This window comes from Phyllobates terribilis, unplaced genomic scaffold, assembly GCF_046119375.1.
Source record: "Phyllobates terribilis strain yellow unplaced genomic scaffold, ASM4611937v1 Scaffold_2__4_contigs__length_985480577, whole genome shotgun sequence".
Lineage (NCBI taxonomy): Eukaryota > Metazoa > Chordata > Amphibia > Anura > Dendrobatidae > Phyllobates > Phyllobates terribilis.
Genome location: NW_027362762.1, coordinates 491,867,470 through 492,011,648, shown reverse-complemented (window position 1 = coordinate 492,011,648; position 144,179 = coordinate 491,867,470). Strand labels below are relative to the sequence as shown.

General features: G+C 43.0%; 1 protein-coding gene and 1 long non-coding RNA gene across 2 annotated transcripts; both read left to right on the top strand.

Moving 5' to 3' along the window:
- Positions 1-31,023: 31,023 nt before the first annotated feature.
- Positions 31,024-114,739, top strand: LOC141252840 (uncharacterized). Its single transcript, XR_012314127.1, has 3 exons — positions 31,024-31,269; positions 63,985-64,015; positions 114,620-114,739. It is a non-coding gene; the product is annotated as an uncharacterized lncRNA (long non-coding RNA).
- On the top strand, positions 105,723-107,250 carry LOC141252839 (uncharacterized). Its single transcript, XM_073670597.1, has 2 exons — positions 105,723-106,350; positions 106,520-107,250. The coding sequence occupies exons 1-2, from the start codon at positions 105,901-105,903 to the stop codon at positions 107,027-107,029; spliced, it is 960 nt and encodes a 319-aa protein (XP_073526698.1). The 5' UTR covers positions 105,723-105,900; the 3' UTR covers positions 107,030-107,250.
- Positions 114,740-144,179: the final 29,440 nt, after the last annotated feature.

Below are 144,179 nucleotides of genomic sequence, written 5' to 3'. Positions count from 1 at the left end.
AAACATTTTTGTATCCCTGAACACAGCATCATGGACATGAAGTTACTGGTATTAAAAAGTAACTTCAAATCCCAGAGAGACAGAAAAATTTGAGAATACAAACTCATGACAACCTTTGACAAACTCAGTACAGGAATGAATGAATTTATGTCATTCTACATCAACTAAGATGTACAATACAAAGTTATTTTGTGGTACCGTGTTAGCCAGAAAAATCGATGTAAACACTTTTATGCCCAAAAATGACAAAAAGTATTCTCGGAGAGGTACCTTTATTGGCTAGCCAGAAAAAAAAAAATATATATATATATATTCAAGATTTCACAGCACACAGGCTCCTTCTTCAGGCTATATTGCAAATGAATTGATAAGACAAAAGGCACAACATTTAAGAGATGTTATAGCAAGACATTTGTTCATGAGGTATAAGGGGTGATGCCGCCTAATGATAAGTCAAAGAGATCAAATTTAGGGTGTTTAGTTGCAAATGGCAAGTCTGTGGGGATGCTTAATTATCTGGAGACAGTCTAGTGGAGGTGTGAATTGAAGCCATGTAGTGACTCATAAACCCAGGAGTTAGATTGAGTCCTGTTGTCAAGGAATTGAACATTCTTATCAATTTGAATTCCCAAATTTTTCTCTCTCTGTTGTCCTTGAAATAACCTTTTAGTATTAAAACTTTTAGATCTGTCATACAGTGTCCCGGGCCAGAGTCTAGTGGAACGCTTCAACAAGACCTTAAAGGTGATGCTCAGGAAGGTCATTGAAAAGGATGGGTGAGACTGGGGCTACCTGCTCCCATTTCTATTTTTCTCCATCAGAGAAGTTCCTCAGGCCTCCACTGGCTTCTCTCCATTTGAGCTCCTATATGGGTGGCATTCAAGAGGTTCCCTAGACATCGCCAAGGAAACTTGGGAGGCCGAGGTTACGCCACACCGGAGTATCATCGAACATGTCGCCCAGTTACAGGAGAGAATGTCAAAGGTGATGCCCATCGTGAAGGAACATATCGTCCAGGGGCAGGAAGCCTAGGTGAGGGTATATAACTGGTCGGCGAGACTAAGACAGTTCCAGCCAGGGGACCGTGTTTTGGTACTAATTAGAGATGAGCGGTGTTCGACTCGAACTGTTCGCCAATCTCAAATTCGAACTGTTTTGGGCGGTGTTCGAGCCGTTCGGCGAACACGAACGATTTGAAAAAAATTTGGCTGTTCGAGGTTATGTTCGATAACTGTTCGTGCACCAAAATCATAACTGGATTTTTTCTCAGTAATGCTGAAAATTAATGTTAATACGCAGTTTGAGTGTACAGCAGGGTGGGGGGAGGGGCAGCGGATGGATCTCTGCATAAATAATGAAAATCTCCATTTTTTTTTCTCTTTCCCACATTTACAGTGGGGAGGTTTGATCTGTCAGCCTATCAGCAGCGCACACACGGAGCAAAGTGCTTTTTTTCACACAAGCAAGGGCATGTGTCATTGGCAGTGTATGTCACATGTCCTTGCCCTATAAGACCCAGCCATTTTCCACGTAGCCACCATTTTCTCACTGCTGCAGCTGCATGTTAGACGGCACCGCTGTGGCTGTGTGCGCTATACTTTGAGTGTTAATTTCAAGCCAATTTTCGCACAAATCTACAGATAGCTTAGGAGTAGGGAATAGTTGTGATTGCCGTCCTTTTGAGGACTAGGTTACATCATTTCCTACGACTTTTATCAGGCAGGTCTGTGCTCTTAAATAGATAGGTTGGGAGTAAAGACTAATTGTAATTGCAGTCCTTTTGAGGGCTAGGTTACATCAGTTCCTATCACTTTTATCAGGCAGGTTTGTGCTCTTAAATAGATAGGTTGGGAGTAGGGACTAATTGTAATTGCAGTCCTTTTGAGGGCTAGGTTACATCAGTTCCTATCACTTTTTGCCACGCAGGTCTGTGCCAGTGCTGTGCAAATTTTTTTCACAGCATTTGGCTAAATCTAGCTAAGCAAATCCTTTTTGGTCTCTTGCAGAGTGTGTTAGTCAGTGGAGTAGCCTATTTGTGTTGCAAGCTACACCACCTGTGTATAGAATACAAATTTTTTTACTGCATTTAGCCAAGTAAAATCTTTTGGGCATAGCATCATTCTATTAGTCCATCTATACTAACCTCCACCAGGTTTCAAATTCAAAATAATTTTTATCTGCATCTAGCTCTGAAAAAATATTTGGGCTTCGGCTTGTAGCAGTGTGTGGGACTTGTTCTATTAGTCCATCTATAATAACCTCCACCAGGTTGAAAATTCAAAATAATTTTTATCTGCATCTAGCTCTGAAAAAATATTTGGGCTTGGGCTTGTAGCACTGTGTGGGACTTGTTCTATTAGTCCATCTATACTAACCTCCACCAGGTTGCAAATTCAAAATAATTTTTATCTGCATCTAGCTCTGAAAAAATATTTGGGCTTGGGCTTGTAGCAGTGTGTGGGACTTGTTCTATTAGTCCATCTATACTAACCTCCACCAGGTTTCAAATTCAAAATAATTTTTATCTGCATCTAGCTCTGAAAAAATATTTGGGCTTGGGCTTGTAGCAGTGTGTGGGACTTGTTCTATTAGTCCATCTATACTAACCTCCACCACCTGTGTATGTAATAAAATTGTTTTACTGCATCTAACCCAGCCAATACTTTTGGGCCAATACCACAGTTTGGCCACTCAGCTCCGCTCGGTTCCCATCCATTGTTTTTTGTGCAAACAACTGCAGAGTTGTCAATTAGTTAACCACCAAAATGAGTGGAAAAAGGCCTGCTGCTGGTGGAAAGGGGAATAGGCATGTTGGGAAGGGAAAAATAGGTTGTGTCCGTGGGGTAGGTGTTAAAGCAACAGTAACATCTGCAAAAGAAAGACCATCTTCCAGCCAAACTAAGATGTCTACTTCTTTTAGCGGACAATGTGATAAGATCCCTTTCTTACGGCCACGCCAATCGCTACAAATTCCAGATGAGGCACAAAAACAGCAGGTGCTTCAACGGATATCAAGTGCTCCTTTAAGTGGGCTCTCCTCCACATCAACTTCAACATCACAAATACTCCAGTCCTCAGAGGTGTCACCCCAATCGCACTTGCTTCCTCACAGCTCCCAAGTCTCCAGCTGCCCGTCTGAGTATGGGGTAGAACAGATGGTTGAGTCTGCAGAGCTGTTTACTCATACTATAGCCTGGGAATCAGAGGTCGGCTCCAGAGCTTCTGTGAATCCAGACGAGGAAATGATCTGCACTGATGCCCAGAATCTTTATGAGTCGGATCCAGGACCAGACGCAGAAGGTTTTGACCATAATGTAGACCCTGGTTCCCAAACTGTAACTCCTGTTGGTGGAGACAATGAGGAAGACGATGATGAGACTCAAATACCTGATTGGAGCGAAAACTTTAGTTTTTTGTCAGGGCAGGAAGAGGTTGGCTCTGCGGACGACAGGTGTGATAACACACAGGGTGATGATGAAGAGGTTGGAGATCCCACTTACTGTCAACCCACAGTCAGCCAGTCGATGAGGTCAGCAGAGTAGGTGGAGGAGGATGCTAGTGACGATGAGGTCAGGTTGCGCCTTCCTGGACAGAGACGTAGTACTGGAAGCACGTCAACAACTGCATCCTCAAACACAACTCTGCCTCTGACCACAAGTCGTGGTGGCTCTTCAGGTCGCATAGGTGCTAAGCCTTGCATAGCCTGGGCATTTTTTCAGATCGATAAGGATGACCCAACTCGTGTTATCTGTAACATTTGTCAGCAAAAGCTAAGTAGAGGCCAAAAAATACATAGTTTGAGTACTTCATGCATGAACCGGCACATGGATATGAAGCATAAGTTGCAGTGGGAAGCTCACTGTGCTACAATGCGGCCTAGCCGGCCGGGCCAACCACCGTCTGCCACATCTTGTGCATCCGCGACCTCTTCATCCTCTGTGACTGGGGGGACAGCAGTCACACCTGTTTTGGGACACAGACCTGCCACCTCTTTACCCGCAACAGCCAGCGTGATTGGCAGGTCATCATTTTCTTTGGAGGTGGAAACACCAGCTGGTGTTCAGCGCTGTCCGACATCGATAGCACCACCTTTGGATCAAGGCAACCTAACATGTCCGCCTTCATCTTCCTCACAGACCGGCAGTTTGCCGGGGACACCCTTCTCAACCCCGTCTAAGCACAACAGTCAGTCCCTCAGATGTGGACAAGTAAAAGACCATTTTATCCTAGCCTTGAGAAAGCTAAGAGGTTGAATTTCACCATCTGCAAGCTCTCGGCTACAGAAATGCTGCCTTTCCGCCTGGTGGACACAGAGGATTTTCGAGACCTTATGTCCGTCGCAATGCCCCAGTACTAGATGTCCAGTCGTCACTACTTCTCAAAGAAAGGTGTGCCTGCGCTCCACCAGAATGTCGCACACAACATCACCGCTTCTTTGAGAAACTCTGTGTGTGACAGGGTGCATTTCACCACAGACACTTGGACGAGTAGGCATGGACAGGGGCGTTACATGTCGCTGACTGGGCACTGGGTAACTATGGTGACAGCAGGACAAGGGGCTGCTGTCCAAGTCTTGCCGTCCCCATGAGTTGTGCGTCAATCCTCTTTATCTCAAAGTTCCTCCACTACTTCTGCCTCCTCATCCTCCTCTCGGTCCTCCACCTGCACCCAAAGCCTGTCTGGTCATGCCACAAGCTTTCTAACTGCGCAGAAGGGATCATGCACACCTCCTTACTATGCTGGCAGCAGGGCTCAACGTCATCAGGCGGTTTTTACTTTGAAATGTCTGGGAAATGTGAGTCACACAGCTGAGGAGTTGTCGTCAGCTCTGGAGAACCAGTTTCATGAATGGTTGTCTCCACTGGACCTGAAACCAGGGAAGGCCGTGTGCGACAATGCTGCAAACCTGGGTGCGGCCCTTCGCCGGGGCAATGTCACACACGTGCCTTGTATGGCTCACGTGTTAAACCTGGTTGTCCAGCAATTTTTAGCCCACTATCCCGGACTAGATGGCCTTCTGCAGAGGGCACGGTCGCTGTGTGCTCACTATCGCCAATCACATCCCGCAGCTCAGCGACTTACATCTCTACAGAAGTCGTTGGGCCTGCCACTTCACCAGCTAAAATGCGATGTGTCTACCCGGTGGAATTCAACTCTGCACATGTTGCAGCGACTGTGGCAGCACTGACAAGCCCTGGTGCAATACCTTGTGACGTATAACCTGGGCCAACGAGATCCAAAGGTGGGGCAAATCACGCTGGAGGAGTTGTCTCAGATCAGGGACCTATGCACCCTTCTGCACAGTTTTGAAATGGCAACGAAGATGTTTAGTGCTGACGATGCCATTATCAGCATGACTATTCCGGTGATTTACATGCTGGAGAACATGTTAAACAGAATTCGGAGTCAGGTGGTGGCACAAGAGGAGGTGGAGGAAGTAGAGGAGGAGGAGTTGTATGCGGAAGGGCTAACATCTGCAAGGTCCAGACGGTCGGCAGCACCAAGGCGGCAGGCATGTGAGGGTGGGGGAGATGGTTATACCAGGGCGCATGGTAGCAGCCAAACTAGTGAAGGAGGTGCAGGAGCCCAGGAAGAAGTGGAGGACGAACTGATGGAAGACTCATCAGATGAGGGAGACCTTGATCACATTTCTGTTGTGCGAGGTTGGGGGGAGAGGGCAGCGGAAGGAAGCATGATTGTTACCTCGCCACAGACACAACAGGGACTTGGTGCTCCTGGATGCGCAAGACACATGAGTGCCTTCTTGCTGCACTACCTGCAACATGACCCTCAAATTGTGAGAATTAGAAATAATCCTGACTACTAGGTTGCCACACTGTTAGATCTCCGGTACAAAAGTAAATTTGCAGAAATTATTCCTGCCATAGAAAGAGATGCACGCATGCAGGAGTATCAGCAGAGACTGTTGCAGAATCTTACATGTGCTTTTCCCCAAAACAATAGTGGTGCACGTAGTGAATCTCACAGTTTCAACTTGCCAACCGTGGGACCGTCGAGTGTTCAGCACTTAAAACGTAACAGAAACACAGTATCTGCTGGTAACATCAATTTTGCGGAATCATTTCACTACTTTTTTAGCCCATCATTTGCAAGGCCACAGGAGACAAGAAGTCTGACTCATAGTCAACGCCTATAGACGATGGTAGAGGAGTATCTCCAAGTAAACACTGAAGCCATGACTGTGTCACTGGACCCTTGCTCTTTTTGGGCTTCCAATCTGGATAAATAGCCGGAGCTCGCCACTTACGCCTTGGAGATCTTGTCATGCCCCGCAGCCAGCGTTCTGTCTGAACGTGTGTTCAGCGCTGCTGGTGGTGTGCGGACAGATAAGCGCATGCGGCTCTCCACTGATAATGTAGACAGCCTCACGTTCATAAAGATGAACAAATCATGGATCCGAAATGACTTTTCTACCCCTGTGTCATCCTGGGGAGAGTAAAAGCTTGATGATTTGTTAAAATCACCTCACCAACCGTTTTAAGCTTTCAAATTACTAATCATGTTTATCTGTATCTTGGCTGGAAAATAATTTGGGCCTTGTAGCAGTGTGCAGTACTGATTCTATTAGGCCATCTATACAAAACTCCACCAGATTTAAAATTACTAATCATGTTTATCTATATCTTGGCTGGAAAATAATTTGGGCCTTGTAGCAGTGTGCAGTACTGATTCTATTAGGCCATCTATACTAAACCCCACCAGATTTAAAATTGCTAATCATGTTTATCTGTATCTTGGCTGGAAAATAATTTGGACCTTGTAGCAGTTTGCAGTACAGATTCTATTAGGCCATCTATTCTAAACTCCACAAGATTTAAAATTACTAATCATGTTTATCTGTATCTTGGCTGGAAAATAATTTGGGCCTTGTAGCAGTTTGAAGTACTGATTCTATTAGGCCATCTATACTAAGCTTCACCAGATTTCAAATTAATAATAATTTTTAGCTGCATCTAGCCCGGAAAATAATTTTGGGGCTCCTAGATGCGCAAGACACATGATTGCCTTCTTGCTGCACTACCTGCAACATGACCCTCAGATTGTCAGAATTCAAAATAATCCTGACTACTGGGTTGCCTCACTCTTAGATCCCCCACACTCTTCGATCAACCTTTTCATTTTAATAAAGAACAAAAAAATGGTCATTTTTGAAATTATAAGCATTAGCAGGTTATTACAAATTGAAATCAAACAGTTTTCAACTCAAAACTTTATTTTAGGTGATGTTACATTTGCACATAGGACCCCTTGTTCGAAAGGAGCTTCTGAACTCTCTCGTCCATTGAATTTGTCAGGTTTTGGATGGTTTCTGCTTCAATTGTTTTGCATGAGGACAGAATACCCTCCCAGAGCTGTTGCTTAGATGTGAACTGCCTCCCGCCATCATAGACACTCCTTTTGATGATGCTCCCGAGGTTCTGAATGGGGTTCAGGTCAGAGGAGCATGGGAGTCACATGATAAGTTTGTCCCCTTTTATGCCCATATCAGCCAGAGATGCAGATGTGTTATGTGCAGCATGAGACAGTGCATTATCATGCATGAAAATGATCTTGCTGCGGAATGCACTGTTCTTCTTCTTGAACCATGGCAGGAAGTGCTGTTTGAGAAACTCCACATACATTATGGAGTTCATCTTTACCCCTTCAGGGATCCTAAAGGGGCCGACAATCTCTCTCCCAATGATACCAGCCCAAAACATTACTCCACCTCCTCCTTGTTGGCGCTGTTGGAGGCACCAGCAGCTTCAAAAACTTGTCTGCTGCTATGACAAGGCTTTTTTGCCACTGCTCTTTTAACCTGACGTAATTGCCTGTAGGAAAGAGTCCTCAATTTTCCATTATCAGCACGCACACGTGTGTACTGTGAATCAGCTACATACTTCTTGATTGTGCGATGTTCAGGATGAAGTGTCTTGGCAATGTTGATTGCAGTTATGCCTTGACCTAAACACTCCACAATTTGTTGCTTCGCAGCAGCCGACACATCCTTTTTCTTTCCCATTTTGGCTGAAAATGTAGGCTGCTTAATAATGTGGGACAGCCTTCTTAAGTAGTCTTGCCTTTCATTGGACACACCTGCCAAACTAATTAGCACAGGTGTCTGCAATTGCTTACAGTGATATAAAGAGCCCTGACACACACCACCATCAATGAGTTTAACTGACAAACAAAAAAATTCTTACCTTATCACTCCTAAACACTTTTTGCATAATAATTTGGAACACAGTGTACATGTGCTTTTCCACAAAACACCAGTGGTTCATGTAGAGAATCTTACAGTTCTAACTTGCCAACCGTGGTATGTATGGAGTTGTTCAATAAACGGCCCAAAATTAAGATAACATAGATGGGAGAGGTCTCTATGAATACGAATTCCTAGGTATTTGATACCCTGTGAGGGCCAGGCAAAGGGAAAGTTGGACTGGATGGAATCCTGTATGGATTTGGGGAGGGAGACATCGAGGGCCTCAGACTTCGCTGCATTGATTTTAAAATTTGACCATGTAACAAAGTGATCTATTTCAGCCATAACAGCAGGGATGGATATATGTGATTGAGTGATATATACTAGGACATCATCAGCAAATGCAGAGCACTTGGACTCAGTGCCTCCCACCTCAATCCACCTAATATTGAGGTTATGACGAATTGATGAGAGCAGGTGCTCCGTCACTAGGATGTATAAGAGAGGGGGCAAAGGACATCCCTGCCTTGTCCCATTGGTGATTATGAAAGGTGATGAAAATGTACCATTTATCTTCAGCCTAGGTGACGTATTGCGATACAGGGCCGTGATTTTGGCTATAAAAGGGTCCCCTAGAACCCTACCCCAAGCTTTTTAAGAGAATAATATATGGCGTGCCAGGAGACTATGAAATGCTTTCTCAGCATCCAACGAGAGTATCTAATTACAAATTTTTAACTGCATCTAGCCCAGGAAATACTTTGTGCCTAGTAGCAGTGTCTGCTAGTCAGCGGATAATCCCAGCTGTTAAGCAAGCTACATCACCTGTAGTTTGGACACTTAATTTTTTCAAAGGAAATGCTTCGGGCCCCCGGGACACTCAGTGAAGAGCATCGGGGAGGCACCCCAAGGCACAGGGGCTGGGACTGGCGGTAGGACGCCTTGCGGTGGACCGCCAAGCTCGATCCTTATAAAAGCTTTTTAACTGCAGCAGCTTTAGTGGACGCTACTGGAGCTGGAATTACCGCGGCTGCTGGCATGAGACTTGCCCTCCAATAGATCCTTGTAAATGGATTTAAAGTGTATTCATTCAAATTAGAGAGACAATTTAAATTAAAAAGCTTAGACCTGCCTCCACCGCAGGGGGGCTCGCTCGACCCACCAGCGGACAGGCACCAGTATTGGGAGCGGGGGGCTGGCCGTCAGGGTCCACCGTGGCTCTGGCACAAACCTGGCGACACGGAGGTCGCACTGGCAGTAACTGACTGGCCCTGTCGGCTTCACACTTTTTGGGTTTTAGAAGGGCATGACATGCCTATATCTGTGCTCCTCCTCCTTTTACTCCTCCACCTCTTTTCTTTTCGCATGACTATATGTACTTTTCACTTTTCCATGTGTTAGTTGTGTCTTCTGAGCAGTTTGTCAGCTTTTGGACACCTTTGAAGTGTTTTCTATGTGTTTTCTATGTGTTTCTATGTGTTTTTGTTTGCCTGCCATTGGTTTTAACGGTGTTCGAAGGTGTTCGACGAACAGTTCAACGAACAGTTCGGTGAACATACGGGTGTTCGACGAACCAAACCGAACTCGAACACTACGGGGGTGGCTCAACACTCGTGCTAATCCCTACCATCGAGGGCAAGTTCCTGGCCAAATGGCAAGGTCCGTACAAGGTGGTGGAGAAAGTCAGCGTGGTTAATTATAAAGTCCACAAGCCTGGCCGAAGAAAGCCGCACCAAATATATCATGTGAACTTGCACAAGCCATGGCGGGACTGGGAACCTGTGGAAACTCCTTGCCTGGGAGCCGCACCCGAAGGCAAGGTGGAGAAGGTCACCATTGCAGAGACTCTATCGCGGGCCCAGAAGCAACAGTGTCGAGAACTACTACATCAGAATCGGGAGCTGTTCTCAGAGTTGGCGGGGCATACACAGGTGGTAGAGCATGACTTGCTAACAGAGCCACACGTAAGAGTGAATCTGAAGCGTACCGGATTCCGGAAGCACGCCAAGAGGTGATCTCGGCCGAGGTGAAGAGGATGTTAGACCTCGGGGTGATAGAGGAGTCAAGGAGTGGGTGGTCGAGCCCAATCGTCCTCGTGCCAAAACCCAATGGAGAATGGAGGTTTTGTTATGACTACCGCTGTATGAGGTTTCCAACTGTGACGCGTACCCGATGCCCTGCATCGACGAACTCATCGAGAGGCTTGGACTGGTGAGGTACATCACCACTCTTGACCTGACAAAGGGCTACTGGTAGATCCCCATGTCCCAAACGGCCAAGGAGAAGACGGCTTTCTCGACACCTGATGAGTGTTTTCAATACATGTGGATGCCGTTCGGACTACAGGGGGCCCCAGCCACCTTCCAGAGGGATTTGGATCAGATCTTAGCCCCACATAAGAAGTATGCCGCTGCCTACCTTAATGACATTGTGGTCTTTAGCCCAAACTGGGATAGTCATCTACCTAAACTACAGGCCTTTCTGGATGCGCCGAGAAAGGCGGGATTTACTATAAATTCGGAACAAAGTGCCGTTGGAAAAGAAGAGACCAAGTACTTGGGCTATGTTGTCGGGAGAGGCGAAATAATCTGCAAGTTAAGAAAGTGGAGGCAATCCAGACCTGGCCGCAACCGCTCTCCAAGAAGCAAGTAAGAGCGTTCCTGGGAATGGTGGGATATTACCGTCAGTTTATCCCAAATTTCGCCATGATGGCCGCACCACTGACGGATCTTCTAAAAGGCACCAAATCAACCATGGTGAAATGGACGGAAGAAACAGAGACCGCCTTTCAACAGTTGAAGCTAGCACTGTGCAAGCAGCCTGTCCTGGTCGCGCCAGACTTTAAGAAAGTATTTGTGGTCCAGACGGACGCTTCAGAGGTTGGTCTAGGGGCCGTACTTTCTCAAGAGATAAATGGGGAAGAGCATCCCATTCTCTATCTGAGCCGGAAGCTTTCGTCCTGTGAGCAGAACTACGCAATAGTAAAGAAAGAGTGTTTAGCCATAAAGTGGCCGTGGATACACTAAAATATTACCTACTAGGCCAGAAGTTTAAATTAGTATCAGACCATGCCCCATTGAGATGGTTGAGGGAGAAGAGGGTAAAAAATGCCAGGGTAACTAGATGGTTCCTAGGGCTCCAAGATTTTAACTTTCACGTGGAGCATAGGCCCGGGAAGTTACATGGGAGCGCGGTGTTACGGGTCCGGGTGGTGGAACCTCTGTGCTGGGTTGCAAGGAAGGGCCAGAGGGGCGTAACTAAGTGCCAACTCAGACTGACCCTGGCCACATGGCAGCTTAGTAGACTCCGTGAACCAAGGAGGGACCGGGCAGGTGAACCAGGTGCCACTCTGAGACCGACCTTGTGTGAGAGCAGGCGACTCCCACGGGTCAGATGGGCTGAAGCTGACAGGTGCAGCGGAGGAGCATGGCAGGTAGCCTGACGACGGATCCAGGTAGACAAGCAGGCGGTCACAGCAGGTAGACCGGCTGGCGGGCACGGCTGATAGACAGGCTGGCGGGCACGGCTGATAGACAGGCAGGCGGGCACGGCTGATAGACAGGCTGGCAGGCACAGCTGAAAGACAGGCTGGCGGGCAAGGCTGACAGACAGACTGGCGGGCACTGGAACCTGAGGGCTGAGGAGAGTGTTAGCACACAAACAACAACCTTGCACAGGCACCTCCATTTTGGAGGAGGTGCTTTAAATAGGAGTGGTCGACCGGCCATTGGCCGGGGACTCTTTAGGGCGGCGCGCATGGCCCCTTTAAGAGGGAGGGAGCGCACGTGCCCTAAGCACAATGCCTGGGAAGCTGCATGCGGTGCACGCAACAGCAGCAGGGGAGCTGGAGGACGCCGGACCGGGACTGCGGCGGTGAGGGGAACGGCGTCTCTGCCCGGCAGGAGGCATAGACGCCGATGCTACAGTACCCCCCACTTTACGCCCCCTCTTCTTTAGGCCCGCAAGAAATTTTTCTAGAAGACGAGGAGCATGAATGTTCTCCCTGGGCTCCCAAGACTTCTCCTCAGGACCAAACCCCTTCCAATCCACAAGAAAGAAAGTCTTTCCTCTTACCCTCTTGATGGCCAAAATGTTTTCTACCTCAAAGACGTCCTCAGCGTAGACGGGAGATGGAGTGGTACCTAGATCGTCAGAAAAAGAATTAAGAACAACCAGTTTGAGGAGAGACATGTGAAAGGAGTTGGGGATCTGTAAGGAGGCTGGGAGTTTCAGCTTGTAAGCCACTGGATTTATTTGGTTCAGAATCTCGAACGGACCGATGAACAGCGGACCCAACTTGTAAGATGGTATCTTGAGACGGACATATTTGGAGGAAACTCAGACCTTGTCTCCCGGACGGAATTGAGGCGGATCCAGACATCTCTTTTCAGCATGCTTCTTCATCCGCTCGGAGGACTGAAGAAGCGCAGATCTAGTGTCCTCCCAAATCGCAGAAAATTCACTGACGAGAGACTCCGCAGCAGGATTGTCCACTGAAGAGGAGATGGGAAACGGAATCTGGAGGTGTCGACCGTAGACCACAAAAAACGGAGACTTAGCAGAAGACTCACTCACATGGTTGTTATAGGAAAACTCAGCCCAGGGCAGGAGCTGAACCCAATCGCTATGGTGAGCCTTGACAAAGTGCCGAAGAAAACTGGCAAGGATCTGATTGATACGTTCCACTTGACCATTGGATTGAGGAAGATAGGCTGAAGAAAAATCCAAAGAGACATCCAGCAGCTTGTATGTGGCTCTCCAAAAGCGAGAAGTGAACTGAACTCCTTGGTCCGAGACAATGTGGAGGGGTAAGCCGTGGAGACGGAAGATGTGATGGATGAAGTCCTTAGCCAGCACAGGTGCAGACGGCAGACCAGGCAGAGGGATGAAGTGAGCCATCTTGGAGAAGCGGTCGGCGACCACCCAAATTACAGTACAACCGGCCAATACCGGAAGATTCGTGATGAAATCCATTGCACTATGTTGCCACGGAGCGGAAGGCACGAAAAGAGGAAGAAGACGACCGGCTGGAAGGTGTCTAGGTATCTTTTTACGGGCACAAGAGGAACAAGCCGTGACAAAATCCTCAACATCCTTGCGCAGGGTGGGCCACCAATAATGCCAGGTAATGAGCAGAAGCGTCTTCCTTTGGCCAGCATGGCCAGCCAGTTTGGACGAATGGCCCCAGAGTAAGACCCTCTTCCGATCCTGAGCCGCTACAAAGGTCTTACCAGGAGGTAGATGAGAAAGGTCAAATGGAGCAGCAGTCATAATTCTGGAGGGGTCAATGATTTGTAGAGGCTGCTCCTCTAGGTCAGAGGACAGAAAAGAGTGGGATAGAGCGTCGACTTTAATGTTCTTGTCTGCCGGGTGGTAATGGAGAATGAAGCAGAATCAAGCAAAGAACAAAGACCATCTGGCCTGACGCGGGTTTAGACTTTGGGCGGTCTGCAAATAAGCGAGGTTTTTATGGTCAGTGTAGATGACCACCGGGTGCAGAGCCCCCTCAAGCAAGTAGCGTCACTCCTCCAGCGCTAATTTGATGGCCAGCAGTTCTCAATCTCCTATGGAGTAATTGTGCTCGGATGGAGAGAAGAGTTTGGAAAAGAAGCCGCAGGTCACCATTCGCCCGGACGAGGATTTCTGGGTAAGCATTGCTCCGGATCCGGAGGAAGAGGCATCAACCTCCAGGAAGAACTGTTTATTGCAATCCAGACAGTGTAACACAGGAGCGGAGGAGAAGGCTTGTTTAAGAGAGATAAAGGCATTCTCTGCCTTGGAAGACCACTCCCTGGGATTTGCTCCCTTACGGGTAAGAGCGGAGATGGGAGCTGTCCGGGAGGAGAAATGAGGAATGAAGAGACGGTAATAGTTTGCGAATCCCAAAAACCGCTGAATAGCCTTCAAGCCCTCCGGTCGGGGCTACTTTAAGACGGCAGACACCTTCTCAGGATCCATCCGTAGTCCGGTCTCAGAGATGATATACCCCAGAAACGGCAGGGAGGTCTACTCAAAGAGGCATTTCTCGAACTTGCATACAGGTGATTCTTCCGGAGCCTCAGCAGGACCTGACAAACATCCCTCCGGTGAGAGGGCAGATCAGGGGAGAACACCAAGATATCATCCAGGTACACCACCAAGCAGGAATACAGGAGATCTCGAAAGATATCGTTTACTAACTCCTGGAAGATAGCTGGAGCATTACAGTGACCGAAGGGCATCACGCGGTACTCGTAGTGACCATCCCGAGTGTTGAAAGCCATCTTCCACTTGTCTCCCTAGCGAATCCAGACCAGATTGTACGCCCCACGCAGGTCGAGCTTAGTGAAGATTTTTGCACCTTTTAGGCAGTCAAACAGCTCCGAGATGAGAGGCAGTGGGTACTTATTCTTGATGGTAATCTGGTTTAGGCCCCTATAGTCGATACAAGGACTAAAATCCAACTTAGAACCTGTGCTCAATGATGAACTTGGGGGGAGCTGCGACAATGTATAGTCAGTATGGGTAAATGTTGGCAAATCCCCCAGCCCAGATGGCATTCATCCACTGTTATTGAGGGAATTGAGCTCAGTAATTGACAGACCGCTGTATCTCATCTTTTTAGACTTTGTTGTGAAAGACTTGGTGCCACAAAATTGGAGGGTGGCTGATACCGATATTTAAGAAAGGTAAGAAGGTGGATCCAGGCAATTACTGTCCATCAGTAGTGTGGAAAGTGTTTGAGGGCATTGAAAGAGATGACCTACAGAAATATATTGCAGAGAATAATATAATAAATGACAACCAGCATAGATTCATGAAAGATAAGTCGTGTCTAACGAACATGTTGGGTTTCTATTAAGATCTGAAAATCTCGATGTTGGCAATGTGGCTGATGCGATTTATCTGGACTTTGCAAAGGCATTTGATACTGTACCACATAACAGCCTCATACTGAAGCTCCAGAAACAGGGACTAAGGGAAACTATATGCAAATGGATACGAAACTGGCATAAAGATAAGAAACAAAGAGTTGTCGTAAATGGTACATTCTCTAATTGGGATATAGTCAGCAGTGGGGTACCGCAGAGATCTGTGCTAGGACCGATTCTTTTTAACCTCTTTATTAATGACCTAGTGGACTGGATTAAGAGCAAAGTGTCAGTCTTTGCTGATGACACCAAACTATGTAGTATATTAAAATCTGATCTTGACATTACAATATTGCAAAACGGTCTGGAAAAGATGTCTGAATGGGCAAACACTTGGTAAATGAGGTTTAATGTTGATAAATGCAGAGTAATGCACCTAGGACGGAGCAATCCTATTGCTGCATATACATTAAACTAGATGGTGGCCCGATTCTAACGTATCAGGTATTCTAGAATATGTATGCGGCTGACCGGGTGCAATCAGCAAAGCGGTGTTTAAATTTGGCGCCAATATCGCTAATAGCCCTAGCCGCTGATCTCCCGACGGTAGCCGCATGGAGGTGAGCGGCGCCGCCAGTCGGGGTACTTCTGGTGTGAGCAGCCGGGAGATGACCGGCTAGCGCTGGTAATCTCCCGGTTGCATCGCCGCTGACCTCCGTGCCGCAGATGAGCCGCTAACGGCCGCCATCTTTTTCTGAAATCCCGCGCCGCTGATTGGCCGCGGCCAGACCAATCAGCGACGCGGGATTTCCTGGACAGAAGGACATACAGACAGACAGACGGGATAAGATGATTATATATATTAGATGGGAGCATACTCGGGACTGCAGAACAGGAGAAGGATTTGGATATTCTGGTTACAAGTAAGCTGAGCAGCAGTACTCAATGTCAAGCAGCAGACACAAAAGCTAACAAGATTTTAGGGTGTATAAAAAGAGAGATAAAATCATGCGATCCCAACATATTGTTATCCCTTTATAAATCCCTTGTGAGGTCACATCTGGAATATGGGATCCAATTTTGGGCACCACATTTTAAAAAGGATATTCAGAAGTTAGAGTCAGTTCAAAGGCGGCAACTAGATTATTACAAGAGATGGAAGGCCTCTCATATGATGAGATGTTGGAAAAGTTGGGCTTGTTTAGCTTAGAAGCAAGACGTCTCAGAGGAGATCTCATTTATATGTATTGTGATGCAGCAGACATCCCTTTAATGGTTCAGTGTGTTTTGAATGACCATGTACCTTCCCCTTTAACTGACTGGTCACATGACCGTGACATCACACAGGTCCTTATGCACACAGAAGGTCCTATCTGTGGGTGGGTGTGTGTGCTGCAGTATATATAAACCCTGTGTGTTCCTGTGTGGGTGTGTTCCGGTGTGCAGGAGTTCCTGGGTGTTGTGAGCTCCTGTGTGGGCACCGTGTGAGAGGCACGAGGCTGTTCCCTGTGTGTGGGGGGGGACACCGCTCGTGTGAGGCCTGGTGAGGCCTGGATCCCTGTGTGAGAGTGTGGGGGATGCCAGTAAGCATCAGAGTGCCACACAAGCATCCTGAAGGGTGAAGCCTGGGTATGATATGTGTAATATGCCAGTAAGCCTTAAAGGGAGTGACGGCTGGAGACCACGTGTGGTAAGCCGTAGAGCCACAGTGGTGGCGTATGAAAAGGACTATAACAGCTGAAGTCGGCAAAGGTAATACTCGTGAGTTATGGACATTTAAATGGACATTGTTTTAGTATTTCCTTGCGGAAGGCTGTAATTAGAGCCAAGTGGGCCGGTCTGCCACTTGGGCTCGTGGACTTTATTAGGGTGTCGGCGGGCCATGGAGTTGGACCTGGAAAGAAGCTGTTTATGAAGTGTAATAAACTGCTGAGCATTGTTGAAAAACAGAAATCTTATCATAAGTGAGTTTATTTACGCAGCGAAGCGAGTCTCCCCCAGGATAATGACAAGTGCTGCCTTACATGTGGTTTGAGAGTGTAGGCAGCTGCAGTCTGGTTGCTAGGGGCAACTGCAGTCTGGTTGCTATGGGCACTCTGCAGTCTGGTTGCTAGGGGCAGCTGCAGTCTGGTTGCTAGGGGCAGCTGCAGTCTGGTTGCTAGGGGCAGCTGCAGTCTGGTTGCTGGGAGCAACTGCAGTCTGGTTGCTGGGAGCAACGGCACAGGACGACAAGTGTGGTCAAAGCTTCTGGCTGCAACTCGGCGGGGTTGCGAAGGTCGTCGTCGCTCTCAAACCTGGTTTGCTGTGGCTCGGCGGGGCGCACGAAGGTCAAAGCATCTGGTTGCAACTTGGCGGGGTTGCGAAGGTTGTCGTCGAACTCAAACCTGGTTTGCTGTGGCTCGGCGGGGCTCACGAAGTTTAAAGCATCTTGCTGCAACTCGGCGGGGTTGCGAAGATTGACGTCGCACTCAAATCCTGTTTTGCGGTGGCTCGGCGGGGCCACGAAAAGTTTTTCGGGGAGAGAGGTGAAGTTCAAGTGTGAACAGTGTACCGTGATGGCTGTGAGCAAAGCAGCAGAGGTGTCTGGAGCTATTGAGCATTTGAAGGGCCGGTTGGGACCGGAGCAGGTATTTGAGAAACTCTTACAGGACATGGTGCCGGAATCGCAGGAGCTGTGGACACCGTATAGAATGGCGGCAGTGGACCATTCTATGAACTCTCCGGGGGCGCCCGTGTTGTCCCAGAGTGCCCGTGGAGGTGGTAAGAGATCTTGTGAACTGAGTCCTAAGACTGTCTGCTGATGTTTTTTGTAAAAATTCCCTTACAGGTGTGGTTGTTAAAAAGGGGGCGGAGTCTAAAAAGGGGGCAGATTTTCACAAGAGTGTGGAGTGTAGAAAACTGGAAATTGTTGATGATTGTGGGTGGGTACCTCCTAAAAATGACAAGGTGACAGTTGATAACGGGGTAGCTCCAGTGGAAGGGGGTGAAGTCAAAGTGGGAGGTGACCTGGTAGTCCACAACATCATGGGGAGTGACACAGACCCCATAGCTGACGGTGACACTACGGAAGGAGAGGTCAGTCAGGAGGGGCTAGCCGAGGGGAGAGAGTCCACCTCTCGTCGTAGACGGCGCAGGGGCCACAAAAAGGTTGCTCCTGTACTCTTTGTTGAAAGTGAAAGTAAAGAAAATGTAATGGTGTGTGCCATTGTTTCAAGTGTGGATCCTCCTTCAGAGGCAGAAGAGGAGGTGACGGACCTGGAGAACGTGTCCTCAGACCAGCGGAGCCTGGAGTCTGAACGGCAGAGGGTCTACCAGGTTGTGAAGAAATTACAGAGAGATCTAAAGGGAAGCAACGAGGAAGTTGTCCAGTGGAAGGAGATGTTCCACGCAATTAAGGAGGACCGCAGCAAAATCAAGGAAGAGGTTTTGCAGTTGAAGCTTGAGAAGGAGGCGCGGCAGGATGGTGTTTCTGGACGTGAACAAATCCTAGAACGACAGCGCAAACAGCTCAACCAGGAGCTGTGTGACTCCAAGAAGGAGTGTGGTGAACGCAGTAGGGAACTGCAACAGAGTAAGAGAGATTATGAGGATCGCCTCAAGGTGAAGGAAAAACTAGAGGAGGATAAGGCGGGTGCAGAGCAAGTGCGCCAAGTGGTTGAGACCACTCTGCAAGATATCCGTGAGGAGAATGATGATCTCTGGGAAAAGACCCTAGATCTGGAAGCTCAGGTGAAGGAGCTACAGATGTCCTGTGATACTCTCCAGAAAGCGGAGACGTACCTTAAGGAAACAGTCAGCAAGATGGAAGCTGAGCGAGAGAAGATGGAGGAGTCCATCGGAAAAGCCACAGAGCAGGGCCAGGAGTTGACCGCTGGTGATGGGAGGTATGAAGCAGATACCTCCTCGAGTGATGTGGGCTCGGAGGGTTCGGTGGATGTCGGAGCCGAGATCAAGCAGCTCAAGGAGTTGCTACAAGCCCAGTGGACGCAAGAGAAGCGTGAGAGACTGGCTATTGAGAGCCGAGTGGGCGGATTGGAGACGGAGAGGTCTGAGAGAGCTCTTCTGCTGGAAGAGCAGTTGAAGCAGGATGAGCTTCAGAGATGGACTGCTGAGAGGCGAGTAACTGAGCTGGAAGGAGAAGTTTTAGAGCTCAAAGGTCGCCTAGCAAAGTGTCACGTGGTGAACGAGGTCTCCTTGGAGGAGGGAAAAGGCAAACAAGTTGCACTTACTCCCTTAGACCATGAGAAGGTGGACCTGAGGAGAGCTAAGAGTATGGTGTTGGAAGATAAAGGTGAAGTGGAGGTGGTCAAGATGAAAAGTTGTGAAGTTGTAGCTGTGAGTCAGCTCAGGGGAAGCATCCAGGGTGAAGAAGCTGGAAGTCAGTTGTCCCTGAAACCTGAGCTGGTTGATCGTCTGGAAACCACTGATGAGACCGAAACGTCTCGGTATAAGTGCCTCGTAGATGTACCCGAGGACTTGAGGGAAGAATGCACCCGTGAGTTCATGCATGAGGAGTTTAAGAAGGCCATGGGAGCCTGTAAGGTGTACTTGACCTCAGAGGCTAGACAGCTGGTGGTCCTGTCCACGACTGAAGTCACAGTGAAGAGGGTGGTGATCCTGAGTGACATACATTGGCGATGTATTCGCACGAAGCGGTTTCTCCGGTTGAAGACAGAGCAAGCCGCTAGACAACTGGAGCTGATGAGAAAGGGTCACAGTCTGCGAGAAGAGGTTATCCGGGTGCCTCGTGTTCTGGTGAGAGAGCTCATTGGGAGAAATGGCCGAGCCATGCAGATGATGGTGAAGAAGTCTGGTGTGGTAAAAGTAAGCAGTCCACGTGATCGTCGGGACTGGATGCCGGATGAAGACGGCATGGTGTCGTTCTACGCTGTAGGAGTGGAAGAAAGTCTTGCAGATATGAGCATGCTGGTGGAGTACCGAGTGACCTACCTGCGAGAGGTGGAAAAGTTGAATCTCGCTAGACTGCGAGTGGATAGACAGCATCATCTGAGCAGCAGAACATGGCAGCCGTCTAGAAAGTGTGAGACCAGACAGAGAAAGGGCTCCCTAAATATCAGAACAGCTGAGGTTAGGGACCTTTCAAGATGTCCTGGGAGTGGGTTTGGAGGTAGTGAGACCTCCAGTGACTCAGGGTTGAGTGGCCCATATAATCGACCCAATAGAGGACGGAACTATGTGGAGTCACATTGTTGTATTGACCGCTGGGAGCGGGGGAGACCTGGTAGGGTTTCGACTGACCGCTGGGAGCGGGGGAGACCTGACAAGGTTACGGCTGACCGCTGGGAGCAGGGGAGCCGCTGGGAGCGGGGAAAGTCTGACAAGTTTACAACCCGGAAATGTGATTGACGGAGTCAATGACTAAGGTTCCAGGGGCTGGACAACGCAAGGGTCAAGTGCATGGTCTCAGTGTGAACTGTGGGATATAGACTGTTTGTGTATATTATGTGTTCAACCCCACAAGTTTGAACAGAGGGGGGGAATATGTGATGCAGCAGACATCCCTTTAATGGTTCAGTGTGTTTTGAATTACCATGTACCTTCCCCTTTAACTGACTGGTCACATGACCGTGACATCACACAGGTCCTTATGCACACAGAAGGTCCTATCTGTGGGTGTGTCTGTGTGCTGCAGTATATATAAACCCTGTGTGTTCCTGTGTGGGTGTGTTCCGGTGTGTAGGAGTTCCTGGGTGTTGGGAGCTCCTGTGTGGGCACCGTGTGAGAGGCACGATGCTGTTCCCTGTGTGTGTGGGAGGGGGGGGACACCACTCTTGTGAGGCCAGGTGAGGCCTGGTGTACTCCTGGGAGGTGAAGCCTGGATCCCTGTGTGAGAGTATGGGGGATGCCAGTAAGCCTCGGAGTGCCACACAAGCGTCCTGAAGGGTGAAGCCTGTGTATGATATGTGTAATATGCCAGTAAGCCTTAAAGGGAGTGGACTCCTGGGAGGTGAAGCCTGGATCCCTGTGTGAGAGTATGGGGGATGCCAGTAAGCCTCAGAGTGCCACACAAGCATCCTGAAGGGTGAAGCCTGGGTATAATATGTGTAATATGCCAGTAAGCCTTAAAGGGAGTGACGGCTGGAGACCACGTGTGGTAAGCCGTAGAGCCACAGTGGTGGCGTATGCAAAGGACTATAACAGCTGAAGTCGGCAAAGTTAATACTCGTGAGTTATGGACATTTAAATGGACATTGTTTTAGTATTTCCTTGCGGAAGGCTGTAATTAGAGCCAAGTGGGCCGGTCTGCCACTTGGGCTCGTGGACTTTATTAGGGTGTCGGCGGGCCACGGAGTTGGACCTGGAAAGAAGCTGTTTATGAAGTGTAATAAACTGCTGAGCATTGTTGAAAAACAGAAAGCTTATCATATGTGAGTTGATTTACGCAGCGAAGCGAGTATCCCCCAGGATAATGACAAGTGCTGCCTTACAGTATAAATACATGTGTGGTCAATACAAATAACTGGCACATGACTCATTCCTTCCAAAGTCCATACTAAGTACCAGGGGGCATTCATTACAGGTGGAAGAAAAGCGATTTCGGCAATTAAACAGAAAAGGGTTCTTTATAGTACGAGCAGTCAGACTAGGGAATACTCTACCACAGGAGGTAGTAATGGTAGACAGCTTTTAAAAAGGGGCTGGATGATTTCCTCAGTACACATAACATTGTGGATTATAGATAATTTAGTGACAAAAATGTACAATTGGTGGAGGGAGGTTGATCTTTATGAACTTAGGTCTTTTTTCAACCTATGTAACTATGTAAACTAAATTCTAGAAATTTCTTTTTAACTGAAATGTAAATTTGACTGAAAAATGAATGCTTAACATGTTAAATATGAATTGATCCAGGTGCATGTATCTAATGATTTCAACTGAACAAGTAATTTTGTATGTTTCATGTTATACACTGAATGGTCACTTCATTGGAGATACTTGCCCCTTTTTAATTGCAATTTCCATTTATGGAAATTAGTCTCATGACCCAAAGTGCGGTATAATATAAAATCATATTAGAAAGTTTTCCATGGATCAGGCCCAAATCTAAACAAGAATGAGCTGTGATGCCAGTCACTAACTCACGGAGCGTTCATGAGGCGGACAGTCAGACGTTCCGAGATCAATACCAAGAGATAAGAAAGATGCGTAAGTCAGGTCACAGTCCAGGGTCAATATCAAGAGAGCCCGTAGATATCAAGAGAGCCCGTAGATGCCAAGGGAAAAGACAGATGCGTAAGTCAGGTCACAGTCCAGGGTAAGGCAGCAGAAGATCAGAACCTTGAACAACAGAATGAGGCAAACACCAGAAAGCAAAAACTACGTCTGGCAGGGAACAGGGGCAGTCAGCTCAGTTTAATAGCTTGGGCAATCTCCAGAACATGGAACATCTGGAGACTGCCCTGCAAATCCCAGTCAAAGATTGGACAGCCGAGCTGTCAATCAAAGCACCGAGAGCCCGACTTGCCACTCACATGATTGGACAGCCAAGCAGTCCGTCAAAACACAGCAAGAACCAGTTCAATAGGACAGCATAGCAATCCCACACAGAATGCAGGAATCAAGACATTGTAAATTGAACAATGCAGTCATCTTGTTAGTCTAGATAGGGACAGTATTTCAAGAACTTACAACCTTGCGGAGTTCTCACATGCAAACCGTAGTGATAACATAGCAGGAACATTGATATTGAGGAAAAACTTCTATTAAGACTCATTTTTTCTAAGCATGGATTGACTATAATAGCAGGTGAAAAGTTAGAGTCTAATTATTATCTAAGGCAAACAGAAAGGCAAAGGCCCTAAAAAAATTGGAATACTGAGCAGTGGAAAAACATTTTCCGATCAGATGAATCGAGATTTCTGTTACACTATATGGGTGGGAGGGTTGGAAATTTCCTTAAACAGCATGAATTGATCAACCCTTGAAGGAGCCACTGGCAGGTGGTATAGTCTGGTAGTAAAAATAGTAAGGTAGCCGGGTCAGAACCAGGAGCTTGAAATTTGAACAAAATAATCAGACAGAAGAAGAAAAGTGACAGAAATCAGGACAAGATATATGCAGGTAGCTCCTAGTTTTGACCTGACTACCTTACTATTTCTACTGTCAGCCTGCACAACCAGTCACCAGCTACTCTGAGGACTTAGCCCAGGGTTAGTGGTAAATCCACATCCCCACTCAAGAGTTTGAAAATGAAAACCAGGGGTTCCCTAAGACCTGATAGTTAGAGTAGCCAGTGCAAAGCCTGACTTTCAGGAGTTTAAATAGAGAGCAGCCCTTTGATCTTTGGATTATTATTCAGAGAATGAGACTACCATTCCCATTTTCAATGTGATTCAGCAAAGCAGCAGTACAACACAATCAAATTAGTTCTTTTGCAATCCCTATGTGGAATGAGCTGTGCGCTATGACCTCTCTTTCCTATGCTGGAAAAATCTTTAATAGTGCTGCTTGGCTGGCCCCCTTCTTTTGTACAGGCTGTGTAAAGATTCACTCTCTCTGGTAGGAATTAGGAATAAGACCATAGGTAGCGTTCACACAGGCAATGAAGTTTTGGTCCAAACACGTACAGTTTTTATTGCTTTCCAGAGGTTGGCTACAACCAGAGGAAAAAGGACCCTTAAAAAATAACTTTTATTAATTACGTTTAAAAAGGACTGGAAAAAATCCATACACAAACAACAATAATCCTCAAGAAAATCCTCAAAAATGGGACATCAGATTTAGATATTATACCGACAGGAAAAAGTATGGATTAATACTGTCCCTATTTTATCCCTAATACCTCTCCCTTCCTAGCAGCAGAGGTTGGCACCTTAATTTGTACTTCGTGGCGCCCCCGCTCCACGTCAGTGTCCCTTATATCCCTACAAAAACCCTCACAATGGTGAGAAAAGGGTAGAAAAATAAGTGAAAGTATAGGTTTTAGAAGCCGGTATATAGTAATAAATATGACCAGATCTGTTCAATGGGACAGATACCAGCAACTGGAGACCAGATTAATCCTAGTATCGCTTAAATAAAATTAATTCATAGACAATTAGCAGCCAATATCCTGATGCAATAGAGTGATCCACTACACATCTATCTTGATCAATCTCAGCATAATAAAAGATCCACAATTAGTCATTAGGGCTAAATTAGTCATTAGGGCAAACTTAGTCATTAGAGCAAAGGATTATCCGTAGAGGGCTAATCAACACAATAATCTCTAGATCTACAAGCTACCGTTTGAGCAAACAGTCTGATAATTCATATACATAAAGAATGGCACCTACAACTTAATAGTCCCATATGTATAGTCCCAAACAGAAAAAACACTTATCATTAGTGGACCCTTAGTCCCTCTGACAATTCATACAGATAAAAAGTAGCGAATAAGACTTAATAGTCCCATATAAATAGTCCCCCCAAAAAATGGCACTTACCATTAGTAGTCCCTTAGTCTCAACACATTTCCCCGTGATTTCCACCAGGATTCATCAGGGGACCTGAGGAGGACATCAATCTCTCTCCTCAGACAACCAGTCAATGCTGCATGTGCATTTTCAGAGGTTGCACATCACCAAAACAAACTCAAAAACATAAATCCCTAGCCTTGTCCAGGTGCTAACTAAACAAAACAGAGTCTGGCTACTCAAACATGGCTGAGCTAGCCTCAGCTTGGTCAAACAAAACAGCTATTGTCCATAGCAACCACTGATATTTGCGGCTCTCTGCACACAGCCTGCACAGACTCTTTACAGAGAAGGATTCTGTCCTGTCTCTCTCTTTAGCTCCAAGACACATCCAGTCTGGTCAGCTTCCCTGAGCTCAATCACTAAGGATAACAGCTAGCTTGGTTTTATGCTGGGCCAGGAAGGTAATCTAATCAGAATCTTTAGATCTAGGAATTAACCCTAGCCTATCTGAATTGGCTTAATACCCCCACCACTCTGCACAAAGCCAGGGGCTGGGCACCATCTACCAACACACAGAGTGAACAAGGCTGCAAATTGATCCAAACGTGAGGCTCATGCTTGATGATACAAGGGTGACCTAGTAACTCCAAGAACCTGAACCTATTTTTGGGTACAGATTTTCGGCATGCCGATTTTGTGAAGATGGCAAAGTTCCTGCCACTTTGATACCCACCATGTTGGCTCCTGACTGGGTTAACAAGCAATGGGTTTTGAATGGGCCCTACCCTTCCAGGGTTTTAGTAGGTTGCCATAATATGAAAATAAGCAAGAAGAAGAAGCATGCTAATATGCAGTGATCACCATATACAAAAAATATATATGTAAAAATGTATAAATTTTATTAAGTGCATGTCACAGAACAAAACCAAAAAATTGTTAAAGTAAAAACCCAGTAAACCCCACACTGGGTGGTTGCCCATCCCTGGGTTTTTACATGTGTTTTAACATTTTTTTGGTTTTGTTCTGTGACATGCACTTAATAAAATTTATACATTTTTACATATATATTTTTTGTATATGGTGATCACTGCATATTAGCAGGCTTCTTCTTCTTGCTTATTTTCAGTCTCTTTGTGGCAAGCTACCTGTGAATCCAATTGATTAGATGGTGCCGTCCGCTTGAGCATAATAGAGGTTGCCATAATATGTGAGAAAGGCCTTCCTTTACCGGGGACGGAACAGGGTGTAACAGGGGCTGGAGACAGATTTGTGGTGAGGTGTACACGACTATGCGCCTCGCCTGGTTCATTAAGAGACTTGCGCCTCTTAATGAATCAGGAGCGTCTGCTCTAAAATGAGAGAATAGTCAATCTTGATGAACAGACTCCAAAGTGTTTACACTTTGTAAGCAACAATCGAGGGTGCGGGTGTCAGTATACTGTGATCGAACAACCCCTTTAATATTGTTATAGTACGCATTATTATTATTATTATATTACATTATTGTATTATTATTATTATTACTGCTTTATATCTATAAATATTGTAAAATCTTTACAACTTGTTTAGAACTTTTGTACCTTTTGAACTTTATAAATCACCTTTACTGTTTGCTTTTGGGCTCTATTCTCCCTGAACATTTTCTGTCTATGGCTGTCAGCTTGTTAATTAGCACTTCAAAGAGAAATTGTTTATGTCTGCTTCTTTGACAAATTTGCCTTAACTCTCAGAAGTTCTGAAATTTGCTGGGGTAGCTAACCGTTATTTAGACATTGTGCCCTTGTATGTCGAATTTCTTAAATTGAGATGCTGGATTTTGCTGCATGTAAGTGTCAAATCCTGCAAAAACTGTGTTGTACTTCTCTATCCATTATTCATTTGCTTGGATAAGAACAAGTAGAGAAATTACTCTTGTTGCTCTGAATGCTACTTGAAAAGGTGACCTTTAAGCATGAGAAAAAGAGAAGGGATGGTGGATAAATATAGAATAGTAACCCAGCTGTGGCACTGCATTGATTAAATATTTAAAGGTTCTGCAAAGGGCAGGGCATCCAGAGGTAAGGGAAGCTGCTGTATGGGAGGTGAGAAAAAACATAGGAACAGGTGAGAATTAGAATGTGGTCAGGTCAGAGGAGACCTACAAAGCTGAAAAAACTACAGTTTTCTGGTACCGAAAGATTGAAAATGTGTGCCATTCACGAAGGTTTAATTTAATCACTCGCAGACAATGTAGTAACTACTTGCAATTTATAAGGGTTTAGTCTGTAAGTAAGTTGATTTATAATGTTACCTTTTTAAGGAAAGAGAATAATATTAATTACAAAACCTCAAAGCTGACATTTGTAAATAGATTATCTAAGAAAATGAAATCTTAAACTTGTTCCTATAATTTCCAGAATACTGTACATTTTGTCAGCATCAGTTTAAAGATTTAATATGCACATGTGTAGTAATATTTACACATTTTATCTTCTGGAGCTATAACGGAGTTATGAAAGATACTTCTTACAGATATGCAGCGTCTCATGTAGGCACTAGAGATGAGTGGATCGATCCGCATATGATCAAGTTGAGTTGAATTTTCTGAAATTTGCGGTTTCCAATGAATTCGACCACTTTGCGATTTGATTTGTGGTTCACAAACAAAAACAACTTTCTTGGTACCATCTTCCACACTGCTGAAGCATCAGAGAGTGGACTAATATCTTTTTCTGATCGAACTGCCCCGTGGTCTTCAGCTATGAAATCTAGCTGATTATCATACCTATCACAGATCATCGATTCCCAATGGAGCACAGTTTGTACGACTGAGTCACTTTCCATCTCCAGAGTCACTGGGTAAGTCTTTCTCTCCTGTAGAGTGTAATCTCTTATAGTCTGCAGGGTCCTCTCTCTTCTTTCTTTCTATTTAAAAAAAGAAACGTGAGACATCGCTTTAACCCTTGGATTACTGTCGGACCTGGGGTGAGTATATTGGGTTAATTTAAATGATTAAATAATGTGTCAATTTTATTTCAAATGAAGTGTTTTATTCTAGGTGTGTGTTTATATAACTCTTTACTTACAGGATTAGTAATGAGGGTGTCTAGCTGACACCTCTTCATTACTAAACCTAGGGCTTGGTGTCAGCTACATCTAATACTGTTACCTAATCCTATTACCTAATCCCATTACCCTGATGCAACTGCACCAGGGCATCAATAAGAGCCTGGGCTAAGTCCCAATATTGGCACTTAAAATATTAAGCGCCATTTCAGGGGCAGCTGAAGGCTGGTATTTTTAGCCTAGGAAGGGGCCATTAGGCCAACATATTCCCTGGCTATTAATAACAGCTTACAGCTGTTTGGTTAGCCTTTAGGCTACGTGACGTCCCCACGAACAGGAACCAGCAGCGCTTTGGTCACAGTGTATTTTTGTGCATAGAAAACGCTGTGTTCTAATGCCGCACTTGTTTTGTTAGTACATGCAGATCCACTGTATGTAATGACATTTCTATCAGTCAAAATCTGCAGTGGACAGAAATTGACATGCTGCGGCTCATAAACCCGCTCCACAGGTGAATTTACACAGCATCAAAACCAAGCACAGTGGGCATGGAATATGTATAAATCGAATCCACTGTGCTTGTACTGTGGAATGCAGCGTTTTTGATGCAGCACAGGTGAGCTGCGTCCAAAACACTGCTTTTCCTGATCATGGGCATGTACTACTGGATAAATTACAGGGGGACCCCAGAAAAAAATTGATGTAGGGTCCCTTTATAAAATCTAACCAGCAAAGGCTAACCAGACAGCTGTGGGCAAATATTAATAGCCAGGGAAGGGGTCATGGATCCTGACCCCCTCCAAGGCTAATAACATCAGCCCTCAGCCGCCCCCAAAATGGAACATCAATAAGATGAGCAAATCTGGGGCATAGCCTCCACTCCTGCGACTTGCCCTGGTGCGGTGGCAAGTGAATTAACCCCTTTACCCCCGAAGGTGGTTTGCACGTTAATGACCAGGGCAATTTTTACAATTCTGACCACTGTAATTTTATGAGGTAATAACTGTGGAATGCTTCAACGGATCCCACTGATTCTGAGATTGTTTTTTCGTGACATATTGTACTTCGTGGTAGTGGTAAAATTTCCTCTATATGACTTGCGTTTATTTGTGAAAAAGTCAGAAAATTGGCAAAAATGTTGAAAATTTCACAATTTTCAAGACCTTAAATCAGAGAGATATGTCACGCAAAATAGTTAATAAATAACATTTCCCACATGTCTACTTTACATCAGCACAATTTTGGAACCAAAATTATTTTTTGATAGGAAGTTATAAGGGATAAAATATGACCAGCGATTTCTCATTTTTCCAACAAAATTTACAAAACCATTTTTTTAGGGACCACATCACATTTGAAGTGACTTTGAGAGGCCTTTATGACAGAAAATACCCAAAAGTGACACCATTCTAAAAACTGCACCCCTCAAGGTGCTCAAAACCACATTCAAGAAGTTTATTAACCCTTCATGTGCTTCACAGGAATTTTTGGAATGTTTAAGAAAAAAATGAACATTTAACTTTTTTCACAAAAATGTTACTTTAGACCCCAATTTTTTTCATTTTTGCAAGAGTAACAGGAAAAAATGGACTCTAAAATGTGTTGTTCAATTCCTCCTGAGCACGTTAATACCCCATATGTGGGGGATAACCACTGTTTTGGCACACAGCAGAGTTCAGAAGGGAAGGAGTGCCATTTGACTTTTTAAATGTAAAATTTTCTTGAATAATTAGCTGATGCCATATTGCATTTGTGGAGCCCCTGATGTGCCTAAACAATGGAAACCCCCCACAAGTGACCCCATTTTGGAAACTAGACTACTCAAGGATTTTATCAAAGGGTATCGTGAACATTTTGAACCCACAGGTATGACACAGCATTTGATAACATTAGGTCATCATATTGAATAAGTTGTCATTAGTCTTGAGCGCAAATGCTCACTACTTGAGTTTGCACAGGGTACTCGGGTATGCACCATGTATCGCGGATGCTCGAGTGACATCCTCGAGTCCCTGCCCCTCATGTTTCATGGTTGTTAGACACCAAAAAAAAAAAACCTTGCGGGGATCACTCGTGCATGGCAGGCAATCCCCGCAAGGTTTTTTTGGCCGTGAAGCATATGGGGCAGAGACTCGAGCATGTCACTCGAGCACCTGTGATACTCGGTGCATACCCGAGCACCCGATGCAAACTCAAGTAGTGAGCACTCAACACTAGTCTCCATATTGTCATCATTTTTTTTCTTTACTTTTGAAAATATCCCAATCCCAACACAACCCTAACCCCAAAACTAATATAACCCCAACCCTAACAGAACTGTAGCACAACCCTAACCCTAGCACAACCTTAACCCTAGCACAGCCCTACCCCTATCCCTAGCACAACCCTAACCCTAAACCTAGCACAGCCCTAACCCTAGCACAAACCCAACCCTAGCACAACCCTAACCCTAGAGTTTATTTTTTTCATCGTTCCTCGTGTGGTATAAGTGATTAGATGACTTTATTCTTCAGGTCAGTGCGATTTCAGCAATGCCAGATTCATATCAGGTTTTTATGTTTGGCAGCTGTCACACTATTTTTTTTTGCAAAGCCGAGTCATGTAAGGGCTTGTTTTTTGCGGGACAAGTTGACGTATTTATTGGTACCATTTTTGGGCCCGCTACATTTTTTGATCGCTTTCTCTTCCAATTTTTGTGAGGCAGAATAAACAAAAACCAACAATTCAGGAATGTTCCCTTGTGGTTTTCTATAATATTTTTCTTTGTATGATGTCATTTCCTCTCAATTTCTCTATATATGTGTGGAATTTGTCTTGTTATCCAAAATTGGCAAAAGCCTGCAAGGGGCTGAAACGTTTTGTTGTAGTCTTCCTATATGTGGAATAAATGAATTGATCGTATACATGTGAGTGCCGGGATCTTTCTACTTTGCTTGCAATCTGTCTCTCCACGTGCACCACCAATTACTAACAAGGACTACGGAGTGCCGACTATTTCTTTATATCTATATTGTTCTCTTGAAGTACATGCACACGTTGGATCTATATGGCAGCTTTTAATTATGAGGAAGCTACAAGGATCATCTCGCAATCTACAATTTCTACGGATTTTTTGAAGATACCTGCAAGTGAGTTCAGGAAACGAGATTTTGAAAAGGAGTCCAAGAGACTGATCTCATATGAACTCCATGCCGCTACTTTAACAGAATATTACCGTGAGAAACGGATCCCACAGATCCCACGGATCTCCAACGATTCAGCCTTTTGTGATGAATTTGAACATATCATTAATAAATGCTCTTTGGATTTGATTCTCTTGACTGTTGAGAGATTGCAGAAAGCCATTACTGAACTGAGGAATGAAATACATAATATTGAACTACAGCTCAGTTCATGCATGAAATCTGATGAATTGAGTGCTTTAAAAGATTCTACAAATACCATCTTGGAGAATTTTCGCAAGGAGCTGCAGGATAGGAAGCGACGAACGTTTACCAGAGACACTGAAGATTATTTGTCTAACAGAGTTTATAGGTGGCGTGACCCGAGACCTGGCTTTGAAAGGGGGTTTAAATCATTTCCCAGGACCGGCTATTACTCCTCAGATTCCCGCAGTGACATCTCTGGCTCCTGGAATCAACTGTGTCCTTTTTTTCAGAAGGGGAGAGGACGCAAACCCACAAGAAAACGCGGAGAGGGGGCTGCCATCACAGGAGAAACTACACCATCGATGATCACCAGGTCTCAGGTACTGAAGATTCTATGATTATAAACATTTCATCTAAGACTATATTACCGAAACAGACACAGACCCTGCAAAAGGGTTCATCCTTTGGCATAATGACTGATTTAAATGGTTTTCAATTGGACATTAATTTAAATCATTTTTATAGAAATATTAGATAGAAATCACACTTTTCTAATGTTCCGCTGCCATTGCCAGTAACGACCACTGGTGATGGTAATGATTGTTTGATATTATTTGACCTGGCTCTTAGGAACAGAAGTAGTTTTGTACCACCGAAAATATACCATCCGACTGAGACATATATTGATTTTGTGAAAAGAGATGTCGATATTTTACTGAATCAAATGCAGCGAGAGGGTTTTCAGATCAGTGGTAATTTAACATTTGAAGAGAGGGAAGCCCTCAAACAATTGCAAGGGGACAAACAAATTGAAATTAAGCCTGCCGACAAGGGGGGGTCAATTGTTATAATGGATCGTGATAAATATATACGTGAGATCCAGAGACAATTGACTGATATTGAAACATATATGCCATTAAAAAAGAATCCATTACAGGAAATACAAATCAAAATAAAAAATGTGGTTGATAAACATAGGTCCAGGGGTATTATTGATACTAAACTGGTGGAATATTTGATTAAAAGAGATCCTATTACCCCTGTGATCTATGTATTACCTAAAGTCCACAAAACTTTGATTGATCCCCCTGGCAGGCCCATAGTGGCTTCATCTGAATCTGTGTTGAGCCCCTTGTCAATTGTTTTGGAACGAATTCTGACTCCTTTTACTAAAAGAAGTAAGTCTTTCTTACTTGATACGGGTGATTTTTTACAACAAATTAAAAATGTTGACGACATCTCTGAAAATGCTATTATTGCTACCATTGATGTAATTAGTTTATATACTTCTATTGAACATCAAAAAAAGTTAAGTGCAGTTAATTGGACATTAGAGGAATTTCGAGTCCCTGAGACACAGTGAGAATTTATATTTGACCTGTTGGAAATTGTTCTATATGAGAATTACTTCTTATTCCATGATGTTTTTTACAAACAAAAAAGGGGATCAGCGATGGGTGTGAATGTGGCCCCCCCATACGCAAATCTTTATATGACATTTTTTGAGGAGAAGTTTGTCTATTGTCATGAACTATTTAAAACCTATGCCAAAATTTGGCTGAGATTTATAGATGATATTTTTTGCCTATGGGAGGGGCCACATGAGACTCTAATGGAATTTCAAAACTATGTAAATAGTGTATGGACAGAATTAAATTTTACTTTATCATATGATGGTGAACATGTGAATTTTTTGGTCACAATGGTCATCAAGACTGGCACTGGACGTGTGGATGTTGATCTATACAAAAAGAATACAGATTGGAATAGTTTTTTACATTTTAAAAGTGCTCACCGTATTTCATGAAATAGGCGATTCCCAGATCGCAGTTTTTGAGGTAAAAAGAATTTTTACAGATCCTTTAATCTGAAAGCAACGTATAACAGAAATGAGGAATAACTTCCAGCATCGTGGTTATCCTAAACATGTCTTGGATCAGGCAGAAAGAGACGTGGGACTTGAAAGGGTTAAAAGAGACAGCAATATGCCACGAATGCCATTTGTAAGACAATACCATCCGATTAATGTTAGAGTGGATAAAATAATTAAAACACATTGGCATATTTTGAGGGAAGCTTTCCCAACTGTGAATGAATTTCAAACATCTCCCCGAATTTGTAATAAAAAGGGATAAATTAGTGCGTGCTGATGTGGGTAGTGATTTATTGATCCTCAGACAGACATTCCTTAGTACAAAAAGTAAAGGAACATATCCCTGTTTGGGATGTGCGCAATGTAACAACGTTATCAGAGGAGAATATTTCTGCCACTCCCTTACTGGGAAGAGATTTTATATCAAAGATTTTTTTACCTGTAAATCTGCCAATGTTATCTATTTGATCAAGTGCCCTTGTGGCTCTATTTATATAGGCGAGACTACACAGGCAGTCGGTGTACGCATTAACAAGCATAAATCTACTATTCGATGTTGCGATACTACACTTCCGTTACCTTTGCATTTCAAAGAAAAAAACCACTCTGTGGCACAATTAAAATATCAAGTAATTGAAGAAGTAAGTGTACCCAGGAGAGGGGGAAGCCTCAAAAAACTCCTCTTGAGGAGAGAGGCATTTTGGATTTTCACACTTAACAGTTTATCTCCCAATGGTTTGAATAAGGAATACAGTGTAAGCCAAATGCTCTAAATCATTATTTTTCCTTTTTTCAGACCACTCAAAATCAATGAATATTTTTTCAGGATATTACAGTATTGGATGAGACCAATAAGAAGGCGATCTCCAGATATGGCCATATCTTGCAGCAGTGAAACATATTATATGGGGCATAATATTATATTCCTGTGATTTCTCTTATTTTCTATTGGTGATAATTTGATGTAACCCATTTTGACAATAGAATTGGTGATAGGAGTGACTAGGAACATGATTAGGTGGAATTTAATGGTTTGTGATGCTATAACTATGGCATGACCCTATACAAAATTATCTCATTATCGGTACTGTTTCTTTAAAGATTAGTGTCAATGAATTAAAAATAATAATTAAATTGAGTGAGCATTATACAATTAATAAAAATTATAAAGTTTTTTTAAAAAAATCTTAAAATAACTTTCAAAATTTTTTTCTATAAAATTGCATTAATTGTAATAATTATGGATTGTTTATATATTCTAGATAGGTGAATCAACAATGGGATATTTCATATTTGGAGGAATTTTTAGTGTTATATACAAGAATGTTTAGGTTTTTGTATTTAATATTTTGTTGTACTGGTATGGAGATACTATATTAATTTATGATGTCATTTTTTGATGGTTTTTTTTTGTTTTTTGTTTTATTGTTTATTTATGATGTTTATTTATTATTTCATGTATGATGTTATATTTTGTGATTGTAGTGTAATGTTCTGTTGTGGTTTTCTATAATATTTTTCTTTGTATGATGTCATTTCCTCTAAATTTCTCTATATATGTGTGGAATTCGTCTTGTTATCCACAATTGACAAAAGCCTGCAAGGGGCTGAAACGTTTTGTTGTAGTTTTCCTACATGTGGAATAAATTAATTGAGCGTATACACGTGAGTGCCGGGATCTTTCTACTTTGCTTGCAATCTATCTCTCCACATGCACCACTAATTACTAACAAGGACTACGGAGTGCCGACTATTTCTTTATACCTGTAAATTCCTGGGCTTTCTAGCATGAACTGCGCGCTCTCCAGAGTGGCTCAATGATATTGAGGTCAGGAGACTGAGTTGGCCACTCCAGAACTTTCACTTTGTTCTGCTGAAGCCAATGGCAGGTCGACTTGGCCTTGTGTTTTGGATTGTTGTCATGTTGGAACGTCCAAGTACGTCCCATGCGCAGCTTCCGGGCTGATGAGTGCAAATTTGCCTCCAGTATTTGCTGATAACGTGTTGCATTCATCTTTCCTTCAACTTTTACTAAGTTTCCTGTGTCTTTGTAGCTCACACATCCCCAAAACATCAGCAATCCACCTCCGTGCTTTACTGTAGGAATGGTTTCCTTTCAATTTTGGTCTCATCACTCCAAATTACCTTGTACAAGAAGTTTTGAGGCTTGTCTCTGTGCTGTTTGGCGTATTGTAGGTGAGATACTTTGTGGCATTTGCGCAGTAATGGCTTTCTTTTGGCGACTTGACCATGCAGTCTATTTTTCTTCAAGTGCCTCCTTATTGTGCATCTTGAAGCAGCCACACTGCTATTTTTCATAGAGTCTTGAATTTCAGCTGATGATATTTTGGGGTTTTTCTTTACATCCCAAACAATTTTCCTGGCAGTTGTGGCCGAAGTTTTTGTTGGTCTACCTGACCGTGGTTTGGTTTTTACAAAGCCCCTGATTTTCCATTTGTTAATCACAGTTTGAACGCTGCTGACTGGCATTATTATTTCCTTGGATATTTTTTAGTATCCCTTTCCTGTGTTATACAGTTCACCTTTTCCCGTAGATCCGTTCACAATTCTTTTGCTTTCCCCGTGACTCACAATCCAGAAATGTCAGTGGCTAGATGAAAGATGCAAAAGTCTGTCTGAATCCCAGAAACTCACTCAGGTTTTATGTACACACTGATTACAAGCAAACAGGTCACAGGTGAGGATGTTATCTTTAGTAGCCATTCAAACCCATTTGTGTCAAATTCTGTGCATGTTATCAGACCAAAATCATCAGGGTATGTGAACTTTTTATCAGGGTTATTTGGATGTTTTTGGTTGTTTGTTTGTTAATATTTAAAAAGAGAAAATACAGTAGTTTGACAATAAATGGCTTTACCCAACCAATAACCATGAGTAGAGGAAAAGTTTTTTGTTATCATTCATATTCTCTGAAAGAAGGCCAAGAAAGGAAAAATTCTGCCGAGGTATGTAAACTTTTGAGCACAACTGTATATTTTGGATTATTTTTAAAAATTTTTAACATTTTAACAATTTTTTTTTCAGTTTCTGACACTTTTCTTTCTTTTACATTTTGTCCCACTATGGGACTTTCATTTTTTGCAGGCTGATTGCTTGTATAGAATAGAGATGCAGCAGCATCTCTATGCTAGACAGCCTGTCAGCGCTGCACAGGCAGAAGTAACTTTGATGGCGCACTGCGTATGATTAAAGTAACTTCCAGAAACCTGGTGACCCGGATGTTGTCATGACGACATCGGGTTACCATGGCAACTACCGAGACCCGGCACAGACAGCGCGGAAAGTCGGAGGCAAGCTAAGAGGCTTGCGTTTACTTCCCCTTGCTCCCGAAATGCTGCGATCTACTTCAATCGCAGCACTTCGGGGGTTAATGTGCCGGGCATGGTACGGGACTGCTTCTTGCACATAGCACTGGATGTCAGCTGTGAGAATCAGCTGACACATGGCAGCGATTGCCCCGCACAGCTTCTGTGTGGGCATGATGGCATTGTGCATAATAGTACGTACCTGGTCTAATAGGCCCAGGGCACATGGACATACTATTACTGACAATGTCAGAAAGGGGTTAATAGGGTTGGGGTTCATGTCAGCCTTGTATTGGCAGCTCATGCGAAGCCCAGGGGTTAGTAATGAAGAGGCTTCTATTACACACCCCCATTACTAACTACATAGTAAAAGTTTTTAAATAAAGACAAAGCAAAAATAAACTCCTTTATTTCAAATAAACGTACACACTATTTTTTACACATTTATTTAAAAATTAAAAAGCAACTTTATACTCACCTAACGCCTAATCCATTTGAAGCCATTGTTACCTGTAAAAAAACAAAAATAAGAAACAGTCATATCCCCCACCTGTCCGAAGTGATGAAAGAATCCAGAGTGTCCCACCATGATCTCACTTGTAGATCAGTCATATCATCAGATGTGACTGCTCTACAGGACAGCAGGCTGACACTGACAAAGGAGTGTAATTGCTCCTGTCAGTGTATAGCACTGAGCTGCCATGACAGAGTTCACAGGAGTTCATCAGCTGATGAGCTCTGGTGATCTAACTTACGGCACCACCACTGCGTGAGAATTTTCTCATGCAGCGGCGGTGTCGTGAGATCACGGGAGCTCATCTGCTGATGAGCTCATGTGACCTCTCTCAAGGCAGCTCAGCACTACACACTGAGAGAGCTATTGCGCTACAGTCAGTGTCTCGCTGGATGCTGGGTAGAACAGTCACATCTGCAGATGTGGCTGTTTTACAAATGATCTGACCGCCATGGGACACTCTGTATTACGTGGACTATGGCGGACAGGCAAGGGATATGGTGTTTTTATATTTTTTATTTTTTTACAGGAGACATGGGCATGGGGGATTTGGTGTTAGGTGAGTATAATGTGTTTTTTTTTTCAATATTTATATATTTCAACCCTTTTTTCTTTACTGTGAGAACATGTGCTGGCTGATGACAACTTCCATCAGTGGCGCCTGCTCTCGCTATTATCAGCAACAGCAGCCATAGGCTGATGGGAGGAGTAATCTATCATCAGCCAACGCCTTTGACCCGCGGTCAATTCTTTGTGCATTTTTGCAGCATTTTTGACCCATTGACTTCAAATGAGTCAGTCAAATACATGGCAAAAATCCACAGCAAATCCGCAAAAAAATTTATACCTGCGTTTTTGCTATGGATTTGACTGATTCAATTAAAGTCAATGGTTGAAAAACTCGGCAAAGAATTGACATGCTACAGATTTAAACACAGCAAATCCTGAAAGGAATATTACTGATCATGTGCACAGCATGTCAGGATTCTCATTGATTTACCTGGCATAAGGATTCCCTAGCATTTTTGGGCCAATTCCACTTGGAAAAAATGCCCAGTGTGCACACAGCCTAAGGATCAGCTGGGTTCTCTCTCTTCTCTTCCCCTCGTTTATCTTTCTAGCAATTACAAGCTTTTAGTATTTTAGTTTTCCATTCATTACATATTTCCTATTGTATTTTTTACAATAATTCAGCTACTGTTCACTTAATTCATTCATTTGCACAATCCAGATCTATTTTGTTTAACTACTTTTGTTTTATTGTTATAGTATTCCTAAGTTCCAAGCTGTTACAGCTTTAAAATTAAAAATTTTGTTTCCTAAGAAAAGTTTACATCTCCAGTTCACATGCAATCGATCATTTGCTCTGACATCTGCAGTTCAAGCATTCCATGTCTACATTGTCTATCATCATGATTTTCTCTTCCCATTTTTGTCAATCACTTTGATCCCATGCATTTTATAATCTTCATATTCTCACAGAACGCTCCATCCCTTTTGAATTTATTATCAGTGTTATGTTGTGCTGATCAAAAAGTATAATGATACATGATACAATTTGGAGGGTCATTAGGATCAGTAAAGGGAACCTGACAGCAAGTTTTTGTACCATAGACCAAAAACATTCACAGTGATCAGCATAAATTAGCATACTCAAGTTGAAAAGTAAGATTTTAATCAATATCTATCTGAACACTGGAACAATTTCCAAAATATTGACAAGACTGAGTTTCATAGAACACTTTTTAAACCCATAACATGAAAGTAAGGTTAATACTATAACTTTCATTACAAAATCTGCAATTTTACTCAAATTAGGTGATGAAAAAAATGAACATACCCACATTAAAAACTACTAGTATTTTGTATGACCTCCATGATTTTTACGGATAGCAACAAGTTTTCTAGGCATGGAATGAACAAGTTGGCAACATATTGCAATATATATCTTTTTCCATTCTTCAATATTGTTCTCATTTAGACCTTGGATGCTGGACAGAAAGTGGTACTGAACTTGTCTCTTCAGAATTCCCCATACAGCAGGTTTTTCATTGGAAGTTTACTATTTTGACAGAGAAAGAGGAGGAGGTGTTCTTGGAGTATGTCATGCAATAGAGGAGGATGTCATTAATAATGGAAGTGACAATGACAGAGAACAGGTGCTACCTAAGAGTGTGGCTTAGCTGACAGAAAGACGAGCACGTGGGAAGGATAACTTGAGGCTTGCTCTGATTGCATTTTCCACATGAGCAGGTGATGTCATTTCATGTGCTGATGCAGAGCCGTAGTTCCTAGTCTCTAAGAGCTAGGACAACCTCTGCTTATTTGCCTTTTGCATAGCCTGCAGAAAGGCAACGAGCACTAGAACTCCCACAGATGAAAACTCCGCACATATGACTCACCACCAACGCGACTAGACTTTTCAAGCACTATAGAGCAACAGCATGGGAGGCATTACCTGCTCCAGAGCTGAGCAGACAAAAAGTTGATTTGGCTCCAAAGAATATATTTGATGCACGTTGCCTGTGAACTAAGTGGAATGCAGAATCCAGCTGATGGTGTTAATGTCAGAGACTATATCATTCTGATGTTATATAGATGGGATGGCACTTGTGATGAGCGAACGTGCTCGTCACTGCTTGGTACTCGCCTGATCATCACAATGCTCGACAAGCTCGGTGAGTATTTCCTGGTTGCACGGGCGGGAACTCAGGTCCCCGCCCTGCATGTTTGGCGCTCTTTAGAGAGCCAATGAACATGCAGGGATTGCTTGCCATGCAATGTAATGCCGTAGCCATTTTGGTTGTGGGCATAAAGTGATTGGCTGGCCGCACAGCGTCATCAGGTCTATATAAGACCTGGCGCCGCTATGCTCGTCACAGTCTACCCCGGAAACATGCAGAGTAGGAAGAGCTGCTGGTGAGTCAGGGAGAGATTTGCTTGTTTAGAGTTAATATAGGTATTCCACAACATTTATCTATATATCCATCTGAACTAACAGTCCTTCTGAGTAGTGTTGAGACACCCCCGTAGTGTTCGAGTTCGGTTCGGTTCGTCGAACACCCATGTGTTCGCCGAACTGTTCGTCGAACTGTTCGTCGAACACCTTCGAACACCGTTAAAACCAATGGCAGGCAAACAAAAACACATAGAAACACATAGAAAACACCTTCAAAGGTGTCCAAAAGCTGACAAACTGCTCAGAAGACATAACTAACACATGGAAAAGTGACAAGTACATATAGTCATGCGAAAATAAAAGAGGTGGAGGAGTTAAAGGAGGGGGAGACACAGATATAGGCATGTCATGCCCTTCTAAAATCCAAAAAGTGAGAAGCCGACACGGCCAGTCCGCTCCTGCCCGTGCCACCTACGTGTCGCCGGGTTTGTGCCAGAGCCGCGGTGAACCCTGACGGCCAGCCCCCCTCTCCCAATACTGGTGCCTGTCCGCTGGTGGGTTGAGCGAGCCCCCCTGTGGTGGAGGCAGCTCTAAGCTTTTTAATTTAAATTGTCTCTCTAATTTGAATGAATACACTTTAAATCCATTTACAAGGATCTATTGGAGGGCAAGTCTCATGCCAGCAGCCGTGGTAATTCCAGCTCCAGTAGCGTCCACTAAAGCTGCTGCAGTTAAAAAGCTTTTATAAGGATCGAGCTCGGCTGTCCACCGCAAGGCATCCTACTGCCAGTCCCAGCCCCTATGCCTTGGGGTGCCTCCTGATGCTCTTCACTAAGTATCCCATGGTCCCGAAGCATTTCCTTTGAAAAAATTAAGTGTCTAAACTACAGGTGGTGCAGCTTGCTTAACAGCCGGGATAATCCGCTCACTAGCAGACACTGCTACTAGGCACAAAGTATTTCCTGGGCTAGATGCAGTTAAAAATTTGTAATTAGATACTCTCGTTGGATGCTGAGAAAGCATTCCATAGAGTCTCCTGGCACGCCATATATGATTCTCTTAAAAAGCTTGGGGTAGGGGTCTAGGGGACCCTTTTATAGCCAAAATCACGGCCCTGTATCGCAATACGTCACCTAGGCTGAAGATAAATGGAACTGTACCACCCTGAGGGCTCGGTTGCTACAGACGTATTGCACCTCACCCAGAGGTGTGATATCTCACTCTCAGGTAAGGATGGAGTGTGGATCAGGACCCGACACCTGCATGCATTACACCACATTGCCGTGGGGCAGGGCGACCAATATGCCCCTGAGATGGGCACGACAGTCCCTGTCCCTGGCTGGAGTGGGGGGAGGGAACACTGAGGAAGGGGAACCCTGTAGTGCAGGAGCAGGGAGGAAGCAGTTCCTGGGTGCATTGAGAAGGGAGTATAAAAGGTGGGCACCATCTTAGTTCAGTGCAGAGAAGTCTGAGCAGAAGTGGCAGGGAGCAGGGGCTCTGCATGAGCTCTGCTCCGGAGGCGGGCCTAGTAACAGAGGCCCAGGCCTGGAAGAGGGAGAAGGAAGGAAGAGGAGCGGAGAAGGCTCCAGGAACGAGGAATGAAGGGATCCCAGGGGTGCGGACGGGCGAGTCGCCACCGCACGCCCGAATCCACCTGCGTGGAGGGGTCAGGCCAAAGGGGGAGACCGGTCCCCGAACTAGTGGAGGCAGGAAACAACCCTCAGCTAGAAACCGGAGGCTCTGACATTTTATGTGGCGCAGCCCCTCGCTACACCCGCTAGGAAGGCACCACATAGGGTCAGGGAAACTGGCGCCAAGTTTACCAAGAGGAGGCCCGAGGCAGCCGGACAGAAGTGTTGGTAAGAAAGGCCAGACAAAGGACACACAAAGGGGGTCCTGTGAAGTGCTCCAAAGTTATCTGGGAGTTGTCTGAGCCCCTCACCTGGTGAGCACAGTACGACGTGGGCAGCCGTTACCTGCAGACGTGGTCTGGATAATAAGAACTGTGAGTAAAGGCCCTGAACTGCATCACTGACTCCGTGTCGTTACTGCTGCTGCCCTGCACCATCACCCCCATCCTCCGCATACACTGCCCTGAGGCTATACTCCTCCCGTGGGGAGTTATGCTACGCTCTGCTGCACCCACAACACCAGCCTCAGTGGTCTGCCCTGTAGCGGCGGTTCACTCTGACCGCAATCCACGGGTGGCGTAGTCGGACATTTAAACATGAAAACCACATAAATAGTTCCGCCACTGGTTTGACCGCCCTGAGCCACGGAACTGGGTCGCCGCCACGAAGACTACAACCACCAGCATCCACCAAAAAGGGTCCGGCTCCGGGTGTCCCAAGGCCCAGGGGGTGCGTCAGAACATTTTCATCACCTTTCACAATCACCAATGGGACAAGGCAGTGATGTCCTCTGTCCCCTCTCTTATACATCCTAGTGACGGAGCACCTGCTCTCATCAATTCGCCATAACCCCAATATTAGGTGGATTGAGGTGGGAGGCACCGAGTACAAGTGCTCTCTATTTGCTGATGATGTCCTAGTATATATCACTCAATCACATATATCCATCCATGCTGTTATGGCTGAAATAGATCACATTGTTACATGGTAAAATTTTAAAATCAATGCAGCGAAGTCTGAGGCCCTCGATGTCTCCCTCCCCAAATCCATATAGGATTCCATCCAGTCCAACTTTCCCTTTGCCTGGCCCTCACAGGGTATCAAATACTTAGGAATTCCTATTCATAGAGACCTCTCCCATCTATGTTATCTTAATTTTGGGCCCTTTATTGAACAACTCCATACAGACCACGGTTGGCAAGTTAGAACTGTAAGATTCACTACGTGAACCACTGGTGTTTTGTGGAAAAGCACATGTACACTGCGTTCCAAATTATTATACAAAAAGTGTTTAGGAGTGATAAGGGAAGAATTTGTTTGTTTGTCAGTTAAACTCATTGATGGTGATGTGTGTCAGGGCTCTTTATATCACTGTAAGCAATTGCAGACACCTGTGCTAATTAGTTTGGCAGGTGTGTCCAATGAAAGGCAAGACTACTTAAGAAGGCTCTCTCACATTATTAAGCAGCCTACATTTTCTGCCAAAATGGGAAAGAAAAAGGATGTGTCGGCTGCTGAGAAGCAACAAATTGTGGAGTGTTTATGTCAAGGCATGACTACAATCAACATTGTGCGATGATCAGGATGAAGTGTCTTGGCAATCAAGAAGTATGTAGCTGATTCACAGTACACACGTGTGCGTGCTGATAAGGGCAAATTGAGGACTCTTTCCTACAGGCAATTACGTCAGGTTGAAAGAGCAGCGGCAAAAAAGCCTTGTCATAGCAGCAGACAAGTTTTTGAAGCTGCTTGTGCCTCCAACGTCCCCCGAACAACAAGATGCAGGGTCCTTCAGAGGTTTGCAGCTGTGCATACGCCATCCTGTCGACCTCCTCTATCCACTTCACACAAGCAGAAACGGCTCCAGTGGGCCAAACATTACATGAAGACTGATTTCAAAACTGTTTTGTTCACGGATGAGTGCCGTGCAGCGCTCGATGGTCCAGATGGATGGAGTGGAGGATGGCTGGTTGATGGACACCCCACGCAAACACGGCTACAGCGCCAACAAGGAGGAGGTGGAGTAATGTTTTGGGCTGGAATCATGGGGAGAGAGATTGTCGGCCCCTTTAGGATCCCTGAAGGCGCTAAAGATGAACTCCATAATGTATGTGGATTTTCTCAAACAGCACTTCCTGCCATGGTTCAAGAAGAGGAACCGTGTATTTCACAGCAAGATCATTTTTCTGCATGATAATGCACCATCTCATGCTGCACATAAAACATCTGCATCTCTGGCTGATATGGGCATAAAAGGGGACAAACTTATGGTGTGACCCCCATGCTCCCCTGACCTCTACCCCATTCAGAACCTTTGGAGCATCATTAAAAGGAGTGTCTATGATGGCGGGAGGCAGTTCACATCTAAGCAACAGCTCTGGGAGGGTATTCTGTCCTCATGCAAAACAATTGAAGCAGAAACCATCCAAAACCTGACAAATTCAATGGACGAGAGAGTTCAGAAGCTCCTTTCGAACAAGGGGTCCTATGTGAAAATGTAACATCACCTAGAATAAAGTTTTGAGTTGAAAACTGTTTGATTTCAGTTTCTAACAACCTGCTAATGCTTATAATTTCAAAAATGACCATTTTTTTGGTCTTTATTAAAATGAAAAGGTTGATCGAAAAGTTTGGGGGATCTAAGAGTGTGGCAACCCAGTAGTCATGATTACTTCGAATTCTGACAATATGAGGGTCATGCTGCAGGTAGTGCAGCAAGAAGGCACTTATGTGCCTTGCGCATCTCGGAGCCCCAAAATTATTTTCCGGGCTAGATGCAGCTAAAAATTATTTTTAATTTTAAATCTGGTGAAGCTTTAGTATAGATGGCCTAATAGGATCAGTGCTGCACACTGCTACAAAGCCCAAATTATTTTCCAGTCAAGATACAGATAAACATGATTAGTAATTTGAAAGCTTAAAACGGTTGGTAGGGTGATTTTAACCAATCATCAAGCTTTTACTCTCCCCAGGATGACACAGGGGTAGAAAAGTCGTTTCGGATCCATGATTTGTTCATGTTTATGAACGTGAGTCTGTTTACATTATCAGTGGAGAGCCGCGTGCGCTTATCTGTCAGCACACCACCAGCAGCGCTGAACACACGTTCAGACAGAACGCTGGCTGCGGGGCATGACAAGATCTCCAAGGCGTAAGTGGCTAGCTCCGGCCATTTATCCAGATTGGAAGCCCAAAAAGAGCAAGGGTCCAGTGACACAGTCGTGGCTTCAATGTTTACTTGGAGATACTCCTGTACCATCGTCTCTAGGCGTTGACTATGTGTCAGACTTCTTGTCTCCTGTGGCCTTGCAAAGGATGGGCTAAAAAAGTGGTGAAATGATTCCGCAAAATTGATGTTACCAGCAGATACTGTGGTTCTGTTACGGTTTGAGTGCTGAACACTTGACGGTCCCACGGTTGGCAAGTTGGAACTGTGAGATTCACTACGTGCACCACTGGTATTTTGTGGAAAAGCACATGTAAGATTCTGCAACAGTCTCTGCTGATACTCCTGCATGCGTGCATCCCTTTCTATGGCAGCAATAATTTCTGCAAATTTACTTTTGTACCGGGGATCTAACAGTGTGGCAACCCAGTAGTCAGGATTATTTCTAATTCTCACAATTCGAGGGTCATGTTGCAGGTAGTGCAGCAAGAAGGCACTCATGTGTGTTGCGCATCCAGGAGCATCAAGTCCCTGTTGTGTTGGTGGCGAGGTAACAATCATGCTTCCTTCCTCTGTCCTCTCCCCCCAACCTCGCACAACAGAAATGTGATCAAGGTCTCCCTCATCTGATGAGTCTTCCATCAGTTCGTCCTCCACTTCTTCCTGGGCTCCTGCACCTTCCTCACTAGTTTGGCTGCTACCATGCGCCCTGGTAAAACCATCTCCCCCACCCTCACATGCCTGCCGCCTTGGTGCTGCCGACCGTCTGGACCTTGCAGATGTTAGCCCTTCCGCATACAACTCCTCCTCCTCTACTTCCTCCACCTCCTCTTGTGCCACCACCTGACTCCGAATTCTGTTTAACATGTGCTCCAGCATGTAAATCACCGGAATAGTCATGCTGATAATGGCATCGTCAGCACTAAACATCTTCGTCGTCATTTCAAAACTGTGCAGAAGGGTGCATAGGTCCCTGATCTGAGACCACTCCTCCAGCGTGATTTGCCCCACCTCTGAATATCGTTGGCCCAGGCTATACGTCAGAACGTATTGCACCAGGGCTTGTCGGTGCTGCCACAGACGCTGCAACATGTGCAGAGTTGAATTCCACCAGGTAGGCACATCGCATTTTAGCCGGTGAAGTGGCAGGCCCAACGACTTCTGTAGAGATGTAAGTCGCTGAGCTGCGGGATGCGAACGGCGGAAGTGAGCACACAGCGACCGTGCCCTCTGCAGAAGGCCATCTAGTCTGGGATAGTGGGCTAAAAATTGCTGGACAACCAGGTTCAACACGTGAGCCATACAAGGCACGTGTGTGACATTGCCCCGGCGAAGGGCCGCACCCAGGTTTGCAGCATTGTCGCACACGGCCTTCCCTGGTTTCAGGTCCAGTGGAGACAACCATTCATGAAATTGGTTCTCCAGAGCTGACCACAACTCCTCAGCTGTGTGACTCACATTTCCCAGACATTTCAATGTAAAAAACCGCCTGATGACGTTGAGCCCTACTGCCAGCATAGTAAGGAGGTGTGCAGGATCCCTTCTGCGCAGTTAGAAAGCTTGTGGCATGACCAGACAGGCTTTGGGTGCAGGTGGAAGACCGAGAGGAGGTTGAGGAGGCAGAAGCAGTGGAGGAACTTTGACATAAAGAGGATTGACGCACAACTCGTGGGGACGGCAAGACTTGGACAGCAGCCCCTTGTCCTGCTGTCACCATAGTTACCCAGTGCCCAGTCAGCGACATGTAACGCCCCTGTCCATGCCTACTCGTCCAAGTGTCTGTGGTGAAATGCACCCTGTCACACACAGAGTTTCTCAAAGAAGCGGTGATGTTGTGTGCGACATGCTGGTGGAGCGCAGGCACACCTTTCTTTGAGAAGTAGTGCCGACTGGGCATCTGGTACTGGGGCACTGCGACGGACATAAGGTCTCGAAAATCCTCTGTGTCCACCAGGCGGAAAGGCAGCATTTCTGTAGCCAAGAGCTTGCAGATGGTGAAATTCAACCTCTTAGCTTTCTCATGGCTAGGAGGAAATGGTCTTTTACTTGTCCACATCTGAGGGACCGAGGGCTGGCTATTGTGCTTAGACAGGGTTGATAAGGGTGTCCCCGGCAAACTGCCGGTCTGTGAGGAAGATGCAGGCGGACATGTTAGGTTGCCTTGATCCAAAGGTGGTGCTATCGATGTCGGACAGCGCTCAACACCAGCTGGTGTTACCACCTCCAAAGAAAATGATGACCTGCCAATCACGCTGGCTGTTGCGGGTAAAGAGGTGGCAGGTCTGCGCCCCAAAACAGGTGTGACTGCTGTCCCCCCAGTCACAGAGGATGAAGAGGCCGCGGATGCACAAGATATGGCAGACGGTGATTGGCCCGGCCGGCTAGGCCGCATTGTAGCACACTGAGCTTCCCACTGCAACTTATGCTTCATGTCCATGTGCCGGTTCATGCATGAAGTACTCAAACTATGTATTTTTTGGCCTCTACTTAGCTTTTGCTGACAAATGTTACAGATAACACGAGTTGGGTCATCTTTATCGATCTGAAAAAATGCCCAGGCTATGCAAGGCTTAGCACCCATGCGACCTGAAGAGCCACCACGACTTGTGGTGAGAGGCAGAGTTGTGTTTGAGGATGCAGTTGTTGACGTGCTTCCAGTACTACGTCTCTGTCCAGGAAGGCGCAACCTGACCTCGTCGTCACTAGCATCGTCCTCCACCTCCTCTGCTGACCTCATCTCTTGGCTGACTGTGGGTTGACAGTAAGTGGGATCTCCGACCTCATCATCATCACCCTGTGCGTTATCACACCCGTCGTCCTCAGAGCCAACCTGTTCCTGCCCTGACAAAAAACTAAAGTTGTCGCTCCAATCAGGTATTTGAGTCTTATCATCGTCTTCCTCATTGTCTCCACCAACAGGAGTTACAGTTTGGGAATGAGGGTCTACATTATGGTCAGAACCTTCTGCGTCTGGTCCTGGATCCGACTCATAAAGATTCTGGGCATCAGTGCAGATCATTTCCTCGTCTGGATTCACAGAAGCGCTGGAGTCGACCTCTGATTCCCAGGCTATAGTATGAGTAAACAGCTCTGCAGACTCAACCACCTGTTCTACCTCATACTCAGACGGGCAGCTGGAGATTTGGGAGCTGTGAGGAAGCAAGTGCGATTTGGGTGACACCTTTGAGGACTGGAGTATTTGTGATGTTGAAGTTGATGTGGAGGAGAGCCCACTTAAAGGAGCACTTGATATCCGTTGAAGCACCTGCTGTTTTTGTGCCTCATCTGGAATTTGTAGCGATTGGCGTGGCCGTAAGAAAGGGATCTTATCACATTGTCCGCTAAAAGAAGTAGACATTTTAGTTTGGCTGGAAGATGGTCTTTCTTCTGCAGATGTTACTGTTGCTTTAACACCAACCCCACGGACACAACCTTTTTTCCCCTTCCCAACACGCCTATTCCCCTTTCCACCAGCAGCAGGCCTTTTTCCACTCATTTTGGTGGTTAACTAATTCACAACTCTGGAGTTGTTTGCACAAAAAAACAATGGATGGTAACCGAGCAGAGCTGAGTGGCCAAACTGTGGTATTAGGCCAAAACTATTGGCTGGGTTAGATGCAGAAAAAAATAATTTTGAATTTGCAACCTGATGGAGGTCAGTATAGATGGACTAATACAAATAGTCCCACACACTGCTAGAAGCCCAAATATTTTTTCAGAGGTACTGTAGATGCAGATAAAAATTATTTTTAATTTGCAACCTGATGGAGGTCAGTATAGATGGACTAATAGACCAAGTCCCACACACTGCTAGAAGCCCAAATATTTTTTCAGAGCTAGATGCAGAAAAAAAATATTTTTAATTTGCAACCTGATGGAGGTCAGTATAGATGGACTAATAGACCAAGTCCCACACACCGCTAGAAGCCCAACTATTTTTTCAGAGCTAGATGCAGAAAAAAATTATATTCAATTTGCAACCTGCTGGAGGTCAGTATAGAAGGACTAATAGAACAAGTCCCACACACTGCTAGAAGCCCAAATATTTTTTCAGAGCTAAATGAAGAAAAAAATTATTTTTAATTTGCAACCTGATGGAGGTCAGTATAGATGGACTAATAGACCAAGTCCCACACACCGCTAGAAGCCCAAATATTTTTTCAGAGCTAGATGCAGAAAAAAATTATTTTTAATTTGCAACCTGATGGAGGTCAGTATAGATGGACTAATAGACCAAGTCCCACACACCGCTAGAAGCCCAAATATTTTTTCAGAGCTAGATGCAGAAAAAAAATATTTTTAATTTGCAACCTGATGGAGGTCAGTATAGATGGACTAATAGACCAAGTCCCACACACTGCTAGAAGCCCAAATATTTTTTCAGAGCTAGATGCAGAAAAAAATTATTTTTAATTTGCAACCTGATGGAGGTCAGTATAGATGGACTAATAAACCAAGTCCCACACACCGCTAGAAGCCCAAATATTTTTTCAGAGCTAGATGCAGAAAAAAATTATTTTTAATTTGCAACCTGATGGAGGTCAGTATAGATGGACTAATAGACCAAGTCCCACACACTGCTAGAAGCCCAAATATTTTTTCAGAGCTAGATGCAGAAAAAAATTATTTTTAATTTGCAACCTGATGGAGGTCAGTATAGATGGACTAATAGACCAAGTCCCACACACTGCTAGAAGCCCAACTATTTTTTCAGAGCTAGATGCAGAAAAAAATTATATTCAATTTGCAACCTGCTGGAGGTCAGTATAGAAGGACTAATAGAACAAGTCCCACACACTGCTAGAAGCCCAAATATTTTTTCAGAGCTAAATGAAGAAAAAAAATATTTTTAGTTTGCAACCTGATGGAGGTCAGTATAGATGGACTAATAGACCAAGTCCCACACACTGCTAGAAGCCCAAATATTTTTTCAGAGCTAGATGCAGAAAAAAATTATATTCAGTTTGCAACCTGATGGAGGTCAGTATAGATGGACTAATAGAATGATGCTATGCCCAAAAGATTTTACTTCACTAGGTGCAGTAAAAAAATTGGTATTCTATACACAGGTGTTATATCTTGCAACACAGATAGGCTACTCCACTGACTAACACACTCTGCAATAGGCCAAAAAGGATTAGCTTTGCTAGATTCAGCCAAATGCTGTGAAAAAAACTTGCACAGCACTGGCACAGACCTGCCTGGCAAAAACTCATAGGAACTCATGTAACCTAGTCCTGAAAAGGACTCCAATTACAATTAGTCTTTACTCCCACAACCTATCTATTTAAGAGCACAGACCTCCCTGATAAAAGTCGTAGGAAATGCTGTAACCTAGTCCTTAAAAGGACTGCAATCACAACTATTCCCTACTCCCAAGCTATCTGTATATTTGTGCGAAAATTGGCTTGAAATTAACAAGGTATAGCGCACACAGCAACAGCGGTGCCGTCTAACACGCAGCTGCAGCAGTGAGAAAATGGTGGCGACGGGGAAAATGGCTTGGTCTTATAGGGCAAGGACATGTGACATACACTGCCAATGACACATGCCCTTGCTTGTGTGAAAAAAAGCACTTCGCTCCGTGTGTGCACTGCTGATAGGCTGACAGATTGCACCTCCCCACTGCAAATGCGGGAAAGAGAAAAAAAAATGGAGATCTTCATTGTTCCTGCAGAGATCCATCCCCTGCCCCTCCCCCCACCCCGCTATACACTCAAACTGCGTATTAACATTAATTTTCATCATTACTGAGAAAAAATCCAGTTATGATTTTGGTGCACGAACAGTTATCGAACATAACCTCGAACAGCCGAATTTTTCTCAAATTGTTCGTGTTCGCCGAACGGCTCGAACACCGCCCAAAACAGCTCGAATTTGAGATTGGCGAACAGTTCGAGTAGAACAACGCTCATCTCTACTTCTGAGGACTAATCCAGGTGCATATTTTCAGTGGTGAAGGTGATAGCAGGAGTTAGGCAGGCAGGCAATGTATGTGGCAGACTACAGTGCATATACTGCAAGAGGGTCCATAGCATGTTCCTGCTGCTGCTGTTATTACAGATATTTGTAGACATAGCCCCATATATCAGGAGCCAGGGCAATTTTTTTTATTTTAATCCTGATTATTTGCTTAAAATGCAATCCACAGTACACAATTTTTCTGCTCCATTTGCTTGCTAACCAGATTTTTTCCATATTTCAGCGATAAAAGTCCAGAAATTTGAACTGAGCCTGGAAAATATTGGCCTCCTTTTCCATTCTGTTGCAGTATGTCGGTCAAGCTATTCACACTAGGTCTCTGTGAAGAATAGTATTAGTAAATTACAGGCCTGTTATTTAAAACTGTGGTTCTCTGTTAAACATATCACATATAGCAGTGTTTCAAAATCAGCTATTTCTGCCTTCCATTTCATTGCAGTGTGTCGGTCAAACTATTTCCCCTAGGTCTCTGTGAAGAAAAATATTAGTAAATTACAGGTCTGCTATTTAAAAACCTGGTTCTCTGTCAGACAATATCACATATAACAGTGTTCCAAAATCAGCCATTTCGGCCTTCCATTTTGTTGCAGTATGTCGGTTAGGCTATTCACACTAGGTCTCTGTGAAGAATAGTATTAGTAAATTACAGGCCTGCTATTTAAACACCGTGGTTCTCTTTTAGAAATATCACATAACAGTGTTCCAAAATAAGTCATTTTATGACTTCCATTTTGCTGCAGTGTGTCGGTCAAGCTATTCACACTAAGTCTCTGTATAGAATAATATTAGTAAACTACAGGTCTGCTATTTAAAACCGTGGTTCTCTGTCAGACATATCACATATAACTGCATTCCAAACTCAGCCATTTCCAGTGAATGTGGAAAATATTGTCCTCCATTTAAAATGGGCAAGGTGCGTGGCAAGGGACAGGGAAGTAGACGTGATGGTGATGGTGCATGCAGAGGCCAAGGCCGAGGCCGTGGGCAAGCTGAAATTGTGCCACAACAAACACCCACATCTTTTCGCGCGACCTTTGTGTCCCAATTGCTAGGGAACCGCAGCACACCACTATTTAACCCAGAGCAATGTCAAAAGGTTGTTGGTTGGATAGCAGATAATGCTTCCAGTCACTTTGCCATCACCACTACCACCCTGTCTTCCACACGGTCAAGTCTCAGTAGTAGCTGTGAGTCTGGACCACATATTCCTCACCCTGATCCTCTTTCCTCCCACAATGCCGAGTGCCTGGACACAACTGATCCCACACTTGGACATTCAGAAGAGCTGTTCACTTTTCCATTTGTAGATTCGGGCCTCTCACCCGGCTGTTATGATCTGCAACATGTACTAAGGAAAGATAGGGGAAAGCTGTCCTTACAGTAAGACTAAGCTGAATCCCTATGATGTAGTGGGCTGCCTGTTCCTAGTGAACAGACCCACCTTAGTCCTCGGCTAGTCTGAACGAAGACCTATAGAATTAAGGTGAGGGGTCCCTAAAAGATCTAAGAACTGGGACAAAAAAGGGACACCTCCTAAACAGAAGTTGTTGCAGAACATAAAAAGACAAACTGACAAAAAGTACTAGAGGTCCCAGAGGACCAAGCGAACTTGACAGAGAAAGGCACAGAAGCACCAGGCTTGAGAGACAGTAGAACACTGAAGTCCAGCACAGTCAGAAGGGCGGAGCTGGAATATAAGGGCAGATGGTCACGTGACTGCAAAACACAAGATAGAAAAAACTAACAGGAGGGTTCTAACAGTACCACCTCTTTTATGAGGATCCTCCAGATCCTCCAGGCCCAGGCTTATCAGGAAACCTCCTGTGGAAAGCTTTAACAAGCCTAGGAGCAGAGACATCATCCGTCCTTACCCAGGAGTTGTCTTCTGGACCGAAACCCTTCCAGGAGACAAGATACTGTAATCTCCCTCTATGCCATCAAGAATTCAAGATACGAGAAATTTCAAATTCGCTGTCTTCCACCACAGGAGGAACTGTGACAGTGGCGTCCCTATCAGATACGTCAGCCTTTTTATACAAGGAAACATGAAACACAGGATTAATCTTCCAGGAAGTAGGGACATCCAACCTAACAGCAGACGGGTTAACAACCTGAAGCACTTTAAATGGACCCACAAACTTAGGACCCAGTTTTTTAGAGGGAATCCTCAACCGCAGGTTCTTTGAGGACAACCAAACCATGTCACCCACAGTAAACAAAACCTTTTTACGTTTCCTGTCAAAATGCTTCTTGGACTTCTTGTTAGCCTCTTGAAGGTTTCAACGTACATTAGTCCAAACTCTCTCCAAATCACCGGAAAAATTCTCCTCCTCCGGCACCGCCGACCCCAATTTTGAGAACGAACTAAAAGACGGATGTCTCCCAGTACAACAAAAAAAAAGGAGAACACCCAGCAGAGGAGGATGTATGATTGTTGAGAGCAAATTCTGCGAGAGGCAGAAACTCAGACCACACCTCTTGATTGTCCGCCACAAAACAACACAAAAACTGTTCAACATCCTGGTTCTTTCTTTCAGTCTGTCCATTAGACTCAGGATGATAACCAGATGAGAATGACAAATGGACTCCCAACCTGTCTCAAAAAGCACGCCAAAAGCGAGCCACAAACTGAGGTCCTCTATCAGAAACAATATCCGTGGGAACGCCATGGAGCTTGACAATCTCTTTAACAAACGCCTTAGCGAGTGTCTTGGCGCAGGGCAACTTAATGAATGGAACCAAATAACACATCTTACTAAAACGGTCCACGACCACCCAGATGACAGTAAAACCCTCGGACACAGGAAGATCAGTAATAAAATCCATAGTGAGATGCATCCAAGGCGCACTAGGAACCTCCAGAGGGCAAAGCAACCCCGCAGCAGGAGTATGTGAAGCCTTTGACCTAGAACACACAGTACACTGACGCACCCACTTGATGACTTCCTTCTGCCATCCAGGCCACCAAAAACTGCGATTGATAAGTCTCTTAGTCTCCGAAACTCCTGGATGACCTGCCAACCGAGACTCATGACACTCCACAAACTAATCTCTCCGAAAGGCTCTAGGCACGAACAACCTCCCATGGGGAGTGTTAGATGGAGCATCATCTTGAGCATTCAGAATCCCATTCTCCAATACGGAGTCCAAAGCCGCCACCAGAATTCCTTTCTGTAAAATGCTCTCCTCCTCCTCGGCACTGACGGTAGGAGAGAAGCTGCAAGATAAAGCATCGGCTTTAACATTCTTAGTACCAGGGATATAGGTAACAGAAAATGAAACCGAGAAAAAAAGAGTGCCCACCTAGATTGACGGGCATTCAAGCGCTTGGCAGCATCCAGATAGATCAAATTCTTATGATCTGTGAAAACCTGAATAGGAAATCTAGCGCCTTCCAAAAAATGACGCCAATGTTCAAACGCAAGTTTAATAGCCAGCAACTCCCGATTTCCAACATCATAATTCAGTTCGGTTTCCAAAATTTTTTTCGAAAAGAAGGCACAAGGATGTACTCCACCCTTGTTCTCCTGAGACAAAACTGCTCCGACCCCCACTGATGAAGCATCGACCTTCACCAAAAAAGGCTTGGTCTCATCAGGCTGCATGAGGATAGGGGCAGAACTGAACCTCTCTTTGAGATACTCAAACGCTTCAATGGCCTCAGTAGTCCACTGGGCCGTATTCGCACCTTTCCTGGTGAGATCGGTTAGAGGTTTAACAATTACAGAAAAATTCATAATGAATTTCCTGTAATAAGTGGCAAAACCCCAAAATCCCTGTATAGATTTCAAACCAATAGGCCTAGGCCATACCTGCACAGCCTGAACCTTCACAGGGTCCATCTCAAAGCCCTCGCTGGAGACAATGTAGCCCAAAAAACTAATTTTCTGCACAGCAAACTCACATTTCTCCAGCTTAGCAAAGAGTGAATTATCACTCAATAACTGCAAAACTTCACGTACACTCTGCCAATGGGACTCTAGATCTGGTGAATAAATCAAAATGTCATCCAAATACACAACCACATTCTTACCAATCAAAGGTCTCAGGATGTCATTAATAAGGTTCTGAAAAAATGCAAGTGCATTGGTAAGACCAAAAGGCATCACCAGATTCTCAAAATGACCTACCGGAGTGTTAAAAGCGGTTTTCCATTCTTCACCCTCCTTCACACGCAACAAATTGTATGCCCCCCGGAGATCAATTTTGGAGAACCACTTGGCTCCCACTAACTGGTTAAACAAGTCAGGAATTAACGGCAATGGGTAGGAATTGCGTACGGTTATCTTATTAATTTCACGAAAATCCAGACATGGACGTAAACCGCCATCCTTTTTTTTAACAAAGAAGAATCCAACTGCCACAGGCGACTTAGAAGGTCTAATGTGACCAGCAGCCAGGCTAGTCTGTATGTACTCCTCCAAGGCCTTTCTTTCAGGGATAGTCAGATTAAACAAGCGACTATTGGGAAGAGTAGCACCCGGAACAAACTCAATGGTGCAATCATAATCCCTATGAGGAGGTAAAACTTGCGACTCCTCCTCCGAAAAAACCCTCCAAAAATCTTGCATAGGTACTGGTTTTTCCCCTTTTTCCACAGCCACAATGTGACCATTACAACATTTATCATAGCACTTCGGACTCCAAGACTTAATCACATTAGTAGACCAGTCCAATAAAGGATTGTTCAGTCTTAACCAAGGCAATCCTAGAACAACTGGAGAGGGCAAATTATTCAAAACAACCAAGTCCAAAATTTCTTGGTGAACTCTATTGATAGTGAGGGGAAATGCAGCAGTCTTGTGAGTAATACATTTCAAAGGAGTGTTATCAATTGCAACCACAGAAATAGGTGATGACAAAGGTTTGGATTTCAATTTAAGGTTTTCCAAAAACCCTTTATCAATCACAAATACCTGAAATTCAATCAAATCTCCCTGCTGAGTAGTACTCCCAGAAATAAACACTCCTGCAGAGCATAAACAAGCTATACGGGCGTATCTGACCTTTTTTTTTTCTTTACTTAAACGACGCTCACAATCCTTAATCAAATGATCAGCTTTACCACAATAAAGACACAATCCCTCGGCGAATCTCCAATCTCTTTCTTGAGAGCGGAGTGACATCTCCCCAACCTCCATCGGTTCCCCGCCGTCAGAGCAGATTTTCTGGGGACTAGGACCTGACATTACAGGAGTCTTTACCTCATTGAGCCTGCACCTCAGTCTCCTGTCTATACCAACAGCTAACTGCATAGCTTCCTGCAGAGTCTCAGGTGCAGGGAATGCAATTAGCAAATCCTTAACTCTTTCACTCAGACCAGCAAGAAATAAACATCTCAGCGCCGAATCATTCCACTTAACTTCTGAAGCCCATCTCCTGAAGTGTGTGCAATAATTTTCAACATCATCTGACCCCTGATTCAAATGACTAAGTTCTGATTCAGCAGATGAGACTCGATCAGGATCGTCATATAATAGCCCCATAGCAGAAAAAAATTCTTCAACAGACCTTAAACACAGATCATTAGGCTGGAGAGAAAAGGCCCACCCCTGTGGTTCATTGCGCAAAAGTGACATAATAAAACCAATGCGCTGTGATTCATTCCCAGAGGACCTTGGTCTCAAACGAAAATATAACAAACAAGCATTTTTAAAGGAAAAAAAATCTTGCTATTTACCATAAAAAACATCAGGCAGTCCTACCTTGGGTTCGAAAAAATACACTCCAGGACAGCTACTCACGTGTTGCTGAAGCTTAGCCACCTCCAGAGTCAATCCCTGCAGGCGTTGAGCCAAATCCTGGATGGAAACCATACTGATCCTCAAATTTCTTTCCTTTTAGTTTTTTTGCTGGACTTACTGTTATGATCTGCAACATGTACTAAGGAAAGATAGGGGAAAGCTGTCCCTACAGTAAGACTAAGCTGAATCCTTACGATGTAGCGGGCTTCCTTTTCCTAGTGAACAGAACCGCCTTAGTCCTCGGCTAGTCTGAACGAAGACCTATAGAATTAAGGGGAGGGGTCCCTAAAAGAACTAAGGACTGGGACAAAAAAGGGACACCTCCTAAACAGAAGTTTTTGCAGAACACAAAAAGACAAACTGACAAAAAGTACTAGCAGTCCTAGAGGATCAAGCGAACTTGACAGAGAAAGGCACAGAACCACCAGGCTAGAGAGACAGTAGAACACTGAAGTCCAGCACAGCCAGAGGGCGGAACTGGAATATAAAGGCAGATGGTCACGTGACCGCAAAACACTAGATAGAAAATACTAAGTGGAGGGTTCTAACACTGGCCAGCTTCAAGCGAGTCAAGAGGAGGACGCGTGTAGCGATGCCCAAATATTTGAGCAGCCATGATCACACGAAGGCAAAGGTGGGAAAGTGCAATTCCTGTCGCAAGAGGTGAATGATGATGAGACACAATTGCCAGAAAGTCAGGAGGAGGACCAGACAGCGGAAGTTGAAGTGGTGTATGATATAGATTCTGACCCAACATGGCAAAGGGACATGCAGAGCAAGGACAGCAGCACACATGAGGAGGGAGGCGTAGTACCACAACAAGCAGGAAGAAGCAGTGTGGTAGCTGCAGACACAAGGCGGGAAAGTGTTCCTCGTAACACCAACACGATGGAATTTGCCAGTACAACTGTTAGGCCTTCCCGGGTCTGGTTGTTTTTAAAGATTCTACAGATAACCCCAAAAAGGCCATTTGCACCACCTGCCAGGCCAGTATCAGCAGGGGTAGCAAAACTAGAAACCTGACCACCAGCATGATCAGGCACATGGCAGCAAAGCACACTACTAAGTGGGTCGAACCCTAGGGTCCAGAAACAGTGTCTGTAGGTGACACCACTGCTTCTTCCGTTGTTGTGCGTGCACGCCAAGCACCTGTCCATGGCGCATGCGAAGATGCGTCTCGCCCTGCACGTGTTATTGCACACTCAACTAGCACCATCAGCAAGCACGTCCACGTCCTTGTCCCAGCTCAGAGTTCAGTTGCCCCTACTCCAGTCCTTGGTACACAAGTACAAATACGCAGCCAATGCCCCACAGGCCACACTACTAAATTCAAACATTTCGTGACTAGTGATGAACGAGTATGTTCGGTTAACCTTTTCAGCGAGTATACTCGGGTGAGTACCGAGTATCTTCAGCATACTTGGTGATATGTTTGAATCACTCCCATGTGAATGATTTGCGACTGTTTGACAGCTTTAATACATGTGAAAGAAAAAAGCATTCCTCACATGTATTAAAGCTGTCAAACAGTCGCAAATCATGCACACGGAAGTGATTCAAACATATCACCGAGTACGCTGAAGATACTCGGTACTCGCCCGAGTACATTAGCTGAAAGGGTTAACCGAACATACTCTCTCATCACTATTCGCGACTGCTTGCGCTCGAAATGTTGCCTTTTAGGCTCGTGGAGACGGAAGCTTTCCGCAACCTGATGGCAGGGGCTGTCCCTTGGTACTCCGCCATCCCACAACATTAACCGTGCCCTCAACAACGCAGTTACTGAGAAAATCCACCTAACGTGGAAAATGCTTGTTGGCAGGGACAGTATATCTCGCTGACGGCACACTGGGCTAATATAGTGGAAGCCGGGACCCAGTTGAACCTTGGGATGGAACATGTCCTCCCGACACCGAGGATTGCGGGTCCTAGGTCAATCAGGGTTGCCCCCACATTCTACAGATCCTGCACCTCCTCCTCCTCCTCTTCAGCCTCCATCTCCAAAATGAGCACATCAGTCAGAAGCTGGAAGCACTGCAGCACTGCCTCGGCCAAGCTATAACAGGCTGTGCTGAAGCTAATATGCTTAGGTGACAAACCGCACATCGCTGAAGAGTTGTGGACAGCTCTGAAAGAGCAGGCAGATCTGTGGCTGACACCGCTGAACCTACAGCCAGGCATGGTCGTGTGTGACAATGGCCGGAACTTGGAGGCGGCTCTGGAGCGTGGTGAGCACATACACGTACCATGCCAGGCCCATGTGCTTAATTTCGTGGTTCAGCGGTTTATCAAATCCTACCCAGATCTGTCCCATCTGCTTGTCAAAGTACGCCGTATGTGTGCCTATTTTAGAAAGTCAGCGACAACTTCCGCCGCCCTTGCTGTGCTTCAGCAGCATTTGCAGCTTCCAGCTTACAGACTGGTGTGTGATGTCTCCACGCATTGGAACTCTACATTGCAGATGTTGGGAAGAATTTGTGAGCAGAAGAGGGCAGTTGTTGACTACCAGCATCAACACGTCCATCGGTATTCAGGTCAGACTCCACACATAAGACCTCAGGAGTGGACATGGATGGCAGACATCTGTACCATCCTCCAAAACTTTGAGGACTCCACCAAGATGGTGAGCGGTGATGACACCATAATTTGCATCACCATCCTGATCCTCTGTCTTCTGAAATGCTCTCTGCTCAAAATTAAAGAGGATGCATTGCAAGTGGAGCATGATGAGATAGAGCAACGAACCATACAGGGTGATTCCACACAGCCCAGCCTCATCTCATCCCAACGTGGATATTGGTGACAATGAGGAGGAGGAGGAAGAACAGGAGCTAGTTTCATGTGCTATAGACGGTACTATCTGCACAACTGTCATACTGTCTGTTCAGCGTGGATGGCCTGAGGACAGGAAGGAGGAGGAAGAGGAGGAGGAGGAGGAGAGCATGGTCAGTCGTCCTCCTGATGAGGACATGGAAGTCTTGCCTCTTTGCAGTCTGGCACACATGACTGAGTTTATGCTACGCTGCCTTTCCCGTGACTCTTGCATTGTTGCGTGACAGTCATTACTGATTTGTGACACTTCTAGACCCACACTACAAGGAGAACTTTCTGTCTCTTATTCCTGCACAGGACAGGCCTAATAAAATGGCGCAGTACGAGAAGGCCCTTGTTGCAGAATTATTTAAAAAATTCCCATCTGAAAACGCTGGCGTCAGAGGTCACAGTTCGTTGGACAACCAAGGAGTACAGGCGAGAGAGACACAAATGCAATCCAGCAGAGGCAGGGGAACACTGTTAAAGTTCTGGGACAGTTTTCTCAGACCGTCCCATCACACAGGCCCTGAGGCACGGGGAGGGAAAAGTTTCGGAAGATGGTGAGGGAGTACCTTGCCGACCGTACCAATGTCCTCCGTGATTCCTCTGTGCCTTATAATTATTGGGTATCCAAGCTGGTCACATGGTATGAACTGGCTCTCTACGCCTTGGAGGTCCTGGCCTGCCCTGCAGCTAGCGTTTTTTTCAGAGCGGGTTTTTAGTGCCGCTGGTAGAATTATAACCGATAAGCGCATCCACCTGTCAATTGAAAATGCTGACAGGCTGATTCTTAAAAAAAAGGAGCAAGGGCTGGATTGGGCCAGACTTCTCAACACCACTGAATGATAGTAGCGTAGCATAAACTCAAATACAGTGTCTTTTTTTTGGAGGTCTAACTCTATTCACATGCATCTCTGTCTTCACACCCAGACATGGGTATAAGCTTCCTGATTTTAACTATTTGCTCTTGTCCTCCTCCTTCTCCTCATCCTTGTCCTCCACCACCATATCACCACAATATCTACCATATCACCATATCTACGTCTCTTTAAAGGGGCATTGAAGTTCCTCCAAATTTTTGGCAGCTGTTGTATTCACTGCATAGGAAAACAGTATGGGAGACTCACTTCCTAAAAATGGGAACGTTGTTTTAAAGAGGCCCTCCGACCTCTACGTCTCTTGCAAGGAGGGACATTGGAGTTCCTCCAAATTTTTGGCAACTGTTGCATTTACTGCATAGGCAAACAGTATGGGAGACCCACTTCCTAAAAATGGAAACATTGTTTTCTGGAGGCCCTCCGACCTCTATGTCTCTTGCAAGGAATATTGGAGTTCCTCCAAATTTTTGCCAGCTGCTGCATTCACTGCATAGGCAAACAGTATGGGAGACCAACTTCCTAATAATGGGAACATTGTTTGCAGAAGGCCCTCCGACCTTTACATCTCTTGAAAGGGACATTAAAGTTCCTCCACATTTTTGGCAGCTTGTGCATTCACTGCATAGGCAAACAGTATGGGAGACCCACTTCCTAATAATTGGAACATTGTTTTCAGGAGGCTCTCCGACCTCTATGTATCTTGCAAGGGACATTGGAGTTCCTCCAAATTTTTGGCAGCTGTTGCATTCACTGCATAGGCAAACAGTATGGGAGACCAACTTCCTAATAATGGGAACATTGTTTGCAGAAGCCCTCCGACCTCTACGTATCTTGCAAGGGACATTGGAGCTCCTCCAAATTTTTGGCAGCTGTTGCATTCACTGCATAGGCAAACAGTATGGGAGACCCACTTCCTAATAATAGGAACATTGTTTTCAGGAGGCCCTCCGACCTCTACGTATCTTGCAAGGGACACTGGAGTTCCTCCAAATTTTTGGCAGCTGTTGCATTCACTGCATAGGCAAACAGTATGGGAGGCCTACTTCTTTCTAATGGGAACATGTCATTACTGTGGCCCAGCTCTGTGTGTCTTTCAATTGTTATTGGGGTATTTCCTAAATTTTGGCAGCTGTTGGACTCACTGCATACTCTATATCTGTATAGCAGACCTGCTCCTTTCTAATGGGAACATGTCATTAATATGGCTCAGCTCTATCTGTCTTTAAATTGGTATTGGGGTTTTTCCCAAATTTTGGCAGCCCTTTCAGTCACTGCATGGGCATTACCACTATAGAAGACCCACTCCTTTATAATGGTAACATTTTTTTTTACCGAGACCCTCCTCTATGTCTCTTCAAAGGGGTATTGGGGTGCGTCCAAATTTTTGGCAGCCCTTGCAGTCACTGCATACGCAATAACAGTATAGGAGACCCACTCTTTAATAATGGGAACAACAAAGCATAGCTGACTGCTGGCTCTTTAAGTATCGTAAGGGCTGTCTCATGGCCCTATAATATTAGTGTTTGCGACTTTCAGAGTCGATCCTTCATAAATTAAACAGGATGTGTCTGATGATGTCTCACACACCACATGGCCAGATAAGGTAGTACAATTTTAAAATGACATTTCCCAGTGAATGCATTTTTCACCATTGAAACCAATGCAAAAGTGCAAAAACACATCAAAAACGCTACGTGTGAACATAGCCCAAGGTGTGGAGGAGTATTTTTGGTTTTGGTTATTCATTTTGCCTTATATACAAGTCATTACCTTGCAAAGGATGTTGCTTAACATTTTTCCCTGTAAAATCCATTTTGGTTTCGTTTTTCTATGTTTGATTGTGAGTCTGTAAAAGTGGCGTAATACTTCTGACAACATTGTTGATAGCAGTGATCTGGGAGTCAGAGATGCTTCCACGGGTCGTCCCCATGCTGTTCCCATGTCATTTGAGCACTTTTCCCATCGATTTGGGCAATTTTTAGGCCCTTTGCAGACCGCCGGGGAGGGCCAACCCGAGCAACGAGTACCCGAGCATTTTAGTGCTTGCTCATCACAAGATGGCACATCAGATCATTTACACCCTGGACATCTACTCCCTCTTCATTCTGACTTCACAGTGTGATTTATTGCGCTAAACTGTACTACTACTGTCAGGGATGCTGTTGCTGTCCCTACATCTTCTGCCTCTGCCACTCCTCTGCCTTTCTAGTCACAATCTCCAGGTTGCCCATTATGTTTATAGCGCCATATTGTTCTACTGATGCCAAGCTGCCATTACTCGCTCTACAATGCCAGACATCGCCTTGCCTACCCTGTTTTATTTATCTACTGAATATCTACTGCCTCTGCCACTGCCACTGCACAGCCATGCCAGTAAAACATCTCCTAGTTGCCCACCTTGTTTTATAGCCATACTCTTCTTTTGCTGAAAGTATACTCTCTTTGAGGTGATGCAATCATGAAACAGCTATCAAAATAGGACTACAGTTTGCTCCCTTTACAAAGAGATTATTTGGGATTCCTTAACTGTTTAATCATTTTCTGACAATAGCAAAAATGTTGTGGATGCCAAAAAAGGGATAATTTTTCACTTCTTTTTTACCTGAAAATATATAGCCTTACCCTTAAAGGGCCACCAGAAAAATTGCTATTAACCTACAGACATGGGGTTAATCTGCAGGTTAATAGCATTATTAACCTGCCCGGCGCCCACACTTAGCTGAATGCTGCAGGGAGACAATAAACTTTCTTCAGTGTTTCAGTTTCAGTCATAGAGGTGGCGCTGGCGCGGGATCAGTCACCGACAGTGCGACTGTAACCGTGCCCCCAGCCTCAGGTGCAGTTACAACCACGGGTCTGTATACTCAGAGTGGTGATTGAACATGTGCCTGCACCACACCCATGACTGAAAGCGGAACACTGCCGGGGGAATGAAGTTTATTTTTTCCCTGCAGTGTTGGGCTAAGTGCGGGAGCTGGGCAGGTTAATAACGCTCTAAACCTGCAAATTAATTCCATGTGTGCAGGTTAATAGCATTTTTTTTTGTGACAGGCTCCCTTTAAGTGTAAATAAAGTTCATTTTCTCCCCCCAGCGTTCAGCTAAGTGTAGGCACCGGGGGAGGTTAAAGGGGTTGTCCGTTCAAAATCGATTAGTCTGCAGTCACTCTGGATTTGCCGGTTTCAGACCTGGAACCAGAGGGTATGTATGAGTTATGCATACTCCCAGCCAGTGAGTGAGGCCTCGCTCCATGCACTTGTATTGAGAGAGGCCACACCCAGTCAAGTAATGTGGTCGACCAGTAGGCGTGGCTGATTAGAGAGTATGGCAGCTAGGTCGCACCCACTGGCCGGAAGTATGTATAACTCCTACATATCCTCCGGTCCTGGATCTGAAACTGGCAAATCCCTGCAGCGCACAGTGCATACGCTGGAGTAATCCATAAGTCTGCTGTCACACAGAGTGATTGCAGACTTATCGATTTAGAACTGACAACCCCTTTAATAATGCTATTAACCAACCATATAGGCAGGTTAATAGTGTTTTTCTAGTGACAGGTTCCCTTTAATCCTTCTTATTTGCGATCAGTCTCAAACTTGAACAGTAAGCATAATCTCCTACTGTTCAAAAATAATTATATCTTTTTTTTTCAGCTTCATATTGTAATGGTTTGCTAATGATCACTTAAAATATGTTTTTTTATTTTTCTCAACCAATTTATCACTTTGTATATAACACAGTTAACACCGGTAATTGAGATGATGACTTTCCATTCAACAAAAACATACTCCTTACCACAAATATTTATTTCTTCACACTTTTGCAAATGCATTGAGTAAGTGCCGCGTTTTATATAGCAAATGTCTTTGTATCATGTAAACACCTTTAATTTGAATTTGATGTTTTATTCATTAATAAAACTATTTTTCTTTTTAAATACTGTATATGTACCGTATATATATTTTTTTTAGGTTGAGACACTGCTTTAGAGCCCTGGGCCGGACTCAATAGTAAGACTTTGGGTCCATACAACACTCTCAGCAGTGTACAGACCCATACAATTTAGTAGGCACTTGGCTTACGTAGGAACTGTGCACTTTATGGCAGTGTTTTGAGCAATTGGTCGGGTCCTTGAAAACCCCACCAATCAGCAGCACTTTGAAGCCCTTATAATATCTAAAAAAATCATCTAAATAGCTGCCCTTTAAGTTTACTGAGAGAATATTCAGTTCTTGTAGCACTGTTTAAATCCATGTTTTTCTTTCTACAGGAGAATGAAGACATTGCGTGTACATGATGATGTGAGTGTCACATTGAAAGACTGAAGTACTGGCAAAGCCCAGGAGGTGCCTGATGCTAGCTAAGAGCAGCTGCTCCATTGGAGTACACATTACAATGTATTTGGGTTCTGTGCAGGGGTTGAGAGTAGAGATGTTCGAATCTGCAGAGATTGGAATTTAGTTAATGACACCAATTATCAGAGGAATTTAATTCTCATAAAAATTATTCAATATTAATTGAATGCTCCTTATTATACTCTTGATTCTGTATTGGTCCTTGAGCATAATAAAAGAAGAATACCAAAAAAAGTTAATGCTCACCTCAATTCTCACCTGAACACTGCCGTCCGGTCCACTGCATGTCTTCTTTTTTTCCCTTCCCGTTACATGCATTTATTTAGCTTGATTCATGCTGGGCCATGGCTTCTGGCATACTAGGCCCCTGATGTCCCTGCAGCCATGCTGTCAGGGCACATGACATGACGATGTCAGAACAAATTCCACTTTCGTTCTAAACAGGGCATCAGGAGACATATGTCGCGACATCATGAAGTGTGCCGTGACGGCATGGCGTGCATGGAGGTCAGAGTACTAGTCATGCTGGAGAGTGTGGCCCAGTGGAAAGAAGACTGAAGAAGATGCGTGCCATGGGGAAATGTAAGAAGAAGAGGGTGGAAGAACTGACTGCAGACTGTGGGAGTGGCAGGACAAGTGAGCAATGAGATAAGTTTAACATTTAAGGTTAATCTATGGTTCAGCCAAATGGAGGCCAGTTGACTATTATTTTTCTGAAATTGTGATAAGCAAATAATCCAAATTCTGAAGAATACAATTTCTGTAAAATTGAAGAAGAATTAAATTCTACTCAAGTAAATTCCCTCATCTCTAATTGGGAGTAACCCAAATGTTTTGTGTTCTACTTCCTTTACAGTTGTGTTCAATGTATTTGAACTCTTGAATTAATTTGATGTCTTCTTTATATAAAAGGAACTACTTGAATACCCCACTTTTAATGATGCATCACTAAAATATATTATACTCGTATATGACTAATTAGTGGTGCTCCATGTGACATCAGACCAGATACCAGGCAAAAAACTCTCCTCCTATCAAGCAGTTATGGTTGTTGAGCACTGGTTGCAGAACACCACTAGATGAGTATACACTTGTACCACCTGTCCTTCATTATTATTGAATGCAAAGACAATACCCCATGAAGTGCAATTGTTTGTTTTTTTTCTCTTCAAAACCTTGCCCTTACAAATGGTGCTAATAAATGATCATGCTTGTCCAAGTTTCCTTTGAGGCCCAGCCACTTCTAGTTATGCCCTTTTATATTTTTATTTTATATTTATTACAAATTATTATTTTATATATATTTCATATTCAACCTTTGGTGAAATGGTGATGCTTATTCAATACTGATCATGTATTTTTATGACAATATCAGACATTTACATTAGTATCGATTTTCCTGATGCTTAATTTAAGGTTTAAAAAAATAAGAATAAAATTATGGGCAACAATGCAACATATGAATATTTTAATATCTTCCTTATATTCAGAGCCACATTGCTGAAATATAGTGATAAAACAAAATACTACTACGCATAGGGGATTATAGTATATGATGATGTGGCATAAGAAACAAACATTAATTAGCTAGGGTGCACATAATTACCATCTACTATGCCAGACTGGTAGAACTACATCAGTATCTTCCTTCTACCGTCCACAGGCACTGCAGGGTGTAATTAGCTGCCAAACTGACAGCGAACTTAGCGTAGCAGCTCATGCACACATTAATCTGGTTCCCTTCGCTGGAGCTGTGCACCGATAAGTGCTAATCACGATTTTTCTTAAGTGTTAACTAAGTCTAATAAATAGAGCTAATTTAGAAAGATGAAGAGAATCTGCAGACATGCATGCTGCTGCTTACTTTATTAATCTTTATCAGGTAGAAATTAGCACTTACAACTATACAGAAGTAAACATTTCCTTGAAAACAAGCTTTTACAATCGTTGGAAACATAAGTGTCAAAGGTAATCATCTCCAATTATCATCTCGGTCTATCTGTGGTTTGCTGGTTCAACATTACAATTATAGCAAGTGTTTATGAGTCGGCTGTGCTTTCTCCAGAATTACACTATAGCAACCGTTAATTCTTATGATATAATGACAACTCGAGTAAATGACTGAGACGTTAACACAGTCTTGAGCCTCTTATTAGCACCACTGCGTAGCCATATGATATCGCTCACCACACTGTTCTCGGTTTCCTTGCTTTCCCAATTAAATTATCTTCTTGTTATCATAACCTTCCACATCATCCCAACTTTGAATTATGTAACTTTCCATTTTATCTCATAATAAGAGAACTTTAGAAACATAGAAATTATTGTATACTGTAAATAAAAAGTAGTTACACTTTAATTCATAGCATAATAGATCAGATTCAATAATGATTGTTTTCATCATGGAGAATTCCAAACAGCAACCATAATAACCCCCATAAATGAAGAGAGTTTATTTAGTGATATGATATTCATGCTATTAGTATGACTTTTTTATTTTAAAAAATTCTATGATGTTTTACATTTCTATATGACTTTAAGACCCCTTTAATTTTTTAACTTGAAGGAATACTGTAGTTTACTGCTCTTACCCATACTTCATGTACTTAGGTGTTGCGTAACCGCAACTGCATGCACTACATTGCTCTCCACCTATACTACATGTGCTGCATTGCTCTTCACCTATTCTACATATACTATACTGGTCTCTACGTGCACTACTTGTACTGTAGGTCAGAGAAAAGAAAAAGGAAGCTCACCTTGGTGAAGTTATATAAAGTAAACCGGGACACTGATGAGTTTGTGCCAAATCTTGCTGGTGATGCACAGCCGATGATTAGCGAAGGAAAAGGAATACGGCACACCCATCCATATGATAAAGTAGTCTTTATTAAAGAATCATACAATTTTTTTAAAAAGAGATGGATCCATCATGGATCATAACACTGACACTTTTAGTATGACTAAGGGCGCAATAGACATAAGAAACTCGTCAGTGTTACAATCCATGATGGATCCAACTGTTTTTAATAGTTTTTTTATGATTCTTCAATAAAGACTCCTTTATGTGATAGATGGGCTGATTTTCTTCTGCTATATATGAACTGTACTGAACTTTACCTGTTCTATATGTGCTTTACTTTAAGACCACTTTAACATTTTAACTTGAAGTAATACTGTAGTTTACTAATCTCTTACCCATACTTCATGTAGTTTATTGCTGTATAACCACAACTACATGTACAACACTGCTCTCTACTAGTGTTGAGCGAGTATGTTCTGTTAACCCTTTCGGCGAGTATGCACGGCCGAGCACCGAGTAGTTACAGCTGCTCAGAGTTATGTTTAAATCACTCCCATGTGCATGATTTGCATCTGTTTGACAGCTTTATTACATGTGAGGAATCCAAAAGAAACAATCATTCCTCACACATGTAATAAAGCTGTCAAACAGTCGCAAATCATGCACACGGGAGTGATTTAAACATAACACCGAGCAGCTGTAACTACTTGGTGCTCGCCCGAGCATACTCGCCGAAAGGATTAACAGAACATACTGCTCAACACTGCTCTCTACCAATTCTACATGTACTGTACTGGTCTCTACATATACTACATACTGTTAGTTTCAGAAATATTTAGAAAGTGACAGAATCTTCATGATTTGGGCTTTGCATGACAATTTTTTTATTTAAAATGAAACAACTGAGATGCAATTGAGGTTCAGACTTTCAGGTTTAATCAAAGGGGTTGAACAAAAATATCCTGTGAAACATTTAGGAATTGCAACAGTTTTTCTACAAACCCTCTTCATTTCAGAGGCTCAAAAGTAATTGAACAAGTTAACTTTATCAAAAATAAAATGTTTATTTCTAATATTTTGTAGAGAATCCTTCTTCGCTTTAAAAAACTTTTGAGTTGCTTTCGCAGTATGTTTTGGATCATTGTCCATTGGTACTGTGAAACGTCATCCAATCAACCTCCCTGCATTTGGTTGTATATGACCAGAAACTATAGACCTCTACACTTCAGAATTAATACAGCTGTTTCTGCCTTCAGTCACATCATCTATAAACACTAGTGACCCAGTGCCATTGGAAGTCAAACCGCCTCCAACATGTTTTACAGAGGATGTCCTGTGCTTTGGAGCTTTGGATCATGAGCCTCTCCAAGCCTTCTCCATACTTGCTTCTTCCCATCATTTTGGTACAGGTTTATCTTCGTTTCATCTGTCCAAAGAATGCTTTTCCAGAACTGGGCTGGTTTCTTTAGATTTTTTTTTTGCAAAGTCTAATTAATTTTTAAGGCTGATTAATGGGTTGCACCTTGTGGTGAAACTTCTGCATTTGGTCTCATGAAGTCTTCTCTTTATGGTAGGCTTAGATACAGAAACACCTAATTAGTGGAGAGTGTTCTGCACTTGGGTGGATGTTTTGAAGAGGTTTTTCGTCACCACGGAAAGGATTCTGTGATCATCCACCACTGTTGTTGTTAGGCGTCGGTTTGGTGCTGGATTCGAAATGGGTACAGGACCTTCTGTAGTCACCCATTTCGGTCCAGCCAGGGCTGATGCTGCTCAGCATCGCCGTCAGCCTCAACGCCTAGCTGGTCCGCGAGCACTGTTTATCTCCCAGGTAGTTGTGCCTAGAAATGTTAAGCCTGGGTTGCAGAGGGAGACAGGGCTTGTGGAATCTAAGTCCAGGATTTTCCGCACTGAGCATGCCTGTGACCTAGCGGATCATGATTGGTGGGTTGGTACCCACCTGACCCGGTGACCTGGCACCGCCTGATTGGTCCACAGGTAAAGTCACCAATGGAGCGTCGGTGGGCAGGGCTTAGTCTTTAAAAGGCCCGCCCACAAACATGGCGACACGCTCTGATCATATGAGCAAGTGATGCCGTTGTGTGGACAACTCTGTTCCACGTGCTCCCTAGCTGTTCACTCCGTGGCCTGCCGATGCCAGAGTTCGCTCGGCTGATTAGCACAGGTCGCATAGGCAGGTTAGCTCCATAGAGGCAGGTTAGCTCCATAGAGGCAGGTAGCTTCACCTGGCAGCCTGGCTTAGCCAAAGGGGTCGCCTATCACCCCGAGCAGCCTGCAGACGTCCTGTGCACGGCTAACGCCGGTTCGCCACGTGGAGTTGAACCCATCAGTCTGGTAGCACGCCGGCTGGGGGCACGTGTACCCGTTGGCGGTCACACACGCATCCTAGCGCCGCCAGAGTAGTATCTGTAACAGGGCTACAGATAGTTTCCGGTCGCTCATCTCACGTGCTGCTAACGGAGATCGTGCGAACCGTTATACCGATTCCTGTGTGCTGTAACACGGAAGGGCTTATCGTTTAAGTTGGTTGTGCACCTTTTCACCTGGAAAGTGTTCGGCAGCAGCCCACCTGGCTGCATCGCGGACCCCGGGGTCGGTTGCGTTCCATTTAAATAAAGTTGACTGCAACCGCCCTCCTAACAGTTGTATTCCGTGGACCTCCAGGCCTTTTTGAGTTCTCAACCTAACTAGTACAATATTTTTTTTTTGCAGAACGTACCAAACTGTTGATTTTACAACTCCTAACAGTTCTGCTATCTCTCGGATGGATTTCTTCTTCTTTTCAACCTAATAATGCTCTGTTTCTCTTCCATTCAGACCTCCTTTGACATTTTACCTGCTTAATTGACGATGGATTAATGATGAAATAGCCCATGCAGCCCCTTAACCCGTTCATCCCCAAGCCTATTTTCACCAAACTTTTAAATTCTGACCAGTATCACTTTATGAGGTATTAACTCTGGAATTCTTCAACAAATCCCAGTGATTCTGAGAATGTTTTTCATGACACATTGTACTTCATGTTAGTGGAAAATTTTAATCAACATTTTTGAAACTTATTTTTTTTTTGTTAGGAAGTTTAAAGGGGTAAAATTTTATCAGCAATTTTTCATTTTTGCAACAAAACTTATAGTCATGACCAGGGCCGGCTCCAGGTTTTTCTGGGCCACGGGCGAAAGAGTCTCAGTGGGCACCTTTAATACATACCACGATTCATGATGCACAGATACCGCAGAGAAATCTATATATATAGTACAATGCAAAGATTTCACTTTTTACATTACATAAGTGATATCTATTGTAAATTCCACAATAGCTCAGAAACCGGCGAATCCTCGCAGCACACAGTGCAGACCGGACTATATAGTCCTCCATACAGTATTAAGGACACTACTAAGTCCTCCATACAGTTTTATGGGCCCCATTATATATTGCTCCATACAGAATAATGACCCCGCATAGTCCTCGTACAGTATAATGGGCACCACATAGCCCTCCATACAGTATTATGGGCCCCATATATTGCTCCATACAGAATACTGGCCCCCATATAAGGCCCCATACGGAATACTGGCCCCCATATAAGGCCCCATACGGAATTCTGGCCCCCATATAAGGCCCCATACGGAATACTGGCCCCCATATAAGCCTCCATAAAGGAATACTGGCCCCCATATAAGGCCCCATACGGAATACTGGCCCCCATATAAGGCCCCATACGGAACACTGGCCCCCATATAAGGCTCCATACGGAATACTGGCCCCCATATAAGGCCCCATACGGAATACTGGCCCCCATATAAGGCCCCATACGGAATACTGGCCCCCATATAAGGCTCCATACGGAATACTGGCCCCCATATAAGGCTCCATACGGAATACTGGCCTCCATATAAGGCTCCATACGGAATACTGGCCCCCATATAAGGCTCCATACAGAATACTGGCCCCCATATAACGCTCCATACAGGATACTGGTCCCCTTATAAAGCTTCATACAGGATACTGGCCCCCATATAACGCTCCATACAGGATACTGGTCCCCTTATAATGCTCCATACAGGATACTGGCCCCCATATAATGCTCCATGCTGGCTGTTACCCCCCACATAATGCCCCATACAGGTTGTCCCCCCCTTAAAATGCTCCATGCAGGCTGTTACCCCCCACATAATGCCCCATACAGGCTGTGTCCCCCCCTTATCATGCTCCATGCAGGCTGTTCCCCCCACATAATGCACTATGCAGGCTGTCCCCCCCCCCTTATATTGCCCCATGCAGGCTGTTCCACCCCTTATATTGCCCCATGCAGGCTGTCACCTCTCCTCTTTATAATGCCCCATGCAGGATGTACCCCCCCTCTTTACAAGGCCCCATGCAGTATGTCACCCCCCCTCTTTATAATGCCCCATTCAGAATGTCACCCCCCTCTCTTTATAATGCCCCATGCAGGATGTCACCCCCTCTCTTTATAATGCCCCATGCAGGATGTCTCCCCCTCTCTTTATAATGCCCCATGCAGGATGTCACCCCCTCTCTTTATAATGCCCCATGCAGGATGTACCCCCCCTCTTTATAAGGCCCCATGCAGGTCCCCTTATAACGCTCCATACAGGATACTGGCCCCCATATAATGCTCCATGCAGGCTGTTAACCCCCACATAATGCCCCATACAGGCTGCCCCCCACCTTATAATGCTCCATGCAGGCTGTTCCCCCTTTTAATGCCCTATGCAGGATGTCACCTCTACCCTCCATAAAAAGCCCCATGCAGGATGTCACCTCTCCCCCCCATATAATCCCCCTTGCAGGATGTCACTTCCCCCCTTTTTAATGCCCCATGCAGTATGTCAGACCACCCCCTCCCTTATAATGCCCCATGCAGGAGGTCACACACCCCCTCCTTATAATGCCCCATGCAGTATGTCACACTCCCACCCTCCTTATAATGCCCCATGCAGGATGTCAATTCCCCCCTCCCCCTCTTATAATGCCCCATGCAGGATGTCACACACCCCCTACCTTATAATGCCCCATGCAGGATGTCACTTCCCCCCTTCCCCTCTTATAATGCCCCATGCAGGATGTCATTTCCCCTTTTATAATGCCCCATGCAGGATGTCAGACTCCCCCCCACCCCCATATAATTCTCCATGCAGGATGTCAATTCCCCCCTCCCACTCTTATAATGCCCCATGCAGGATGTAACCCCCCTCCTTTATAATGCCCCATGCAGGATGTCACTTCCCCCCTTCCCCTCTTATAATGCCACATGCAGGATGTCACACCCCCACCCACCCCCATATAATGCCCCCATGCAGGATGTCAATGCCCCCCTCCCCCTCCCCCATATAATGCCCCATGCAGGATGTCAATTCCCCCTTCCCCTCTTATAATGCCCCATGCAGGATGTCATACCCCCTCCCTTATAATGCCCCATGCAGGACGTCACCTCTCCCCCCATATAATGCCCCATGCATGATGTCACCCCCCCATATAATGCCCCATGCAGGATGTCACACCCCCCCATATAATGCCCCATGCAGGATGTCACCCCCCCATATACTGCCCCATGCAGGATGTCACACACACTCTCCTCCCACCATATAATGCCCCATGCCCCCATACATAAAAAAAAAAAATCAAATACTCACCTCACTTCTCACCTGATGCTGATCCGGACTCCAGCATTGTGCGCGTCTTCCCGCTGTGACATCGCAGGAGAAATCGCGCGCGGTGTAAACATGTCACCGCGCCCTCTGACCTGAGACGTCACAGTCAGAGGACGCGGAAAATGCTGAGGAGGCACGGGGAGGGGTAAGTATTGTGCTGGCTGCCGTCACATGACCGGAGATGTCCCTGCGCTCAGCATGGGGCCGGTCATGTGACGGCGGGGGGTCCTGCAGGGGGGCCCATGAGGAGACGCACAAGAGGGGAGACCCAACGGGGCTCCGAGGGGGCCCCGACCGGCCGGGCCCCATGTTGGAGTCAGGGCAGTCATGCCCTGATGGCGGCCCTGCTGGAGGCTGGAGGGGCCCCCTCTCCCTCGGGGGCCCCCGTTCAATGAACCGGCTGCACGGGCGGTAGGTCCACCACTGACCCCAAACATATTTAACATAAAAAGCACCCAGAAATGGATGGAAACAAAGCGCTTGAGAGCTCTGAAGTGGCCATCAATGAATCCGGATCTAAATCCAATTGAACACCTGTGGAGAGATCTTAAAATTGCTATTGGGAGAAGGCACTCTTCAAATATGAGAGGCGTGGGGCAGTTTTCAAAAGAAGAGTGGTCCAAAATTCCAGTTTATATGTGTAAGAAGCTTTTTGATAGTTATAGGAAGTGATTGATTGCAGTTATTTATTCCAAAGTGTGTGCAACCAAATATCAAGTTGAGGGTGCCAACAATTTCACACAAAAAAAAGCATTTTTGGGGTTTGTGTAAAATGATATTCAATTTGCCTTTTTTTCTCTGTTTGTTTATATTGCTCCAATACACATACAGAAAATAAACATGAGTATAACAAAACATGTGTAATTGGAATCATTTTTGTGGAACAATTTCAAGGGTGGCAAAATATGCCTGACGCCTAACAGGTCCCAGGAGGCAGGGTTGTTGCTGCCGGAGGCCGGCGGCAGCGGCGTGAGTGGGACGTTGCTGTGGGCCCTGGGTTGGGAGGAGGGGGTGTCTCATCTTTCGAGATCTCAACCTATATACAACACTGAATGTAGCAGTATAAGACACTGACCATATTCAGACCCGCAAATCAGCAGGCCGATCAATAATCGTGTACTTATTATATGGACCAATGTGGAATGGCAGACCATTCGGTAAGACACATGAATAAAGAGAACCACCGAATGATAGGTCCAATCGAACAAAAGTAATTAATTAAATACCTTTATTAGAGTTATGGTTAAAGTGGCACTACATGCACAAGGAAAGCCGCATTACAGTGACCATACAATGTTGTTATATTGCAATGTGTGCTGGACTATAGAATATACTGGTGAATACCAGGGTAGGTAAATACAAAACAGATGATCAGTTATACTATAGATGGAAAAAAGGAGCAAAATAGGCTTGGATCACCAAATAAAAAACTCCAGGTAGCATATGAATGGCCAAATCATGTATACATATTTAACAATATGGAGAGGAAAATTCCTATGTACTCCATATCAATGACCATTCATGTGCCCCATACACATCTATGTAATAATCAAGGTAATCAAAACACTGACTCAGATCATAAAAGAGTTAAGAGTATATACCTGCACACTAGTCCAGCGTATGTAGACGGCACCAAGCGGCGTAACCCCGACGCGCGTTTCGGACACACGTCCTTCGTCAGGGGGTAGCGTCCATTTGAACCAGCGTGTATAAGAATACTGATATGACCAATCAACAAGCACCGGATAGCCTACGTAATCAAGGCCACCCGCAATCATTATCTAAATCGGGGCGGGCGCGTGCAGTTGTGTGTCAGCCGATGTATACAAGCAGCGTTCTACATTCACGCATGCGCCGGCCGGAGGGACCGGAAGTCGCGGGCATCGCGTCATGCATCAGCTGACGTCGGGAACACACATGACCCGGGTCACCTGATGCATAGAGACACGTGACCGCAGCCCCACGGAGCACAGACAGCGCATGCGTGTAACGCCTACCCATAGCCATGGGCACCAATCTGTCCTCCATATCGTATCTGCAACGGGAGATCAAGAAGGCAGGACGAAGAAAGGAGCGAGAGGAGAGTGGAAGCACCACAAAAGGAGAATACACACCAGGGGAATAAAGGTTAATATGTGAAAATGTATAATGTGGATAAGTGCAATACTAAATAAAGTGAACCATGCATATTCATATAAATATAATATTATATTGAATCCATATGTAGGCAATATTTGAAGAAATGTGTATAAAAAAGAGAAAATTATAAATACATGTTATTATTAGTATAGTGAACATATGGTGTGCAATTATATAAGAGACCTGAAGTGGCCATATAAAAATTATTATGATGTTTATATAAAAGGTACTACAAAGTATATATATACATATATATATATATATATCTACATATATATATATACCGATATCGTAAAGTGCACTCGTGCAGTGATGTAAATAAAGAGGATAAAAAGAATAAAAAACGGATAAAAGACAGTCGTATGTTTAGAGATAATATTAAGGGGAGATGGTATAACCCCATAACGAGAGCATAGGTTTGACCAGATATATACAGAAGAGAGCATTTTATAGATTGTATAGATAAATAAGAGAGCCCATACAGAACTCGCATATATTAATATATGCACCAATATGCCATATCACTATGCATATATGTATGTATACAGAATATAAAATATGTATACAGAATATAAAGGGAAAACCGGAAAAGGAAAATAAATCATACTGATATATGTCATCTATGAACCTATATATATGTATACAAATTATATGTGTTTCCCTGGCCATATAGTATATTGGTTAAAGCAGGTCAGTAGTAAATGAATATAGAGAGATCATACATCTATAAAATAAAGAATAATAGATAATGACAATGACGTGAAAAAATACATATATACGCAGTGATATGTGCTTATCTCTTCATAAAATTACACATATTACAATGCATACATACAATGATCATACGACATAATTAAAGGAAAAAGAGAGCAATATAGTGACAGCTTCCAATCTTCAATCCCGGAATATATCATGACACTGGGATCCCACTCCGGTGCTAGATCAAACGCCACATCAGAAATGAACTACAAAAGGAAATAATTAAAATTAATATCATACAGAGGATTAAAACTATTAAAACCAAAAAAGCAGGTTCAAGGACTAAATTGGTCACAGGAATGGAACGTAACTAATATTTTCGTTGAGCCCCAGAGGGCAGACAGTTTTCAATGTCCAGATCCATCTTGTTTCTAGCTGGGCCAAGAATTTACTTATCTTGCCCCCTCTAATGTTAAATGGAACCACATCAATCCCGATTACTTTAAGCGATGAGGCATCACACCCATGGAATACCTTGAAGTGTCTCGGTAGTGTCTTCAAGTGGAATAGGTCATTGATTTCTTTCGCTGCTATGATACCGAGGACATGCTCACGTACCCTAACTTTCAATTGGCGGGTTGTTAATCCCACATAGATTAGTGAGCATGGGCAAGTGGCATAGTATACCACTGCAGTTGTGGTACATGTAATGAAGTGTTGGATATTGTACACTGTTAGTCCGTCCGAACTTTGAAATGTGTCGGATCGCCCCACATTTGGACAGGCCACACATTTTCCACAGGGTCTACAGCCTTTGGGTGGTTTTGCTTTAGACATAAAAGATGTTCTTTCATTGATGTAGTGACTTTTCATTAAATCATCCCGTAAGTTACGTGACCGACGAAAAGTAATATTGGGTTTCGGGCTCAGATACCTGGAGAGCACAGGATCAGATTGTAAAATGGGCCAAGATTTATCCAAAAAGTAACGCATCAGATTAATTTGACCATGGTACTGTGTGATAAATCTAACAGTCCTATTCATTATTTGTGTTTTATTTGAATACAATTCATTATGTCTAGAGGTATGTTTAGCCCTATTAAGTGCCCTTTTGACGGAACGACGACTATAACCTCTCTCCAGAAATCTCATCTTCAGTGTATCGGCCTGTTGTATAAAATCTGCATCACTAGAGCAGATTCTCCTTAATCTGAGGAATTGGCCCACCGGTATCGACCGAATCATTGCTGGGGGGTGTGACGAAGATGCCAGCAGTAAAGAATTTTTTTGGTTTTAATAGTTTTAATCCTCTGTATGATATTAATTTTAATTATTTCCTTTTGTAGTTCATTTCTGATGTGGCGTTTGATCTAGCACCGGAGTGGGATCCCAGTGTCATGATATATTCCGGGATTGAAGATTGGAAGCTGTCACTATATTGCTCTCTTTTTCCTTTAATTATGTCGTATGATCATTGTATGTATGCATTGTAATATGTGTAATTTTATGAAGAGATAAGCACATATCACTGCGTATATATGTATTTTTTCACGTCATTGTCATTATCTATTATTCTTTATTTTATAGATGTATGATCTCTCTATATTCATTTACTACTGACCTGCTTTAACCAATATACTATATGGCCAGGGAAACACATATAATCTGTATACATATATATAGGTTCATAGATGACATATATCAGTATGATTTATTTTCCTTTTCCGGTTTTCCCTTTATATTCTGTATACATATTTTATATTCTGTATACATACATATATGCATAGTGATATGGCATATTGGTGCATATATTAATATATGCGAGTTCTGTATGGGCTCTCTTATTTATCTATACAATCTATAAAATGCTCTCTTCTGTATATATCTGGTCAAACCTATGCTCTCCTTATGGGGTTATACCATCTCCCCTTAATATTATCTCTAAACATACGACTGTCTTTTATCCGTTTTTTATTCTTTTTATCCTCTTTATTTACATCACTGCACGAGTGCACTTTACGATATGGGTATATATATATATGTAGATATATATATATATGTATATATATACTTTGTAGTACCTTTTATATACACATCATAATAATTTTTATATGGCCACTTCAGGTCTCTTATATAATTGCACACCATATGTTCACTATACTAATAATAACATGTATTTATAATTTTCTCTTTTTTATACACATTTCTTCAAATATTGCCTACATATGGATTCAATATAATATTATATTTATATGAATATGCATGGTTCACTTTATTTAGTATTGCACTTATCCACATTATACATTTTCACATATTAACCTTTATTCCCCTGGTGTGTATTCTCCTTTTGTGGTGCTTCCACTCTCCTCTCGCTCCTTTCTTCGTCCTGCCTTCTTGATCTCCCGTTGCAGATACGATATGGAGGACAGATTGGTGCCCATGGCTACGGGTAGGCGTTACACGCATGCACTGTCTGTGCTCCGTGGGGCTGCGGTCACGTGTCTCTATGCATCAGGTGACCCGGGTCATGTGTGTTCCCGACGTCAGCTGATGCATGACGCGATGCCCGCGACTTCCGGTCCCTCCGGCCGGCGCATGCGTGAATGTAGAACGCTGCTTGTATACATCGGCTGACACACAGCTGCACGCGCCCGCCCCGATTTAGATAATGATTGCGGGTGGCCTTGATTACGTAGGCTATCCGGTGCTTGTTGATTGGTCATATCAGTATTCTTATACACGCTGGTTCAAATGGACGCTACCCCCTGACGAAGGACGTGTGTCCGAAACGCGCGTCGGGGTTACGCCGCTTGGTGCCGTCTACATACGCTGGACTAGTGTGCAGGTATATACTCTTAACTCTTTTATGATCTGAGTCAGTATTTTGATTACCTTGATTATTACATAGATGTGTATGGGGCACATGAATGGTCATTGATATGGAGTACATAGGAATTTTCCTCTCCATATTGTTAAATATGTATACATGATTTGGCCATTCATATGCTACCTGGAGTTTTTTATTTGGTGATCCAAGCCTATTTTGCTCCTTTTTTCCATCTATAATATAACTGATCATCTGTTTTGTATTTACCTACCCTGGTATTCACCAGTATATTCTATAGTCCAGCACACATTGCAATATAACAACATTGTATGGTCACTGTAATGCGGCTTTCCTTGTGCATGTAGTGTCACTTTAACCATAACTCTAATAAAGGTATTTAATTAATTACTTTTGTTCGATTGGACCTATCATTCGGTGGTTCTCTTTATTCATGTGTCTTACCGATTGGTCTGCCATTCCACATTGGTCCATATAATAAGTACACGATTATTGATCGGCCTGCTGATTTGCGGGTCTGAATATGGTCAGTGTCTTATACTGCTACATTCAGTGTTGTATATATCTGATATTTCTACTGTGTTTTGCACAGGCTCCGTCTACTCTGAATATGGACCTTAAAGCCAGGGAACTATCCTGGCAGGGACAAATTATTGAAGTTTTTGGTAACAGTGGTGCTACGGCTTTGGATTCTATTGGTTCACAGGTTGATACGGTTACAAACGTAATTAGGAATTTATTGTTAAAAAGGACACGTCTATGGTGGAATAAAGCTTTCCTAGAAAATTACATTTTGAAACAGTTGATCCCTAGAGGCCTTAGGGTACGGGTCATACCATCCTTTCTGATTGAAGACAAGGACTTTATCAAGGATTGGGAGCAGGTGTGCAATGATACATCTAAGAGATTTATGGAACTATTGATACAACTTAATCTCAAGTCCATCAATGAGATTGATAAATCCCTTGAAAAGACGTTTTCCAATGCGAAAGTGGATTTATCTGTGGATCAAATTAGCTCCATTGATGCACAGATGAATAAGTCCATGGATTTGTGGGTGAAGGACATCCAGGCGAACCATGCCAAAAAATTAACTAGAGACCAGAGGGATCTTGCGATGGGCAAAATATATAGGTGGAAGAAACTTACTCCCTCAGGCCTAATTAGGGATCGTGCCCCATCCATTTCATCGAACCCGCCGACCAGCGAGGCCTCTGACGCCTCCTCTTCCGTCTCTGTATCTTCCATATCTACTCCAAAACGGAAACGCGAGTTACGGTTCCCTCCTAACAAGCGCAACTATACCTACTCGCCAGAGTCTAGAGGCAGCTTGAAGGTAATTAACCTAAGCTCCCATTCCTTTTCCCAGATGGAGATCTCTTTGTTGAATAAGGGTTTGATGTTTTGCCCCACAGCGCAATTTGATAGGTTTACGGCCATCAAAGATCTCCATCTTTTTGCGAGAAAATTATTATTTAAACGACACATCCATGATGAGGCCACCTTTTGTTTATTTCCCACAGAGACGGAACAGGAGGCGCTAGCCAATCTGGAAGAACTGGCGGAGGAACACAACAGTTCGATAGGGGGTAAGATCCCTTCCTCTATTAAGCCACGTTCTCAGAAATTCCCACCCCTATCCACCTGTCCCACCATTGATGTATTTGTTAAAATGGTAAGCAAAGACTTTGAAAAAATTCCACGCGACCCAACATTGGATAATTTGACCAGGGATGAGAGACAGTGTCTCCAGCGGCTGCGTAAGTTGCCAGATGTGGTGTTTAAACCGGCTGACAAGGGTGGGAATGTGGTGATCTGGCCTAAGTCAATGTATGAGGAGGAAGCTTTCCGCCAACTGAGAAATTTGGAATGCTATAAAAAACTAACTTTCAATCCCACAATAAAATATCAGACGGAACTTTCCTCCATCCTACAAATAGCTAGGGACAATGGAGTTATTTCAAATGAACTACATCTAGCACTTCAGGTCAGTGAACCTTCCATTCCCACCCTTTATCTCCTACCAAAAGTACATAAAAACTGCCAAGTACCACCAGGGAGACCAATTATTTCAGGGAAAGGGAATTACTTGGAAAATGTAAACCGATTCATTGACACCAAACTACAGCCCCTGGTGGAATCGCTACCTTCTTTCACTAAAGACACCTCTGAGTTCTTGAGGAAAATATATGGGCTTCACATAGATAGGGATACTATTCTTGTGACATGTGATGTGGAATCGTTGTATACCAACATTCGACATGCAGATGGAATACGGGCTACCCAATTCTTTCTGCATTCCTCATCTATTGCAGTGAATATGGGTGATCTCATTACTCAATTATTAGAGTTTACTCTATCCCACAATTTCTTCCTATTCAAAGAGTCCCTCTACCTACAGCTCCGGGGCACCGCCATGGGCGCGGCATTTGCACCAGCATATGCTAATTTATTCCTGGGGCTGTGGGAGAGGGACCTGTTCCTGTCAGATCGATATTCATCTATGGACCGCGCTCTCTTTTGGACGCGGTACATAGATGATATATTCTTGATCTGGCAGGGGACCATTGAAGAACTACACCAATTTATGAATTGTTTGAATCAGAACCACTTGAACATTCTCCTCACGTATCAATATGACATGGATTCCATCGATTTCTTGGATGTGAAGATTTATAGGGATGCCCATAATTGTCTACAATCCACTCTTTTTCGTAAAGATACAGTGGTGAATTCTTTACTGCTGGCATCTTCGTCACACCCCCCAGCAATGATTCGGTCAATACCGGTGGGCCAATTCCTCAGATTAAGGAGAATCTGCTCTAGTGATGCAGATTTTATACAACAGGCCGATACACTGAAGATGAGATTTCTGGAGAGAGGTTATAGTCGTCGTTCCGTCAAAAGGGCACTTAATAGGGCTAAACATACCCCTAGACATAATGAATTGTATTCAAATAAAACACAAATAATGAATAGGACTGTTAGATTTATCACACAGTACCATGGTCAAATTAATCTGATGCGTTACTTTTTGGATAAATCTTGGCCCATTTTACAATCTGATCCTGTGCTCTCCAGGTATCTGAGCCCGAAACCCAATATTACTTTTCGTCGGTCACGTAACTTACGGGATGATTTAGTGAAAAGTCACTACATCAATGAAAGAACATCTTTTATGTCTAAAGCAAAACCACCCAAAGGCTGTAGACCCTGTGGAAAATGTGTGGCCTGTCCAAATGTGGGGCGATCCGACACATTTCAAAGTTCGGACGGACTAACAGTGTACAATATCCAACACTTCATTACATGTACCACAACTGCAGTGGTATACTATGCCACTTGCCCATGCTCACTAATCTATGTGGGATTAACAACCCGCCAATTGAAAGTTAGGTTACGTGAGCATGTCCTCGGTATCATAGCAGCGAAAGAAATCAATGACCTATCCCTCTTGAAGACACTACCGAGACACTTCAAGGTATTCCATGGGTGTGATGCCTCATCGCTTAAAGTAATCGGGATTGATGTGGTTCCATTTAACATTAGAGGGGGCAAGATAAGTAAATTCTTGGCCCAGCTAGAAACAAGATGGATCTGGACATTGAAAACTGTCTGCCCTCTGGGACTCAACGAAAATATTAGTTACGTTCCATTAATGTGACCAATTTAGTCCTTGAACCTGCTTTTTTGGTTTTAATAGTTTTAATCCTCTGTATGATATTAATTTTAATTATTTCCTTTTGTAGTTCATTTCTGATGTGGCGTTTGATCTAGCACCGGAGTGGGATCCCAGTGTCATGATATATTCCGGGATTGAAGATTGGAAGCTGTCACTATATTGCTCTCTTTTTCCTTTAATTATGTCGTATGATCATTGTATGTATGCATTCTAATATGTGTAATTTTATGAAGAGATAAGCACATATCACTGCGTATATATGTATTTTTTCACGTCATTGTCATTATCTATTATTCTTTATTTTATAGATGTATGATCTCTCTATATTCATTTACTACTGACCTGCTTTAACCAATATACTATATGGCCAGGGAAACACATATAATCTGTATACATATATATAGGTTCATAGATGACATATATCAGTATGATTTATTTTCCTTTTCCGGTTTTCCCTTTATATTCTGTATACATATTTTATATTCTGTATACATACATATATGCATAGTGATATGGCATATTGGTGCATATATTAATATATGCGAGTTCTGTATGGGCTCTCTTATTTATCTATACAATCTATAAAATGCTCTCTTCTGTATATATCTGGTCAAACCTATGCTCTCCTTATGGGGCTATACCATCTCCCCTGAATATTATCTCTAAACATACGACTGTCTTTTATCCGTTTTTTATTCTTTTTATCCTCTTTATTTACATCACTGCACGAGTGCACTTTACGATATGGGTATATATATATATGTAGATATATATATATATATATGTATATATATACTTTGTAGTACCTTTTATATACACATCATAATAATTTTTATATGGCCACTTCAGGTCTCTTATATAATTGCACACCATATGTTCACTATACTAATAATAACATGTATTTATAATTTTCTCTTTTTTATACACATTTCTTCAAATATTGCCTACATTGGATTCAATATAATATTATATTTATATGAATATGCATGGTTCACTTTATTTAGTATTGCACTTATCCACATTATACATTTTCACATATTAACCTTTATTCCCCTGGTGTGTATTCTCCTTTTGTGGTGCTTCCACTCTCCTCTCGCTCCTTTCTTCGTCCTGCCTTCTTGATCTCCCGTTGCAGATACGATATGGAGGACAGATTGGTGCCCATGGCTACGGGTAGGCGTTACACGCATGCGCTGTCTGTGCTCCGTGGGGCTGCGGTCACGTGTCTCTATGCATCAGGTGACCCGGGTCATGTGTGTTCCCGACGTCAGCTGATGCATGACGCGATGCCCGCGACTTCCGGTCCCTCCGGCCGGCGCATGCGTGAATGTAGAACGCTGCTTGTATACATCGGCTGACACACAGCTGCACGCGCCCGCCCCGATTTAGATAATGATTGCGGGTGGCCTTGATTACGTAGGCTATCCGGTGCTTGTTGATTGGTCATATCAGTATTCTTATACACGCTGGTTCATATGGACGCTACCCCCTGACGAAGGACGTGTGTCCGAAACGCGCGTCGGGGTTACGCCGCTTGGTGCCGTCTACATACGCTGAACTAGTGTGCAGGTATATACTCTTAACTCTTTTATGATATGAGTCAGTATTTTGATTACCTTGATTATTACATAGATGTGTATGGGGCACATGAATGGTCATTGATATGGAGTACATAGGAATTTTCCTCTCCATATTGTTAAATATGTATACATGATTTGGCCATTCATATGCTACCTGGAGTTTTTTATTTGGTGATCCAAGCCTATTTTGCTCCTTTTTTCCATCTATAATATAACTGATCATCTGTTTTGTATTTACCTACCCTGGTATTCACCAGTATATTCTATAGTCCAGCACACATTGCAATATAACAACATTGTATGGTCACTGTAATGCGGCTTTCCTTGTGCATGTAGTGTCACTTTAACCATAACTCTAATAAAGGTATTTAATTAATTACTTTTGTTCGATTGGACCTATCATTCGGTGGTTCTCTTTATTCAGAGATCTCAACCTGCGCATGGGCCACCTCCATTGGCCATTTTCCTGAAGCCCACGTCAGGGAAATCAATGGCAAGAGGACTCCGCTCACCACTGACATTGTATGAAAGGCTGGGGCCTGCAGCCTCGCACTGATGAGTCAGGGAGAATGAGTCGCTCAGTGAGTGACAGAACACGGCTCCTGAGCTCAGCTCCGGGGCCCGCTCGCTGGAGCAGCTCTTTCTTTCTCCACAGCTCCTCAGCGTTAGCGGTCAGAGCATTACAGGGGGGACATCTCCGGACAGGTGAGTATGAGGATTTTATTCTTATTTTAACACAGGGATACTACGAGAGTAGGCTACTACTACCAATCAGGTGGGCTATCATAGCCAGTATAAAAGATAGGGACCAGCCAAGGAATGCCATTTTTTGCCTGTACTGTGTATGGATAGGAGCTCAGAACACACAGGATAGTGATAGAAAAAGGCATAATGTAATTGCGGTTTATTACTTACTTCAGTGCTGATAAGACCAATTGAAAATGGGAGAGATAGCCTCAATCTGTGAATATTAATCTAAAGACAGAAGAAATATATAGGAAATTGCTCAGTGTGTCTGTGAATTGATTGATCTGTGATACACTGCAGTGACAGCACCTTAATAACTGCATTTTTTTCACACACTGCAAGCAAAGAGTAGTAAAACATCATTGCTAATTTTGAAACTCCTACCAAAATCTCGTATAAAAGCTTAAAAGTGTGGTTCTTGTATTTTGATATGTGTAAGCCATACACATATACAAAACTGTTTAGCTATCAAAGGCAAAGGGAGTGTGTTGGTTAAAATAATCTTTTTAGCCTGCTTCATGGCTATGTGAATAAAGTTTAGAAATGAATTAGCATTATTTTCGTGTCCAAAATGTTTCGGCAATGAATATGATAGGGCAACAGAAAATAAAACTAATATCAAAGCTAAAAATGTGTTAGCCACTAACAGCAGTACCATTGGCATTGCTGGCAGCCTACGTCCCAGCAGTGGTAGTATCAAATGTAGGTCACATTTGGCCTCCTTTACCTCTGTTTTATTAGTGAGGAGGAAATGGAGAGCGTACTGAAATATATGTCCCACCCCTAATCTCAATCACAGGAGGACAATGTTGCCTCTGACAGTGACACTATTAATTGGAGTCAGTGTTTTGCTCAGTGGAATTTCCAATCTGTCAATGACATGGATTTTTGCCCCATATTTCCCTAACGCACAGCACCCTCGGGGCTTAGCAAGATACTACACCAGAACAACTTATTCCAATTGATTTATTGTAAGAGATGAGCAGTCAGCCTTTTATCTCTAAAGACAAGGAGTTGGAGAACACAATTTTAATGCCAACTTGGGTTACTGGCTCTGCAAGCCATGGTGGTAGGGGCACTGTCAGTGAAATTAGTCCTTTGGGCCAGGGCACATGTCAAAATAGGAATCAGATAGGTGGGCAAGGAGATCAGGTCATTCCCCACACCAGTCAGCTGAATCAGAGATGACGATGATAATGATGATTCTGTGGTGGAAAAATCTGGGAATCAGACAGGGGTGTTGAGGAGGTGATGTCATCAGAGGAGGAGTTTATTAGCAGCATGCTCGTTCAATGGTTAGCACTGTTTCTTTTCAGCGTTGGGGTCCTGGGTTAAAATCCCACAAAGGACGGCATCTCCAATGACTTTTTATGTTCTCCCTGTGTTAGCGTTGGTTTGCTCTGGGTACTCCAGTTGTCGCCCACACTCCAAAGACATACTGATAGAGAATTTAGATTGTGAGCCTCAATGGGGAAAGTGATGAAAATATCTGTAAAGTTCTGTGGAATATGATGACGCTATATACAGTGCTGGCCAAAAGTATTGGCACCCCTGCAATTTTGTCAGATAATGCTCAGTTTCTTCCTGAAAATGAGTGCAATCACAAATTCTTTGGTATTATTATCTTCATTTAATTTGTCTTCAATGAAAAAACACAAAAAGAATTGTCCTAAAGCCAAATTGGATATAATTCCACACCAAACCTAAAAAAGGGGGTGGACAAAAGTATTGGCACTGTTTGAAAAATCATGTGATGCTTCTCTAATTCGTGTAATTAATAGCACCTGTAACTTACCTGTGGCACCTAACAGGTGTTGGCAATAACTAAATTACACTTGCAGACAGTTAACATGGATTAAAGTTGACTCAACCTCTGTCCCGTGTCCTTGTGTGTACCACATTGAGCATGGAGAAAAGAAAGAAGACCAAAGAACTGTCTGAGGACTTGAGAAACCAAATTGTGAGGAAGCATGAGCAATCTCAAGGCTACAAGTCTATCTCCAAAGACCTGAATGTTCCTGTGTCTTCCGTGCGCAGTGTCATCAAGAAGTTTAAAGCCCATGGCACTGTGGCTAACCTCCCTAGATGTGGATGGAAAAGAAAAATTGACGAGAGATTTCAACGCAAGATTGTGCGGATGGTGGATAAAGAACCTCGACTAACATCCAAACAAGTTGAAGCTGCCCTGCAGTCCGAGGGTTCAGTGTCAACCCGTACTATCCGTCAGCGTCTGAATGAAAAGGGGCTGTATGGTAGGATACCCAGGAAGACCCCACTTCTTACCCCGAGACATAAAAGAGCCTGGCTGGAGTTTGCCAAAACTTACCTGAGAAAGCCTAAAACGTTTTGGAAGAATGTTCTCTGGTCAGATGAGACAAAAGTAGAGCTTTTTGGGAAAAAGCATGAACATAGAGTGTACAGGAAAAAAAAAGAGGCATTCAAAGAAAAGAACACGGTCCCTACAGTCAAACATGGGGAAGGTTCCCTGATGTTTTGGGGTTGCTTTGCGGCCTCTGGCACTGGACTGCTTGACCGTGTGCATGGCATTATGAAGTCTGAAGACTACCAACAAATTTTGCAGCATAATGTAGGGCCCAGTGTGAGAAAGCTGGGTCTCCCTCAGAGGTCATGGGTCTTCCAGCAGGACAATGACCCAAAACACACTTCCAAAAGCACTATAAAATGGCTTGAGAGCAAGCACTGGAGACTTCTAAGGTGGCCAGCAATGAGTCCAGACCTGAATCCCATAGAACACCTGTGGAGAGATCTCAAAATGGCAGTTTGGAGAAGGCACCCTTCAAATATCAGGGACCTGGAGCAGTTTGCCAAAGAAGAATGGTCTACAATTCCAGCAGAGCATTGTAAGAAGCTCATTGATGGTTACCGGAAGCGGTTGTTCGCAGTTATTTTGGCTAAAGGTTGTGCAACCAAGTATTAGGCTGAGGGTGCCAATACTTTTGTCTGGCCCTTTTTTGGAGTTTTGTGTGAAATGATCAATGATTTGATTTTTGCTTCATTCTCTTTTGTGTTTTTTTCCTTGCAAGCAAATTAAATGAAGATAATAATACCAAAGAATTTGTGATTGCAATCATTTTCAGGAAGAAACTGAGTATTATCTGACAGAATTGCAGGGGTGCCAATACTTTTGGCCAGCACTGTAGGTAAGAATAATAAAAATAATTGACCTTGGCTTTACACAGCTTGTACTGTTTAGCTAAAACTGCGTCTGGGAAAAAAATCTGCTTGTTCTGCTGTTATCTCCGGAGCAGGTGATGTCACATCTGTTGCTGATGTAAGCGGCTCAACAGTGTCTGAAAGCTCTGGTGGTTGTCATGGTGGTAATGGACAACTTGTGTGTTGAATTCTTTTCCATGCTGCTGGAGAAACAATATATGTTTCAGTGTGCAGACACAGTGTTCAGTGTATATCCTACAGACGTTGACAAGGAATGGTACTGTCACTCTGTCAGCACATAAAACGGTATCTCCTGCTAATGTGGGGAAGCAAACTGACCAGCAAAATGAGTAAAACGCAAGCTGTACTCGTTCCTTTCCTCATTTTCTTTCTGGAAACCAGTTTGCATCCGCAAGTATTCCCTTTTTCTGGCCGCAGTTATTTCAACTGTTATATCTACAGGCTATTTATAGGACCTATTATTTCACGGAGCCTAGATTGTTGGCATATACCGTCTCTTTTTATAGGGATTGTTTTATCTTCCCTATATCTTTTAGTCATACTTCTCACTGATTTTCGCTATTGTACTGTATTATTAATATTCTTATAATTTTGTAATAAACTTTAATATCCTTTTTTCTACTCCCTTGGTCTTTTTGGGTTTCTTTATCGGATTTTACATATAGTATATATTATATATGCTCTCTGGTTAACTAGAAGATACCCTTTCTTTGGTTTTCTGTCTATTGTTCAGGGATAATGTCTATAGGTTAATATACATCCGCAAGTAGTGGCTTGTCATTGTTATATGCCCCAACACCATCCCCATTTACTGCTTTCCACACACTTCCTTTTCTACCTCCATTGCATCATCAGTTCTCTGTTGTTGTGTCCAAAAAACATGTGTTCAGCTATCCAATTCCATGGAAATTGTACTCGCACATATCCAAGTTCACCACAATTGATACCAAACTACCTGGATTTTACTGATTTTTGTCAAAGAATTACAGGTGCTCAGGCTTAATGAAAGACACCTAGCCACCATTATTTATTGCACTATAAAGCCGCCAAGTTTCAGAACAAAATACTAAATTTTGTTGACAACAAACTTTATTGTGTTACACTCATCTTCTTTCTAATTTTGGTTGAAATTCTATTTTATTGTATTATATTTATGTATTTTATTCTATTTTATTTATTATGATTGTAAGAAAGGGTAAAGGTTCAAAATGATCAGACAAAAATTCTTTGAATTCCTTAAATGAAATTTTCTCTTAAAAAAAATAATTTTTTGGGATGGGAGAATTGGTGTATTACCAGGAAAATCTGTGTTTCTTAATCGGTGAAGCTTTTGCACAGCAGACAGTGGCTGACAACATGCAACATAAAGGGCTCAATTGTTTAAAATTATCAAATCAAAATTATTTCACTTTCAAGAGTGCATTTTTCTTTCACAAAATTAATATTTTACAAAAAACAAGGTAGCAGCACCAATTACAAATATATATGGCATGATGGCCCAGATGATTTATCTGCCAGTGCAAAAAACTGATACACATCAGCAACAGCTAAGCAGCCAAGTTTAGCCTTCCCTGCACTGTGTCCTTTCTCCGCTCAGAAACTCTGAGCTCCAATCCTATGGATTTATGGGTCAATAGAAGTTGCAAAAACCAGCCCAGTTCGCTGTGGGCGCACTGCAGGGCCGGCGTCAGCACTCGGCGCACCCGGGCAAATGCCGGGGCCCTGAGCAGGCAGAGGGGCCCACTGACGGTCGCGCACCCCTCTGGGCTATGGGCGGAGGAGAGCGGTGTCAGCGCCCGCCCTTCTCCGCCGCTTGCTCAGGGCCCCGGCAGCTGGATACTTACCTCTCCCCGTGCCTCCGCAGATCAGCTGTCTTCCTGCTCTGCGCTCCCTGTGATGTCTCAGGTCAGAGGGTGCGGTGACGTCTTTACACCGCGCCCTCCCCTGAGCCGTCACAGGGAGCGCTGAGCGGGAAGACGCCGACAACGCTGGAGTTCGGACCCGAGCAGCGGGCAGTGGGCAGCAGGCAGCAGGTAGCAGGTGAGGAGAAGGGAGGTGAGTATTTGATTTTTTTTTTTAATGTATGGAGGCATGGGGCAGTATAAAGAGAAGGGGGGGGCATCTTGCATGGGGCATTATAAAGAGAGGGGGGGACATCCTGCATGGGGCATTATAAAGAGAGGGGGGAACATCCTGCACGTGGCATTATAAACAGGGGGGGGACATCCTGCATGGGGCATTATAAAGAGAGGGGGGGACATCCTGCATGGGGCATTATAAGGTGGGGAACAGCCTTCATGGGGCATTATAAAGGGGGGGGCAGCCTGCATAGTGCATTATGTGGGGGGGAACAGCCTGCATGGAGCATTATAAGGGGGGGGCCTGTATGGGGCATTATGTGGGGGGTAACAACCTGCATGGAGCATTATAAGGGGGGGACAGCCTGTATGGGGCATTATGTGGGGGGTAACAGCCTGTATGGAGCATTAAAAGGGGGGGCCTGTATGGGGCATTATGTGGGGAGTAACAGCCTGCATGGAGCATTATAAGGGGGGGACAGCCTGTATGGGGCATTATGTGGGGGGTAACAGCCTGCATGCAGCATTATATGGGGGCCAGTATCCTGTATTGAGCGTTATAAGGGGACTGGTATCCTGTATGGAGCGTTACAAGGGGACCCGTATCCTGTATGGAGCGTTATATGGGGGCCAGTATCCTGTATGGAGTTTTATAAGGGGACCAGTATCCTGTATGGAGCATTATATGGGGGCCAGTATCCTGTATGGAGCTTTATAAGGGGACCAGTATCCTGTATGGAGCGTTATATGGGAGCCAGTATTCTGTATGGAGCCTTATATGGGGGCCAGTATTCCGTATGGAGCCTTATATGGAGGCCAGTATTCCGTATGGAGCCTTATATGGGGGTCAGTATTCCGCATGGAGCCTTATATGGGGGCCAGTATTCCGTATGGGGCCTTATATGGGGGCCAGTATTCCTTATGGGGCCTTATATGGGGGCCAGTATTCCGTATGGGGCCTTATATGGGGGCCAGTATTCCGTATGAAGCGTTATATGGGGGCCAGTATTCCGTATGGAGCCTTATATGGGGGCCAGTATTCTGTGTGGAGCGATTCACCGGTTTCTGAGCTATTGTGGAATTTACAATAGATATCACTCATGTAATGTAAGAAGTGAAATCTTTGCATTGTACTATATATATATATATATATATATATATATATATATATATCCACTGTATCTCTGCATCATGAATCGTGCTATGTGTTAAAGGGGCCCACTGAGACTCTTTCGCCCGGGGCCCAGAAAAACCTGGAGCCGGCCCTGGCGCACTGTCATGTCCATCCAGCAATGTAATGTTAGAGAAGGTGTCCATTGCAGCCGATGTCTTTCTCACATTCAAAGAGTGCAGGTCATCAGCCACAAGCATGGAAAACCTAACATTTCTGAAAATAAATCAGACATAGTTCAATGCTGACTTTCATTCACCTATGACTGATGCCAATGATTAAATCAGCCACACCACCTGGCTGCTGACTGTCCATTGTCTGTCTTCTACACTAATCTGCTGCCGTCAGTGAAAAAGGGCCATGCTTAGCTGGGCTCCTGTCCATCATGACATCTATACTATACAACTGCTGCTGATCTGGCCCTAAACTGCCGCACATCTCCTTGCCTGCTCCATCCTAACTCTCTACCATGCTGCTTCTGCCCAGCTCCTGCCTCTGCTCAGTCACAACAACTACACATTTCAAGGCTGCCTTTGGTGTTCTTAGTGCTAGACCAGTAGTACTAATGATGGGAAATATAATCTTTTGAGGGTACACAAACATGAAACAGCTCCCAAAACATGGTTAATTTTTAAAATGCCTTGGTGATAACAAGCAATTAGCTTGTTTTGTCTCCATAACAAAAGAAATAATTTTTGGATGGCTTGAAAAGCCTTTATAATTGCCTAATTATTTTATATTTAGCAAACCAGTTGCAGACAACAAAAGGAGTATATTTTTTCGATTGTCATTGACAAACAATAATTTCATCTTCATAATAATAATCACTTTAATAATCTAATAATAAATACTATAATAATAATAACTTATTCATTTTTCAAAATAGTACACCTTGTCTCACTAATTAAAGGGATAACTTGCTGAGTTGTACCTCCTGTGTATAAACAACAGCAAGGCATGAAACTGCTCCCAAAAAATGGATAATTTTTGGACAATTTATACAATATATATAGCCTGCGAAGTCTAAAACTGCTGTATGTGGTTAAATAGGCTGGCGGAGATCAATAGTTTCCTTCCATTTTTCCCTAGAGAGATAGTAGATTGGTTAAAGATTGGTAGAGAATTAGAGATAGGTTGAAGTCACATGGACATTAGGAAGGCTGTGTTTGCATTACAGAGCTCAAAAGAAGTTCAGTATGCTCCAAGAGGAAGTCAGTGTTTTACACATATATACCAGGCAACTAGAGAGTGTTTAAGTATGCAGTTCATGGCAAATTTATTCATTGCAAATCATACTTTTTGGGAAAACTTGTCAAAGCAGGAGTGTTCGAATATCAAAAGATCCACTCAACTTTTCTTGCAGTAATTTAGAAATGTATCAAAAGCAATATGTTAATATTAACTTATGTTGTTATAAAGCCATTATAAAAACTGTATGAAACACAAGTAAAAGCGTATTTATTTTTTTACTGGATTGACATACATATTGGGCCCAGTTCATCAAAGCTTTCACATCAGAATTCTATTGTGAAAGCATTGAAAAGATGCAAAATTTTGGCGCAACTCAGGATGAATAGATAGCCTTTTTAAGGGTATAGCACTTTGCTTATAAACTGCATGCGACGCGCCCCCTGGGGCCGTGGGGTACTCGGTAGCCAGGCTGGTTGGTGCTGGGGACATCACGGTGGCAGTGACCCGGTCCCTGACCCAGGGCGGTTAATTAAAGGGAAAGTAAAAGGGAAATAAAGTTTTTAGAGATGTCCGTGATGCCACCTGTGGTATGTGGCTATATAGGGCCACCGCTGCGGTGCGGATCCACTGGAGCTGATGGTGACGCAGCAGAGTTGCTTCAGCTCTCCACAGGCAGAGCTAAGCTCCAGGGCAGTTTATGAAGAATTGTGGAGGTAGATGTTGTTGGTGCAGTGTAACGCAGGTCTGAGGGCGCAGTTAATGACCAGACAACAAATTAATGGCAGCTTCCTCTTTCTTTACTTACGGTTTGTCAGACAGACCGGGGCACGGGTACTAACTGGTAGTGCAGGTCCGGGCGTCCTGGAAGCAAGTTGGGGATCCACCTCGCCAGGTAGAGTTGTAGGCCTTCCCTCTGCACTATTCTCTTTGGCCCTGCTGCTTATAGCTATGCTGCCGCACTCGTCCCTGAGTAAAACGTCTCTTCCTCACCCGTATGGCAGGCAGCTCGAGCCTTGCTCAAGTGTCGCTCCCACGTGGCGGTGCTGGGCCCTATGATGCTGCAGTCTCCTGCCCTCCGGATTTAGCTGCTGGGCCTTCAGTGCCCCACAACCATGGACTCCGGTGTCCAGTTCCTTTGTGCTTCTCTCTGGGGTGAGCTTGTCCTCAGCTGCCTTCCCCAGGTCCTTCCTCGTCGCTCTCCTGTCTCCAACTCCTCTCCTTCAACTCACTCTTACTAACTCCGCCTCCAGATTCTAGTTTGAAGGGGAGGAGCTCCCCTTTCTGGTCTGGAGCCAGGAAAGTGTTATATGCTGGTAAACGTGATTAGGGGACCCCTCCTTGCTTCCAGGCATGGCGTCACCCCTTGTGAGAGAGGCAATGCCACTGTGGCAACCGGACCCCTGGGGTGCCACACATGCAAGTTGCTATTGAACCTTTTATATACAAATCCTTTAACCTCTTCCAGCCATTTTTTTCCATTTTATTTTTTTCCTCCCTTTCTTCTAAGAGTCATAACATTTTTATTTTTCCTTCAATAGAGCCATATAAGAGCTTGCTTTTTAGGGAACAAGTAGTAGTTTTCAAAGAGACATTTCATGTACTGAAAAAATGGTAAAACAATTTAAATCATGTGAAATTGCAAAAAAAAAACTGCAATCTGCAATTCTGAATTTTGTATAAAAAAAGAAAAAAATTTTGGTGTCGTCATTTTCTGAGACCCGTAACTTTTAATTTTTCTGCTGGCTCTGAAGGCTCGTCTCTTGCATGGCGAGCCGTAATTTTAAGTAATACCATTTTGGGGATTATATGACATGTTGATCACTTTTTTTGCATTTTTGGGAGATACTGCAGTGACTGAAAAAGCACAAATTTGTCGTTTTGATTTTTTTTATGCTTTAAATCCTTTTATATTTTGATAGACAGGACTTTTACAAATGCTGCAATACCAATTATGTTTATTTTTTTGGGTTTCTTTGTTTTAAAACTAGGAAAAGAGGTTGATTTAAAAATTCATTTTTTTATTCTTTTAAAAAAAATGTATTCTTATTTTAATTTTTAGATACCTTTGTGAACTTTAACCTGCAACACTTTGATCTCTTATACTATATACCACAGTATAGTAGTAAAAGTAAAAATTGCAGTATCCCTTGAAGCCTCGCCTACAGCTGAGCTTTAGAGGAGTTCCAAGACTTGAGTGATGGTGACCTTCAGCAGGCCCCCAGCTGCCATGATAACGCATTTTTACTCATGCGATTGCATCACGGCGGGCTGGTGGGGACCGGTGAGTGCACGCATCGGCAATCGTGTATTTTAAAGACCACTATTAGGGATTGATATAAATACTTAAATAACCATAATCGCTGCTGTTACACACAGATACCAGCTATGTATTACAGCCGGCATCTGCCCTGCAAGAAATGGGCACAGCTCTTGAGCCACCCCATACATACGCACCCTGGCCATTACATATTTATAGCAGGGTGCACAAAGAGGTTAAATTCTTTAATTCACATTTTTACATAGATAATGTAGCTGGCTTTAGTTGTTATAAAACTTATAGAAACGAATTCTTACAAGGCTACATTTTATCTGTGTTAAGAATTTATTTTTTAATGCTCAATCGCTTAGGGATCCCCTATAAGTAAGAAAGACAAAATAAAATGTTGTTAAATAGTCTTACAATTGCTTCTGTATTGACTGTAGCCTTCTGTTATGCCTGAAATTTGCTGCAGGCACAGTGGTAATATCTTCCTACAATATCCTTCAGCAGTATTTCTGTTTTTATTTTGCCGACATGTATTTAGCAACAAATAGGTTCTATCCAGGCATATTATGATGGCAAATCGAAACAGAAATCCTGCAAAAAAAATTATTGAGCAGTATCATGTGTGGGATGATAGAAGCATCACGTAAGTATTATTTGAGCTTTAGCTTTAAACTTTAGACAGCCCATTTATTTTTTGGATTAGGTGAATTGTTGCATGTATCCCTCGATTTTAACTGTTATTAATGTATTGCCTATTGCTTTTCTTACAACTGTGTGTTGGAAAAAGACCATAAAATGTTTACTGCTTATATGTAGTATTAGTAAACCTTCCTCTTTTCTTTGACGTTTTTGATAGAGGTTAGTCCTATAATACCACTGAGGGTACATGACGACTACTTTATCTAGTAAGAATACAGTGAACTAACTGCATGCTTATAAAACTTTCATAAGTATATATAGAGACCTTATAAAGAATATGTGAAATGGCACAACATTAATGGCTGCGTCATCCCCATTTATATTTTTGTATACCATTGTAGTTACACACCAAAGGTCAGTTTGGTAGCCTAACCCATATGGCCATTTTACCACAGCGCTTTCTCTCAATGCATGGTGCTTGAATAACAAACAATTGAAACATTTCCAAGGAGCCATACCAGAATACTGTGTGCATTCCCATAATGACAGCAAGACTAATTTCTTCAGGGATAAATAAACTGTTCCGATAATGGTGCCTGAGTGCGACATGACCTTGACAGTTGGAGTGCACCAGGAGCAGGCAATGGTGTCTATATGATTAGTGGTTGCCAAAATAGGTCATCTTCAGAGCCAGGGAGCTCAATTATTATAAAATAATTAAGCCAGTAAAATAAAAACTCACCTTTTCCGTATTCATTATAGATTTTCAATTTGTCATCACTAGTGACCAGACAGAGACCAAATTTATGTGACACAGTTGCTGATGTAACACAACACACTCAGATGTCGCTCATACTTATGCCATTTACTAATATTACACTTATGTCGCATAGCGTGAGATTAGCTCACCTATGTTTTGATCAATAACATTTCACAGACTGTTTGCCCTGTGTTATCCTTTTGTCTACTGCTCCTTGACTGAGGATTTAAGGACAATTGCTTCTACAATTTTGAGAGGAGGGAATCACTAACTTACTTTATTAGGTTTTTCTCTGTCTTGATTTTATCATCACTTAAATCTTTTATGTATGAGTATGGTATTAAAAAGAATATTCTCCCTTTTGTTTTCATAGGGTTTTCTAATATTAATAATAATTGGTTGAGAAAGTAAAGTAGTAATAAATAATTATGAGTAAATGTTTATACTCACCAAGTGAGGTAGATCCTCTAAGCCTACAGTCTAAATGGGCACACAGATTCCAAGCATTGATGTAGCAAGCAGGAAGGCACGTAAGGGATCATAGTCTAGGCATGCTCAGGAATCTCCGGAGCAGCAAGCCAAATGAAGTGGAACCCAGTAGAGAAAAAAGCAAGTAAAAACATGAACACAAACACAAAAAGCACAGTGGAGCTTACCATCATAGGACTTAAGTGTTAATCCTGAGATTAGGTCTAGGGAGATGATGTAATTGATCCACTCCAGGCAACCTGCAACTCTTGACATGAAGCACAGCAGAGAGCAGTGGACCCATGGGATGGAAAAGGAGCCCGAGATACAATGGACGGGTGTGTAACAGCACACCCTCTCTTATGGTCCTTTATGGTTCCTCCCACATGAGCTATTGACAGCAGAAAGAGGACGCTTAGCATGAAATCTATTGAGCAGGATTGGAGCATCTATGTCCTTTTTAGTCACCCAGCATCTCTCCTCAGGACCATAAGTCATTTCACAGTCCAGAACTTGGTTGATTTCATACTCCATTATTGCATCAGAAGCAAAAGCGGGAACTGTTTTGACTGTAGAAGAGGACCTGTTGAGGGCCAGTGGATGACTTACAGATGGAGAGTGTAAAATTAAGAGATAGAAGCAAGAATACATTCACGTTTCCGCTTGATGGTGGAAACAGACCTAACTCCCGAGGACAACTTGAGGTTTGCTCTTGTTGCTTTTTCCAAATCAGAAGGTGATGTCACTTCATGTGCTAATGGAGAGTGGTAGTTCCTAATTTATGCGGCAGGGATTTCCATAGCTTATTTTCCTCTTCATAACCTGCAGACTGCCAAATAATTGACTGGCTGCAACACGCAAAAGAACTCCCACAGATGAAATGCCATTAGTTATGACTTTTCAAAAACATGACCAGACCTTTCAGTCACTATTGAGCCTTTTTTATTCCATCAGTAGCATGTGTGGCATCATCTGCTACACAACTGACCACAGAATGAGCAGATTTTGCTCCAGAGAATCTTTTAGCTGCACATCACCTGGGCTGTAATTCTCAAAGTCTCCTCTGAAGACATCACCTTCTTGGCACCACTGTCTGGTGTCTGATTAATGCAGATTAAGTGTGCATATTTTTTTCAAATGCCTGTTATTTTTTTAAACACTATTATCCCCCTGACCAAAACACCTAACCCAAAAGGCTACATTATTTGTTAAATGTATGCACTGTAAGTAATCTGTGCCAACAGGCAGCAATATTGTTGAAGCATGTATGGTTGTTCAGTGCAACTATTAACACTGTTTTAAATCCTTAATCCTTTTTTTCTTTTATATCCTCCTGAACAAAAATGCAACATAACTGAAAATGCTGCATTACAAAGTAACTATTTGTACGCTTACACCTGGAAACAATAGTATGGTGGTGAGGTATTCAAAAAGTTAAATTGTGTCTGTTATATAAAAGAATTTTAAAAAATTGCACACCTGATACTTTCCAAAAAACAATGGTATAAGAAAAGCGTATTATTTTCCATACCCTAAATGTGCAACTAGAATAGGCCTCTGTATTCAGATGGTCTGTGCGGGTCCGATTTTAGACTACTTTAACGATGAAGTGTGGAAAAATAAAAATAATAATCAACACACAGTTCATTTAAAATTTCTGGATTTTAAATATTTGTTATTTCTATTTACAAAATAAAATATTACGGCTTCCCTGTCTATAACACACAAGCATAAGTTTCAGGATTCTTTTTTATTAGAAAATTTATGATACTGGGTATTAAACTGTCATCTTGGTTTGCATTTGCAGTGTGTGAAAATTAAAAAAAAGTTGTTACTAAGGTGCTCTTACTGCAATGTATCACAGATCAATGGATTCACAGTCGCATAACTTGCAGGTATTGTACCTCCTTATCTCATTTGAATCTTTAAATTATTATTCATAAAGTTATAACCACTCCCATTTTCAACACTAGTGCAGAAGTATAAAATGGTGCTGCTTGGCCAGCCCTCATCTTTTATGGTGACTGTAATAGTCCCACCTGATTGGTTGTGCTGGAAAATGTGATATGATAGATGCAGCGTGTTATAGGAAATCCCTCCTGGCTGTGCTTGACATTATTAGTTCGCTTTCTGATTCTTCAGCAATTTAAGGAAGGGGGGGCAATCTGCGCAAATTGCAAACTATTCTAATTAGCAAAGATGTGCGAATTTCTGGAGATTCAAAAATGTAACGCAAAGTCGAATCTCTGTCAATCAATTTAACCCCTTTACCCCCGCAGGCTGTTTGTATGTTAATGACCAGGCCAATTTTTACAATTCTGACCACTGTCACTTTATGAGGTAATAACTCTGGAACCCTGCAATGGATCCCCCTGATTCTGAGATTGTTTTTATTATAACATATTGCACTTCATGATAGTGGTAAAATTTGTTTGATATAACTGGCGTCTATTTGTGAAAAAATCAGAAATTTGGCAAAAATTTAGAAAATTTCGCACTTTTCAAAGTTTTAATTTTTATGCCCTTAAATCAGAGAGCTATCTCACACAAAATAGTTAATAAATAACATTTCCCACATGTTTACTTTACGCCAGCACAATTTCGGAGCCAATTTTTTTTTTGTTAGGGAGTTATAAGGGTTAAAAGTTGACCAGCGATTTCTTATTTTTATAACAAAATTTACAAAATCATCTTTTTTACCGACTACACCACATTTGAAGTCACTTTTAAGGGTCTATATGACAGAAAATGCCAAAAAGTGACACCATTCTAAAAACTGCACCTCTCAAGGTGCTCAAAACCACATTCAAGAAGTTTATTAACCCTTCATGTGCTTCACAGCAATTAATTGAACGTGAAAGGAAAAAATTAACATTTATCTTTTTTTCACTAAAATTTTATTTAGACCCCAATTTCTTTATTTTCACAAAGGTAACAGGAGAAATTGGACCCCAAAAGTTGTTGTGCAATTTCTCCTGTGTACGCTGATGCCCCATATGTGGGGGAAAGCCATTGTTTGGGTGCATGGCAGGACTCGGAAGGGAAGGAGCACCCTTTGACGTTTTCAACGCAAAACTCATTGGAATTGACAGCGGATGCCATGTCGCGTTTGGAAAGCCCCTGATGTGCCTAAAGAGTGGAAACCTCCCATAAGTGACCCCATTTTTGAAACTAGACCCCCTTAAGGAACTTTTTTTGCACACTCTTTGCATTCTCTTGATGAGCTTCAAGAGGTAGTCATCGGAAATGGTCTTCCAACAATCTTGAAGGAGTTCCCAGAGATGCTTAACACTTGTTGGCCCTTTTGCCTTCACTCTGCGGTCCAGCTCACCCCAAACCATCCCGATTGGGTTCAGGTCTGGTGACTGTGGAGGCCAGGTCATCTGGCGTAGCACCCCATCACTCTCCTGCTTGGTCAAATAGCCCTTGCACAGCCTGGAGGTGTGTTTGGGGTCATTGTCCTGTTGAAAAATAAATGATGGTCCAACTAAACGCAAACCGGATGGAATAGCATGCTGTATGTGGGGGAAAGCCATTGTTTGGGTGCATGGCAGGGCTCGGAAGGGAAGGAGCACCCTTTGACGTTTTCACCGCAAAGCTCACTGGAATTGACAGTGGAAGCCATGTCGCGTTTGGAAAGCCCCTGATGTGCCTAAAGAGTAGAAACCTCCCAAAAGTGACCCCAATTTTGAAACTAGACCCCCTTAAGGAACTTATTTAGATGTGTGGTGAGCACTTTGATCCACCAAGTGTTTCGCAAAAGTTTATAACGTAGAGCCGTGAAAAAAAAACATTTTTTTTCCACAAAAACGATCATTTAGCTGCAATTTTATTATTTTCAGGGTAACAGTTGAAAGTGGACCTCAAAATCTGTTGTGCAATTTCTCCTGAGTACGCTGAGGGTGCATGTCAGGGCTCAGAAGGGAAGGAGTGACGCTTTGGAATGCAGACTTTGATGGAATGGTCTGTGGGCATCATGTCACGATTTCCGTGCCCCTGATGTGCCTAAACAGTGGAAATGCCCAACAAGTGCCCCCTTTTTGGAACTGATTCCTGATAAGTGAATTGTACAATGTAGTGTCATACATCAGTTGTGTAGGACAACCTGACAAACACTACGTCAGTTGTGTAGTGTTCATCAGGTTGTCATACATCAGAAATTAATTTAGTAGTGCATGGAAGTATGGTACTTTCTGAAGCAATCTTTCATGCACAGGCCACGTTTGTCGGGGCAGATTGATAAATGGTGTTCTTGCGTATTCCCCTTTGGTAACACACTTGGCACTTTTTATGTGACTTACCTTTATTTCCGCTGTGAGGGACCACCCCCGGGAAATGCTGGCCTGGTACGATTCAATGTCCTTCAGTTCTGTAAGTACTTGGGCCCGCTCCATCACCACTGCCAAATTTTAGGGCCTTGATCACTACCTCCTGGAACTGAAGGTACGACGTATAAGTTTGGCCTGCACATTGCTATGGAAGGAAAGCATTGTGCATTGCCATCTGTATGATGTGCACGGCCAGCTTTTTGTACCACACTCTGACATTTCTCAAAGCACTGTACGGCTGGAGGACTTGATCAGAGTTTGGTTTGACGACCTGGGAGGCCTCTCTGATTTTTGCGGACAGTACCGCAGGCTGCTGTACCTCGCAAAGAGAGAGGCATTAAAAAGAGGGAAACTGGTATAAAAGTTATCCATGTAGAGGTGATTACCTTTATCCAGCAGTGGGTGCACCAAATCCCACACAATTTTCACACTCACTCCCAGAACACAGAATACAAAACGTCAACACTCCAGTATTGCCGAACTTCAGGCTACTTCAGGATCTCCATATGAAGGACCAGGCCCCCAAAGTTCATCATTTCTACTGCCTCTACAGGAGACCAGTTTGAAAATGATGAAGTGCGGTATTCTGCCAAAAATTGATGAGCGTACAAATTAGTTTGGCCCACCATGAGTTTTACAAAATCCTCAGAGAAAAAGACTTTCAAAAAGTCTATTTCTGTGACGCCAGTGGTGTCAAACTTGATTCCTGATTCCGCCACGAAATCGGGAATCAGTGGCTCATAATTTTCAGGGGGGGGGAGATATATGGGGTCAGTAGTGGGGGGCGCTAGTTCATTTTCTCTTCTGGGACGACTGTGTGGTGGTTCAGCAGCACCTGAGGAGGAAGAAAGGTGGGATCCTCTCCCTCGCTGTCAGTGTTGGAGGCAAAGAAAGCATATGCCTCCTCCGCTGAATAGCGAGTTTGGGATGAGCGGGACATTTTTTCTCATGTATGTGGTGCATGTGTGTCAGTACTTTATTTATGTAGAGTGTGTGTGTGTGTGTGTGTGTGTGTGTGTCAGTGTGCTTGCTGTAAACTTTTTTTTTTCTGAAAAAAAAAGATAAAAAAAGTAACAACCGTAGGTGGTGCAAACAGCAAGCACAAGTGCGGATCAGTGAAGTACGTCAACGACCAATGCTCGGCAGCTGCTGGATGTGCACACGGATGTGATGCAAAGGAGGGGGGAAAGTGTAAAACAGTGAGCACGAGTGCGGATAAGTGATCTGTGATATCTGATCAGCGATCGGCCACTGCAGGAAACGCGAAAAAAAACTGACAAAAGTCGAGCGATCAAGTACAGATCAAGTACTGATCAGCACTTGGTGGCAGAAAGGAGGATGGGAAGGGGGGGAGGGTGAGAGGGGGATTGGGGTGGATGAGGAGGGATCAAAAAATCCTGCTTACAGTTGTCTTCTGTCAGATATCTTCTGTCGGATGTCTTCTGTAGCAGCAGCAGGAGCGGCGATTGTGGTGTCATGGGCTTCTGTGGCACTGGAAAGCACAGCGCACAATCGGACAGTGTGACCGCCCTCTACAAAAGAAAAAAAGTTAGTGAAAAAAAAGTGTAACCTAGCGAGCGCGAGTTCTTATCGGTGATTTATCTCACCGATCAATGCTCAGCGGCTGCTGGATGCACGCACAGAGGTGGTGCAAAGGGGGGGGAATGGAAAGGGACAAAAAAAAGTCCTGGAAAGCAGCGAGCACGGACGTTGATCAGTGACGTAGTCACTGGTCAGCGCTCAGCCCCTGCAGGATGCACAAAAAAAACCTGCCAAAAAACGAGCCATCGAGTACTGATCAGCGCTCGGTGGCAGAAAGGGGCAGTGGGGAGGGGGTAAAAAGAGGAGGTGGGGAGGCAATAAAAAGAGGGAGGAGGGTAAAAAAGTGGGGGAGAGGGGGATTGGGGTGAATGAGGGGAGATCAGAGATGGACTTACCAAGGTCTTCTCTGTTCTTCTTTCAGCAGTAGGATCAGCAGCAGGAGCAGGCTCAGGAGAAGGATCAGCAGCAGGAGCAGGATCTGGAGCAGCTTACCGCAGGAGCCGAGCAGCAGCAGGAGACCGGAGCAGCAGACCCAGCAGGAGCAGTGATCGGAGCAGGTAAGAGAAGAGGCTTCTGTGGCACCACAAGGCCCAGCACAGAGGAGATCACATGTGTGACCGCCCTGTACAAATACTCACCAACTGTGAGGAGATGCAGGGTGGTCACAGGGGGGTGATAGGGTGGTGACAGCCAGGTCACTGGCCGGTCACCACCCAGTCAGGCACTCATCGATCGCTCCAATCAGAGCTGGCTGGGGCCTGGACAGACGGCACAAGGGGGAACAGGGTGGTGACCAGCAGATCACAGGCCGGTCACCGCCCCGTGACCACCCGGTCACCTATGGTCAGGCACTCTGATTGGTGCGATCGATGTCATCATCAATTGCTCTAATCAGAGCTGGCTGGAGCCTGTGCGGACATCATAGGGGGTCACAGGACAGTGACAGGCAGGTAACATGTCGGTCACCGCCCCGTGAGAGCCCGATCACCTCGCGGTCACGCTCTGATTGGTGCGATTTATGTCATCGGTGATCGCACCAGCTCAGAGCGGGATGGGGCAAGGGCTGGCGTTGCTAGACAATAGCCTAGGATCGGTGCTCTTAGGAGCAGCGATCCTAGGCTGCACATCACTGTTTCAGGCAATGTGATTGCCCGAAACAGTGAGAAATGCTGTGACTGGCTGCTCAGAATTGAACAGCCAATAACAGCAATCGTGGTTGAGGGGGAGCAGCTACACCTCCCAGGATGATGACTCCATCTACCCTGAGGTAAGATGGCGCCAGAAATTTTATGCAATCACTGTGACCAAAGTTGCAGTACCGCATTAAAGCTAGGGTGTACTAATACGTATATGGTCTAATAGGCCCAGGGTGCAGATACGTATTAGTACGTATAATGTCAGAAAGAGGTTAATTATCTTTCAGCTTTTTTTTTTTATGGGAAAAACTGATGAAACTCTGATGGTAAAAACTGAAACACTGATCAAACTCTGATGAAAATCAGATCAAAAACATTAATGAAACTGAGACCATTTTTTCCATATGAGAAAAATCTTTAAATTGTGAATGAGCCCTTACACTGAGTCTTGTTATATAGTGGTGTTTCTTAGCCCTTCTTCTTCTTTGGTTGTTATTGTTCATCAGCAGACCACAGGCATATTTGAATCAGTAATCCATTTGATTCAAAGCTTATTTGGACTATGCAGGAAGACAGAACAGGAGAAAAAAATCACACTGGGAATTGTCCAATAACAATTTTATGAGTTTTATGTTCCAACTTTGTCATATTAAATGCTTTACACATAGTGATGCTGCTAAATAAATCTTCTATAACATTATATACACTGGTTAGATATTCAAAGACACTTCAGTTGCCTTCCTAACTCTTTTACATCTAAAAGACTGACTACTGTCCACAGACTTCAAAATGTTTTCCCCATCTACTGAGAATTTCATGACAGCTTCTTCAAAAAATTATCTACATCTGATCTATCTCCAACCTCCTACCACCATTAGGATTAGCTAAATCACATTAGACACGTTATCCAGAAAAGTTAGACTGAGCCCAGACTGTTATGTAGTTATTTCATATTTTTGCAGAGTATTAAATAAGAAAATCTCAACTATATGCATCAAAATATGGTCATGTCACCAAGCAATGTTACAAGTTAAAGGGGTAGTGCAGGAGCCCCAAGTCATTATTTATTTAACAAAAACTAGGTCAAAATTAAAATAAAAAAATGAAGAACACCCCATGAATCAATAGTTTGTAGAACCACCTTGAGCAACAATAACTTGAAGAAATTGTTTTCTGGAAAACAATATCAGTCTCTGACATTGTTCTGGAGGAATTTTGACCAATTCTTCTTTCCATTATTGAATAAGTTCATTGAGGTACTTGGGTATTCATTTATTCACAGCTCTCTTAAGCCCCCCCCTCCCCCACAGCATTTCACTTGACCCATTGCCGCACCAATATTTTTTTCTTTTCTTGAAAATATGTTAGCTGCTCTGTCATGTGCTTTTTAGAAAATAGAAGCTTTTTTCCTGGAAACTCTTCCAAACAAGCTGTAATTTTTCAGTCTTTTTCTAATTACACTGAACTTGAACATTTAACATGCTAACTGAGGCCTTTAGAGTTGAGTTTTAGCTCTTTGGACATTGCATTTTCTAAAAAGCATTGCACAGTCAGACCTTAAGGTGAGTTTGCTGGAACATCCATTCCTGGGAAAATTGTCAACTGTGTTGAATGTTTTTCACTTGTGAATAATCTTTCTCACTGTAAAATGATAAACTTCAAATTGTTTGGAAATAACTTTCAAGCCGTCCCAGATTGATGAGAAGCAAACATTACTTCACTAAGATTATTGCTGTTATCTTTCCTTATTGGCATTATGCTAAGACCCACCTGATTGCTCCAGACCAGCAAACAGCCAAAACTAAGATGGGCAAATTTATTTGAGTGGAATTGAATTCTACTTGAATTTTACAAAAATATATGTTCTCCAGAATCCTGACAATTTTTAATTCACTCCACGTAAATTCAGCAAAATGCTAGCTAGATATTCGCCATTTTACTGACCTGTAGAGTTTTGGCAAAAGATTTAAAAAAATCTAATACTCACTTCACTCACCTCTCTGACCACCTCTGCTTCCTGTCCCTTTATGGTCCTTGGTTCCTTGTCTTAACACAGACACTGCACGCTGATACCCTGCTCCTCTTCACACTAGACCGGGATATTTAGTTGTGGCCAGGATGAGAACGTCACTGTGCATGCATGTCGTAAGCTTGCAATGTAATGGCGTTATGACATGTGCCACAACCTTACAACACTAAAGGCCCTGTCACACATAACGAGATCGCTAGCGAGATCGTTACTACGTCACAGTTTTGAGATCGCTGGAGAGATCGTTCGGGAGCCGTCAAACATGTATAACTTGCCAACGATTTCGGCCGCCCCAGCGATCTAACTAACGATCTCGTTGGTCGCTGGGACGCTGTCACACAGCAGCTATTTCAACGATCCACACTCAACGATACACACTTTGAGGGACTGTACTGTGACAGAAAGGCGTACATAAAATTACCTTTCCGCGCCCACTCATCTTCGATTGGTGGACGCTACTGCGTTCTGATTGGCCGGGGGTTTTTAAAAAGGCGACGTTGGGGCAATTCCGCTCCCTTGTTCCTATCTGCGCTTTGCTTTCGGATCGTAGCAGTGTTCTCCGGGCAAGTTTCGTCCATCTGGGATTTGTTGAAGCCTTGTCAGCGTCCTGATTTTTGGATCCTAGTTGCGTTCTACTGCTGTGATTCCATTCATTTGTGGATTTTCTTCAGCTGTGACTGAACATTGACTTTTGGGTTTTTCAGGCACTGTATTGCTTTGTTTCCACGGTAAGTTATTTTAGTGGATTTTTATCACACTCAATAAGTATATATTTGCTTATATATTGGAGGCCATTTTTAGTCAGCAAATGGTGTGTAGTACTTTTTACTTTGTTTGAAAATGTTTCATGTATGCTCACTGTATTGCTATCCTTTTCAGATGGCTTTCAAAAGTGAAGAGTTTGTGAGGGAAATGATTGACCTCTACCGCTCCCTGCCGTGCCTTTGGCAAATAAAATCAACAGACTACTGCAATAGAGAGAAAAAGAGGGAGGCCTACCAGCAATTGATTTCCCTCTTTAAAAGGCATGGCCCCAACGAGAAGGTGGATGAAGAGCTGGTGAAGAGAAAGATCCAGGGTCTACGTACCGTATATAAGAAAGAACTCAACCGGGTGGAGAAATCAAAGAAGTCAGGTACCGGCACAGATGAGGTTTATGTGCCGACATTATGGTATTATGATTTGCTTGCCTTCACCCGTGACCAGGAGCTACCTCGGCGAATGGTGTGTACGATACGGCAGACCCCGGAAGAAGACCCCGACATACGGACTGACTCCCCTGTTGAAGATGTAAGTACCTTCTTTGCTTCCCTGTAAATAGCATTTATACTTTCAATGTACATGCCATAGTTTAGCCGCCCCTCATATTTGTTTTTTAGTGCACGTGTACCCATGCTGGTCATAACATACCTGCTGGATGTTGTAACCAAATCTTAACTTTATTTTTGTGTTCCCACAGCACCATTGGCAAGATGACGACATCTCGGCTACGGAACGTGGTATGGAGGAGGCGAGTGTTATGTCAAGGAATGAGGAACCTATGGCATCGGTGAATGAAGACCCTATGGCCTCTACAAGTGAAGACCTTGTGCCTCGGCGACAGAGAAAATCAAGGAAAAGAAAGGCCAGCTTGCCGCCATCGCCAGATCTAGTATCTCTGGCGAACAAGATTCTACTTCTGCAGACCCAGGCCAAGCGGGACAGCTTTGCAACATATGCTGGCGAGAGACTACAGAGGCTGGATGACCGACAGAGGGCGCATGCAGAAAGGGTCATGTTTGAGACTTTAAATAAAGCGGCAGCCGGTGAACTTAATGAAACGTCTACTGTACATACTCTGATTGACCCTGGCCATTTTCAACAACATTCTTGGACCCATAGGCCGGACCCACTTCACAGCACACCAGTGCAGAGGATCCGGCGTCCACAAAGCCTTGCCCCCCCCCCCACAGTATCCCATGTGTTCTGATTCTTTTGTTTCCCCCAGGCACGGATACACAAATACAGGTAATCGATATGAAGAACTGTAGTGATGTTTCATTTCAATTTTTTTTTATCATTTTGTAAATATTGTTAATTTAATACTTATTTAAATTGTTAAAATTGTTTATATTTTTGTTTGTTTATAAAAACAAGGTTTATTGTCCTCTTTTTTAACTTTACCCCTGCCCTCTGATCTCACCCTGATTGAAATAAAAATGTTTTTTGGTTGCCTTATTTTCTGCTTTACCTCTTCCCGAGGGTGGGACCCCTCACCCCTGCCCTCCGATCCCTTCCCAATCTCCGTTCCCTCCCCTCCATTCTCTACCGTCTATTCCCATCCCTGCTCTCCGCTGGTGATCACCTCCTCCCCTTCTCCTCCTCCGGCTCCAGGCTTTATCACCTGTCTTCTGTCTTTTCCCTGTGTCCTCTGGTCTTCTTCACAGCTGGTTTTCTTCCCCTCCTCTTCCTACTTCCCTTCTTTTAGTCTTTGGGGTCATAGTCATGGTGCACGGTATGGCAATGATCTGCCATACCATGCACTATGAGTCTGACTCAGATTATAGGTTGTATATACTAGATTCTTGATAGGGCGTTGATCCAGGGAACTAGTCTGATTGCCGTATGTGGAGTCAGGAAGGAATTTTTTTTCCCAAAACGGAGCATGGGTTTTTTTTGCCTTCCTCTGGATCAACATGTTAGGTCTTCCTTATAGTTTTCATACTATGTTCCTATTCTTTCCTCTTCTCTCTTCTTCTTGAATTAGCTGGCATCTGTGAAAGCCGACTTCAGACGGCTTTCCTGCCCCCACACAACTTCAGCTAATAATATCAATAAGTAGGCGGCAATGAAAGCCGACTTCAGACGGCTTTCCTGCCCCTACACTACTTCAGCTGATAACATCAATTAGTAGACAGCTATTAAAGCCGACTTCAGACGGCTTTCCTGCCCCCACACAACTTCAGCTGATAATATCAATAAGTAGGCGGCAATGAAAGCCGACTTCAGACGGCTTTCCTGCCCCTACACTACTTCAGCTGATAACATCAATTAGTAGACAGCTATTAAAGCCGACTTCAGACGGCTTTCATGCCCCCACACAACTTCAGCTGATAACATCAATTTGCAGGCGGCTATTAAAGCCGACTTCAGACGGCTTTCCTGCCCCTACACAACTTCAGCTGATAACATCAATAAGCAGGAGGGTGTGAAAGCCGACTTTGGAGTGGGCTTTACTGCCCCTGCACTGCTTGTTTTAGGCAGTATCACACAGGATAGGATTAGATACACAACCCGTCAGGCAGTATCACACAGGATAGGATTAGATACACAACCCTTTAGGCAGTATCACACAGGATAGGATTAGATACACAACCCGTCAGGCAGTATCACACAGGATAGGATTAGATACACAACTCTTTAGGCAGTATCACACAGGATAGGATTAGATACACAACCCGTCAGGCAGTATCACACAGGATAGGATTAGATACACAACTCTTTAGGCAGTATCACACAGGAAAGGATTAGATACACAACCCTTTAGGCCGTATCATACAGGATAGGATTAGATACACAACCCGTCAGGCAGTATCACACAGGATAGGATTAGATACACAACTCTTTAGGCAGTATCACACAGGATAGGATTAGATACACAACCCTTTAGGCAGTATCATACAGGATAGGATTAGATACACAACCCGTCAGGCAGTATCACACAGGATAGGATTAGATACACAACCCTTTAGGCAGTATCACACAGGATAGGATTAGATACACAACCCGTCAGGCAGTATCACACAGGATAGGATTAGATACACAACCCGTCAGGCAGTATCACACAGGATAGGATTAGATGTAACAAAGTGTAGACAATAGTGGATATAAACTAATTTTTTTTTATAAAAATATAAAAAATATAACCAACCAAATAATATCAACTACATAACAAAAAATAAGTTATTGGCTGCCGTGACGGTCATGGGCTGCCACAAATCTTGCCAGCATCACTCCGTGCTGGTGGATCTCTTCACTCAGTCTCCGTTGTGACGCCAGGAGATCTTGTAGTGTTGGGATTTCTACGGAGGTAATAGTTAAACTTAAAAGTCCAATAATTCTGTACATTCATCAAATTAAGGCTATGTGCCCACGATGCACCACTCCCGGGTACCATCCGCACATTAGAACGTGCTAATTACGCAAGTACAGATGCAGTATTGCGGAATTGGCGCATTATAATGCAAGTCAATGGCGGCGCAAAAAAACCACCTTATGCAAAATAATTGGTAGTGCTGCGTTTTTTTCCGCAATGATAATGTGCAGCGGAAATTTCCGGAGCATGTGCACAGCACATGCGGATTATCATTGGGGAACATGGCAGACCTTCTACCATGCGCTTTTAATGCGTTTCCACAGCAGCAAAAACGCTGCAGAAACACCTTAAAAAACGCATCGTGGGCACACAGCCTATCAGGTACATGTTTGGTATTTAACACTTACGGTTTTCAGGTTGCTCGGATGATGACGAGCTTAAGGACCACCCGGATCCCCTGGCACCACCGGCTAGAGAAAGACACAACACTTAATAGTACATGACAGCCCTATACTTTCCAAGTTGTATGGACCGTATTTTATGTCAAAGCATTACCGAAAGATGAAGCTGCACCTATATCACGGAGTGATGCTGGCGAGCTGGCAGAGGAATGCTGCTGGGGCTCCAGGGCTGGAGGTGACTCCCTTGGGGGCTCTGGGGCTGCAGGCGCTGGAAAACAAATAACATTAGATACCTAAGGTGATTGCAGTTGTAACTAATGTGCTGCCATATATTGTGTTAACATATTTTAAAACCACTCACCACGGCGGGGCAGGGTCCATGACCGGATGCTGACGATTCGGTCGGCAGACCTATATTTCAGGTCCGCCAGCTTTTTTCTGATTTGTGTAGCAGAGCGCTGCACCCCAAATCTCCGGACCAGGCCCCGACCGATCCTCTGCAGCACCGCCTGTTTATGGAGCACTGGATGCTCAGAGTGCACATGGCACTCATAATCAAGTGCATCCAGGTGCTCCACAAGGTAGCACACCTCAGCATCACCCCAAGGAGATGCCCTGACCCTGGATGCCATAATGCTCTTAATAAGCTAGGCCGCAACTACGTCGTTAGACCCGCCCACGACGCATGAACGTCGGTAACCACGCCCACGACGCATGAACGTCGCCAATAAACCCGCGGTTTATTAGAGAACCCTATTGTGACTTGAATTATTAGCGTGTCGGACTAGAGACGCTGTATTGATAATGTGACGTCTGTAGAACGCAGCAGTGTCTCTATTGTGACGGTCACACAGGAATACTGGTGTTTAGGTGGTTTTATGTAGAAATATGTATCTATATTTTTATCTAGGTATGCATACTTCTGTGTCTGTGAGTATGTGTGTGTATATCTGGTTATCTGTATATAAGTGTGGATATGGGTGTAGATTTTTATGTATCTGAATATGTATGTGTATATGGATGTGTATATGGATGTATACATGCGAGTACAACAGTGGCGTACCACCATTGGTGGCAGGCCACATAACTGCTATGGGGCCCGTGGCCGTAGGGGGCCCGTGAGCCAGCGGACCCCATAGCAGTCTCCCCCATTCTGGAGTAGTAAGTATGTATTTATATATTTTTGTAAATCAGTCAGTACTGATAATACTGGAGGACTGGGGCTGCCTTTTACCCTATGGGGGGCTGCATTATACTGTGTGCTCTCCCATCCTGGTATACAGGGCTGCGGAGTCGATAAGCCAAACCGACTCCTCAATTTCCATTACTCCGACTCCACCTCCCTCATACATGGCTCATGTGATACATTAGGGTCATTACACTGTGCATGTGGAGGCTAAAAAGGAGGAAGTCACCATCGGGGTATCATACTGTGTTAAGGGGGACACTTTTGTTGGCATCACATTTTTATGGGGCTATGAAAGAGTAATTTAGGAGTTCAGAAAGGAAGAAAGGCTGGAAGGTTGTGGGATCTGCTCTTCTGTGTCCCCAACAATTATTTTCTTTTTTTTTTTTTTTTTTTTGTGGGGGGGGGGGTCCCAATTATAACTTCTGCTATGAGCTCCCATGATTCCTATGTCCGCCCCTGGAGTACACGTATGTGTATACGGGCCCTTACTATTGAAACAATGATAAACAAATCTTTTGCAAAGTTAAACACAGTTTATTACACAAATCAATACAAAACTGAAAGTAGTGTATAATTGTCAGTAGTTGCCCACTATAAGTTCTGATGTTGCCAAGTAACAGCACCAGGACCGTTAAAATACTGGCAGTAGTTGTCGCGGCTGGTTTTCGCATCCTGGGTGTTTCTGCCATATCCCACTGGTTGAAGGCCTGCAATTGCAGGATCGTTTGAACGCCATTCACCGAGCTCCACTTCCCCATTGGCTAGGTCCACAGAGTCCACGAAGCCAGGCGGACAGTACGTAATTGCATCACGTCGACGAAGAAAGTTGTGAAGTGTGCAACAGGCCAAAACAACAGAGTCTATTGATGTAAGCTTCATGTTAATTGGCGTGTGAAAAACTCTGAAGCGGTTGGCCATGATACCGAAGGCATTTTCGACAACACGACGTGCCCTTGACAAACGATAATTGAAAATTCTTCTTTCCTGGGTAAGACTTTTTTGGGGGAACGGTTTAATAAGATTGGGATGAAGTGGGAAGGCTTCATCGCCGACAAAAACAAAATTAAGGTTACCTGTAGTCTCTGAGTTGGGAGGCAAGTGTAGGTCACAGTTGTCCAATCGCTCTCCAAAAAGTGTGTGCTCTAAAACACCACCATCAGAAACCCTGCCGTTCATGCCAACATCTACATTTATAAATTCGTAATTGGCATTAACAAGGGCCATCATGATGATGCTGAAATAGCCCTTATAATTATAAAAATAGGATCCGCTATTTGGTGGCTGAGTGATTCGGACATGTTTCCCGTCCAAAGCCCCACCACAGTTAGGGAACTGCCACAGCTGCTCAAAATCAGAGGCAATCTTTTTCCATTCCTCCTCCGTGTTGGGAAACTGTATGTAACTACGTAGACTGTGGTAAATTGCATTACATGTCTCCGGGATTAGAACACTGAGCATGGGCCTGGAAATGGCTGCAGAAAAATGCAAGTCTTGGAGTGAGCGTCCGGTGGCCAGGAATCTCAGTGTGACTGCCAATCTTTCATCTGCCGGAATGGCAGCACGCATCGCTGTATCCTTCCGTTGAATACGTGGCGTAACTCGTTCCAATAACTCTTTAAAAGATTCCTCTGACATCCTCAGATAGTTGCGGAAATCATGAGGATTCTTCTCCTGAAGCTCTCTTACAAGTTGCATGTGGGACAATTCAGACCTCTTCTGCAGCCACTCTCTGGTCCACATGCGACGCTTTCGTTTGGAACGCCTCTGTAGCTCTCGTGCCTCATCTTGACGCCGAGCTTCCTCAACCAGCAATGCAGCAACCACAATAGCACACTGCCCGTCGTCCATGATGTGCAAACTGCAAACATAACATGAAAAGATGAGAACACTTTCAACAAAACAATTAACACAAGTATTGAAACTGTATATAAAAAATATCATGGAAAACCATATTCCATTCTGTTAGTGAGCATGACAGAAAATGCGCTATGTGGGTGCATGTGCATGAGACCCCTAAAATATCTGCCCATGCAAAAGCATACATATATATATATACAAATAGAAGCCAAGCCCTCCCTCCCTGAAAAGCAAAGATAACAGATAATTAGTAAATGTGATAAAAGAATAAAAATGGAAACGCATCTGAGACCTCAAACAATACCTACCTTACTAAAGATGTCTGATATGTTCAAAGCGGAGTCACAGCTGGAGAACGCTACAATGATCCGCAAAAATCAGCACTAGTCCAATGAACGGATATTAGCAGCCCGGAGAACTCTGGTAGGATCTGCAATAAAGCACGAGGTCAGAAACAAAGGACGGAATCGCTATTCTGTTGCCTTCTTTATGCGCGTCCGGAAATGAGAACGCCGTAGCGACCACCAATCGGGGACGAGGGGCGCGGAATAGTCCAATTTATACACGCCTCAGTTCTGAATCGCTGGACGAGGTCGTTGGCTAGGTGTCAAATACAGCGATGCACACTGCCCAGCGGGAGTGCAACGACCCAGGAATGGTCCAGGGAGCTTTGTAACGATCAACGATCTCGCAGCAGGGGCCTGATCGTTGGTACCGGTCAAACGTAGCGAGATCGCTAGCGATGTCGCTGTTGCGTCACAAAACCCGTGACGTATCAACGATCTCGCTAGCGATCTCGTTATGTGTGACAGGGCCTTTACTCTAAGCTGTGTCTTTTGGCTATGACTAAGTCAGGGATTGTTTATCTGCTGTGTCTAGCATCATGTCCTCCCTCTATCTCAAATTGAATCTCTCCAAAACTGAACTTCTTGTGTTTCCCCCCTCTAGTAACCTAACTCTACCTAATATCGAAATTACCTTGGAGGGGTCAACCATAACTCCCAAGCAGCACGCCCGCTGCCTTGGGGTCATATTCGACACTAACCTTTCCTTTACTCCCTATATCCGATCACTCACTCGCTCTTGTCACCTGCATCTTAAAAACATCTCCAGAATCCGACCTTTTCTCACTTTGGAAACTGCTAAAACTCTTACTGTCGCTCTTATTCACTCTCGTCTGGACTACTGCAACTCTCTTCTGATCGGTCTCCCTCTTACCAAAATTTCCCCTCTCCAATCTGTCCTGAATGCGGCAGCCAGGGTCGTATTTATGTCCAGCCGCTTCACCGATGCCTCCACCTTGTGCCAGTCATTACACTGGTTACCCATTCACTACAGGGTCCAATATAAACTGATTGCTCTCACCCACAAAGCTCTCTACAGTTCTGCACCACCTTATATCTCCTCTCTCATCTCAGTCTATCGTCCTACACGTGCCCTCCGTTCCACAAATGACCTAAGGCTAACATCCCCCATAATCCGAACCTCACACCTCCGTCTCCAAGACTTCTCTCGTGCTGCACCAGTTCTCTGGAATGCTCTACCCCAGACGATCCGATTGATGCCTAGCCCCGATGTCTTCAATCGCGCTTTAAAAACCCATCTCTTTAAACAAGCCTACCACCTCAACTACTCAGTAAACTAGCTTTCCCCTGTTCCCTCCTAAATACTATTCAGAATCTGCACCCTACTGTTCATCTGTTTCTACACCCTCCATGCACTCGATAACTGCACTCGGTAATTGAGTATTGCACTTTAACATACAGGCTGATGACCGGATCATACAGCTTTATATGATAATCCCGACTTATTATAATTGCCAGACCTGAAATAACAAGCACTTTCCACCTATTGTGTCCCCCATTTCCATGTAGAATGTAAGCTTGCTAGCAGGGACCTCACTCCTGATGTAACTGTTAAACTGTCTCACCTTGTATTGAATTTATTGTTTGTACATGTCCCCGCTTAATTGTAAAGTGCTGCGGAATATGTTGGCGCTATATAAATAAAAATTATTATTATTATGTGTTCTGTAAGGTTGTGCAGGGACTTCCTGAGTCAAGCATGAAGAGATACAGGGTTTTGGCACATGGCAGTAGTAAGAAGCAGCACCAAAAACCGTAAAGGGGACAACAAGCAGCCATGGTGATGCAAAGGTGAGCAGTAAGTTATTAGTTGTTCTCTCTTTTTTTATAGCATATGTTTATCATGCTTTGGGGTTCCTCCACACCCACAGTCATTTTGCCTAGAATAAATTCACTGCAAATCAAATTTTCATGTAAAATCTGCACAATTTGGCAAATTCGAATCTCATCAGACCCGCTCATCTTTAGTGGTCACACTTGCTGAAGAACAATTAATAAAGGACATTTGATTAGCAGTACCTGGCCTCTTAATTCATATGGAAGCAGGAAGGGTATGCTTAAATTTCACACATTGCTTCTGCATTTTGGCATACTTTTTATTAAATAATGATATGTTGTAATTTATCACGTGTTATGCCCCGATATATAAAACTATAGAATTCAAAGTGGGTGTGCGTAGCATTTCTCATGACTGTATTTATAATTACATAAATATATATTTACATTGATAACTGTCTTGAAGTTTAATATGATTCAAAAAGTATTTTAATCAGCTTATTATTAACTAGATTATGTCTATTAAATCGGAATAGTTCTTAACATTCCAGTACACCTATCTCTGTTGTTTCCTTGTCATTGTTATTATCCCTTGATCTTTTTTCAGAAGTTTAAAGTAGTGAAAGAGTTAACCAAATCTTGTGGAAAGAAGGGCAAAGAATAAAAAAATAAATCACTAAAGGCTTTCATGTGCTAAAAAGATGTAGGATTCATTTCAAGAAAGGTAACTTCCATATCCACCAAGCAATTTGTATCTTCCAAGGCAGACAGTTTGTAAGATTTCCCATTAAAATGTAAATTTGGTTAAGTTTAAGGTGCCAGCTCTTTTGCTGGAAGTGTAAGGGATACAAAGTTGTTTTATATTTTCTATCAATACACCATCCTATACAATGCTCAATGCCAAATTAACAGTCTTTGTGCCTCAGGCACTAACAAAAGACTGTTTTCATATATAATATAAGCTCATTTTGGCAACTGAAGGAGTTAAAAATGTGCTCCTTCTGCTGCCTTGGTTTTAAATGGAGGGTGACAGTGCTACAGGAATTCAAAGTATGGCACGATAAGCTATTCTCATGCTAATCTTTCTTTTCTAGAAAGTGTTCCTGGCGAGATTATCCGTGCGCTGAGCTTTGTTCGTGTAAGATGCTCCAATTTGTGTTCTGTCATGGAAACTGCATCAGGGAGGTAGCTGAAAGCCCCAAGGCTACAGAATAAAAAGCTGCTGTAACATATGTGGGCCGTGTATATCTGTAAATATCCCTTGATGTTTACAGGAAAATCCAGTAATGTATAGGAAAGGTATATTCAATTTCAGTCTACTGATGCAGCAATATATATTACATTCGGACAAGTGGTCTGATAGCCATAGTATCAAAAGTCATGATTCTGTATATACACTACCGTTCAAAAGTTTGGGGTCACCCAGACAATTTTGTGTTTCCCATAAGAACTCACACTGTTATTTATCAAATGAGTTGCAAAATGATTAGAAAATATAGACCAGACATTAACAAGGTTAGAAATAATGATTTTTATTAGAAAGAATAATTTTCTCCTTCAAACTTTGCTTTCGTCAAAGAATGCTCCCTTTGCAGCAATTCCAGCATTGCAGACCTTTGGCATTCTAGCTGTTAATTTGCTGAGGTAATCTTGAGAAATTTCACCCCATGCTTCCTGAAGCCCCTCCCACAAGTTGGATTGGCTTTATGGGCACTTTTTGTGTACCATACGGTCAAGCTGCTCCCACAACAGCTCAATGGGGTTGAGATCTGGTGACTGCGCTGGCCACTCCATTACATATAGAATACTAGCTGCCTGCTTCTTCCCTAAATAGTTCATGCATAATTTGGAGGTGTGCTTTGGGTCATTGTCCTGTTGTAGGATGAAATTGGCTCCAATCAAGTGCTGTCCACAGGGTATGGCATGGCATTGCAAAATGGAGTGATAGCCTTCCTTATTCAAAATCCCATTTACCTTGTACAAATCTCCCACTTTACCAGCACCAAAGCAACCCCAGACCATGACATTACCTCCACCATGCTTGGCAGATGGTGTCAGGCACTCTTCCAGCATCTTTTCCGCTGTTCTGCGTCTCACAAATGTTCTCCTGTGTGATCCAAACAGCTCAAACTTTGATTCGTCTGTCCATAAAACTTTTTTCCAATCTTCCTCTGTCCAATGTCTGTGTTCTTTTGCCCATATTAATCTTTTCCTTTTATTAGCCAGTCTCAGATATGCCTTTTTCTTTGCCACTTTGCCCTGAAGGCCAACTTCCCGGAGTCGCCTCTTCACTGTAGACGTTCACACTGGCATTTTGCGTGTACTATTTAATGAAGCTGCTAGTTGAGGAGCTGTGAGGCGTCGATTTCTCAAACTAGAGACTCTAATGTACTTGTCTTGTTGCTCAGTTGTGCAGCCGGGCCTCTCACTTCTTTTTCTACTCTGGTTAGAGCCTGTTTGTGCTCTCCTCTGAAGGGAGTAGTACGCACCATTGTAGAAAATCTTCAGTTTCTCTGCAATTTTTCGCATAGAATAGCCTTCATTTCTAAGAACAAGAATAGACTGTCGAGTTTCACATGAAAGTTCTCTTTTTCTGGCCATTTTGAAAGTTTCATAGAACAAACAAATGTAATGCTTCAGATTCTCAACTAGCTCAAAGGAAGGTCAATTTTATAGCTTCTCAAATCAGTCAAACCGTTTTCAGCTGGGCTAACATACTTGTGCAAGGGTTTTCTAGGGTTTTCTAAACATCCATTAGCCTTCTTACATAGTTAGAAAACACAATGTACCATTAAAATACTGGAGTGATGGTTGTTGGAAATGGGCCTCTATACACCTATGTAGATATTGCAATAAAAACAAGACGTTTGCAGCTAGAATAGTCATTTACCACATTACCAATGTATAGAGTGTATTTCTGATTAATTTAATGTTAGCTTCATTGAAAAAAAAATGGGCTTTTCTTTCAAAAATAATGAAATTTCTAAATGACCCCAAACTTTTGAATGGTAGTGTATGTCCTTATCTTATTCTACAGGAGATATGGACATTATCTAGTAATGTAATGTGAATCAAACCAAAACTATTATTAACTTCAACCTATTAGAATAGCTTCCTTTTCACCACATGGTACACTATTAGGCTATGTGCATACAGAATCTTTTTCCTGAGTTTTTCAAGCAGAAACTGAGCAGTAACTCCAGGTTTTTGAGGAGTCTAAAGATTAGAAGGAGAATTTTGTAGACCGTGTACCGGGATGGTCTCTCCCAGAATACAGCAGGCCGAGGATAAAGAACACAACCAGGCAATTTTTTAATGAACTAGTTTTTACTAACAACGAAAACGGAGTTACCCCGGAAACAGATAAATTTCACACACACCTAGTCCAGGTCAGCTAGGACCCCTGCGCTGCACAACCGATAGGCCCAGTATGTTCTATCGGATACACTATAATTTGTGTGACTTGTGGTTCCACCTAATGCAGTAACCAAGTGTTACACAGAGCAAGGATGTAATCAGATGAGTGCAAGAGGCGGCCCCTGCAGTGGTGCAGCGCAGAGATTCACAAACTTAACAATTCTCTAAGATTACAATTCTGTTATGCTATCTATACCATGCAGGAAACATAAAATATTTTTTCTGCTCACCCTTGTGTCTCAGTCCATTCAGTCCTTTGAGCACGGAAAAACATCCCTGTCAGACGTGAGTATCAGCTTGCAGGTTGAAAGGAAGATCCAGCTCCAGCAAGGCAAAATTAAAAATATCTCTTTATTAAAAAAATCCATTAAAATATGGGCAATTGTTCAGATCAATTAATTTAGTTAAGGTGGAGGAAAAAGGTGCCAGTGAAGGATAGCTGTACGCGTTTCGAGCACCCTGTGTGCTTTTAAACTCAGTTTGACTGGCACCTTTTTCCTCCTATATAACCAGGTAACAAATATATAAAACAGGTCCTTATTAATCAGCTACAATCAGAGGAAAAAGGACCCTAAAATATAACTTTTATTAATTACGTTTAAAAAGGACCGAAAAAATCCATACACGAACAATAATAATCCTCAAGAAAATCCTCAAAAAATGGGACATCAAATTTAGATCTTATACAGACAGGAAGGAATACAGGTTAATACTGTCCCTATTTTATCCCTAATACCTCTCTCTTCCTGGCAGCGGAGGTTGGCACCCTAATGTGTACTTTGTGGCGCGTTGTCTCCACGTCGGTGTCCCTTATATCCCTACAAAAACCCTCTTCAAAATATTAAAAAACCACAAGGGTGAGAAAAGGGTAGAAAAATAAGTGAACAAATCGGTTTTAGATGCCAGTATATAGTAATAAGTATGACCAGATCTGTTCAATGTGACAGATACCAGCAACTGGAGACCAGATTAATCCTAGTATTGCTTAACCTTCGTCCGGCTGAGTAGGTACAATTGTAACTATTCCGTTTTAAAATTGCAATAACTTTTTTTCGAAAAGCCATAGAGGGCTGAAATTTCGTGACTTCTCTGCAGTTTTGGTCCAGAATATATTGGCCAAATTTCAATAAAATATCTCCACCCCCTTCCGAGATAAGGGGTCTAGATATTTTTGCATCCATAACAAGCTGCATAGGTACAAATGTACCCTCATATATTTTGAATGAAGATAATGCAAGGAAAAAGAATAATATTTTTTTTAATGATAATGCTATTTTATTATTATAAACAAGTAAAAAAAAACTGTTCATTTACATTATAAAAGAAAATGTAAGAAACTTTTTTTATTGATTTTCTTCGCAAGTAATGCATGTTGTCTTTGCTACCGAGTGTTCATCGCAAATGGGTTTCACACAAACCACACAAGACTTTCTAGTCTTATGTTGCTTTCGCCTCAGGTCTCGGCAGACATAGCAACTACCAACAACAGGGGAGGGTCCACGACTGCCATGAGGTATTTGAGGGCCAGCTGCTGCTTGCGATGCTACCAGAATGCATCGTCCAAGCACCATTTCTACTGCACCTCGAAGAAAATGGTTTCTCATCATCATTCGGTTTGTACTACGATCTTCAATTGCAGGCATACACAGCTGATTTGCGAGATCTTTCAGGAACTTTCTTCGTTGATCCTTTGTCCTGAAGCTTGGATTGTGTTCTCTGTAGATGATGTAGGATGCTAACCCAGTGACGTCAATCATATTGTAGAAAAATGCCAGAGGCCAACGTAATGTTCGTCATTTCACAGTGTACTCTCCCAACATTTTATCCATAACATAAACTCCGCCTTTTGTTTTGTTGTAGTATTTTATTATCTCTGGCTTGGCTGCTAGTGTCTCTTCACTTCTCCCGTCATGTGCATAGATGATAGAAGCACGACTGATTTGTTCTTCTTTGGTACATATGAACAGACTGTTGCATCATGATTGTAGGCAAAATTTGTCGAGTTTACAGGCCTTTCTTTGGCAGGCTGCATGTTGCTAGGTAGGAACCTTTTGTTTTTTCTCACTGTACCAGTGTCATGTTCCAGGAGTTCAATACCTTAGCTAGTTCCATGGTTGTTAAGAAGTTATCGGTGGTGACATTTCTTCCAGAGCCTTTATACGAGCTCACTAGGTCCAATACTGTTCGTTCACCAATGTTTACTTGTCGAGGACCATCAGTTGGTTTCCCAGTGTAGAGCTGACCTTGTAATGGGTAGGCGTTTGACGAGTCACAAGCCCAGAAAATCTTTATGCCATATTTAGCTGGTTTTGAAGGTATATACTGGGTACATTTAGTATGGCCTCTAAATGGAAATAATTGCTCGTCGACGGTGATACAATTATATGGCTTGTAGGCTCTCTCCAGATTTCTGTTCAGCATTGTCCAGATGTCCCGTATTGGTGCAGCTTTATCTGTTTGCACACGTTCTGCACGTGTATTTTCGTTGTCAAATCTGATAAATCTGAGTATCATCTTGAAGCGGTCACGAGACATGGCTGCACGTATAAGAGGCAGAGCAGCAACATTCCACATTTCCTCCATATTCTCTTTGTTATCTCTGTGCACACCAGCAGCAATCAGTATGCCCAAAAATGCATGGAGTTCAGTTTCAGTAAATTGCTTGAATGTTTTTTGTGGTGACCGTTCAGAAGAATCAGGAAAACGTTGTACCAGTTCGTTGTTGTAAGCATCACAAACTCTCTTGGCCTTTCGATTCGTTTCTCGTAATATGATGTCACACATCTCGGAGTCATGATTGACTTGAATAGCTCTTTTGCTGTATACAGGTTGCTGATTGCTGCAGGGCCACCTCTTTGTCGTAGGACATTACGAGATTTTGTTTGTGCATTTGGCAGTGGATCACTACACCATTGAGTTTTATCCTTAGCAGTCCAAATGTCGCCTGCACTTTGAGGCACAGACTCATCCTCAACACTTTCGTCTGAGTCGTATTCTTTTTCCTGCTCTATGACCATTTCTTGTTCAATGTCTGAATCTTCGTCAGTAACATCCACTTGTGGTACATAGTTTTCATCATCAGATGCAACATATGGTTCTTCCTCATGCTCAGAATCAGATACTTCTAGCATTCGCATTATTTCGTCTGACGTAAATCTGTAAATATGAAAAAATGAAAAATAAATAATTTTCCGAAATACTACACAATACTACATTTTTGGCTTTTCACAAAATGATACTAACCTGCAAACACGTTTTCTTGGATTATGTCGGAAACTAGATCCAGCATCACTATCACTCATGATGACTTGGTAGATGAATTTTGGCTTCGTAATTTAATTCAGTAACACGTGGCAAGTAGAATGAAACTCGATTCTAAAGTGCAGATAAAAAAGTTAATTATTTCTAGTGATAATTATTTATAAATGTCATTTATATATTATGTAAACCGTATACGGTTTCAGAATTTTCATTCCATCTTCGACTGCTTTTTCGACCTATAGGAAAATTGTAACAGAGCCACCATCTTTATTTTGTGCTGAATATAAGTAAAACATCGTAAAACAATATGTAGATACTAATTATTATCCATTTTTCGTATAAAAATCGTACCTATAGTGATAAGTTTCATACAAAATATATGTAAGCCAAGTCCAGGCTCAAAGACAATTTCTGACTGTTCTGTCCCCACATAAGGCGAATGAAGGTATAACTGGCTGTTAGATGCTGTGAGACTTTCCTACCTTCGTATCCAAGAAATTGAAGACTTCACAAGCCTAGAAATGTGTGTGCTCACAGCAATGAGATGAACAGCAAAATGGCTACTGAGAGGAGGGAGGCAGGAAGAGAAGTAGAAGCCACTCCCAGTTTGAATCAACTTAATTGACAGCAACATAAGTGAGCAGTAATAACACTGGCCAATAGATATCAGCATAACATTTGTAGCTGAATGAACTTTAGTTTCAGAAACCAAGTAAACGAGAAAGTCTTCCCACAGTGGAGGTATATATGAAGGTACAATTGTACCTCTGCAGCCTGTTAACGTTGTAAAATTATGCAGCCTGACGAAGGTTAAATAAAATTAATTCATAGACAATTAACAGCCAATATCCTGATGCAATATAGTGATCCACTACACATCTATCTTGATCAATAATAAATCTCCAGTGTGGGTTCCACACAGATAGGTATCACATAAACAGCATAATATAAGATCCACAATTAGTCAATAGGGCAAAGTTAGTCATAAGGGCAAACTTAGTCATTAGAGTAAAAGATTATCTGTAGAGGGCTAATCAACACAATAATCTCTAGTTCCACAAGCTACAGTTTGAGCAGACAGTCTTACAATTTATATAGATAGAGAATGGCATCTAAGACTTAATAGTCCCATATATATACAGTACAGACCAAAAGTTTGGACACACCTTCTCATTTAAAGATTTTTCTGTATTTTCATAACTATGAAAATTGTACATTCTCTCTGAAGGCATCAAAACTATGAATTAACACATGTTGTGAAACAACTGAAAATATGTCTTATATTCTAGGTTCTTCAAAGTAGCCACCTATTGCTTTGATGACTGCTTTGCACACTCTTGGCATTCTCTTGATGAGCTTCAAGAGGTAGTCACCGATAATGGTCTTCCAACAGTCTTGAAGGAGGTCCCAGAGATGCTTAGCACTTGTTGGCCCTTTTACCTTCACTCTGCGGTCCAGCTCACCCCAAACCATCTTGATTGGGTTCAGGTCTGGTGACTGTGGAGGCCAGGTCATCTGGCGTAGCACCCCATCACTCTCCTACTTGGTCAAATAGCCCTTACACAGCCTGGAGGTGTGTTTGGGGTCATTGTCCTGTTGAAAAATAAATAATGGTCCAACTAAACGCAAACCGGATGGAACAGCATGCCGCTGCAAGATGCTGTGGTAGCCATGCTGGTTCAGTCCAAAGCACAGATTTCCACTGGTCTAATGTTCATTCCTTCTGTTCTTTAGCCCAAACAAGTCTCTTCTGCTTGTTGCCTGTCCTTAGCAGTGGTTTCCTAGCAGCTATTTTACCATGACGGCCTGCTGCACAAAGTCTCCTCTTAACAGTTGTTGAAGAGATGTGTCTGCTGCTAGAACTCTGTGTGGCATTGACCTGGTCTCTAATCTGAGCTGCTGTTAACCTGCAATTTCTGAGGTTGGTGACTTGGATAAACTTATCCACAGAAGCAGAGGTGACTTTCCTGGGGCGGTCCTCATGTGAGCCAGTTTCTTTGTAGTGCTTGATGGTTTTTGCAACTGCACTTGGGGACACTTTCAAAGTTTTCCCAATTTTTCAGACTGACTGACCTTCATTTCTTAAAGTAATGATGGCCACTCGTTTTTCTATACTTAGCTGCTTTTTTCTTGCCATAATACAAATTCTAACAGTTTATCCAGTAGGACTATCAGCTGTGTATCCACCAGACTTCTGCACAACACAACTGATGGTCCCAACCCCATTTATAAGGCAAGAAATCCCACTTATTAAACCTGACAGGGCACACCTGTGAAGTGAAAACCATTTCCGGTGACTACCTCTTGAAGCTCATCAAGAGAATGCCAAGAGTGTGCAAAACAGTCATCAAAGCAAAAGGTGGCTACTTTGAAGAACCTAGAATATAAGACATATTTTCAGCTGTTTCACACTTTTTTGTTAAGTATATAATTCCACATGTGTTAATTCATAGTTTTGATGCCTTCAGTGTGAATGTACAATTTTCATAGTCATGAAAATACAGAAAAATCTTTAAATGAGAAGGTATGTCCAAACTCATTGGGAGTCACAACAGGGGTATGTTAATTATATATTGGTGGGGATTGCTTATATATATATATATGGGGTATGGATGTTTCTTTCCACACACACAGCATTGACTGGTTGTCTGAGGAGAGAGATTGATGTCCTCCTCAGGCCCCCTGATGAACCCTGGTGAAAACCAGGGGGAAACGCGTTGAGACTAAGGGACTACTAATGATAAGTGCCATTATTTTTTGGGACTATTTATATGGGACTCTTAAGTCTTATTTGCCACTTTTTATCTGTATGAATTGTCAGAGGGACTAAGGGTCCACTAATGATACGTGCTTTTTTTCTGTTTGGGACTATATATATGGGACTATTAAGTCTTAGGTGCCATTCTCTATCTATATGAATTGTCAGACTGTCTGCTCAAACTGTAGCTTGTGAACCTAGAGATTATTGTGTTGATTAGCCCTCTACAGATAATCTTTTGCTCTATTGACTAAGTTTGCCCTTATGACTAACTTTGCCCTAATGATTAATTGTGGATCTTATATTATGCTGTTTATGTGATACTTATCTGTGTGGAACCCACACTGGAGAGTTAGTATTGATCAAGATAGATGTGTAGTGGATCACTATATTGCATCAGGATATTGGCTGTTAATTGTCTATGAATTAATTTTATTTAAGTGATACTAGGATTAATCTGGTCTCCAGTTGCTGGTATCTGTCCCATTGAACAGATCTGGTCATACTTATTACTATATACTGGCTTCTAAAACCTATACGATCACTTATTTTTCTACCCTTTTCTAACCATTGTGTTTTTTTAATATTTTAAAGAGGGTTTTTGTAGGGATATGAGGGACACCGACGTGGAGCGGGGGCGCCACGAAGTACAAATTAGGGTGCCAACCTCTGCTGCCAGGAAGGGAGAGGTATTAGGGATAAAATAGGGACAGTATTAATCTGTATTCTTACCTGTCGGTATAAGATCTAAATTTAATGTCCCATTTTTTGAGGATTTTCTTGAGGATTATTGTTGTTCGTGTATGGATTTTTCCAGTCCTTTTAAAACATAATTAATAAAAGTTATATTTTAGGGTCCTTTTTCTTCTGGTTGTAGCACCTTTTTCCTCCACCTTGACTAAATGAATTGGTCTGAACAATTGCCCATATTTTAATAGATTTTTCTAATAAAGAGATATTTTAAATTTTGTCTTGCTGGATCTGGATCTTCCTTTCAACCTGCAAGATGCTATCTATACACAAGCTCACCCACTGAGGGGAGTTTCTAGCTATGGTTCACACAGCCCTATTAGCAAACAATGTCTCTGAGAATCTATATTTGGCCCCAAACTCTCTCTAAAGTCTGCGTGCACGCTCCCACCAGGATCCCTGTGGTGGGGCCTGAGCTCAGGACTTACTGGCTATTAACTGATCACTGAAGAGGCTGCCTGGTCATCCGTTTAGCTGGGAGACTGAGGAGAAGATACTGGGCTTGTGACCTACAGAGTAGTTTTAGCCTTACAGGCTAATAGAAGGCCATTCACGTCACAGCGGGGGAATCCAACTCTGCATCCAACCGTAGTCGTCCCCCCAAAGTGATTCTTCCTCTCTGGCAGGAATCAGAAGAACATCATCTTTGCTCAGTAAACTGACCAGCTCCAAGTACACTGCACACACTGAGCTTTCAGGATCTAACACTCATGTCCTGCTCATTCAACTTCCTATTTCAATAGACTAAAACACCATCCTGTCAGCCATAGAGATCAGGTCAGCCATAGAGATCAGGTCAGCCTTAGAGTCTCTTCCAGAGGCAACAGTGACCTCTTGTGACCGGAGTCCAATACTGCAACAATGTCCCAACATTTCCATCTCACAATTTGGAGAAATTACTTTCAGTTTCCACTTAGTTTCAGCTCGTAAAGCTGCTCGAAAAATCTGTGTGTACATAGCCTTACCTTACATAGAAATATGGAAAGGTAGAGTTGGAAGCGACCTCCAGGGTCATCATTTCCAACCCCCTGCTAAATGCAGGAAAATGGCGACAAAATCAAATTCTTAAAAATTTCTGAATTTCTTTTCACCATTTAAGTAAAAAAAAAACTATACATGTTTGGTATCTGCATACTCACACTGAGCTTGAGAATCATATTGCCAGGTCAATTTTACCATATAGTGAACATAGTAAATAGAAAAACAAAAAAACTATTGTAAAATGTTACTTTTTTTGTAATTTCACGAAATTTCACTTAATTATTTTTCTGTTTTCCAGTACACTATGTGGTAGAATGAATATTGTAATTCAAAAGTACTACTCGTCCCGCAAAAAAACAAGCCCTCATATGGCTATAATGACAGAAAAATGAAAAAAATGATGGCTCTTGGAAAAGGGGGAGGAAAAAACAAAAAAAATGGAAAATGACCAATTTATGAAGGGATCCATGTCTTCCATTTTGGGCTAGAGAAAGTGTTAGTGAACGTAAAACAGCTGTCGCTCACTTTACACCCTGTTACTCTTACCTGTGAAGATGTAAATTTGCCATTACTGCTTGACCCTATGCCCTGGCTTATAGTTTTGGACTGTATGAACACTTGAGAGCAGTGTCGACTTCATCTTTCTTTGGGCAAGTTCTCACAAGCATTTTACTGTCCGAGTACTGTCCATGAAAAATTGGACAGCACTAAGAACAGTGTCATTCAATTGGGCTATTCAGCTGAGTGTTTTATTTTACTGACCGAATCTGCATGTGAAAAAAATAGCAGAATGTACTAGCTTCTTCTATATGTCGGGTCCATTCAAATCAATAAGTGTGTAGAAAAAAATGGATCCTATATGGAACACCAGTATAGTATCCTTTTTTATGTATAAATCGCAATTCTTTAACATAGGAAACTGTAAATGGTCTTACAGATTATTCATAACTGCTACTATAGGAAAATGGATTGCATACGAATTGTACACGAATGACAAGTGAATAATTAATAAATTGCCCGAATTTTTCTAGATAAAATGTTCATAGGTGAATTATAATGAGGGAAATCTGAGCTACCGTCCAGGGACTGAAGCTCCGGGGGAGCCAGGATCAGATTTCCCTCACTATAATGTTTTGTGCCCCACTATCAGCGGTGCACATCCCCGGGCAGGGGATGTAGAATGGCAGAGCGCAATATACAGTGGGGAAAAAAAGTATTTAGTCAACCACAAATTGTGCAAGTTCTCCCACTTAAAAAGTTGAGAGAGGCCTGTATTTGACATCATAGGTAGGCCTCAACTATGAGAGACAAAATGAGAAAACAAATCCTGAAAATCACATTGTCTGATTTGGAAAGAAATTTATTTCAAATTTTGGGGGAAAATAAGTATTTGGTCAATTACAAAAGTTCATCTCAATACTTTGTTATATATCCTTTGTTGGCAATGACAGAGGTCAAACGTTTTCTGTAAGTCTTCACAAGGTTGGCACACACTGTTGCTGGTATGTTGGCCCATTCCTCCATGCTGTTCTCCTCTAGAGCAGTGATGTTTTGGGGCTGTCGCTGGGCAACACGGACTTTCAACTCCCTCCAAAGGTTTTCTATAGGTTTTAGATCTGGAGACTGGCTAGGCCACTCCAGGACCTTGAAATGCTTCTTACGAAGCCAATCCTTTATTTCCCTGGCGGTGTGCTTGGGATCATTGTCATGCTGAAAGACCCAGCCATGTTTCATCTTCAATGCCCTTGCTGATGGAAGAAGGTTTGCACTCAAAATCTCACGATACATGGCCCCATTCATTCTTTCATGTACATGGATCAGTCGTCCTGGTCCCTTGGCAGAGAAACAGCCCCAAAGCATGATGTTGCCACCCCCATGCTTCACAGTAGGTATGGTGTTCTTTGGATGCAACTCAGCATTCTTTCTCCTCCAAACATGCCGAGTTGTGTTTCTACCAAACAATTCTATTTTGGTTTCATCTGACCATGTGACATTCTCCCAATACTCTTCTGGATCATCCAAATGCTTCAGATGGACCCGGCCATGTTATGGTTTAAGCACGGGGACACGTCTGACACTGCAGGATCTGAGTCCCTGGCGGCGTAATGTGTTACTGATGGTAGTCTGTGTAACGTTGGTCCCAGCTCTCTGCAGGTCTCATCCTGTGTATAAGGGCTATGTGAGACCTCATACTGCATAAAGGGAGCTAGGTAGGCACTCAAACTGTATACATGGGCTATGTGGGGGTTCATCCTTCATATAGCGAGCTATGTGGGGGCTCATTCTGTGTTTAGTGGTTTAGTGGTTGTGAGACATCATATTGTATGTAGGGGCTATGGGAGGACTTGTCCTGTCTGTTGGGAGCTATGTGGGGGCTTATCCTGTATATAAACGCTATGTGAGACCTCATACTGTATATATGAAGCTATATGGGGGCTCATACTGTATATAGGGACTATGTTGGGACTCATCCTGCATATAGGGAGCTATGTGGGGGATCATCTTGTGTATACTGCTATGTGAGACTTCACACTGTATATAATGAGCTATGTATATATATATATATATAAGGAGTCTATATGAGGGTTCATACTGTATCTACGGAGCCATGTGGGGGCTCATACTGTATCTAGGGAGCTATGTAGAGCTCATACTATATATAAGAGAATATGTGAGTAGCACACTCTCCAACGTAGTGACCATAGAAATTGAGGTCAACAACAGAATTGCCAAGGCAAGCGTTAACTTCAGGAGGTTCCATAAGAACGTCTGGGAAAGAAAGGGACTTAGCCTTACTGCCAAGCTGAAGGTTTACTGCATGATGGTCTTAACCAAACTTCTCTGTGCCAGGGAGACTTGGACTGTCTACAGCCGGCATGCCAAACTGCTCAATCCCTTTCAACTGAACTGTTTCCACAGACTTCTCCACATCAGGTGGCAAGACGATGTCACCATGATGGAACAAACTGAGCTCTGCAACATTTACAGTCTCCTGCTGAAAGCCCAAACCAGGTGGACTGGACATGCGGTCAGAATGCCAGACAGCTGATTGCCTAACAACTGCTGTAAAGAGAACTATGTCAGAAAAAGCAAACAGTCGGGGGGCAGAAGAAACATTACAAAGACTGCCTTAAAGCTTCCCTCAAAAACCTGGGAGTCAACATCAATGAATGGGAGAAGCTTTCCCTGGAATATCCAGCTTGGCAAGGCAGGACAACCTTAGGAGAACGTGCAGCTGAAGGCAGGATACTCTTTGAGGCAAAAAACGAGTTGTGCGCAAGGCACAAGCAGTATCTGCTGTCCTGACTACAACTACCTACTTATGTCACGCATGTGGCTGAACCTTCAGGGACTGGATTGGTCTCATCAGTCACCTCCAGACCCAGAGGCACTGATCCTCGGCTAAACCCTGATGTAATGGTCATCTTTGACTACGAAGGACGAACAGCAACTAATCCATTGCTAAGAGTTAATGGATAAAAAAAGTTCAGACAGTCTACCTACTTCAGTAAAAAAAAAGCAGTTGTGAAAAAGACCGATACAACTAGGATGCACCTAGAATGACACCTGAGAAGAAAATAGATCCATTTCTTTTTGAATTGCAAATTGGGATGAGCAATTTCTAGGATCGACCTCTTTAGGTGAGACATAGCAAAATGTATTACTTTATTTTTTTCTCTATTACAGAGTCAGATTATCTAGCTGTGAGTAGCGGATCTTGATGATTTGAGCACCCAAGTGCATTCAGTGTCACAGAATATTTCTCAGACAACCATTAATAACCTCATTTATAGCAAGCTAAAGTGTTAAGTGCGTGTATTTCTGTGCATAGCACTCATATTCAATGCTGAATAAATTGAGATGTTGTGAATTTTTTTTGATATCATTAACATGTCTATCGATCTTGTATTTCCATATTTCCACAACTTTTCCTTCTTGGTATTGCATGCATTTTCAATGTTCTAGCATGTAATTTTCACCTGGAAATACACAATAAGACAATGGAAGCAAAAATATGCTATTGTTAATTTTCTTTCCAAGAGAATTTCTTCTCAGACATGACTGTTAGTATATAAATGTTATGTGTCAAATTAGATATTACTGGAGAAACATCATGGAAAGGTTTGGTGTTGTAATTTACTAAAACAAGCAGACATCATAGCAGGAAGGTTAGTAGTTGCATTAACCCATCTGCTATGGCAATGACCTCCTGTTCTCTTTCCAGCTGGTATCACATTTCGGTTTATTTGCAGTTTGGTCATCCAGTCTGATAAAACACCTCTGGCTGAAATATTTTCACCTGTAGAAGGAGCCATAAAAAACACGAAATGTGTCAGCCATGTGTCCTATGCAGATAGCCATGTGTCCTATGCAGTCTGCCCTTCTCTGTCTCGACCTGCCATTGAGCCTCAGGGCATCTATAATACTGGCAATCTGGTAATGTAAGAAAGGATTGCAAAACGCATATGAGTTTACCTACATTTATATTTAAACCAGTGAATTGTTCTAAATTTTAAGAGATCAATCTCATGTCAAAAACTACAAGCCCAAAATTTCTAACAAATAATTGCACAAAACTTCCTAATGATTATAGCATACATAGGGATGGAGGATGAGGTACACCATAATGGAGGAGAGGGCTTAGTGACAAAAAAAAAGCTATTTTGTGTCTTCTAAAGAACTATATTCCATTAGCACATAGGGAGCACAACAGGCATTAAAATGCTTCTATATTAAAACATTTCCTGATGTTCGATTTGGAAGAAAAAAATATATTTTAGCTAGACTAAAATATAACAGGTTCATAATAACAGATTGGACAGCTCAGCTAGAATTCCTTTTAAAAGTATAGTAATTTTTCAGCAAAGCTTTTATTTAATGCATATCCCACAAAAAGCAATATCATAAAATAGCAATGGATCTCAGTCACATGATGTTCTCTCAATTTGTGTCTAAAGTTAAATGGTCTTTCCTAGAGATGAGCAAATCGATCCCCTGATAATCAAACTTGTGTCGAATTTCATGAAATTTGCAGGTCCCAGCAGATTAGAATAATTAGCATATATATCAATACACATATATATATATATATATATATATATATATATATACACACACATAAAAACATATATATATACAGTAGAGACCAAAAGTTTGGACACACCTTCTCATATAAAGATTTTTCTGTATTTTCATGACTTTGAAAATTGTACATTCACACTGAAGGCATCAAAACTATCAATTAACACATGTGGAATTATATACTTAACAAAAAAGTGTGAAACAGCTGAAAATATGTCTTATATTTTAGGTTCTTCAAAGTAGCCACCTTTTGTTTTGATGACTGCTTTGCACACTCTTGGCATTCTCTTGATGAGCTTCAAGAGGTAGTCACCGGAAATGGTTTTCACTTCACAGGTGTGCCCTGTCAGGTTTAATAAGTGGGATTTCTTGCCTTATAAATGGGGTTGGGACCATCAGTTGTGTTGTGCAGAAGTCAGGTGGATACACAGCTGATAGTCCTACTGAATAGATTGTTAGAATTTGTATTATGGCAAGAAAAAAGCAGCTAAGTAAAGAAAAACGAGTGGCCATCATTACTTTAAGAAATGAAGATCTGTCAGTCCGAAAAATTGGGCAAACTTTGAAAGTGTCCCCAAGTGCAGTTGCAAAAACCATCAAGCGCTACAAAGAAACTGGCTCACATGAGGACCGCCCCAGGAAAGGAAGACAAGAGTCACCTCTGCTTCTGAGGATAAGTTTATCCGAGTCACCAACCTCAGAAATCGCAGGTTATCAGCAGCTCAGATTAGAGACCAGGTCAATGCCACACAGAGGTCTAGCAGCAGACACATCTCTACTACAACTGTTAAGAGGAGACTTTGTGCAGCAGGCCTTCATGGTAAAATAGCTGCTAGAAAACCACTGCTAAGGACAGGCAACAAGCAGAAGAGACTTGTTTGGGCTAAAGAACACAAGGAATGGACATTAGACCAGTGGAAATCTGTGCTTTGGTCTGATGAGTCCAAATTTGAGATCTTTGGTTCCAATCACCGTGTCTTTGCGAGACGCAGAAAAGGTGAACAGATGGACTCTACATGCCTGGTTCCCACCGTGAAGCATGGAGGAGGAGGTATGATGGTGTGGGGTGCTTTGCTGGTGACACTGTTGGGGATTTATTCAAAATTGAAAACATACTGAACCAGCATGGCTACCAGAGCATCTTGCAGCGGCAAGCTATTTCATCCGGTTTGCGTTTAGTTGGACCATCATTTATTTTTCAACAGGACAGTGACCCCAAACACACCTCCAGGCTGTGTAAGGGCTATTTGACCAAGAAGGAGAGTGATGGGGTGCTACCCCAGATGACCTGGCCTCCACAGTCACCAGACCTGAACCCAATCGAGATGGTTTCGGGTGAGCTGGACCGCAGAGTGAAGGCAAAAGGGCGAACAAGTGCTAAGCATCTCTGGGAACTCCTTCAAGATTGTTGGAAGACCATTTCCGGTGACTACCTCTTGAAGCTCATCAAGAGAATGCCAAGAGTGTGCAAAGCAGTCAACAAAGCAAAAGGTGGCTACTTTGAAGAACCTAGAATATAAGACATATTTTCAGTCGTTTCACACTTTTTTGTTAAGTATATAATTCCACATGTGTTAATTTATAGTTTTGATGCCTTCAGTGTGAATGTACAATTTTCAAAGTCATGAAAATACAGAAAAATCTTTAAATGAGAAGGTGTGTCCAAACTTTTGGTCTGTACTGTATTTATATATAGATACAGAATATATATACAGTTAGGTCCATATATATTTGGACAGAGACAACATTTTTCTAATTTTGGTTCTACACATTACCACAATGAATTTTAAACAAAACAATACAGATGCAGTTGAAGTTCAGACTTTCAGCTTTCATTTGAGGGTATCTACATTAAAATTGGATGAAGGGCTTAGGAGTTTCAGCTCCTTAACATGTGCCACCCTTTTTTAAAGGGACCAAAAGTAATTGGACAATTGACTCCAAGGCTATTTCATGGAGAGGTGTGGGCAATCCCTTCGTTATGTCATTCTCAATTAAGCAGATAAAAGGCCTGGAGTTGATTTGAGGTGTGGTGCTTGCATTTGGAAGCTTTTGCTGTGAAGTAAACATTCAGTCAAAGGAGCGCTCCATGCAGGTGAAACAAGCCATCCTTAAGCTGCAAAAAGAGAAAAAACGCATCCGAGAAATTGCTAGAATATTAGGAGTGGCAAAATCTACAGTTTGGTACATCCTGAGAAAGAAAGAAAGCACTGGTGAACTCATCAATGCAAAAGGACCTGGGCACCCACGGAAGACAACAGTGGTGGATGATCGCAGAATAATCTCCATGGTGAAGAGAAACCCCTTCACAACACTCAACCAAGTGAACAACACTCTCCAGGAGGTAGGCGTATCAATATCCAAATCTACCATAAAGAGAAGACTGCATGAAAGTAAATACAGAAGGTTCACTGCACGGTGCAAGCCACTCATAAGCATCAAGAATAAAAAGGCTAGACTGGACTTTGCTAAAAAACATCTAAAAAAGCCAGCACAGCTCTGGAAGAACATTCTTTGGACAGATGAAACCAAGATCAACCTCTACCAGAATGATGGAAAGAGAAAAGTATGGCGAAGGCGTGGTAAAGCTCATGATCCAAAGCATACCACATCATCAGTAAAACATGGCGGAGGCAGTGTGATGGCTTGGGCATGCATGGCTGCCAGTGGCACTGGGTCACTAGTGTTTATTGATGATGTGACACAGGACAGAAGCAGCCGAATGAATTCTGATGTATTCAGAGCCATACTGTGTGCTCAGATCCAGCCAAATGCAGCCAGCTGATTGGTTGTCGTTTCATACTACAGATGGACAATGACCCAAAACATAAAGCCAAAGCAACCCAGGAGTTTATTAAAGCAAAGAAGTGGAATATTCTTGAATGGCCAAGTCAGTCACCTGATCTCAACCCAATTGAGCATGCATTTCACTTGTTAAAGACTAAACTTCAGACAGAAAGGCCCAAAAACAAACAGCAACTGAAAATCCCCGCAGTGAAGGCCTGGCAGAGCATCAAAAAGGAGGAAACACAGCGTCTGGTGATGTCCATGAGTTCAAGACTTCAGGCAGTCATTGCCAACAAAGGGTTTTCAACCAAGTACTAGAAATGAACATTTTATTTACAATTATTTAATCTGTCCAATTACTTTTGGTCCCTTTAAAAACAGGGTGGCACATGTTAAGGAGTTGAAACTCCTAAACCCTTTATCCAATTTTAATGTGGATACCCTCAAATGAAAGCTGAAAGTCTGAACTTCAACTGCATCTGAATTGTTTTGTTTAAAATTCATTGTGATGTCTAGAACTAAAATTAGAAAAATGTCGTCTCTGTCCAAATATATATGGACCTAACTGTATATATAAACACATATACACATTTGAGTATCGTTAAAAAAAAATGCCCAGCGCAATTTCAAATATTGCCAAAGGTTGCATCAATCAGAGAGCGAGCTCACGTGATGGCAGGCGCGGCCACAAGTTTCCATATAAATCCTTGCAGCTTTTACATTGCAGGGTCTATTTAGTTTTTGTAGCATAAAGAAAGAAGGTTAGAGCACACAGCTCATGCATAGAGATAGGGATAGAAAGGAATAAAATAGAGTGTGGTGTACTACTGACGCAAATAACATAAAATAAAGAATCGGTAATCTCAGTCTGTGCCTGTGATTCAAGTAATAGGGAGGTTCATGATCTGCAGAGTCTATGTAATTTTAAATTGATTTATCCATAGTATTCTGCAATACATCATCTTAATTATACCAGTTTACTTTTCCATTCTTGATGTACTAAAACAAGGAGGGTAATTCAAGAGTATGTTAATGTGACATTTTTTTCAAGCATTTGTTGGTCTGCTCCAAATGAGTCTGAAAAGTCGCTCATAAAACACATTCAAGACTATTTCTATTCCTTTTTATTGTAAAATTGCTTTTCACACGTTAAGGCTTTTAGGATTTTTTAGCCACTTCAGGTTTTAACCCCTTTACAACCCAAGGTAGTTTGCACGTTAATGACCAGGCCAATTTTTACAATTCTGACCACTGTCACTTTATGAGGTAATTACTCCGGAATGCTTCAACGGATCTCACTGATTCTGAGAATGCTTTTTCGTGATATATTGTACTTCATGACTGTGGTAAAATTTCTTCGATATCACTTGCGTTTATTTGTGAAAAAAACAGAAATTTGGCAAAAATTTTCAAAATTTTAATTTTTATGCCCTTAAATCAGAGAGATACATCACACAAAATAGTTAATAAATAACATTTCCCACATGTCTACTTTACATCAGCACAATTTTGGAAGCAAAATTTTTTTTTATTAGGGAGCTATAAGGGTTAAAAGTTAACCAGCGATTTCTCATTTTTCCAACAAAATTTACAAAATCATTTTTAGGGACCACATCATATTTGAAGTCACTTTGAGGGGTCTTTATGACAGAAAATACCCAAAAGTGACACCATTCTAAAAACTGCACCCCGCAAGGTGCTCAAAACCATATTCAAGAACTTTATTAACCCTTCAGGTGCTTCACAGGAATTTTTGGAATGTGGAAGAAAAAAATTAACATTTAACTTTTTTCACAAATATGTTACTTTAGACCCAATTTTTTTTATTTTCGCAGGGGTAACAGGAAAAAATTGACCCCAAAATTTGTTGTGCATTTTCCCCTGGGCACACAGATACCCCATATTTGGGGAAAAACACTGTTTGGGCGCACGGCAGGGTTCGGAAGGGAAGGAGCGCCATTTGACTTTTTGAATGTAAAATTTGCTTGAATAATTAGCAGACGCCATGTTGCATTTGGAGAGCCCCTGATGTGATTAAACAGTGGAAACCACCCACAAATGACACCATCTTGGAAACTAGACCCCTCAGGGAACTTATCTAGATGTGTGGTGAGCACCTTGAACCCCCAGGTGCTTCACAGAAGTTTATAACATTGAGCCGTAAAAATAAAATTTTCACATTTTTCCCACAAAAATGTTTTTCAGCCCCCACTTTTGCATTTTCATAAGAGTAACAGGAGAAATTGCACCTTGCAGTTTGTTGTGCAATTTCTCCTGAGTAAGCAGATACCCAATATGTGGGGGAAAACCACTGTTTGGGCGCATGGCAGGGTTCGGAAGGGAAGGAGCGCCATTTGACTTTTTGATTGTAAAATTTGCTTGAATAATTAGCGAACTCCATGTTGCGTTTGGAGAACCCCTGATGTGCCTAAACAGTGGAAACACCCCCACAAGTGACACCATTCTGGAAACTAGACCCCTCAGGGAACTTATCTAGATGCGCGGTGAGCACCCTAAACCCCTAAGTCGGTTACAGAAGTTTATAACATGGAGCCGTGAAAATAAAATATCAAACTTTTTCCACAAAGATTATGTTTTAGCCCCAATTTTTTATTTTCACAAGGATAAGAGGAGAAAATGGACCCCAAAAACTTTTATGCAATTTCTCCTGAGAACGCCAATACCCCATATGTGGGGAAAATACAGTATTTGGGCGCACGGCAAAGTTCAGAAGGGAAGGAGCACTGTGTGACTTTTGAATGCAAAATCGGCTGGAATCGAGAGCGGATGCCATGTCGCGTTTGGATAGCCCCTGATGTGCCTAAATAGTGGAAACCCCCACAAATGACCTCATTTTGGAAACTACACCCTCAAGGATTTTATCAAGAATTTGATAACATTAGGTCATCATATGGAATAAGTTGTCATTAGTCTTGAGCGCAAGTGCTCGCTACTTGAGTTTGCATCGAGTACTCAGGTATGCACCATGTATAAAGGGTACTCGAGTGACATGCTTGAGTCCCCACCCGCATGTTTCACGGTAAAAAAAACATGCCGGGATCGCTCATGCATGGCAGGCAATCCCCGCGAGTTTTTTTTGGCCGTGAAGCATATGGGGCGAGCACTTGTGCTCAACACATATCGTCATCTTTTTTTTTTTTTACTTTTGAAAAAAATCCCAACCCTAACCTTAGCCCAACCCTAACCCCAACCCTAACCCCAACCCTAACCCTAACCCTAGCCCTAACCCTAACCCAACCCTAACCCCAACCCCAACCCTAACCCTAGCACAACCCTAGCCCAACCCTAACCCTAGCCCAACCCTAGCCCAACCTTAACCCCAACCCTAACCCTAGAACAACCCTAACCCCAACCCTAACCCTAGCACAACCCTAACCCGAGAGTTTATTTTTTACGCCGTTCCTCATGTGCTATAAGTGATTAGATGACTTTATTCTTCGGGTCGGTGCGACTACAGAGATACCAGAATCATATCGGGTTTTTATGATTGACAGCTGTCACACTCTAAAAGACGCATTTTTTTGTAAAATCTAGTTTTTGCTTTGCCATATTTTGAGAGCTATAATTTTTCCATATTTTGGCCAACAGAGTCATGTGGCAGCTTGTTTTTTGCGGGATGAGTTGACGGTTTTATTGGTGCCATTTTTTGATCACTTTCTATTCCGATTTTTGGGAGGCAGAATAAACAAAAAAACATCCATTCAGGAATTGTTTTTTTTTTAATTTTTTTATTCTGCTCCGCGTGTGGTAAAATTGATAAGGTAGCTTTATTCTTTGGGTCAGTACATTTACAGCGGTACCACATTTATATAGTTTTTCTATGTTTTGACACTTTTACATAATAAAAGCAATTTTATAGAAAAAAATATTTTTTTGCATCGCTTTATTCTGAGAGCTATAACTTTTTTATTTTTCAGCTGATGGAGCTGTGCGGCAGCTTGTTTTTTGCGGGACGAGATGATGTTTTCAGTGGTACCATTTTTATTTATTTTTGTTTTTTTGATCGCGTGTTATTCCATTTTTTGTTTGGCAGTATGATGATAAAACATTGTTTTTTGCTTTGTTTTTTGTTTTTTTTTACCGTGTTCACGGATGGGGTTAACTAGTGGGAAAATTTTATAGGTCGGGTCGTTCCGGACGTTGCGATACCAAATATGTGTACTTTTATTGTTTGTTTTTGTTTTTTTTTCATAATAATATTTATTGATGGGTGCATTATATTTTTATTTTTGGTGAATTATTTTTTTTCATTTTTTTTTTATATTTTTACAAAAAAAAATTTTTTCACTTTCTGACAGTTTTTTCACTTTTATACTTTGTCCCACCATGGGACTTGCACTTTTTTTATTCTGATCGCCTGCATAGCACAGGAATGGAGCACCATGCCTGTGCTATGCAGGCTGTTAGCGCTGCACAGGGAGAAGATAGTTTGGTCATGCACTGCGCATGACCAAAAAATTTTCCTGCTGTCTGGTGACCCGGATGTTGTCATGACGACATCGGGTCATCGTGGCAACATCCGGAGAGCTGCGGCAGACAGCTCTGGAGGCCGGAAGAGGAGGTGAGTATTGCGATCACCTCCCCTGCACACCTCACCGCTCCCTGCACATAGTACCAGGTGTCAGCTGTGACAATCAGCTGACATCCGGCAGAGATCGCACCTGCACAGCCTGTGTGCGCGCGCGCGCGATCACAATGACGTATTATTATGGGTCAGGCTCTTAAAGCCCAGGGCACAGACGCATATTAATACGTCTTGGGCTTTAAAGGGGTTGAAAAAAAACAAGTGCATAAAATAAGCCACGCCACACTTTTCAATAGAAGTCAATGGGAAGGCTAAAAATGCCCAAAAGATGCCTGGGCAACTTTTTGAGCTCTTCATAAGCATTTTCAACTCAAAAAATATTAGCATTTTATTTGTTGCTTAAAGTATTTAATAAAAATGGTAAAAAAAAAACAGCTAAAAGAAATGGACAAAAATGTTTACAGAAAACACTTGAGAAAAATGTTAAAATGTTTCAGGAAACATTAATGGAACCTTAAAAAATGCTTCAGGATAAAAAATAATGCCAATGTTTCCAGAGTTGGATTCTGACTGAAAAATGCAATATTTTTTCCCACCTGAAAAAAATGTTGTGTGAACATGTCCTGAGTCCTTTTGGCCCTAAGTTTCTTACTATAGAAAAATGTAAATACTAAAACCAAGGCTGACCTGTTTAAGATAGTGTACTTCCTTGCTTGTGAGAGCGACAAGCCATGAGCAACATTTTCCATTTCTTTTAGTAAAGAGATGTTTTTATTTTTTTTATTTTTCTTTTAAAGACAAAAGAAAGTTCCGAACATTCCAGAAATTTAAATTCAGCTGTCTTCCTCACAAAGTGTATGTGTCTTAAAAAAGTTTACATTTTTTTTGCACATTTGTTTGAATAGTCCAATATTACACTCATACATGCCACAAATATATAGTGGCTTGTTCCAGGAGCTCTATTTTGGTACGTGTATCTACGTATCTAAAGGGCTCATTCGCACATCAGTTTTTCATGTATGAGTGCAATCTATTTTTTTCACAAATAGCACTTGTACCTGTGAGAGTTTATGTCACTGTTCACATTTTTTTCCCAGACAGAACAACTAACCAGTTGTTCTGGTTAGCATCACCCTTTGTGTTGCCATCCTCCTTTATTCCACCTTACAGTTAGGTCCATATATATTTGGACAGAGACAACGTTTTTCTAATTTTGGTTCTAGACATTATCTCAATGAATTTTAAACAAAATAATTCAGATGCAGCTGAAGTTCAGACTTTCAGCTTTCATTTGAGGGTATCAACATTAAAATTGGATGAAGGGTTTAGGAGTTTCAGCTCCTTAACATGTGCCACCCTGTTTTTAAAGGGACCAAAAGTAATTGGACCAATTAAATAATTGTAAATAAAATGTTCATTTCTAGTACTTGGTTGAAAACCCTTTGTTGGCAATGACTGCCTGAAGTCTTGAACTCATGGACATCACCAGACGCTGTGTTTCCTCCTTTTTGATGCTCTGCCAGGCCTTCACTGCGGTGGTTTTCAGTTGCTGTTTGTTTGTGGGCCTTTCTGTCTGAAGTTTAGTCTTTAACAAGTGAAATGCATGCTCAATTGGGTTGAGATCAGGTGACTGACTTGGCCATTCAAGAATATTCCACTTCTTTGCTTTAATCAACTCCTGGGTTGCTTTGGCTTTATGTTTTGGGTCATTGTCCATCTGTAGTATGAAGCGACGACCAATCAGTTTGGCTGCATTTGGCTGGATCTGAGCACACAGTATGGCTCTGAATACATCAGAATTCATTCGGCTGCTTCTGTCCTGTGTCACATCATCAATAAACACTAGTGACCCAGTGCCACTGGCAGCCATGCATGCCCAAGCCATCACACTGCCTCCGCCATGTTTTACAGATGATGTGATATGCTTTGGATCATGAGCTTTACCACGCCTTCGCCATACTTTTCTCTTTCCATCATTCTGGTAGAGGTTGATCTTGGTTTCATCTGTCCAAAGAATGTTCTTCCTGAACTGTGCTGGCTTTGTTAGATGTTTTTTAGCAAAGTCCAGTCTAGCCTTTTTATTCTTGATGCTTATGAGTGGCTTGCACCGTGCAGTGAACCCTCTGTATTTACTTTCATGCAGTCTTCTCTTTATGGTAGATTTGGATATTGATACGCCTACCTCCTGGAGAGTGTTGTTCACTTGGTTGGCTGTTGTGAATGGGTTTCTCTTCACCATGGAGATTATTCTGCGATCATCCACCACTGTTGTCTTCCGTGGGCGCCCAGGTCTTTTTGCATTGATGAGTTCACCAGTGCTTTCTTTCTTTCTCAGGATGTACCAAACTGTAGATTTTGCCACTCCTAATATTGTAGAAATTTCTCGGATGGGTTTTTTCTGTTTTTGCAGCTTAAGGATGGCTTGTTTCACCTGCATGGAGAGCTCCTTTGACCGCATGTTTACTTCACAGCAAAAGCTTCCAAATGCAAGCACCACACCTCAAATCAACTCCAGGCCTTTTATCTGCTTAATTGAGAATGACATAACGAAGGGATTGCTCACACCTCTCCATGAAATAGCCTTGAAGTCAATTGTCCAATTACTTTTGGTCCCTTTAAAAACAGGGTGGCACATGTTAAGGAGCTGAAATTCCTAAGCCCTTCATCCAATTTTAATGTGGATACCCTCAAATGAAAGCTGAAAGTCTGAACTTCAACTGCATCTGAATTGTTTTGTTTAAAATTAATTGTGGTAATGTCTAGAACCAAAATTAGAAAAATGTTGTCTCTGTCCAAATATATATGGACCTAACTGTATATGTGGTTGCTCTATTATGGCATTTTATGCAAAAAATGCTGGGGGTGGATCATTGTGCTTAAAGGCACCTATCCTCTAGGTATTCCTTGCATACGTATCAAAAAACGCTTATTTTAGCGTTATGTGTAACCCAGCTTATCGAAATAACTTTCTCCCCTGTTCCCCCCCTCCTTTTCCTCCCCCTCCTTTCCATACATCTTCCCCAGTACTTCCTTTTATAATAAGGAATGCAGTACGTTACAATATGATAATATGCACGTTATCTTTGTCGCCTCATCATGTGAACACGGACTTTAAGAATAAATACATGCTAATAGATCCATAGCTGCACTAGATAAGAGCAAATAGATTTTTTGCATAAAATCAAGTATCATATTGGATTACGTATTCCATTGCATGAATATTTATGTCTATTTGTCCAATGTGATTTTGGAAGACTGTTTGTGTCCTCCCTTGTCTGTTTGTGCTCCACTGTGGAACGCATTATGTGCATGTTTGCCATTGCCTCCGTGTGCGGCTGTGATACCGCACCACTGCGCTCCGGGCTGGAGCGCACATATTATCAAACCGGTGGAGGGATCCCCTCCTCCGGCTTCCTATGTTCTTTATCATCTGCGCAGCCTCACTGGCGTGCGCTTCATGCTAGAACGCACGTGTCATGGGAGGGCATTAGCCCTCCTGGGCTCCAGCGTGGAGCGCATTCATCACTTCCGGCAAGGCACGCCAACTTCTACGCAGTAAGAGGTAAGTCTCTTGTGCTTACACACAGGACATGCGCACTTCACCTCCTGGGGACAGGGGAGCCCATTGATATATGGATTAGGCAGCATGGTGGTGCAGTGGTTAGCACTCCAGCCTTGCAGCGCTGGGGTCCTTGGTTCAAATCCCACCAAGGACAACATCTGCAAGGAGTTTGTATGTTCTCCCCGTGTTTGCGTGGGTTTCCTCTGGTTTCCTCCCACACACCAAAGGCACACTGATAGGGAATCTAGATTGTGAGCCCCGATGGGGTCAGTGACGATAATATATGTTAAGTGCTGAGGAATATGTTAGCGCTATATAAAAATAAAGATTATAGCGTGGCATGGGGGAATGCTCTACCTATCATCAAGGGGGATATTTAAACCTGGCCTCTGACATAGCTCTTAGAGCCATCCATCCTGCAGCAGCTTTTATCATGCAGTTCCTTTTTTTTATGAATCTATATTACCTACATCTGCCTCCTGATGAACCAGACACAGTTGGGGAAACGCATTGAGGCGCTAATATGATACAAGATAAGTCTATCAATTTTCTTTTTGTCAAATTATTTATCAATATCTCCTGTATACTTTGATTAGAGATAGGAGCTACTTTGTATTAGACTAGGCAGTCACCTTTATACCTTGTTTAGATCACCTGTTAGGGATTAACAGGGAGAGACAGGGACAGCCGCCGCTGAGTGGGGGCACCAAATAAGCAATATTAGGGTGCCAACCTCCACGCTATGCAGGATTCAATTAGTGGCATATCAGGGCTTGTTAAGGCCATCATATCACTTTGGGAGCTTTATTGTCTTCTAATAAGATAACAATATATTTTAATACATGGGATTTTTTGGTGTGTTTTTTAATCAATTAAATAAAATCTATTGTTTTAGAGGGAATATATGTTCCCGAATAGAGATGAGCGGTGTTCGACTAGAACTGTTCACCAATCTCAAATTCGAGCTGTTTTGGGTGGTGTTCGAGTCGTTCGACGAACGCGAACGATTTGCAAAAAATTCGGCTGTTCGAGGTTATGTTCGATAACTGTTTGTGCACCAAAAGCGTAACTGGATTTTTCACATCATGCTGGGATTGTCTGCCACTCACGGTAATGCCACAGTCATGGTGGTTGTGGCATTACAGTGGTTGCTCAAATCTATGGGAACAGTGCTCACAGTAAAACGTGAAAAGCCGGCAATTCAGCAGCGGCATACACCGGTACCCGACAATTTAGACCAGAGAGAATAGAGCATCACACATAGATTAGATAGATAGAAACATGTCAGTCACATATACAGTATAAGAAGTACAGTGACAGTGTTGCTTACTGCACTTGTCATTTAGTGTTAAAGGATTTATTAAAAAAAATAATTGTGCTTTCATGCACCATCTCTTTAAAAGAGCCGGCCGGCAATTCAGCATCAGTACCCGACAATTTAGAACAGAAAGAATAGAGCATCACACATAGATTAGATAGATAGAAACATGTCAGTCACATATATAAGAAGTACAGTGATAGTGTTGATTACTGTACTTGTCATTTAGTGTTAAAATAAAGGATTTATTAAAAAAAAATTGGCGTGGGGTTCCCCGTAATTTTAGTCTCTAGCGGAGGTTAAGCAGATGGCTGGGGCAGATGTTTGAAGCCTGAGAAGGGGGTAATACCCACGGAGCTTCCCAGGCTACTAATATCAGCCCCCAGCTGAATACCTAGCCTTAACTAGCTATTAAAATGGGGGACCCCCAAAAAAATTACGTGGGGTCCCTCCTATTTTAATAGCTAGCAAAGGCTAGGCAGACTGCTGGGGGTTGATATTAATAGCCCAGGAAGGGTGCCATGAATATTGCCCCCCTCCCAGGCTAGAAACACCAGACGTCAGCCGCCCCAGAAATGGCGCATCCGTAGGATGCGCCAATTCTAGCACTTAGCCTCGCTCTTCCCACTGCCCTGTAGCGGTGGCAGTGGGGTAAGAGGGCTGTGGTTGATGTCAGCTTATAATGCCAGCTGACATCAAGCCCAGGTTAGTAATGGAGAGGCGTCTATAAGACACGGCAAGCGCAAGCGCAGGAGAATTTTCTCACGCTCACCGCATGCGCAGGAGAATTCTCCCACGCTGTCAGTGACGTGCATGAGGTGAGCTGAGTTCATTGGACATGATCTCGGCTCATATGGATGCCGTCACAGGCAGACACTGAGGAGCGCAAGCATGCCTGCGCTTCTCAGTGTCTGCGGCATGGCAAGCTGGATGGCAGATTTCGGCTGCGATCCAGCCTGTCATGTCAATGTAGAAGAGCTACAGCGGTCCTGGG

Excerpts from the sequence above, each read along its gene's own strand:
- LOC141252839 (XM_073670597.1), top strand. The coding sequence starts at position 105,901 with ATGTTTCATGTATGCTCACTGTATTGCTATCCTTTTCAGATGGCTTTC. Across the intron at positions 106,351-106,519 it reads CTGACTCCCCTGTTGAAGAT|CACCATTGGCAAGATGACGA; the intron begins GTAAGTACCTTC and ends GTGTTCCCACAG.